The sequence below is a fragment of the Plectropomus leopardus genome, chromosome 20 (genome assembly GCF_008729295.1).
Source record: "Plectropomus leopardus isolate mb chromosome 20, YSFRI_Pleo_2.0, whole genome shotgun sequence".
Taxonomy (NCBI): domain Eukaryota; kingdom Metazoa; phylum Chordata; class Actinopteri; order Perciformes; family Serranidae; genus Plectropomus; species Plectropomus leopardus.
The window spans coordinates 5,381,993-5,526,171 of NC_056482.1; the positions used below are offsets into that span (position 1 = coordinate 5,381,993).

Sequence of the window (144,179 nt, forward strand, 5' to 3'; positions counted from 1 at the left end):
TAGACAGCACAGTCACAATTCTCATTTGTGCATGAGACTGTTTCTGCAAAACTGTTTTAAATATTGATTTCAATAACAATGCATGTGTTTGGGAAGAACTGAGCATATAAATGGATAAATGAAACTTGGCTTATACTGCATGAGTTGTGTGAGAGTTTGTCAACAGATTTTTATCCAGTTTTACTGTTTTTACTGTGGACCCCATATACTTCAATTCAATTTTGTATTTTTGGATTCTTTGTTCACTCTGGAGTCCTATTATTTACCCCCAAAATTCAGCGTAACACAGGGTTAATTTTCTGATATACAAGTGATCATTTGGGGGGTGAGGTATTCCTTTAAGATGTAAATACAAAACACAATGCATTCTCCTATCATATCTCATTATAGCTTACTGTGTATTATAGTCCACCTTGTGTGAAATTGTGTCCTTTTGGCTGCACCAGCATACATATCTGTATATCATATGTTGTGTGTTGAGGGAAAAAAAACAATAAACTGCCAATGACAATTCAGATATTTCCCTAAATCTTTCTTTTCTTCATTGTAATGATAATAACACTTTGAAAAAAGATAATAACATCATTTTTTTTTGCAAAAAGGGATAACTAAATGTGATCTCAGCAGGACTTTTTAATTGTTCATTACATAATTCATCTCTGTTGATGAAATCATGTTGATGAATGGGTTGCTTTATCTTTGCTCAAAGTGTTATCAACTGGTAAATTACGTTTCAGCATTCTGAAAAGACAGAATATGAGAGAGGGTTATTAATGTGAGTTTTGGCTTCAGAGTGAACTTGCTCAACTGCACAAGTGGCCACTACAAGATGCATTGCCAGAGTCACTTAAACGCCCTGAACATTTTTCATGCAGGATCTCACGATGAGCAATAATGTCCTACAAGAAAACACTTTTTTCTGCCGATGCAGGAACAGTTTTGATTATTTGACATCACAGATGTGTTTCTGTTTTTGTAAGTGCTCTTCTCACTGGTGTGATTGGGTGGTGCTCGTTTGGAAAAAATCAAATGTTTGTGATCCCCCCAACTTTAACTTAGATGCTTTAATTTGTTATAAAGAAATGCTTTGAATGATTTGAAACCATGTTTTCAGAGGTTTTAATATAAAAAGTTTGACATGTTTAATACACTTATCTTTAAACTGCTTGCTAGAAGTATTTCATTTTGGCATTACAACGTGTCAGGCTAAAAGAGTAAGAAGTACACTCTGCTAAAGTTAAGTATGACAAATAGCCTTGGCCAGCTGCTGAAAGACTGACTTGGCTGCATGGCATGAAAGCTCTGCTGTGAGCTGCCTGTTCAACTCATGTGCATCATGATTTCTCGCTGATTCCACGGAATTCCAGCCACACAAGTCTCCACTTTATATGTAAGGGTAACGCTCTTCATTGGAAATTTGATCTCATTAGAAGAACATGCAACGGTATCTTTTATCTCTATCCTGTTTTCTTGTGTATCTTTAATTCCCTGGGGTGTGAGTTCTGACTTTGTGTGCTGTTTTCCAGCTTATGTTGGGGAAAACCGAATTGATTTACACAAACCAGATGTGTTTGAACAACAGCCCAAACTAGAAAAAGTCCTCTGTTATTGCTGCAATTGTTTCAGCTCAGCAGTGCAGAGACATTTTTCCTTGCTGTCTTGGCTCGGAAATTAAGTGTAATCTCAGTTAATATTAATGCATTAATCACCCTGCTGGAATTCTGCAGCTGCACATAAACAAGGAGAAAATTTTAGACACTGGACATTGGGGGAGCAGTCTATATGTATATATCAAGCGGCAATCTCTGAAGCTGAAAAATGGAGCCAATGTCAAAGTGCAAAAAACTGCAATTGCTCCAATGGCCACTTGAGGCTGGCTCCAAAGCAGAGTCAATCCCCACAGACCCCACCCAACTTTGACATCACTGTAATGGGCTGCATCATCTCACCATAATGTCATCCCACCATGTGCATTTTTCTGACGTCAACTGCATCCCGGAGCAATAACAGCTGGCACAGAAGGATACCTAAAAAGTCATAAGTAGATGCTGAGGGTCAGTGACAGAGCAGCACCATGTCCACGTGACGAGTTGGGATGAGAATGTGTTGTCATGTCTGGACCCCCATAAAACTAGATGGCGATGGCCGAAATGTTGAACTTGACGCTTCAAAACTGCAGTCCACAAACCAATGGGTGAATTCACAGTTATGGAATTAGAACAATGCACACCGAAGGATTCACAAATGCATTTTGGGATTAATATGTAAATTACTCTTTACACAAAAATATTTTTCAGTGCACACACAAATATTTTTGCTCTATATAAATGCAAAAAGAATCCACATATAGTGAAACCACCCCCACAACTGATACTACAAGCAGATGGGCGGGTAGAGGACAAAACACAAGCAGTTTGTAAATGCAGATTCAACGGTTTGTGTATAAATGTCACAACATACATATATGATTTGATTAAAGTTGCAAATTATTTTGAATAGGCTACATATATCTGTGGATTTCCATTGTATATATTTAAAACAAGAAATATGTATGTATGCACCAGAAATACATTTGTGAATCATTCTCTGTGCCCTTATTCACTCATACATATATATGTGTGTGTGTGTGTCTATACGCACACACACACACACACACACACACACATATATATATGTACATATATAGATATACATATATATGTTTGTACTCATATGATACTGCCACACAGGTTTGGCTCTTTAGGTAGTCTGACGCAATGTTGAATTTCGACTAAATGTCCCACGTGGTCAGTTTGGCTGATTGTATCCAAATGCGCACAAGTCCAAGCCTAAACAAGTTTCCTAAAAAAAATCGAATACTATGTTTTGCTCTTAAACTATCAGATGGATGTTGGATGTTCATTGAAACACAGGCCAAAATTTATACGGATTAATAAGGACCATGCGCCATGGAGACAATGCGCGCATCGGCGCACATGTAGGTTTGAGAGTTGATGGTCGGTTTGCGATACAGTTTCGTGAAAAATCAATTGCAGACATAGTTTCCAATAAAACACGTGACTGAGTGGAGTCTCTTCAACAATAAGGAGAACACATACATTTATTTCAGCTTTTGGTAGATTTGATGACGTGTCTGGTCATTACAAATACTGGAGGAGGAGGAGGAGGGTTGCAACGTTTCCATATTTATACATTGGCGAGGACATGACCCCAGTCTCCCGTGGCGATTACGCGCTTGCACACAGCATGTATGAAGTGCACACATATGCATGTTGCTGCAGGCTGGACTCTTGTTTCCGTGCACCATGTTCCCTCTGAAATGCATCGCAATTTTTTTCCAAAATAACAACAACAAAACAAATAAAATGGACCCGATAACTTTAACAGCAGGGTAGGAAGAGAGAAAAAAAACCGTCTGGCAGCAGTCGATATTAAAAACATGCAGAGGGAGACAAGCTCGGGGCCTTCCAGAGTCAGGAAAAAGACTTCGGAGAGCCGCAGCCAGGAGATGGGTATGGCATTTCTATTTTCCCCCAGCCCATTGATTTGTATATGAAAACATAGCGCTTTTATTCTCCCCCCTTCTGGGCTCTGCTTCTGAGTGATCAGCTGATGAAGAGACTAGCAGCTCGCCGCTATGCTGGCTTGCTAATTCTCTCCCCCACAGCTGCAGCCGATCCTGATAGCCAGCCTGCAGACTGCGCTCAGGTAAATATCCTCCTCCATGTCTTTTCTTCTCAGGATTCAGCCAGGCTACATCGCATGGGAAGAGAGGAAGAGATGGATAAAATGTGTGTGCGTTCGGGTGACTGTGTGTGTGTGCGTGCGCGCGCGCCAGGGAAAGAGAGCGAGGATCTCTGTGAGCTTTATTCCCGTCTGTCTGTGTGTGCGCGTGCGTGTGTGTGTGTGTGAGTGAGCGGGGGGAGAGAGGGTGTGTGTGTGTGTGTGTGTGTGTGTGTGTGTGTGTAGGTGTGTGTTGTAACAGATGAGAGGGAATCTTTGCCAGATTAGTCAGGAAAAGAGGCTGGCTTGTTAGGAGATAGCACACAGGCATGGAGCATCATCACATGCACACACTGACATACACACTCACACATGTACAGTGAATCAGGCAGCTCTCAGCTGTGTTATACATCTTTGAGGATTACCCTCTATCCCTCCTGTATTCCGCTGGAATGATTGCAGCCCTTCAGAGAGAGCAGCGGGGCTTTTAAAGCCTTCATTTGAGCCGAGCGATGATGAACAGGATTTCCATTGTTGCCTCTTTAGTCTTGTTGTCTCCTCTAACTCAATCCTCTGCCATGCATTTTTTGGTCCGGATATGCAGGCGTGTTTGTCACCATCAGTTCGAGGCTTGATCATATTGTTTTCAGTCATAATTCTGCACCCTGTGTGTGCAAAACAGCATCATCTTTGTCCTTGAGAAATACATTTACACAAGCTTTATTATATGAACGCTGCTGTGTGTACTGTATGTGTCTGATGCATCAATATTCTGTTCGGATTGGGCAGCATGCCTTCTCTATTTCCTCCCTCTCCTCTCCAGCCGGGTTGCTGCTGCTGCTGCTGCTGCTCCTGCTGCATGCATACTCATGTTTCTGGCCTCTAATTGCCTTTGTGGAAAACACAGTGGTTGCAGCAGATATTTGGAAAGGAGCGACAAAAGGGTCGAAAATAACTAAGGATGCAGCACAGGCATCCTTTCTCGAAACACACCTAAAAATCGTCTCATTTTTTGTGCATAACCGGGAAAATATGGGTTAATATTTATTGCATTATTAGCATTTTTTTTAGAATCTGTACTCTGGTAGAACATGGCTTCTCCAAATGTGTCACATTCATTGTGCATTTTTTAAAAATTCTGCCTCCCCTCGATAATCATCTGACATCAAAGCCTCCAGATAAAATAATCTGTCCTAAATTTGCAGAGACAGCACAGCAGTTGGGTCGCTTCAGTCCATGCAAATTCATATGCTTCCGTAATAAATAAATGAATGCTCTTTCGTTTGAATACAAAACCGTACTCTGTAATTTTGAATGCTTAAACTCCAGCCAGTGCCGCTAATTAGCAGGAGACTGTGAGTGCTTTAATTTTAGGGTTTTCGACTTGGATTCTATAGCTTGAAGTGCTGCAGGTTTCTCTCTCAGTGGTAAATAAAAATGTTTGAAAACATATTCAGTGTGTTGCAGTTTCTGAGCATCCCAACTGTCAATATAAAAGTTACAAGAGAATGAATGGGAATGAATGAGTTTTGCATGGAATTTGGTCACAGTTCTACTTTTTTTCCTTCCATTCCCCAATTGTTATTGCCAATGTAAGTCTAAGGTATAAATTGCACAAAGAAGAAAGGATCTTGCAGTCTTTAAGTCTATACACATTTAATGTGTCATTTGCGTCATCCTGCTGCTACAAGTTTGTTTAAGTTTGTTAGATGTCTCTTCCTCTCCCTGCAGCCTGAGGCAGGAGCAAACGGTTCCCTGGAGGAGATGGAAGAGGACATCAGTCTGAAGAAGCGTAAAAGTGATCAACCTGGCGAGAAAGAACTGCAGGCCGGGCAGGAGACTGGCGAAAAGGTCAAAAGGAAGCGAGGACGCCCGCCTGCTGAGAAACTCCCACCAAACCCACCAGAACTCACCAGAACACTGAGCACACTGGTAGATATGGTTATCAACTACAAAGACGGGTGAGGGAGCTCAATTCTTTGTGCTGTGTGTCATGAGACTGTGATGCAACAATGGTAATCTGCCAAAAAAAGTTAAAATCACCAGCTGGTGAAGTTAATAACATTGATGATCTCGTTACAATGCAATGTTCTGTTGGGAATCCTTGGGTTTTGGCATTTATTCTGACACCACATGACATGGTCCACCCACACAAACACCACTGCAGACAATACACAATGCCACAACACTGAAACTGTTCAGGAATGGCCCCTGAAATCTGACTAAGTGCTCAAGGCAACTACTTGGCCCCCAATTACCCAGATACCAATATGACGGAGCATCCATAGACCATGCTGATGCGTCACCTCGCAACCCACAGGACTCCAATGCCAGCACCTTGGCACCAGACACCATGAAGAACCTCCAGGTCCCAGTATTTTAAAACATTTGAATAGAAACCTAGAACTTATATAGTTCTTATATAGAACTTAAGTAGTTTATAACAGTTGCATCCCCCATGCTGCTTTCTGTCTCTTCAAATTAAACACTTAAAGTCACCCTATGTTGGCTATTCTACCTGTTCTCTACATAACGAGTAGCCTACATTGAGAAATTAATTCCCATTTGGAGAACTGGTAATCTGGATTTGTTTATCATGAAAAGTTAGTATCTGGATCAGGGTGATCCAATCCAATGCTGCTTTGAGAAACTGGTACTAAAGTAAGATGGATCAGCTCATCCTGGATAGCAAAACGCTGGATTCCCAAATCTGGATCATTTTGACCCAGATTAAATTTTTTTAACAACTGGGCCCAGGGTTCCTGTGTCTTGATAGATAAGAGCCAAGTTTGATCCACAGTAGGGCCTCTGGCCTGTCCAGACATGAGCACATCCAACGGATGTTCAATTGGATTTGGATCTGAGGAATCAAGAAGTGCTCTTGTCATGAACCTTTACTTGGTCTTTAATGGCGTTTGGGTAGGCGGTGCGTGTCAAGTAGCCTCTACATGAATGCCAGGCCAAAGGTTTCCCAGCAGAAGATTACATTGCAAAGAGATGATCGGTGTTATTTATTCACCTGTCAGTGGATTTAATGTTTTGGCGGGTCAGTGTATGTTAATTGGTGAGACTTTCTTGATAAATGAGATCCTGTGAACGATCACATTGTGCCTCCAGGCTGGGTCGACAGATCAGCAAAGGCTTTGTGCAGCTTCCCTCTAAGAAAGAGGTACCTGAGTACTACGAGCTGATCCGCAAGCCTGTCGACTTCAGAAGGATCAGGGTAAGTGTCACTGAAAACTCTCACAACTCGCATACACACATCACTGTTATCTTATCTGCAGGGAGAAAGTCAAATAAGGGGAGATGAAACTCCAACAGATACATAATACATCAAAAGACACACAAGTGGCTGTATTAAATATTCAAACGCCGCTTTTATTAAATAAACACTGATTGAGAAATGATTTAAATAGAGCTTAGGTACAGTGTGGAGCCAACTAGATGATATACTTCTGAAATGTGTATTAGTATGAAAAAAAACTTCAAAGTGATTATAGATGTCAATGAAACTTTGATGTATAGTACATTATTATGTTGAACATATGTTGAAACTTTCTCTACAACAGGTTAATGTTTGGTTATGTTTAGACACAAAAAACACCTTATATGTTAGAAAAAAGTTCAAATTTTGGCTGAAAATACACAGTTTTGGTCCCACACTCAGCGCCATGTTTCTACAGTAGCCCAGAACAGACATACCAAACACTAGACAGGTTTCCATTACAGATTTGCACAAAACTTGAGCGGTATTATGTAATGTCAATAAAACAAGATTACTGAGTTTCTATTGAGTGAAGTTATGCGACTTCTGTCACGATAACATTCCAAGAAGCATGACGATGGATGCTTAAAACATTTGCAGCTTTATTTCTATTGCAGCCACCACACTAGCCGTCATGATTTCCAATCCAAGGCGACATTGGCGTGTTATGCGAATGATAATAGAAAAACAAACCCCTTATACGTGGGAGCAGCCAAGTATGAGGGACTTCTAGGAGGTGATAGTCCAAGATTTCACTGAGGAATTGTGGATTCAAAACTTCGGATGATCTGCTCAACTTTTAAAGAGTTAAGCAATGCAATAACACCTCTTGTAGCTCCTGCTGCATCATGCCAGAGGAAGCCAGTTCCTTTCGACACGCACATATCCATAGCATCATGTGACCTAGAAAAGCCAAAAAAGGGTTTCCGATGTAGTTTTTTTGAAATATGGCTTTTTCAAATCGCCTGGAATACCAACTCATGTGACTGTAAAATCTGTTTTGTAATAAGTTAGAATTTTTTTCTAAATTGATGTTTCCATTTTCAATCTGCACAATCTGGGGGTTAATTGAAACCCGCCTGTTGGCTCTAGAGAGGGCCTTTAATATTTTTATGTTACCTGAGGGCCTCCGTAGATTCTCTGCTTACAGGGTTAAGGCAGAGATATACAGTCGATTGCTATCTGCAACATCAACACTAGATGCCACTAAATTCTCCACGCTGCTGCTTTAAAGCTTCACTGCAAATAATTGAAGACTTGACTTGATACTTAGAGGTTAAAGGAATACTTCAACGCTTGGAGAGATACATGTATTCACTCTCTTAGGCTGCATTCACACCAAATCAGGTGTTGCAGCAAGTAGCAGCAGGTTGAACGGCAGTGTGGGAGTGTCACTTACATGGGGGAGAGGAGGGTTTAGACAAACTATAGAAAGCCAATATCACCATCTCAGCAACTGAGTATTTGTCTTGTTTGGTTTTCTGTCGGTCTGTATTTTGGCTTAAAAGACCAGTAGAATTGCTTTTTATTATCATTAACGTAGTGTATTTACTGCGACAAAAAACACAAGTGTTCGCATACAAACTTGAAGCTAGTGCTGTCCTTTGTTGAATAGTACATACAAACTGTTAATAGCCTGATGTCTTTTAGTCACTATAATATTTAACAATAAGAAGAGACTGCAGTACTTGTTCCCCATGGACTGTGGGCATCTTTGTTCTTATTACTGCTTACGTAATTGACCACTGCAGCATGACTTTGGGTTGCGTTTCTCTAAAAGTCAAATCTGGGGATTTTTATTTTGTTCTTTTAGCTTTTTTTTAATCTCATCTTGCATCTACACAAATTTATTGTGTTGTTGAAGTTGCCAGGTAACCAGTTGTGAAATTTCTGGCTGAGAGATAGTTTCAGTTTTGTATGGCTTAAAACAATGGCTTAAACAATAAATAATAATGTGTTATAATAATAATGTGAGGTGCTTGTTGGTAAACTTCTATTAATCCTAGGACAATACCAGGCCAGCTGTTTCCCCTTTTTTCCAATCTTTACGCTTAGATAACCAGCTGGTGTCAGCTTAAATGAACAGTTCACCCCAAAATACATATTTTTCTCCTTGATGTAACTATATTTTTATTAAGCTAGATTGTTTTGGTGTGAATTGCAGAGTGTTGGAGATATCAGCTGTAGAGATGTCTGCCTTTTCTCAAATATATGAATGAATAATTTTATTTGGGTTACATGCGTCACGCAAAAAGAATTATTTCACACTTTTTTTCCAATCAGTAACTGAAAAAGAAATAGGCTGAAGCCCAAGGTTTATTTTTTACCAATCCTAAATCCACCACAGGATGACATAAAATAACAGCAACACCAAAATGACAACATAAATTAATTAAAAACAAAAAAAATTCTATTTTTTCACACTACAATAAATCATGAATTACTTTATATATAATCATTTTACACTATAATTTGTGATCATTTTACAGTTTAAGTTAAAAACAATCTTAACAGAGATCAGCACAGTTTCAACTCATCACTGTGTCCAGTCCATAATTTAACTCCCAAAACTGAAATACATCTTTATTTTACACTTGTCCTCACTTTACATGTTTACACTTGCCAACTGTATCACTGCGCAGAAGGAAGCACGCATCTACTCATGGACGAGAGGCTCATGCTGGTGACAGCAGGAGATTGTAACGTCCTCCTTGGCTGAGCTGTAACGTCAGATAGCTCAGTTGTGCTAGGTGAGCCAGCAGTAGATGCACGTGTCCTTCTGCGCAGTGATATGGTTGGTGAGTGTGGACATGAAATCCAGCAAGAAAGTGAAAAATCATATTTCTCAAAATGTTGAACTATTTGCTTCAAAATGGGAGTTATTGTGAGAGTTTTTGTGTTTTTGGGAATGTACTTTTTGTTTTTCCTCATAGGAAATCCATCTTTCAAAATACTGTATCTGATTATTTATTGCAATGGTCACATTGAGGTTGTGACACTGACCCTCTGCTTCACAGGAGCGTGTGCGTAATCACAAGTACAGAAGTGTGGGGGATTTGGAGAAGGATATTTTCCTCCTGTGTCACAATGCTCAGACCTATAACCTGGAGGGCTCTCAGGTGAACCTCGAGAAAATCTTGTATTTGAGTGTAACATAATTTTTCAGGCTCTGTTCTATAATTGAAAATGAATTTGGATGCTGATGTGGTGAAGAATAACCCATTGCTGTTTATGTGTGTGTGTGTGTGTGTGTGTTTGCCACTGCAGATCTATGAGGATTCGATTGTCATTAAGTCTGTTTTCGAGAGTGCGAGACAGCGAATTGTCACAGACGAGGAACAGAAAGAGACGGTTAGCGCCAGCCACAGCGATAATGGCGGCGGGGCTGAAGACCAATTTGTTCCATCAGCAGGTGAGAGTTAAAAAACTAACATCAGGAGGGATGGTGTTGATTTACAAGTGACCGTATGAAAGCAAAAACAAGATTTGCACACACGCTGTTGACTTAACTCCCTTTAATGTCCTCACTAAGAAAAAACTGATGGGAAAAAAAATGTCTTTACATTTTTATTTCCTCAGGGCTATAATACAAAGATAATTGAAAATATAAGAGAAAATACAGAAATCAATGTTTATTTTCTTTAACTGACCCTAAACTCTATTTTTTAAAATATGCTTCTACAGGTTGAGATGTCTCTTTATCATAATGGTATAATGGGAAAAGCCCCCGTCAATATTGCAAATCATGTACTGTTACAATACTTGTAATATGTCAAATGCCAACACACATCAGTTTGTAACCAAATTTTGGGCTATTTAATTACAGGTTTTTCCAGATTTATTCTAGATATTTAGCATTGCAGTACTTTGAAAACATCACAGAAACAGTAAAAAATAAAAGATATGATATGATTTTTTTCATCAAATATATAATAGAATAACATTAAAGATGGTACTAACAACAGTGAATATTTATCGTTCTTTTATCGTAAAAAATATAAATTCGTTATCTATATATCTAAAAGGCAAATTCAACTGTTGAGTTTAGCATAGCCTTAGACAGTAAAAAAAATAATACTCACAAAATTATTTCAGCATAAATAATATAAATAACATTAAATGTATCATTTAACAACAATGAATTAGCAGATTTTTTTTTAATTTCTTGGCAAACTGTCAATTTTAATTACATTAGCTTAGCATCACTACCTTTACCATAAATGGCCAAATCAACTGTTACAAACAAATGATTTGACACTTAGATTTTATTTTTTTGTATGAACTTACATAAATCCTTTCAGTAAGACCTCTAAAATTATAAAGTGACGAAAAATATGCCTGCTATTGAAAAACCCACCACCAAGACACAGCGACATCTAGTGGATATTTTTTTTAGCAAAACATACCTGAATTGAATGGTAGATATCTCAATCAGGTTACGTTCAACACATGACCATTTAAAACTTGGAACAAATTAGCTTGATTTCTTTCAAATGCATGTGAAGAAGGCAATGAGCAACTTACGAAAAAAATGAACTCAAAATTAGCAAGAAATTCAGAAAAAGTGCAAGAAATTACTTGTATATTAGCACCAAAAAAGGAAAAAAGAAATTTTCTCCCCACCTTTTTTTTTTCTTTTTAAATCTTAATCTACTTGCAATATGTGGAACATTGCTTACCAAGCTGCTCATCGCCTGTTTCCCCATGTTTATTAAAGACATATATCAGATTTGTTTAGGGATAAAAGGTTTAAATAGTTATTACTATTTGTAAAATGCATCTGAAAGCAGCACAAGAAAAGCGAAGTGTAGAACCAGGTTTCAAAGGGTTAAGATGAACAAGATACACAAGATACACAACACAATAAGATATGGTGACTGAAAATGTGCTCTACCAAATGGTTGAGCAGGATGTTAAAGCGTTAAAAGTAATTATCTTTATAATTATCTGCTGATTGTTCTTATGTTTGAAACTTTTGAATTAAAAATTGTTTCATCCTATTTTCTGTGTCTGTAACCAGTGAAACCATTACCAGTCCAGCTAAAGAAAGGGACAAAGGAGGAGAGAAGCAGAAACACTATGGCCAAGAGGCTCCACAGTGATTTAGACAGTGACGAGGATCTAGAGGATAACACCACAAAAGATGAAGGTTGAACTGAAGGTCCCTCTGTTTTGTTTTGTTTTTCTATTCTGGTTCATGTCTATTCTCTACCACATCCCTTTTCATTGGTTCCTCCATTTTCTAAGCAAAAGAAAGGAAAATAAAGCGGGACGGACAACTCAAAGAGAGCCACTTATGGAACATAAGATGACTCATGCCACTTAAACACGTCTTACTGCACATAGTGCCGTTCTTTTCATTTACTGTAGCTGGTCTTTTATTATAACTCCCCTCTTTTATCTGCCTTAGTCTCTGTGATTGCTTCTGCAAATATTAAGTAAAACTCCAGTTTCACTGACTGTTTTTAATCAATATATTTGATTGTATGAGATGCCTTCATATGTCTTGGAGCATGATATGTATATGTCTCCTGAAGAAGCTGGGTCCTCCAGAGTAGCACCCGCTGATGACAATGTTGACGTGTTCAGGGTTCGAGGATCGAAGCACACGGGAAGGTGTTCTTAAAGAACAAACGAACACTGTTAAATCTCTGAATTTTAAGAGATGATACATCTTTGATTTTAATAAAAACAAACAAAAAAACAGTGGAAGTATAAAGTCAACTTGACTAATCCTGGTACTGATGTTAATACTTCTTTCTGCTTCTGATACTTGATGGAATAAGTTTGGGTCTGATCAATTAAAGGTACTCAAGTTAAACATTTTTATCCCTTGTGCTACAAGTATATTCACATATTGTACAGTTTGTGTGAAAAGTAAGTAAATACAAAAATTTGTTTTCATTTACTGTCCTGGTTGTTGGGGGTGGGGGGGTGGGGTGGATACATCATTGTTAAGACAATCCCTGGAAATATGTAACACTTAAACACTTGCGAAATAAATTTTACCAAAAGTCCCACTGGATGGTGATTACGGTCATTTTTACCAAAGTGAATATTATTGTAGAACTTGTAGTAGTAAGAAAGTCATGTATAATTACTCCAGAACAGATAAGTAGTCATCATTGGAGGCAAGACACTATAGCTATATAAAAAATGACAATTAAATTACATTAAAAAAATAAATAAAAATGGAAAATTTGGTGTATATAAGTTCTACTGAAGAGGATGAGAGTATGAAAAAAAGCCTCAAAAATGGCCTTAAAAGTTGGATGTAAAGTTCCACACATTTTTTCAGTTGACTACGGTAAAACTGTAGATAAACATGAAACTTTCACATTTAATTTATTAGATTAAGACAATTATTTACAAATATTTACATGTTTATGGTTAAATATGCAAATGATGCATTACCTATTTTTTCGTACGTGGATATCTCTTTTTATCAGTCCATGAATTCGAAAATATTGTCACCAGCAATTTAAAAAAAGAAATAAAAATCCACCATGATATTAGGAATAAAATGCTCTTGAAATCAGGCTATAAACAACATATGAACTACTCTAGCTCCAAAACCCTTCAGAATATAGTTAGGAATAAAACTGGAACGTATGGTGTATATGTAAGTGTGACTGAAGTGGACCTTCTGAATCAGTTTGGGGGGGGAAATGAGAAATTGGCATGGGTAAGGCACTCTAAGTGAACATTTTTCATGTACTGGTCGAGAGAGTTGAGATTTTGGATTTCAGTTCATAACATTAAACTACTGGAAAAAAAACACCCAAAATATACACATAGGCATTGATATTAATTTAGAATTTTGCTCTGGCTACATATGCAGAAAGCGCAGATTTAATTAGATAATGCCTCATTTGCAAATAAAACAATTTAATTTCAGAAACCTTATAATACAAAAAGATAATTTGCTAAATGTTCGTAATCAGCTGGGAAAGTTGCATGGTGATGTCTATTAGTTAAAAATGCACTCTATTTACCTGTTGTGTAAAGACCAAAAAAATGGAATACTTCCAGAATTATTATTCCATTCAGTCTCATATGTCTGATGTGTATTTTTGACAATGTTCCAATAGGTGGTGCAAAAGAACTGTGCAATTGTCTCTGCACTGCTGTTCTTGTAAGCACATGCCTAAGTAACACTTTCACCTTTCATGTATGTTTGCATTTCTCTCCATTTATTAACTGCAGGAATTAATAATATTACGTATTTTACACGGCACTGGCAGAATAACTGTCACACCAAACCCTGGCTTTAACACAAACTTTTTTTTTTACTAATGCTACACAAAATGGAACCATGCAAAAAAAAAGGCAAAAAAAAAAGACATACAGCACCTAATTGTATTTTTTTATATGTGTCCCATTTACACTGTCTGTGAAATGTTTTCAGCTGGGTAATAGCACACTGTTATGACACACAAAAGACGAAGAAATGAACAACACATGAAAGACATGAGCATCCATAAATCAAACATCATTTGTGCTCATACACTCAGTTGTTAATTGACTTTTAATGACTGTCTCTCTACAAAATGCATCACAGTATGTGACATGTATCACAGGGGCCCATCTGTGGCAATGCCATAGCCAATCTGTGCCCACTCAGGCTCTCAATTTACGTCAGCTGGAGAGGCTAAGAGACACCATGCCAAATACAAGTGAAGTATATGTAAGTGGCAGGTGGATAACATGAAAGCCTTCACAGGTTGTGCTTTCATAGCTACAGTTAGTAGCTAACTCAAAGAAGAAGAACAGCAGCCAAAAATGTCTGCAAATTGTATTGGATGTCACGCCTCTTTTACCTTTAGGATGCCGACATGCTTTCTAAAAATCACACGCTTGGAGCTGCATTATGCAATTGTTGTTTGGTTCTGTGTAAAAATGCAAGGTCATATGAAGAAGGGACTTCATAGCGCCAGAGCATATATGTAGAGAGGGCGTGTGATTTAGATGGGGGGGGGGGGGGCTCACAAACGCACACTGCACATAAATATGCACAAACCAACACAACAGCATAACCAGCAGCACTGCGTAAACATGCAGAAATAGGCACAAAAAAACAAGATCTAGCATGACTACTAACACTGCGCAAAGTGGCACAATTAAACAGCAACATAGCCCAAACCACTGCATAAAGGCATATAAATGTGCACCAAAACCCATCACAACAACAGCTTTGTTTAGGCCCTACACTAGCCCAACCAGCTGACCAGAGGCAAACAAAAACACACACAATACAGAGAAACAACACTGTAATGTACAGCAATGAGCAGCAGAGACCAGTTAAACATGAAAACAGTCTACTGTGTACGAACAGAGTTGTCCTTAAGCCATGTCTTTATTGTCTTGGCTGTACTTCAGGTTATTGTCCCACTGGAAGTTGAACCTTCAGTCCTGTCCAAGGTCACTTTGGCTAATTAAGCCTGAGAAAGATTCCTTGTTTCCCAGACTTCTGAATTAGGAAGGCCACTTTGATTTTTTTTTTTTTTTTTTTTTTGTAGTCTGCGCAACACAATTCTGTCTCTGAGCTCTGCAAAATGTTCCTTCCACCTCATGGTCTGATGTGTGCTCTGGCTGTGAGACCTCAGAAAGACAGGTGCGTGCCTTTCCAAATCATGTTCAATCAGTTGAATCTACCACAGGTGGAGTCCAGTCAGGCTGTAGAGACATCTCACAGATAATACAGAGAAATAGGAGGCAGCTGAACTTCATTTCAGGTGTCATTAACAAAAGTCTGAATAATAAGTCAAAATGTTCTTTTTTCATCTTATGCAAAAATACTAAAATCCATTCTTTGCTTGTCATTATTATGAACTGAGTGTAGTTAGATAGGGGGAAATACATAAAATCATCTATTTTAAATCTCTCTTTGCTTGCCTCATTGCAATTTACTGACCACCTGTTGTCACACAAACAATGACCTTTAACCCTTTACACCTCGATTGACATCTTTTTTTCTGCTGTATTCAGACACCTTAACTGGCATATAAACATCTTAAATATCAGAAAACTGGTTTGATTTCTTTCAAAAGCACAGGGGAGAAAAGGCAAGTAACTTGGCAAGAAAGTGCAAAAGATAATTACAAAAATAAAAGGAAAGCAAATAAATAAATATATATATATATAAAAGGTCACAAGGAAATTATCTAAAAAATTAGTTGCGATTATTAGCTATGATCAGAAAAAAAAAAAATGTCCAGAAAAGTATATTTAGAATTCTCTTGATTATATATTTAAAATTATGTTATGGAAAAATTATTTTTTTATCACTTTCTTTGGATAATTTTCTTTTTTCCCCCTTTTTTTCAAGTAATTTTCCAATAACTTTTGACTAATTTCTTGGTAATATTTTGGGCCCTTTCTTGTTAAGTTGCTGGTCGCCCTCTTCTCAAAGATATCAAGCCTGTTTTTTTCGGTTTTAAAGTGTTAAAAAGCATATATTAGAGAGCTCCTCCGCACACTTTCAAAGTATATGAAGGAGAAAGCTGTTTGGATGAACCTATATGGGCTGAAATAAACCCTGCAGAGCGCCGCAGCCTGAGCCTCTCTGCGGGATTCTCACTTAATGTAGACTTTTTATACTTCAGGGAGTGTTAATATAAATATATATCATTCACTGGAGCTTCAAACTGCTGCTGTTTCTCTTGTGACTGGGTCTAAAGCTGTTCTCAGCCTGAACATACAATGCAGTCAAGGGTCATTATGCAGAGACACAACTCAGGACATCTGTATGCATGAGTGAGTGGCTTCTGTTACATGGTGTACTTGCATTAAAACATTGTCATGCCATCTGCAGTTCATGTTGTTGCCAGGATGACTGAATGTATCACGAAGTCTTAGCTGCAAACACAAGCAGTGATATTGAACACTTTGTGCTTTGGCTTTGTTGATAGAATTGAGTGAACTTGTTTTACAAGAAAAAAAGTCAACGAAGAATCAAGTGTCTGCTAAAAACTTTTTTTACACATAAAAAAAGCATTATGTTACACTATTTTCACTCTGAACTTCACACATGCAACAGGGGGTTATTCCAGGAAGCAGGTTATGTGAAAACTCTGAGTATGTTAACCCTGAGATGAGGGAAACTGTGTTATCCGTTCCATTAAGAGAGGTCAAACTCTGAGTCAGTCACCATGGTAACTGACTCTGTGAACATAACCTGCCTGCTACCTGCCTGAAACACTGAGTTTCTACCTGTCTCCTCCCACCTGAAGCCATCTGTCAGACACAGATTGTCTGTATTTTTGCAATGCAATCGATATTGAAGCAGAATTATTACGCAGTGCCTTACGCCAGGAGAGGATTTTCAGATCTCGATTAGCTGTGCTCTTATTCCCTGATGAATATTTGTTATAATGGCACAGTTTTTCATTACAATCAATCATTCATCTTAATAACATTCTGCAGCCATACATATCCAATCTCACACAACGCCTTTCTGATGACTGAGTAAAAGTCAAATGTTGTTTTATAATTTTTAATTGAACTTTCATATACACAACACCAGTATTTAAGTGTACAAATCAATGACCCTAGAATGCGTAAAATAAAGAAAAAAGAAAAAATGAAATTAATACATTAAAAATAATAAAGTAAAACAAATCTCCAATATTAAATTAAATTTAAAAAGCTAAAAAGCGTTTTAAATTTAAAGCTCCAAAAAGCTAAAATACTACCACACAATAAAAGACAGTAAACAAAATCAATAGTCAAATATCAGTTAGTTAAATAAAAGCACTATCCTCACATATGCACCATAATCTAATACACAATCATCATAGTAATTCTCAATCCCATAAAGAAAGTTATGGTGTGAGCTTTATATCAAAATTAAATTTTAATTTACTCAGCAGAATATTAGTCGAGAGGACATCTATGTGTTAAAACAGCATTCTGTTGAGGGTTTAAATGACCACATGTTGAAATAACCACTGAATGAATATTTGCTCATTTATTTAACGTCAAAAGTGAATAAAACCAAAGTGAGGTCGGCCTACAATCATGGCTGAGTGAAATATGTCTTACCTTTCTGAATGATGTTTTTATATATTTCATTTTCAGCTGCTTCAAAGTGCATTTTCCCCTGTGAAATTGCACCTCAATGAAAATCAACATTTAATCAATCCATCATTTTTTCACCTGTATGCTACGATTTTAATAAAGTGCAGTTAGTGTTAAGTCAATTGACGTGCAATGACACAAATGACACGGGCAGCGATTTTCTCCCATGATGCTTTTCTCTCCTTAGCTGCTGCAGCTGTGTTACTTTTCTTTCTAAATATGGGCTCATATTCTCCGTAGGCAGCATGAGGACCTCTGGGTCCAATGGGGTAAAGTAGTTTGGTTTCTGTTTCTCAGCGGTTACCATGGTGAATCGAGGTATCAGGGCTTCATCAATGATGGCTTTTTATTGAGCTCGCACACGCACTGAACTCAGGGTGAACATTTTCAGAGTCGATTTAACTAATTCAGATCAGCTGTTCTGGAAGCAAATACTCAGAGTTTCTCATCTCTGAGTAAATCAACTCAGAGTTCAGGGGTAGACTCAGAGTTTGTTGAGCTTCCTTTCTGGAATACCCCCCAGTACTACCTTAAAGAGGCACCTAAAAAAAACAGTGTAAAAGTACAGTGTTTTAGTCACCAGGCTGTAGACTTGATCGACAAGGATTGAATAACATCTGAGATTTTACAGTGAACATTTTGGCAGCATAGCTCATTATTGCAGTTCTTTCTCTCACAAGTCTGGATGTCAGAGCATCCTATAAAGTGACGCCCTGAGGGCAGTCTGCTTGCCCCTTTAACCCTTTAAAAACCTAATTCGACATACATTTCCTTATGCATTGGTTAAAGCCTGTGCTGTATTATTCGCTGTTTTGTTTTGCTGTCTTTAGTTTCTTTTAAAAAAAAAATATATATATATATATATATATATATATATATATTATATGTATGTAGACATCTGCATGGTATTGTTTTCTTTGTGAACATGTTTGCATGTTGACATCAGCATTTAGCTTGTAGCACTGTAGCACCAAAACATATCAATCGAAATAAACAATTAAGGAGCACTTGTTTTCCTCTATGATAATATGCTTACCTGAATTACCTCCCAGTTGCTCTAATCTATATTCAAATCCCACATCAATTACCAGAAAGCTCACGAGAATATTGCTCATCAACGAAACCTCAGCTTTGCAAATCCAATATGAAGTGTCTATCATCTGTTCAGTCAAAGTACATTTTCAGCAGTGTTCCCCAGGTAGAATAAGATAATGAAAACTAAACAAATCAATTTACAGTATTGAGATACGCTTCTTAACATTTAATGAAGTGCAGAGTGTTAGAGGCAGAAAATCTCCTCTCAGATGTTTAGAGATTAACAATGTCCTTAGTGTGGGCCAGCTAAAAGGCGTGGGCTCAAACTGTAAATAGCTCTGGGAAATACAGTGGCACGTATGTCTTCTTGATGAAAATCGCACATAAAATGACACGTAAACCTAATGGAGGAACGGGGACAGAGATATTGTTGAAGGTAGACGCGCTAATGGCTTTTGGAGATTAGCGGGCCCAGAAGGTGACTTTAATCTGTTGAGAAGACAATCCATTTTCTCCTCACCCATAGGACACAGATCTAATAGATATTCTATCATGGCCTTTGCTAATCATCTGTAATATCAGTTTATCACATTTAACCTTATCACATGTTTTTTATGGAAATGTCATCACCAACGTTAATTTTTGATTTTATGCTTCAACTTCCCTGATGAGTTGGGTCATTTTGAAATCCTCATCATTTATATGACCTTTTTTTTTTTTTTTTTGCCTTTTTGCATATTTTTCTCAATCTGCTGACAACTTGGTTTTGACAGAACATTAACCATTAGGGCCTGCTTTATTATTACACACACTCGCATCGCTCTGCGCACAAAATGCGCTCTTCAGAATCAAGCTTTGAGTTTATTTTTTAAACCAACATCAGTCCTAATCATAACTATAAAATATATCACTTTAAAAAATGATGTCATCTGGTGGAAAATAGTTAAAATGACAAATTCCAAGGCAAAAGCCCAGAATGACACCCAGAAATAATACAACACATGTTTTTATGCTTTGAAGGCTGTAGCATATTCATTCATTCATTCATTTTCTGTAACCTCCTGTCCTCGTAAGGGTTGTGGGGGGGCTGGAGCCAATCCCAGCTGTCATTGGGTGAAAGACAGGGTACACCCTGGACAGGTCACCAGACTATCACAGGGCTGACACATACAGAATGTGTGACAACCTTTCACGCTCACAGTCAAACCTAAGGGCAATTTAGAGGCACCAATCAACCTGAGCTGCATGTCTTTGGACTGTGTGAGGAAGTCAGAGACCTTGGAAAGAACCCACGCAGACACGGGGAGAACATGCAAACTCTGCACAGAAGGGCCCCCGCCCACAGACCGAACCCTGTTCCAACTGGATTTTGATCCAGAGACCCTCTTGCTGTGAGGCAACAGTGCTAACCACAACACCACCATGCTGCTCGGCTGTAGGATAACAAATTGCAATTTGAATGGGTTTCAATGGAACAATTTTGTTTCCACAGTGTGTTTTAGACTTATTGTAGGAGCTGAGCTGGAAATTCCAAGATAAAACAAAAATACACAATCCTCAAAAAAATGTATGCCATATGCATGAACACCAACGTCAAAATTATCAAAAGATGAAGGGTGAGAAGTGCATAAAATGCCCTAAGTCCCTAAGGGTTAAAACACATCAGCTGGAGGAATAATGAGCATCATGTATAAGTCAGTAATTCAATTATTGTCTTTCCTCTGCCGGTGTTGCTGTGCTCTGCTTCATTGATTACATACAGTGGGCCTATACATTTTGATCTTGGCAACACACTTTCTTGAGACAAAATACTCTCAAACAGACAGTGGCAACTTTCTGACTTCACTTTATTTGTGCTATTGATCCAGTGCAATAGTCTGTTCTTGCATCTTTTGGAGCTGTAAATAATTCATTTCATGCCAGTTTAGGTTGCTGAAGAATAATTTTATGCAAGTGTGATTTGCCAACAGTGATGTGCATCTTGATGAGATGCCTGAACATAAGCATATGTTAACCACAGCACTGTTAAAAAATAAGTTTCAGTATATCTGCTCCATGATAACAAACAGTGTAACATATCCCTGGTTTGCAGAAACATAAAATGCCAACATTTATTCTAGCGTTTGGAATGGGTCTCTCCCTTTAGGGCATAGTCGGGAAATCTGGGAGATCCAGCTAACCTGGTCACGCTATCCCCAACTTCCATCCTGTTTGGTTTGCTTTATTTAGTTTGTATTGAAGTTAATTAAATTTACTAGCTTAATTTATTTATTTATTTACTAAGAGCTTGTGACTAGTTTTTCCTCCAGTCTGGGATCCTCTATAATTTCTTGATAAAACTCCCAAAAGGACTCAACATACCCCTTCACTTAGAAATATAACCATAGGCACATAGCAACAGAAATTAGAGAACCAATAGGACTAAACACATAATATATGCACACAGGACTATACATCTTCATCGAATGTTTTGTTTTTGTGCCTAAAATGACATCGTAGATTGCAGGAGAAATGCTGAAATGTTCCTCCTTTAAAGATTTAATGTGATGTATTCATGCGTGCATATTAAAGTGTGAGGAGAAAACACTGAGCAAATAAGTATATAATATACCAAAGTAAGACAGAGGTGTGATTTTCCAACCCCGTCAGGGGAGATCTCTGTTTAAGATTTTCAGGAGCATTAGAAATCTCTCCACCTCAGCGTGATTTCATCAAAGTTATAACTTACAAAACTCATATCTGGGAGAAGTAAACAAATGGAAGAGTAAATTTCAGTTTAACAGCTGCTTTTTTTTTTTTTAGAGTTGGATTATTTATCTGAGCAGTTTGATCTGTGTAAAAACAAGCACCATGATTACTTTATCTGTATTAGATACAGCAATAATGTTCCAACCCAACATGTTGTGTGTTTATCCCTTTCATCCCTCTGAGCATGAAATCCAAGTGTTTCCCTTTGGTTTTGTGATTCCAGACTGTTTCTAAAACCCAGAGAAACAAGGACTGCTGAGTCATTTATGATCCCACATTGTATGGATTTTTTGTTAAAATGTCTATGTAGGATATCGTGTTGTCAGCAGTACAAATGGTTTTGTGTTGACTCTTGTGGTTCTGAACTCAGTCTGAAAATTAAACCACTATTGTCTGCCGTTAAGGTTGGATTACAACAGTCAGATTCTTCACTTCAAAAGTGTTAATGATTGCCTTAAAATCAATAGGTCTCATTGCAAGAGGAAGCGATGCAATAAGCATTCAACTCAAAGTGGCTGGCTCATTAAAGCTATTAAACAGTGAGTGTGTTTTGTTGGGGGTAGTCGGGGGTTTGTGTGTAATTTGGCTTTTTTGCAACCCTTAAATTTAACATGAAATTCATGCATTCTATCTAAATCATCCACAAACTTTTTATTACTGTCATGTTTAACAGCTTACAATTAATACATTTTACCTGCAGCTGCATCAAACTGCATCCCCCCTTACAGCATCTGTCAGGTTAGCAATGACAACACGTTGAAAGCTTCTGGTTGCATGACACTAATGGCACATGGTGAGTATTTTGGGAATTTCATTATGTTATCAAAGGTAGTGCTGCGGTACTTTTGCAAAACTCAACAGTTTAATGTAGAGGTGCAAAGTCAGATAGATAACATTTTTCACGTGTGCACTTTTCCTGTGCAGCCCTCAATCACGTGTCAGTTCCCACTTAGTGATCAAAGCTATAAAAACCCCTGCTCTGCACTGATAAATCAGTTTTCAAACCAATGATAAAAGTCATGTTTTGGTCATGGAGACACAAGCCTACCTTCTTTAAAAGAGTGAAACATGCCTTGCCCTTCCTCTTTGCCTCAGGGTGGGCCATACTTGTTAAAAAAAGGGGGGTGGGGGGTAATTCTGATGCAGTCCACTTTAGATGATGTGAATCTCTGTAACTGGCTTGTAGACATCCTATCAAAAAAGTCTGTGCAAGTTGGTGGAGTAAGTTGACAGTAACATATATAAGTTGACAATCAAACATTCTAGAAAAGTTTGGTCCATTAGAAAAGACAGGGGATCTTAATGGGTTTAGATTGGATCTTAAGTGAAATAATTTCAGTTTCAGTAAATATTTTGTTCTCTTAGATATTGTGCATGTGTATTGTGTGTGGGCTGCCTTTCTCACGCACACATTTTCTCTTGCTAAACCTTCACTTGTTCTCAGCAGCCTTACTACTGCGATGTCAGAATAATATTTATCAACAGATTGTCACAACATTTGTCATGGAGCTTTTATTTTTTTATTTGCAAACTGTCTGAAAATCCCCATTTACACTCTGCAGACAAGCAGCAAAGAACATTGGCAGTACACTTTACTTATCCATATTCTTTCAAATACAAATATCAATGTGTAATAAGCCAAAAAGGGGTTGTTGAAATGTTTATTATATAATTACATTCATATGTATCAAGACAGACTGGTTCACACACAGGATTACATTCTTACCGTTTTATCTTTTGAGGAACATTTTTCATGTTTTCTTACATCTTACTTGTGGTGGTTGATAAATAATCCTGTTCAGTGCAATCTATGTGCGGACTAGATAAGAATCAAAATAAACATAGCCAATATCATAAGAAATAATTGGAAATCACATCTAATATACACTTAATACACTCATAGCTCTATCAGTGAGCTATTTTCTTATTCCTTATATCCCTGAGGCTGGTTACATGGCTGCTCCTAATAGTGTCATTGAGAGCGTTTTCATAAGTGACACACGTGCAGGACAATATGAGCTACTTTCTAAAGAATGGTTTTCTGGGAAAAAAAAAAAAAAGAAAGAAAGAAAGCATGCCTGTATACCAACACTGCATACCAAAAAGACACTATCAGCAGCAATACCATTTAGCAGCAAGGTTTACATAAATCATAATTGTCATCATGATTTGTAAAATTACTTAAAGAGACAGTTCACCTCAACATGAAAAATACCATTTTTGTTCTCTTCCCTGTGATGATATTCATCAATCTAGATAGTTTCGGCATGACTTGCCGAGTGTCGGAGATATTGGCCGTAGAGATGTCTGCCTTCTCTTCAATATAATGGAACTAGATGGAACTCAGCTTGTGGTGCTCAAAGTACCACAAAAATACATTTGAACATCATGACCCGGTTACTCAAGATAATCCACAGACCTTTTTGTGAACAGTTTCATGTAGGAACTATTTTCTTTGTGCCAAACTACACCAGCCTATTTAATCACTGTGCAGAGGGAAACATACATCTACTTATCTAAATCTACAAATACTTATCTAAATCTCTAAATCTAATCTAAATCTGCATCTAAAAATATGTACTTTTGATTTTGACCTGAACTGTCCCTTTAAGACTTTGACACAAACAGATCCTGTACTATCACCAAAAATAAAATGACAATTATTTTGTCATAATTGTAACATATAATAATACACTAAAATAAAAGGATCCTATAATCATGATGATGATAATGACTAAATACAAGAATTTCCATCAAATTCAATATTCATTATCATGACAAATATGTCTATCAAAAATATGACTCTTCAGTGCACATGTTATCCTGCGTCAGCACTGTGCAATAACACACTGAGCTAAATATGAGGCCTGAAAGGTAATTGCATGTAGAAAAATAACACACATTCCATAGTCCAGGAGATAAATTCAGTTTTACAACAATTCTGTACGTTCTTGACACAGCTATCAGCTTTAGTGACAACAGCAAAATAATGCTATCATTATGTGAGATTGCCAGGCCTGCTCACAGCTGTAACAGCTATATACAAAACATACAGTGGCGGATGTACATTGTGGGTTGAGCCCTGAGGGTTTTTTTCATGGTGATTTCAAAAGCTTAAGCATGTATGGCTTTATATATGTTACCACATTATGCACTTGTGCTTCTTATTGGTGTATTAAGTCTCATCTCATCTTATCAGCTCTGCTTTCAAGTGGGACTCTTCACACTTCTTCTTTTCCAAAAACTTACTTATAAATTTAAATGTATTAGTAGCTTGTATGCTAATAATTGTGACTTTCTGCTCCTTGAAACAGCATTGTCTAAATGTTCAAAAATCAAAGCAAGCTGAGAACTGGCGGGCACATGGAGGCTTTCCAACTGAGCCTGCTTTTCTGATCCACTGCAACTGCTTGTCACACCCACCAACTCAGTCCAACTGCCTCGAGGCACTCGAACATGCGCTTTGACTGGAGGAAGCTGACACAGTAGGTCACTGCACTGCCTTGTACTTCATCCTTGAAAGGTGTGCTACTCTAAACACAGTGTCATTAATAGTCCAAGATGTCCATATAGGCTTTCATTCCTCCTTAAATATTGAAACTACCAGGAGTAAGAGTAATGCTCAGTGCCCTTCTGAATAAAGCCTTATCGAACTGCACCACTCAGCCAGTTGAATCTCAATGGTATTACATCAACTGCAAAGACAATTTGTTAGAGAAGTAAACACAGTCGGCCGGTTTACAATACAAACACAATCCAAGCAATTAACACTGAATTCATGCCACCCACTGCTGCTGCTTCACGTTAAAAACTCAACTGGCAAAAAAATATGTTCAACATCAAAGCAATAGGCTGCTCCAACACTTCAGCAAGGTAAATTATTTTATCGTGCACATTTTTTGTTTGCAAAACTAGTAATTGACTTATTTAATAAAATAGTGTGAGTTTGTTTGGCTGCACTGTAATAGAGAACAAACCAGTTGCTCTCCTGGTGCTATTTCTGACAAAATAGCCAGCAACTTGCTGTTACCACATTAACTATGAGTGTTGCTAATGAACCATTGAAATCTTGAGGATTACTACTTTAATAATCATACCTAGGATGTTTTTTTGCACAAACCTAAACTTTGTTCAAAAGGATTAATGACAAATGTTGCAGAGCTTGCGCAATCCTGTCTCCTTGAAATTACGTTTTTATATTATTTATATGTTTTCATGATTATGTTGTCATGAGAACCTAATCACTGCCTGGATCATATTCAGAAATGTTTCTTAAATAACTTAATGAAACACTACATTTATGCACCACGCTGGACATTTGAGGAGGAGGTCAATGTGGATGGTGGACATACAATGCACTGGACTATGACCACAGAATCCAAGGTTCATGTTGAGACTCCTGTCTGTGGTTAGGTTTTATGCAACAAAAGAACTTTGGTTAAAACACACAGAAAGACTGTGATTTTCGTCAAATGTTGATCAAATAAGGACAATACAAGTGAGTAGTGCATGGCTAGATTGCCAGTTTGTGCAACAAAAGAAAATAATAATAACATTATAAAAATATTTTCTGTTTATTCTGTTCATCATCCATATTGCAGCTTTAAATTAGTTGTATATGAACAACCTGTTCTCATTCCCCAAGATGTCTACTGCTGATGCTTTGTTATGCCCCTCTACATAGTGATGCACAGGGCAAATGATGACTATATGGAACTTTATGTTAAAACAACACTGACTTTTGGTTTCACTTGGGACAAGAACTACAGTTTTCTGGTTGAAAGTTTGTGAGCCCTACCTGGACTTTCTCGTGCTTTATACTACATAGGTTTCGCTCAGTGGAGCCTCTCATAAAGATACTAGGGGTATCTTTATGAGAGGCTAGGGGTAAGGGTGCCTTTGCCATTAATCACATGCCTGGGAATGAGAATGGGCTGATATAAACGTAATTTCTAGGAGACAAGGCTGGCTTGCAAGTACATTCACTTGGACAAATATACAAAGAGTATCATCATTTCCAAAGCCTGTTTTTCATTGCCCTTGAAATGCAATACATGATTCTCCAAAAACCTCTGATCCTTTGAAAGTGACCCTGTGCTGTCTCAGTCTCCCTAAATCTGGGACACCTTTTCCAGGTCCTCCATTATCAGGTCCTGTTCTTTAGCAGTTAAGCTCCCCCCTTGCTGACATAAGGACTTCCCATTCTCTACTAACACTGAACTGGCTCTTGAGTTTGATCTATTGAGGACAACAGGCTGGACTGGGAGGACAGCGTTCCCTCGGATTCGATGGGAGAAGGTCTTCTGGCGCCCAATTCCCTCAGAGCACAGCTGGAACTTGAAAGCAGCCTGAAAGCCTCTGCGAAAGTTCTCGTTGAAGAATCCGTAGATGATGGGGTTGACGCTGCTGTTGAAGAAGGCCAACCAGTGAGCTAAGGGATACACATAGATGTTTATGACACGATATTGGTGCTCTGTCAGGCTGGCATAATCACTCAGCATCATCAGGGTCCATAGAGGAAGCCAGGACAAGATGAAGAGCAGAGCCACAATCAGGAGCATCATTATCACCCTATTCTTCCTCTTCGAAATCGTGTGACGACCCTCCATGCTAGATTTGCTGTTGCAGCCGCCCTCTTCAGACGCACTTCCACTGCCCCTCACCTGAGGGATAACAGTCTTGGAGAGCGTGAAGCCGATGCGGGCGTACATGACAACGATAAGGCTAAGAGGAGCAAGGTAGATGTTAGCAAAGAGGACCGTGGTGTAGATTTTCCGCATTTCCTGATTGGGCCAATTTTCTCGGCACCAGTAGAAGGGGCTGGTGTCGTTGTTGCCGCCAAGGACTATTCGCACCCTCTGCTCTTTTGTGACCTGGAGCATGACCCCAGAGGGACACATGATGGACACAGCCAGGACCCATATGATGATGATAATTAGCTTTGAGGTGGCAATGGTCAGCTTCTGCTTGAAAGGGTAGACAATGCAGCGGAACCTGACACAAAGGGGATTGGAGGAAATGCATGAGGAGAAAATAAGTTTTTTATGAGCAAATAATAACCAGCGACACAATAACAACTCTTACCTGTCAACAGCTATTGCCACGAGAGTGAAGACAGATGCTGACACAGATATTCCTTGAACCATACCACTTAGCTTACACACTATGCTACCAAATGGCCATCCTGCAGAAAAAAAAAAATTAAAAAGATGTGAGAACATGACTATGTTAAAGGGGACACATAACTGCTAAAATCTCAGGATTCCTACCATACTGAACACTCCCTTTTTCCCAAAGTTTTTTTTCCAGATGAGCAACTGAATAGAGTGCCAATTTCTTTATGTGGTGGTCTTCAAATTATTACATTATATATAGCCGACACTGCTACTTGAAGCTACATGCTAGCAGGAAAACATATGGACTTTATTGCCAATGTTGTAAGTTTCTGCCTGAATAAGTCATCATTTTCAAATCAAAGCCAAAACAGAAGTAAGAGGTATATAAATAATAAATTGATAAAGGACCCAGCTTTGATTTAGGCATATTATTAAAGATAGAACAAGCTGAACTACAAACAAAATGACCTGTTATGATGTTGTCCACCAGCGTAGTTGGCATGCAAAAGATGCCAACCAGCAGGTCGCTGATGGCAAGGTTGAGGATAAACAGGTTGGTGACTGTGCGCATGTTCTTGCTGCGCAGCACGATGAAACACACCACCCCATTGCCCACCATGCACACCAGGAAGATGAGCAGGTAAGAGACAGTGAAGACGGCAGCCACAGAGGGCTTGTGGAGGTAAAAGTCAACATAGGTGATGTTTTGGTGAATCAAAGGGTTTTCCTGCGATCTTGAGGAATTGGAAGGGTTCGGTCCCTCACAGGTGGTGTTGAGAATGAATTTCTTGGTCATGTTGATGTCTGGGTGTGAGAGAGACACGGATATAAAGAAAGGCAGAGGTATGTTGATGGATTACCTATTACAGAATGGGCTCAGCATGTAGGTGAACTTGTTCTTGGTTAAGTATCAGATAGTCTTTTGCAACAAAATCAAAAATTACAAAGGAAAACATCGATCTTACATCCTCCCAGTGATAAAAGCAAAAGAAGGAATCAGTTTGTAATTACCAAAAACAATAACCTATCCAGAAATCAAAAATCCAGTCTAAGTGTTTTTGTGGGTGCAGTGATTCAGTCAAGTGTATGCTCTCACATACTAATAACATGCTGAGGAAAATAGCTAATCTGTTCTGAGAGCAGTGTGAGAGTGTGGTTGCTAGCTTACAAATTGGTTCCATCAATCATCTGCATCCAGCATTCTGGGATGAGATGAGGTTATTACTGACTTAAACACTTATGTGATTGGTACATTTTACACACCTTAATGGATTTTGGAAACTTTCTGTCTCGAGTTTTCTGCAAGATTAAGCTTGTTTTTTAAAAAAATATAATACATTCACATCTTGCAACAACTCACAACTCAGCATCTGTTGTGTAACTAAAGAACACAGGACTATCAAATTAGTGTGAATATTTATTTTAGTGTTAAAGAGAAAGGCCAGGGTTATGAATATTAAATTGATGCCATGTGATGAATCAGTAATTACTCTTTCAGTAACTGCACCATCATGGTTTATTTCATTTTCACACTTGATTGTGTATTTAAAGGGACAGTTCATCCCAAAATCAAAAATCCATATTTTTCTTCTTACCTGTAGTGCTATTTAGCCATCTAGATAGTTTTGGTGTGAGTTGCAGAGTGTTGGAGATATCAGCCGAAGAGATGTCTGACCTCTCTCCAATATAAAAGAACTAGACACTTGGCACATGACTTGTGGTAAAGATAAGAAAAAAATGGAAAAACTCAACAGCAATGTCTCTTTCAAAAAATCATGATCTGATTACTCAAGATAATCCACAGGCCTTGTTGTGAGCAGTTTCATGTAGGAACTATTTTCTTTCAACCAAACTACACTCACTGAAGTGAAGCTATATAGCAGAATTTCAGGAGCAGGACCACACCTCTACCGCACCTCAACCACGCCTCTTCCAGCTTAAATATCCTCCTAACCCGATCTTCCCCTTACGTTCTCGTTATTCTGCACCCCTCCCTCCCTCAACCTCTTTCCTTTTCCTCCTTCTCTCCGTAGGGTCCTAGGGGTCTGTCGTGCCCAGGAGCCACGACGGATTCCCACCGAAGCTTCCCCACACCGCACTCAACCATCCGTCCCACAATAATTCAACATCAATGTTTATACCAAATTTACATTCACGTCAATAAATTGTCAAAATGATTTCCTACTGAGGTGTGGTCCTTGCTAGTGAAAGTATCAATGTGTACAAGGAGGCGTGAATCTTTTGCTAGCTCGCCAAACACCACTGAGGCAACATGTTGCAGCTCAGTTGAGAAGGGTGCCATTAATGTTTACATTTCAAACTCTCATGAGCTTCTTGGCACGTCTGCACGCTTTATTCTGCATGGTGATATGGTTAGCAGGTGTAGTTCCATAGAAAAATAGTTCCCACATAAAACTTCTCACAACAAAGTCTGTGGATTATCTTTATTAACTGGGTCATAATTTCTGGAAGAAAAAAAACATTGCTTTTAAGTTTTTCTTTTCTTTTTTTTTCAATTTTTGTCAATTTATGTCCTTTTTTTAATTATTATTTTTTTTCACTTTCAGGACCCCAAGCTGAGTACCATATAGTTCCATTATATTGAAGAGACGGCAGACATCTCTACAGCTGATATCTCCAACACTCTGCAACTCACATCTAGATAGATATACATATATACTACAGGTAAGATGAAAAAATGTGTTTTGGATTTTTGGGTGAACTGTCCCTATAAATACACAGTTAAGCGTGAAAATGAAATTAGACTCAATAATTGTCTTGAAAAAAAAATTATTACTGATTCATCACATGGCATCACTTTAATTGCCTCAAACATGAGCTGTTGAAATGTAGTTTTGACACAGCCACAGTTACGTACACAGCAAACCTTTTCCTTTCTACGTTTTCAAAAAGATAACTCTTGTAAAAGAAAATGATTTTGCTGCACTGCTAATTATAGTTCTCTTGCTCATACAATCACGCTCATCACTCTGCTCATTATAATGTAGCACACACCAAACAAAAGCTGAAAAACATACTAAGAGTGGCAAACACCTGCAATTCAGACCCTCTGTGGGTGAGATGAGAAAGGCATTGTTCAGCAGTTCTTGAAACAATCACATGGATGACTGAGAAGATTTTGGAGCTCATTTCCGAAATGTGATCAGATTCACCCAGGACCAAAAATCAATTCTTAAAGATCCATAGTTAAACAGAGCTTCAGTATTCCAATAAAGTACAGAGACATCAGACAGTTTTATCACTCCAACTTAAACTAATGTTCTTACTATGTTGTCCATATTAGTCTTTACAGCACCTTGGTGATAAATGATGTCAAAAAGCTTTCTTTATTTTCTGAAAAAAAGTTTTAAATTGATGTGCAGTCATGCAGTCTTTTTACGACATCTTCACAGTTAACTGATAAAAGTAGATCATAGAGTATATGCATAATTAATACGCAAAGGTGATGTGATGATGGAAAGTGAAAATTTCCTTTGTTGTTATTATTATTATTATTTTAAATTATTTAAAAATTGTGAAGTTTCCCAAATCTGGGCACTATTTTTCTTACCTTATAGGGAACAGTATACTCCTTTCTTCCGTCCTCACAGGTCCTATATATCCAGAAATTCCACTCAGAGCATAAAGCTGCGTTCTCATGCCGATGTGAGACTCTGTGCATCTGCTCAGTCCGCCTGCTGGGCACACACTGCTGTAGTGCTTATAGATGACAGGGAGGAAATGAGATTCATTCATGTGCAGGGCGGTGCAGTTGCCTGGAGGTGTTGTAAGAACTGACTGTAATATACAGCAGTTAACATATACTGTCTGAGCACTATATACACAGAGTCTATAAAGATGAAGGGTCAGTTTGAGTGGTGGAGGTTGGTTTTCTTTGACATTTGTCAGGAAAATAGGCGTTAGGGAATGTCATTGCTCATCTTTGATCAAGCTGTCAGGCGTCAGTCATCCTCAGTGCACAGGTCTTTTCTTTTACAACTCAATCTTCACACCTGCACTGTGGAGGTGATGCAAAGAGACGGCTCCTCCACTCAGTCTCAGCTCCCCTGGTTCCCTCTCGTTTTCCTGCCTTCAGTCAACACTATCCATCATCCCACACATTAATCTCTTTGTCCATGACTCTTCCCCCTTATTCCTTTATTTCTTCTTCCCCTGGTGCATTTATCCCTCATACTTCATTCCCCCACCCCCTCAGGCATTTATCTTAATCCTTCAATCTCTCACCAGTGGCATGTCGAGGGCCACCCCAAAATCTGAAAAACTGTTTGACGAGTAAACCAACTGTGCGTTCCAAAACCAGTACGATCATACTATATAGTATGGCAAACAAAGTTTTAGTATGTCCCAATACTGCAGTACACCCAAAATACTAGAATATTACTTTGTCCAGTAGGATTTTGCAGCATGCGAGCCAGCATGCTTTTCTGGCTATTCTTACCCACAGTCCTTCACATGGAGATGAAGATGTGTGTTTTTGTAAGTGTATTTGTTTTATACTAATTGCGCAGAGTGGGTTTAATAAAGTTGTTTGAATTGAGATGTCACATCTTGACTGCTGATTAATAACTAGCAGAGGCCACAATGACAGATGACACTGCATTCAAAAGACTGATGATTAGTCAAATGGTAATATCAGGTATATAAATTGTTTACATGAACAAAAAAAAGTCACCCTTCATCTTCTCATCTCTCTCTCTCTAGACATCACTCCTTCACCTATTATCACCCCCCATTGTTTCATCCTTCTACCCTCATCCATTCATCCCTCACCCTTCATTCCCTTTTCCCATCATCCCTCTGCCTCACCTTTGATGTCTCACTTTTTATCACCTCATTCCATTATCCCTTCACCTCCACCCCTCACCCTTCATCCCTCCACCCTCTTTCATTCATCCGTTTATCCCTTAACCCTTTACCCCTTACCTTTTAACTTTCATCCCTTTCTCCCTCTCCCATCATCCCCTTCATCCTTTGATCCTCATCCTCTCGTCCTTTTCTAAAGACTTCTATGCGATACACTATTCTAAACCTTTATCTTTATTGGGTTGATATCTCATGCTGGCTGTAGTATTTTCATAAATGCAGGCTGCAAAATTTTAAACCACATCCATGATTGATGGCATGTGTGACAGAAACGAGCTTCGATGGTAAAAACAGAGAGATGATGGGTTTAAAGGGGAGGAATACCTAATGAAGGGTCATTATCTGCCTGATGCAGGAGCCACAGGTGCAGAGGGAGAGTTCAGGACTGATTGTGCAGGTTGATTCCTGTAGAGGAGGGCTGATGATCGATGAGTGTAATGCTGATACTTGACTTGAGGAGAAATGAAGGAACGGAAGCAGCAAAGAGGCTACCTACATGGCACAAACTGTTCATTACTGTCAGTATTCTCAGAGAAAGCCCTCTGAACTGCAGTAAGCTGCAGAATGCTTAATTAACACCTTAAAACTCCTCTCGCACAAATCCTGTCACAAGTGTGGGGATTCTTACCTTCGAGGGAAAATGCGAGGGAGGAAACATATTGTCAGCAAGAGTCTGTATGAGGTTGGATGGGGGAATTTGGAAACAGAGCTTTCAGGGTGTACTGAACTTTGTAATAGCTGATGAGAATTTTGTTGAAAGCAATGAAAGCAAAGCATTCGAGAAATTGTGATGGCAGAGACTTGTGCATGTGTGACTGTGTGTCTTTTTGTGTCAGGGACAGGCAGAAATAAAAGGCAGTTCTCATCTCTTATGCTTAACTTTTCACATTTTTGCATGTTTTACAACCATTAGTTTGAGTAATTAGGCTCAAAGATTGTTCATTAGCACTCATTCCAAATGTTCTTTTATACAAACTTGTACAAAGATTATAGTAAACTGAGGAGGGGGGACTAACAAGACTAATGCAGGACAGGTGTGTAACTGGGTGCCACAGGGGGGGAAACTTTTTGTTGCGCAGGGAAAACGAACAATGGGTTCCTGGTTGACAGTCCAGAGTTTGTTTGACCATCCACCTTCCTGCCCACCACCCCTTTGCAGCCACGGCTAAGGGTTCCTCAGTCAAAGCGTCTGTATTTGACCAGTTGGGGGTGAGAACTGGCTGATAATCCGTAACAGTTACTCCTTTATTCAGCTCAACCCTACCACAGTAAAACACACCAGAGCACAAAGACACCAAAGGTGTGTTACATTCACAGAAAAATAATGACCTCTTTTTTGTTTTTGAAAAGATGCTCAATTAAGGAGGCGGAACATTAAACGAACTAACTAAAACTCACTGTGAAAATCTGGGTTAACAACATTGACTTCAGAGTTTAAATAGAACAATAATCACAGGCAGCATCATGAAAAGTGAATTTGTTGCAGCGTGGTTTTCAGCTCCATTTACCTCGTTATTAAATTGTCTCCCAAATTCCCACTCCTCGTCTTATTAACTCCCCATGAGAGCTAATTGCAACACATTTTCCACACTGTATGCTTTGCTTTATTTGGATTGTGCATAGACACATTTGGCAATGCCTCTGCTTTCTTTTATACATTGTAATGGTGCTATAATTACATAGCACTCACAGTGTGGATGGCCATGTCTGCATGTCTCCTTTATATTATTTTCCTTGTGTGAAAGTGCAGAAAATCATTGATTAACAGACACAACATGAAGTGAAGAATGAGTGGCAGACAGCAAATTAACTCATAAATATAGACTGCATCCATTAAATGTGGCATCCATGTGGCATCCATGATTGCCTTGGTTGGGAAGGAGAAAAAGACAATTTATTTAGAAAAAAAACCCAGAGGAAAAACACTAATGGCTCTGTTCAACTGAGAAATGACACAATGAGCAGAGTCTGGAAAGACAGTCTGAGGACAATGTCATAAACTTTGGAGACAGTGTCACGGTCAGAGGATGGAGCCTGCAGTGAGTGTCCAGAGCCGTGCTGAAGCTGTGAGCAGAGATGGCATCAATAATCAGGTTTTTCTGTTTGGGTGCAAATTTTTGTACCTGCAGTGCACTCCTGAGTGATCATGTGCCTTTTTGAAAAAGAGACAAAATATAATTTAGTTTGGGAGCATTCACAAGCACTTAAACCTCCAAAATCTGAGCAAATTGGTTTGATTTCTTTTCAAAATATGGGATTTTTTTATACTCAAAAAAAGGGGGGGGGACTTTTTCCATAAAAACTGTGTTTATAATACTATATATTTAAAATGTTCTTACTATTTATACACAGTATAATTTATATATATAAATTTATATATTATCAATTTATTATTTAGCACTTTTCTTCAGGCCATTTTTTTACTTACTTTTCTTTCTCTTTTTTAAATCATTGTTGTTTTATTTAATTATTAGATTTTTTTTATTATATTAAGGTGAATTATAATTACTTTCAGGTAATTTTCTTATGTCTTACATATTTTTGGGCCTTTTTTTTGGTAAGTTGGTCATTGCATTCTTCCCATGTTTTTGAAAAAAATCAAGTCAATTTGCTCCAGGTTCAAAGGGTTAGACACCATACATACAGAGAAGTCACCAATAGTGTATGCTGTCTATGCATTTGACATTATTCCCCTTTATTTACATGATGCGACTAGCAACACATGATGTTGGATTTATTACACTTGTAAGGGCCATCTAATGTTGCAGAGTATTGGGACGTTTTCGGGCCAGAACCGTCAGGTAATGCTCTGCTGAGCTCTGATCATTACGCATTCACTCAGTCATTCACTCAGGCAACACATGCAATATCCAATACCATGAGCTAATGTTAAAGAAAATAACATTGATGTTCTCTTCCACACCAGAGGAGTTAATTATTACACATTTTTTTCCTCTTGGCAATGACAGGAACACGGTCCCTCATGGTAAAGAGCCAATTAGTTTCATTACAGCCGGCCCAAGTCCTGTGATCATGGAAACTACGCAGCCATCCTTTCTTATCTTGTGAGACTGAGCATGACTTAGCTCACAGCTTTTGAATTCAACCCAATTCATCTCCTTAAAAACACACACGTGCACTCCACGTGTCCGCACCCACCAACCAGATAGTAAATAGTCCCATCATTATTTTTGGCAGAAGTCTAAAAACACTGTGTAACCTTAACTTACATATAGGCTCAAACAAAATGTATGTTCTGATGGGCAAGTGAGAGTTTTTCTTTTGGTGATCCATTTTCTATGTTAAAAAAATAATTTGTGAAATAGAGTGAAAAAAACATTGTGACAAAAAAAATCTTGCAAAAAAGAAATTCTCGCATTTTTTTTTTCTTTTAGGATCTGAAATGCAATATTCAAAATGTCCACAAGGGGGAGTACAAGCTCAGACAATATCCTATAACTCACTTCACTGTTTTTTTTGTTTGGCAGCTTAATGTGGGAATGGAAACTGGAGAAGGCACTCAGCTGCAATTGGAGCTTAAGCCCTTATGAACATGCTTATTTCACATCGAATTACTTCAACTAGGAGAGTTCCTAATCGGATGAATACAATATTATTATTTTAAATTTAAAAGGAGTGACAGGAGTTTGTCCTAAAAGAGGCGGACAGTAATCCATATTTCCATGGAAGAATTAAGAAGTTGGAGCGCCGCAGCACCTTGAGGATAGGGGCCATGAAGACAGAGTCCCATCAGGAGGAACACAAAGATACCGGTGACTCTTTGCTCCCTGGATTAGTGGAAGAAAACACAAAATTAAAACAAAAAAAAACTAACTTTCACGAGCAAATACATCAGTGGATCTCAAAAACAGTTCATAAAATGTTTCTATAATGACAATTTAATACATTTTTAGATTTATAAGGGAAAATGTGTGTGTGTGCATATAAACGTTTTGGAGGGAGTTTACACACAGCATTACAGCCCATTGTTATAAAAACCCTCCCTTCTAGCCACCTGCTAAGAGATTAGTTTTCACCATTTCACAATTTTCACAAAGGAAAGAGAAAGAGAGAGGAGATGTGGAGATGGAGAGATGTGTGGAGGTGTGAAATTATTAATTGCACTCTATGATGATGTTGAGGGTGATGATAAGAGTCTAATGCATATGATGGTAGGGAGGTTTCCAAAGGTCACAGCATCGACGCAACCAGGACCAGACCACAATCAGGGCGAGCAGGGGGCACAGTATCAGTACAGCCACAGCACGAGCACAACCAAAGGCAGGGTCACAGCATCAGCACAGCTATCACCACGGTCAGGCACAGTTAAGGTTGCGGCCAGGATCCAGGAAAACTAGGAAACAACGGAGCAGGAATGCTCCCGAGAGGCAACAGGATTAGTGTAGTGCAGTTCAACAGACCCAGGCTCCATAATCGCGAGCCCCAGATAGTGAAAGTACCACATGGCTATCACAGATGTAAGGCTAAGCTAAGCTACTGAGGCTAAGCTAAACTTGCAAACGGCAATGCAGTTAACAGACATGCATGATTTTCCGATGGTGGCATTGAGAGAAGGAAAAGAACCTCAGTGTATTATAGGAAGTCCCCCGGCAGGTTAAACCTATGTCAGCCTTACTGTGGGCTGGTCCAGGCAACCTGAGCCAGCCCTAACTATAAACTTTATCAAAGAGGAAGGTCTTAAGTCTACCCTTAAAAGTTGAAACGGTGTCTGCCTCCCTGACTAAAACTGGAAGATGGTTCCATAGGAGAGGAGCGTGGTAGCTGAAGGCTCTGGTTCCTATCCTAGTTTTGGAAACTTTGGGAACCACAAGTAACCCTGCATTTTCAGAGCGCAGTGATCTTGAGGGTTGGTAAGGAACTATGAGCTGCAACAGATAGGATAGAGCCTGACCATTAAGAGCTTTGTAAGTAAGGAGGAAATCCAATCCTGGATTTCACAGGGAGCCAGTGCAAAGAAGCTAAAACAGGAGAAATATGATCCCTTTTCTTGCTTCCCGTTAGAACACGAGCAGCAGCGTTCTGCACCAGTTGGAGAGACCTAAGAGATTTGTTGGGGCAACCAAATAATAGGCAGTTACAGTAATCCAGCCTAGAGGTGACAAATGCATGTACTAATTTTTTCAGCATCTGTTTGGGAGAGGATATGTCTAATTTTTGCGATGTTACGCAAGTGAAAGAAAGCCGTCCTTGAAGGTTGTTTTATATGGGAGGCAAAAGATAAATCTTGATCAAATCAAACTCCGAGGTTCCTTACAGTTATGCTAGAGGCCAAGGTAATGCCATCTAGAGAAATTACATTGTTGGAAAAGGAGCTTCTGAGGTGTTTGGGGCCAAGAACAATAACTTCAGTTTTGTCTGAATTCAACATCCGGAAATTACGGCTCATCCAGGCTTTTACATCCTTAAGACATGTTTGAAGTCTAGATAGCTGATCAGTTTCATCTGGTTTCATAGATAGATATAATTGCGTATTGTCAGCATAACAATGGAAATTTATAGAGTGTTTTCTAATTATGTTGCCTAGAGGAAGCATATATAAAGTAAAAAGGACTGGTCCAAGTACAGAACCCTGTGGCACTCCAAAGCAGACCTTAGTATGTGCAGAGGGTTGATTGTTGATGTGAACAAATTGGGAACAATCTGATACTGGTAAGTATGACTTAAACCAGGCTAGTGCCGTTCCTTTAAGGCCAATTAAGTGTTCCAGTCTGTGCAGTAATATTTGATGGTCAATGGTGACACTGAGATCTAATAGGATTAAAACAGAGACCAGACCTGTGTCAGAAGCGATAAATAAGTCGTTATTAATTTTTGCAAGTGCCATCTCTATACTATGATGAACTCTGAAGCCTGACAGAAAGTCCTCGAATAAACTATTATCTTGGAGAAAGTCCCAGAGTTGAGCTACAGGTAGAGTGCACATCAAGACTTAAAGGGTAAATTCGGTATTTTTCAACGCAGACCCTATTTTCCCATGTTTTTGTGCGCCAAGCCCTATTTGCACATGACTAGTATTACCAGGAGATCTTTGGTGATACATAATAATTGAGGTTTTCTGTGATCTTAATCCCATACAAATCTGACATGTAACTTGTTAAGTAAAAATTCCACCTCAAATTAACCTGACAAAATTTTGCCAAACACAGAAACTGTGTAATAATATTAGTCCCCTGCGAAGCATCTCATTGTTTTGAGGCCATATTTGGGTTTTTCTGTTTTCTGATTCCTAAATCACATTAGGTCCCCAGTTAATATTAATCCCATGCGAATGGCTTAAGTGAGGATGTATTTTTTTTTTGTGTTAATATTGAGCGAGAACGCTGCAAATGGCAGCAGCAAAACAGGCTGTAATGCAACCACTCCGGGCATGTTCCCACCACCACATTTACTAAAGCAAAAAAAGTGTTAAAACTTTGAAGTGGTGCACCAACCTTGAGTTTGTGCTCTTTCCTGTTGACGATCACAGCAGTGATCTGCTGATCCATAAATATCAGAATGGTGACCAGTAGAGCGGGGAGAGCGGCAGCCAGGTACACCCCAGGGGTTCCCTCCAAATGGAGGAATAAACCAGCCCCTCAGTGGACTCGTGGGCTGAAATAAGAAGAACCAGACTGTTAAAGAGACCTGGACACCAATATATAAAGGAACACCACACAAGTTTATTATCTTTTTTCCACACACACACAGTCCAGATCTCTCCGACATGGATAACATCTCAAACAGAACAGAGGAACAAATACCTAATGCGTAGAGATTACTCCATTACACTTTCAGAGTTTTAACAATGAGTCTGAAATTACACAGTGCATTATTACAAGACAGAAATCTGTGAATTAAGTCTCTGTGGTCAGACAAAGCTGGCTCTGTATCTGCAGCTATAAGACCGTCTCTGTTCTCACATCACCTATAATCAAGCTGTTATTCGATGCAGCTACCTGCTCCTCTACCCCATCATCCCCTTCCTCTGTGTCTCATTAAGTTGGGAGTTAAGTTGTTCCACTATGGGACGGCATTTGGAAAAGAGAAAATTTCCCTGTGAAACAAGGTACGTTGTTATGTCTTTTAATTAAGAAGCAGGTTTGACCAGGTTTTAAAGAGCATAATCACACCAGAAGGAATAGCATTAAAGACAATCGCATACTCTTTTGGTGGAACATGAATTCCAAATTTATTTTAAAAGTCAGTATATGACATGAGTTCACCACTGGAGTTGAAGAGCTGGCTGACAAGAAGGATGCCATGGTTGAACCAGTTATCAAAAAGAGTGATCTGTGCTTGTATACTATGTCTCTATTGTTCCCTATGAGGTGAGAAGTTATGTTTATAAATCAAAGCCCAGGAGAGAGGCATCTGTTAATAAGTTTGATAGTTTAATAGGTAGCTTTTCAGTGTTATAACTGCAAAGTAAAATGGATTTATTGCCTCCGAGTTTTGAAAAAACATAAAATTCCAGATAGATGTTGGGTATCTGAGAAAACTGTCTGACCCAGTTGATTTTGAATGTATTATTGAGGGTGTAGAAATCAAGAAAGTTTAAACTGCCACGTTCGTTAGAATTAATTAAAACTGATTTTTTTTTTACATATAATGAACTCTTTTACACCATACAAATTTTTTTTTTATCGTTTTTCTTTTTTTTAGAGTAACAAAGAGAGATTCGTTTTTTACCTTAGACACCCCCCTATGGCATCGGCATATGGATTCCAAAGCCGTCCAACATTTTCATCCACCATTTTTTAGAGCTGAAACTCTCCACGATGAATTGACCCACAGGTGTTTTTCCAAACATTTGAAAAGGCATTTTGAAGAACCATTGGGTGTAGATGTCACATTTTGATTTCCAAATCACTCTGACAGTCTTTTCCACTCTTGTTATTCAAGGAGGCTCTGAATCAGCGTAGCCTGGTCTGCTCCATCAACCCTTTTTAATTTGGACGCTGTTTGGATGGCTCTGCATCTCGTCAGAAGATGGTATTGCCTCACCTCTCAACCATCTCAACACCACAGAGAACAGGATTTTCCAATCGTTTTAGGTGAACCAGGCTCCAATTGTCCCTGGACCAAATTGTTCATATCAAACAATAGGGGTCAAGGGGGTGTGGCCAAAGGTCAAAGGTCATAGGTCAGCTGCCAAACTCATCCATTAAAGTAAAGCCTTTGATGTGACAGAGAGTATGTTACTTACTTTTTTGGGGGGCTCTAAAAAAAGTTAATAATAAATTCAAAAAATAATTAATGAGAAATTAAATGAATAGGGGAATTAATATGCAAAGTGTAAAAATAATACAGAAATGAATATGAAAAAATAAATAAATTGATAAGTTAAATGCCAAAAATTAATACATAGATAAATAAAATGGGGAATTAATAAATATTGACATTTCTGGTATTTATTGACACATTTATTTATTTATTTATTTTTGATTTTGTCAGTGTCAGTCCTCCATAGTTTACATCCACCTTGTGGAGAATCCCTCTCCTTACACTGCCACCAGGATAAAAGCTACAGAAGAATAGACAGTTGTATTTACTTTTAATCTGAATGGGTTGATAATGCTGCCATTTGGGAAGTGAAAGACAGGCAACACTTAACTGTCAAAAAAATGGTGCTAGTTAGTTAATGGTAGCTAGTGTAATGTCAGCTCTTCAAGGCCACTGGAGTCGTTGTCAGTCAACAAAAATGAACCTTAGATATACAGAAGATATAATGATAATAATATTGGAAAACTATAATTTAAATAATAATAATAATAATAACTTAAAAAAAAATACTCAGTGTTTACTTAAGCATACCTTTGATGAAATGTTCTCTGCAAAGATATGTGTACTGTTGTCATTCTTTACTCTCCCAGGGGCTGGGGGCATGTAATAGCACAAATCCACAATCTCCTCCAAAACCCTGACTTTTCTCTTCATTATCAATAAGTGCACCTGATTTAACAGGAACTGTCTGGCATTTTACCAAAGCTAACCAAAAACCTGGCAAAACAGCACAGGCGGGCAGCGGCAGGAAGCACTGTGTTGCCCTCCAGTTGGGCAGTCGTATAGGAATGTGATGCTAAAACCAGCTTTTGCTGATACTGATTTGAGCTGGTCGAGGGTGGTCGAAGATAGTCTCAGATGGTCGTGACCCAGTCCTTGCTGGTCTTTGATGGTTTGACATGATGGTCTGACAAGCCTGTTTAGCTTGCCATGCTGGGGTAACCAGCCTATCAAGCTGCACACATTTGTCTTTATGCATAACACATGACAGAAGACTTAACTGACTTACGTTACTGACTTTTCATACTCCCTCCTCATGACATTGGTATGTCTCCATACTAAAGCAAATAGATTTGGTTTCAATCTTACTGTATGTTAAATGGATAAACCAGCTAAAAATATACCTTCAGCTGGTTCAAAAATGCTGGTCAACCATCTTAAATTGGTAAAGCTGGATTTTTGTTTTTTCAGCAGGGATAGTTGCTTTATAATTTGCCAAAAATGAACTATCCCAGCTGTCCCCCTGTCCCAACAGAGCCTGCCTTCCTCTGTACAAAAACATTAAACATTGACATTAAAATGGTATGCAACATATTATCCACTAACATGATATATAGGATTCTGAAATGGGCCTTGCTGCATAATAAATACTTTCACTTTTTGCACTTTAAAATATATTTTGATGGGAATACTTATTATAATATATTATTATATTATTAGATTACTTAGTAGTTTTACAAAGTTAGATTTAAATGCAGGAGTTTTACTTGCAACAGAGTATCTCTACACTGGAGTATTATTGCAAATTTAACTCTGGCCTAAGTAAAATTATTGTTGTTGTTTATTATTATACTTGTTTATTATTTGTGCTTATTTGTGCTTTTATAGCTTTTGTTGATTTTGGTCTTTTTATTTGTACTATTTTATATTGACCTTTTGTGCATCTTGCATTATTTGTCCTCTTGTTTGAATTTTATTTAATAATTAAAGGTATTTTAAAGGTGCTGTATGAATAAATTTATCATCATTATTATTAAAGATCTGAGTACTTCCACCATTGGCAGCCCATTATGCAGCCCTTGTCTGTGTGTCTACATATGTTATGTTCCTAATGGAGTTCATGGAAAAAAAATTAACAAAACAAACAAACAAACAAACAAACAAACTACTAACCGAACAATATCTAATACAACATATACATATTAATATGACAACATATATTCTTACATTATTATTAAATAAAAATATATTTTTATTTATATATGAAAAATTCTATGACATTATGACATTTGTATTATTCTCTATTATATCACACAAATTCAACATGCTTAATATAATGTTTTAGTCTCTTTTAAATGTTGTTGAGGATGCAGTGAAAATAATGCTTTTGGTCATATGTTTCTCTGTTTGTTCCCAGTGCATAAAACTTTAAGAATATTTATTTAAAATACTTGGAATGTTTATGTTTCAAGTTCTAATCAGTCCAGATAGTGTATTTGTGTCATCACAAATTCAGCTCTGACAGCTTGTTAAAAAGACACAGTTTGAATTTAGACTGTGTGCATTCCTCTGTGGATTGGGCATTTTTATTACTTCCACAGCTTTTATATAGCCCCTTTACCTGCTTTTTATTGTTAAAAATGGAAACTTGACTTTTTACAAAATTATTAAATTTAATTTTCTAAATAACACTGAGCAAAACAACCCCAAAACATTTGTTTGTTTCGTTGCTAATTATGAAAAACAAAATAATTATGAAAACAAAGCACCACTAAAAATATTAATCAGAGACTGGGCAAGAAAGCTGAACCCATTCTCTCATTATACAGAGTTCATGGACATTAGTTTGTGTGTTTGTTTATTTTGAATTATTAAATGTAGACTGAAAGCAGGCAAAATGGAAACAGTCCAACAAAAACAATATTTGTGAATAGAATACATAGACAATATTACAACAACACATTACATTCTTACAATATTATTACAGAAACATATTTTATATCTTCTATATACCACAAATTATTTGCGTCATCATGCTTTTATTGATCTCTCCTTTATCTGACAAATTCAGCAAGCTAAATATAATGCATGATGCAGCTAGAGTAATGCTTTTAGTGACATATTTGGGGGAGATTGCCCAACGATGAATACTTTTTATTTTTTTATTTGTATGTTTGTTTGTTCCTGTTAAATTGTATGAAATGTATTTCTGACTTGAAATCATTGAGCTGTAGTGATCACTTCGGCGCACTAGGTGGCAGCAGACGGCAGAAATGTATCTGCTCTGCCTTTAACGTCAGATGAAGAAGTTGCATTACATTCAGTACGCTGCTGCCTCTCAGCGTACATACAAGGTACAGAGCAGCGTCCAGTGGACCAGCCTCTTTATACAATTTATGTCTTTTCTTTCATACAAATGCGTGTTTGCTGATAGCCCGCTCTGTCAAAGTAATACGTGCATCAGATTTTCGCTGGGACCACAAAGAGAAGCCCGAGAGAAACCGAGGACGTGTGAGACTTCTCAGTTGTAACAACCAATCCCTTTAGTCTGCTTGTTAGCTATTTGCTAAGAGAGTGAATTTCTACGGTCCACGGAAACATGAGCTTTCTTTTGTGAGTATTATTTTTGTCATAAGTGCTTGTTTTGCTTTGCCATGTAGCTTTATGTTTAGGAAGTATCAGTGGTGTTAGCATTGCACAACTAGCTAGCTGGCTAGCTAGCGATAGCATAATACGGGCTAAGACTACTTGCTGGGCTCAGATGCGAACGTCTGATTTGATTCGCATTTAATTCTGTTATTTTTCATAATAATAATAATAAAGTAAGGCACTGTTGGAAGATTGTCTTTGCTGCTGTTAAATTACGCCATAAAATGTTAACCCTCATTGTGCCAATCGCAAGGCTTATGTTAGCTGAGAGGGGTTCTAAGTTTGGCCTGGATATTTGCTGGTGTGAACCCTTAGTTGCTACGAGCTAATCCAGCCCCGATGTTAAAGAGCGCATCAATCAATCTTTGACCCAATATTTGATCATATTATCAACACTGTGTCGATGATGTTTCGCCAGCTAGACGAAAACCCTGTCTGAAATCAAAGGTTGGAGGGGTAGCATGAAATGCGCCATCTGGTAAGGATGTGCGTGTTACATGGATGAACCTGAGTGGAGTTAAAATCCAACACCTACCTTTTTTGCCCAGAAAAGCATTTACCAAATAGGTCACCAATTTTACTCAAAGTTGGGTTACTGCACTATTGCAACATTAAGTTTGAAACTAATTAAAACTGTCATCTTAACCACGCTGTACCATTATAAAACTATCATCATTCTTATCATGTTCCAGGGGTTGGAGTAATATTATTTTGATATATGAACGTCAAGAATAGATATTTTATAATATAAATAATGGGTTTTGGAAAAATCAAATTAAACTTTTGGTAGACTACTAGAATGATAAAACCAGTAGCCTTTTCAGTTCAATAGATACATTTGCTGCTACTGCTACAAAAAAAGTTTGAAATCACTCAAAATTAACAGACTGAAAATAACATATTAAAACATGTTGACAATTTTTTCCCCTAGTTTGGAGTTTAAAAAAGCCTGGAACGACATCACTTTTCTTGTGCTGCTTTTGGGTTTTCCACAAATTGCAAGGGATCAGTAGATTTAGAATTTTCCATTAAGCAAACAAAAAATGTTAAAGGTTAAAAAATAAAATAGCTTTAGAATACTATATTTGTCATGTTACAGAATTATTATACATTTTTAACACGTTTTAAAAAGTTTTCTTTCATTTTTGTTTTGGATTTTTCTTTCTTTCATCTTTCTTTCTCTTTTCTTTTACCCTGTTAAAATAAATATAATGTCATATTTTCATGAAATGATCTAAGACAATTTTTATATAGTTGGCTCTAATAGATAATGATGTTTCAATATAATGAAAAACTGTTTTAGTGTTTGACCCAGCATGACTCCAAAATTCTTGTTTAATGGGGCAGAGTGAATGAATACAGTACCTCTCCAAATGGCCTCATTATACACAGAGAGGCATAGTGTTCTGGGCGCCCCCCTCCACTCTGATTCTGTCAAACAGCATCAACTAAACAATTATTTTGTCATATTTTTTAAGAAGATCCTGAATTTTTGTTAGCAGAAGTCTCACTCAGGAGCACTGTGAACTCACCATTTGTCATCATATCTAACTACCTTCTTCTTTATCACACTCTTTCTCTTCCTCTTTGAAATGTGACTCACAGTGGAAACCGTTCAGCCAGGACGTTCAAGCCCAAGAAGAACATCCCGGAGGGTTCTCATCAGTACGAGCTGTTGAAACATGCAGAGGCTACACTGGGAAGTGGAAACCTGCGCATGGCAGTCATGTTGCCCGAGGGTGAAGACTTAAATGAGTGGGTCGCAGTCAACAGTAAGCGCCAGTTTTACCTTTCTTTTCCCCCTTCCTTGATACGCCCTTTGTAGATTCACGTTCCTGGCAAAGTGACTTTACCTTTACTCACCTTTTTCTAAATCTTTTACTCTCCTCTTATTTTTTAAACTTGCATGTTTCTCTGGAATCCTGTTCCTGAAATTGCAATTAGTCCACATCAAGAATCAGTTGAGAGTGAACTATCAGTGTAAGATCTTGGCATTCCCTCTAAAGACCATGTGCATTCATGCTGGAAAAACCACTGCGAATGTTAAATAGACGTTATTGTCTGTGCTGTGAGAGCCTTGTTTACTTTCCTCTAAATTGAGACAAATGGCTGCTGGGCAGAAGCATAATTTCCTCTTGCCTCAGAGTTCCGTGATAGTTTGAGATGTTCAGAGTCTGAGCATGTTAACAGGATTTTAAAGTACTTTCACTACAGTATAAAGTGTAGTAGTCAGGAATAGAATTTAGATTTAATAATTTTTTTACACTGTTGTCATGCTGATAACAAAATATGGGAGGCAATGCGTCATGAAATTAGATTTTGGTTTAATTCATTGCCATGCTGTCATTTTGAATTCTTGAAAGGAATTGATATGGATGGACTGTGTCCAGGGTTTGTCAAAAGGTTTAAAGCATTTTGGAACTCACTGTAGCTGAAGAAAACATTAATGCCAGAGTAGAATGACTATATTTATTCATTGTTTTTATATTTTCTGCCTTTGTTAAAGGAAAACTGTGTAGGGTTTAGTGGCATCTTGCAGTGTTTGCAGATTTCTACCAGCTGAGAGTTCTCTCAGTAGGATTCCTTTAGTGTTCATTAATCAGGACATTATTACCGAATTATCTATCTATTACTTTCCAAAACAAACAAAAAAACGTAAAAACACTAATCATAGCAGTTTAACGTTAAAAAAAACAGTGTTTTTCCTCTGCTACTTGGGGCTGCTAAGTACTGTTGCCAACACAAAGTGTAAGGTTTGTCTGTTCTGGGCTACTGTAGTAACATAGCGGAGCAACACGTCGCACTCTGTGGACGAGGACCAGTTCCCTGTGTAGATATAAATAACTCATTTGCAGGTAACAACAACACAACGATTCTTATTTGAGGTGATTCAGGGTGTCCGTTGTTCCTTAAAAAGTCTCAAAAGGCAATAAATTCATTAATCTAAAATTAATGCCACAATTGGTATCAACATGTCTGAATCAATCTCTCAAAAGTCTTAAAAATGCTAAAACATGGAACGATGGACGATTTTGTTGCTTTTTTTAAAATCTGATGTTGTATTGTGAAATCTCAATAACTGGTGACATCATTTTCCCCTAAAATAAATTAATGAATGCCTCTCGCATTAACATTGCACAGATCATGATAGTGAAACCAACAACACATTATTTTTTTTTTCTGGCCAAGATGCTTGGAGCAGATGATCGATTATTTCTGTACCCTGGACGACATGGGGAAGTGAAAATTCAGCAAAACTTGGCTATTTAATCACGGTTTTGCTCTGTGGGTAAAACAGTTTCAAGGCAATCCACATGAGGCGCTCGTGTATTTAATTTAAAAAGCTGTAAATGCGGTTCAGTGGGAAACTAGACAGCGGAGTCCTGCATGCAAAATAGAAAGCACAAAATCACAAAGAAAACCAGCAAACGCCATCCATTTTCCCAAAATTTTATGTTGCAATAAACATTTGGGCAAAACTGTCTTAAGTCTTAAATTATTGATTTTAGTTTATGTTTTTTTTTTTATTATTATTATTTTAAAATTTGTCTTAATTTCATTCTCAGTGGCATTTTTTTAAAGTCTTAATCTGACTTGCTTTAAACCGTAGGGACCCTGTGATTATTATATGCAAAGAAAACATACTAATTGTATTATTTATTTTGCCAATAAAATACAATAATAACCCCTTCAGTCCTACAAACTGGACCTTTGCTGGGAAGATGACTTGGCTATGTCATCATTACAAAACTTGCATTGTAGTTTCATAAAGAAGGAGTGGAAATGGATGAATGTTAGTCACCGCTGCATGAGGTTTATGGGGTTTTTTTAACAATAAAGGGAAGTCAGAATAAAATAGCTGTAAGCGATAACTTCTCCCACCACAAAGTTTATATGACTTTCCTCATGATCTCTGCTCACAAGAAGCAGTTCTCTAAATGCTTCAAGGTTTTTTTTTGGGTTTTTTTTTTTTGCATTTAGCTTGTAATGCAATTCATTCTGTATTACCTGAGACTTTCTCACGCTCTGTAGTTTTGTTGTGTCTTTGCACACCCGCCTATGTCCGTCTGGGCCCTCAGAAAATCTGTCATAAAGTTAACATGTTGACCAGTTGAGAGCGTGGTGAAGGCGACAGACCTGATTTATAAATCTTTTTGTTTTTCCTATAACCTTTGGTTTTGAGTGAAATTATGGATCATCTACAATTATTTACATCTTGACATGACAGAACAATAAAAAGTGAAATGATACCAGGGATTTCAACTCTTTACAACAACTACATTGAGGCACTAAAATCAGTGGTTTCAAATATGTATTTACATAATTTATTAATCTTTGAAACCTGGATAGACATCAGCTTACTTGTGCTGTGTTAAGATGCCTTCACAAATATTTAAATTGGTTTGATTTCTTTAAAAAAAAAAAAAAACATGGGTAGAAAAAAAGCAATGGCGAACTTGGAAAGAACTGTCCCACACTTCAAGAAATAAGTAAAAGGTGATAAGGAAATTATCTAAAAAATAGTTTTAAAAAAGAGGTGGTGGTGAGAAAAAAAAAACAGGAAAAATAACCACAAAAATGTATTAGGCTACAAAATGTATTACAATTACTTCCGTACATATTCAGCTCTTCTTTAGATTATTTTCTTGCTGGTTTAATTTTATTTTGTATTAGTGGTTAGGTTTTTTTTTTTGCTATTTTCAGGTAATTTTGGGGGGTGGTTACTAATTTTTGGGTCATGTTTTGTTAAGTTGCACATTACTGTCTCCACTTCGCCGAGGTTGCAAAGGGTTAAGTTATTATCAAGCCCTGACACGGCTATGAACACAAACCCCCTGGATAAAAATATCTTTATTGAGGCCTGAGAACTTAATTAAACATAAAAGGGAGCTGGCCTCTCCTTAAACAGCACCTCACATATCAGCTGCTCCGTATGTATCTTTCCTGTGAGATTAGCAAAGGGAGCACCAACGCTAACACTGCCAGCACTTTAAATGGATCTGTCCAACTGATGGAAAGCCAAAGTTGGCTCTGTGCCTCTGGGAATGAGTGATAACACAATTTGTTCCAGATAACTGGAGTGTGCACTGGTCTACAGTTTGGACTGGGGCAGTGAAGTGGGGTGGGTAAAGGGCCGCGGGGACACTCGATGCCAGCTGTTTGTGCTGGCACACAAGGTGTTTGGTCTCATGCAGGCTTGATTTGAATATGTTTCTTTTTATGATTCCTTTTTTTTTTTCAGCTGTGGATTTCTTCAACCAGATCAACATGCTATACGGCACCATCACAGATTTTTGCACAGAGGACAGCTGTCCAGTCATGTCTGCTGGTCCTAAGTAAGTTCATCACTTTGTGTCTGTTAGTCGGTAGTCTCCTAAAGTCGCCCCGCAAGCTTTACCTCACTCATCTTGGCTCAACATGTTGTGAGGTGGGGGTGTTGTAAAACACATGCCTGTGTTTCCCACACAATGAGAGTGTGTGTGTGGCTGTAGCTGACAACTTTCTGTTTGTTTGTTTTTTCTCTCTCTTTCTCTTAAAAGTGTGTGTGTGTGTCCCATGGTATCATTCTGTGTCCCCTCTCTAAATTCAGAGATTCATTGGGTTTGTGAACACAGCGCAGGCGTAGCTCTCAGTGAGTGTTTTTCTCCCCTCAGCAGCAGTTTGTGACTTGCGGGGTGGATAATCGATCTGTGGATCTGTTCACAGTTTATTAGGTCAGACTGATGGATGAGAGGAGCAGCTGCTGCGAGTGGATGCAAACTTTTGAGGGGAAGGGTGAAGCGTGCAGGGAGCGAGGCCGTACCTGCCAGTCTGTGTAGGTTAATGAGATGAAATATGGTTTGATATGAATACAATAGGCTATATTAAGAGATTTCTCCCCCAGTGTTGTTGTAGTTCAGCACTTACATATGTCACATGTGATAGTTTGTCTTTGCAGCAGGCTGTTTGTCACTCCTCCACTGTGATTGAACAGCTGGCGTGACAGTGACGAGCGCTGTGTTTTTACCCGGAGTTAAACATTTTTCAACTCTCAGCGCTCTGAAAAAATAACGCCCTCTGGCAGCACTGCGCTCAGAATTCACAGTCCTCGCCTCATAACGCTGCTGGCGTCTGCAGCGCGCCAAAATATCCGGTGCTCCAATTGTAAAGCGTTAAAAAAAATATGGCCTCTGAAAAAAAACCTGTGATGGACACAGCCCCCTTTTTTAAAGATATTTTTAGATAGGACAGATATCTGAAATGGGGAGAGAGGGAGGGGAGGACATGCAGCAAAGGGCCGAGGCTGGACTTGAACCCATGGCTGCTGCAACGTGGATACAACCTCTGTACATGGGGAGCCCACTCTACCAACTGAGCCACCGGGTGCCCCACAGCCCCTTAAACTTTTGCATGGTTGAAAGGGTCCGTATTGTAATGATGTGTTCAGTGGAAGACTTTTGGAAGTAGGACAGTAAAAAATTTGTTGTGCATGAAATGACATCCCTGGTAAATGAGTGTGAACCTACATGAAAATCCTAATTATTTACAAAATATGACATTCACCATCTACGTTTCCTGCAGGTATGAGTACCATTGGGCAGATGGAACCAACATCAAGAAGCCCATCAAATGTTCTGCCCCCAAGTATATTGATTACCTCATGACCTGGGTGCAGGACCAGCTCGATGATGAGACACTGTTCCCCTCAAAGATCGGTATGTTTTATGTCTTTTTTCCACTATTCCGTCAAATCAGCTTTTGTTTGTGTGGGTCTGATGCGCTACTGCGGTTTCTGTTGGTGCTCAGCTTTCACACACCCGCTGAATTTCCCAGGAGTTTGGTATGTGCCGGTCGTTTGACCCAAAGTCTGTCTCATGTCAGAAAGAAAAGGGCTGGGTTGCACTTTTTTGTGAAATTGAACTGCCATGCAAAATTGTCGGTCTTAAAACTAATGAAATGTAAACTACACTTGTATGTATGTATATATATATGTATGGTTTAACACTTTAAAACCTGGATCAACACAGTTTGTTGTGCTGTTTTCAGACACCTTTTACAAGCTGTTTGACCCTTTGAACCCTGAGCATATTGGTTTGATTTCTTGAACATGGGAAAAGGCAAAAAAAAAAAAAAAAAAGTAGCAGGAACAAGAAAATTACCTGAAAATCATCTTCTTAAAAAAAAATTAAAATGGGGAAAATATCCACAAAACTATTTTTAAAATATGATGTTACAGGGGAAAAAAAGTTTACTTTTTTAAATGTTCATTTTTTGGTCATTTTCTTTCGCTCTCTTTCCAGCTTATTTTCAGGTATTTTTCTTTTAGCTTTTTTTGCTATTTTTTTTCCTCCATGTCTCAGGTTTCAAAAGGGGATAAAGTATATCAGAAGTGGGTGGGCTGATTATGTTGAATTGCAAGTTTGTTGTTATCGAGTTGTAAATGTTGTCCGTTTGCTCATATACAGATCCAGTAATGACATATTTCAGGAATACCTCCAGATTAACGTGCAGGATTTTCTCTAGTTGTCTGTGTAGAAGAGCTGATGAAAAACGTTTTACATACATACGTACATACCAGCGCAGTTCTCCCAACCAGCAGAGGCTTGTGCTCACGGGTGGAGTCTTAATAGAGTTGGATGGTGGCCAGCACAAATACACGTCTCGTTGTAGTACATCTTAGTTTGAAGAAGCCAAATGAGTAAGGGTGTGAGGATTGACTGGATTTGCCTCATTTTCCATGATTACCAGATCTGCTGGTATCCATTTTGTACCAGAACAGTCAATTTTGATGTCTAAATTAAAAAAATTCAGTACTTAAAAGAGCAGGCCATGTGCATGTCCAGCCCGGGGTGGTATAGCTTTAATCAGGAACTCCTTGTCCTGTCAGTCACCAGCTTATTTTGAATAATTAATGCCGAGCTGTGCTGTAGCTCTCTGCACACTGAAGGAAGAAGCTCTCCACCAAGCTCCCCTACTCCACAGCTGATTCAAAGAAGAACTGCGCAACACACCAGACGTGTGGAGAGCAGTGCTGTTGAAACATTTCCTAACTCCAGATGAGCGTGTTGTTACCATGAGGTGTTTCTGTGTTGCACTCATGATTGTTTGCACTTCCCTTAAACCATGCTGTAACTTGCCTGTCTTTCGGGACATTTGCAATCCAGAGAAAATACTGTAGCTGCATCTGCACGCATTGCTCTTCGCTTTAAGGGCTTTTTCAGAACCGTAGCAATAGATGATAGAAAAATAGAAATGCATAGTTTGAGGGATTGACTGTGTGAATGTTTCAGTTCACTAAGTGCATTCGTTACTATTTAATTTATGCCAAAAGAAACCAAAAACAGCTATATTATATGTTATATAATATATTATATTATATATTTTCTCCAAAATCTTAAAGTCCCCTTTAACTAAAGAATGTCTTATCTCTAATGTTTATGTCCCCTTTAATGTCATACCTTGAATATACTGAATTATATCTGTCCAAAGTTTGACACTAGAGAGGTGTCACTTTCCTCTACTGAAGGGCCGATGTCTGTGAACTTCCCTAAAATCTGAGATTGAAATGCACACTGGGCAAGTAAGATTAAGTACGTCACTAACACAAAAGCTTGTTCATGTCTTATGTGAAAAACATCGACTTTGACACAACACCAGCAAAGAAACCTGAAACCTGCAGCGCAGAGCAGACTTGTCAGGACAGAGAGCAGAGTTAGCATTAGCATAGGGAAAGTTTCAGCAAATATGGTAGAGTGTGTAGTTTTTTGGATGTAAAGCGGACCAATGTGAACACACGGTCACATTGTAGCAGATACTATTTTGTGTTTCACTACAACTAATGTTTAGTCAGCCACTTCCAGTTAGCCTACAAGCTAAGAAGCCAACAAACACAAGATAAAGATGCTAACTGAACTTAACTTTCTGATATGTATGCACAACAGTCTGACGGAGGCTCACACACGTTCGCCTGTGTTTTCTTTAACGGATCTACAATGTGTTTTAGCGCTGGAGAAAGCAGGAAGTAAACATGTGCAGGGAGGGAGAAAGAGTGGATCTGCTTCAAGACCCTCGTTAGAGTTAGTTTTTACTTTCGATGCAGAAAAACCTTGTTAAACAATTTACTAGTCATAGCAGAGTATTTTTACATATTTCAAAGCGTGTGTGGAGGGGGTCTTTAAAGATCCCTTTACCTGAAAGTGTTTCTGTCGTCATTTGCTGAACCTTACCGAGACTGCACTATCTATCATTTGGTTGTGTTTTCTGAGAATTTGAAGAATTTACTAATTTACCAAAACTTCATTGTCCACAAATGTTAATATTTGCCTTCAGTTTCACCATAAAATACATAAAAGACCCTAAGAACATAACAACATAGAATAAAAACGACAGCAATACATTCCATGTAAAAAGTATATTGTAGAAGTACAATAACCTTTTTTTTCCTCACCCTCTTGTTCCTAAGGTGTCCCCTTTAAGCGAAACTTTATGTCAGTGGCAAAGACCATTCTGAAGCGCCTGTTCAGGGTCTACGCTCACATCTACCACCAGCACTTTGACTCTGTCATGCAGCTGCAAGAGGAGGCCCACCTCAACACGTCGTTCAAACACTTCATCTTTTTTGTTCAGGTAAACCATCGGTGACTTTTGAAAATTGAATGTTCTGTATTCGTTACTTTAGTTGCATTGTGCATTAGTATTGTTGGGGAATTATTAATTTTTCAATTGCAATTAATTGCTGAATTTCAGTAGTTAATTTCGATTAATCCCATTTTTAATCATGTTTAATATGTCTTTATTAGGCATTTTAAAACAGCTTTGAGGTCTGTATTAACAAAGTAAAGCAGCTGACTTTACAACCAAAAGTGCCATTATTTTCATTAATCCTGGAAAAGTCATGGAATTTCACAGTCACGTTTCCTGGGCCCAGAAAAAAAGTCGTAGATTGAGTAAAAATAATTTCAAAGTTTTCAAAAATCCATGGAATTTTGTTGTGTATAATGAAATTGTTCCAGTCATTTTCCATGGATAACCTGCCACTTAATGTAACACAATGGCAAATTTATTTTCTGAGGCTGTCGACGGAAAGTAGCTCTAAAAATGCGCGTGTCGGTTTCATTTTCTCCCTGAATTCTGTCTTTCCTCCCGTGTGAACCATGTAGCTAAAATTACTATTAGGTCAAGCAGGGGAAAAAAATATTGTGGATCCTTGAAAAGTCATAGAAAAGTTTTCACATGTTGTCACGAAAATGTGTGGGAACCCTGTATAATGTTTGCTCCTTTACCTTTTTGTCTTTTTCAGGAGTTCAACCTCATTGACAGGAAAGAGCTGGTCCCACTTCAGGAGCTGATCGAAAAACTGACAACCAAGGATAGATAAGCGGCAATGTAATCCTTATTTTATCGGTCTTCTAGTTTTTGCACAGATACCCACCCCACCCTGGCTGTATGTATGCAGTATATACTATATTTCCATTTGGGGAAATGTTTTTAATAAGGCCAGGAAGAAGGAAGGGTCTTGATAGGTTTAAGGCACCAGGACTAATGCTATCAGGGATTACACACTATAATTGAACAAACCACAGATTAACATATTGGAGAAAATGGTTTTAGCTGAATGGAAAGATCCCCCAGTATTCAAGTCATGGCTTACATTTACGATAATATAGACATTAGTTTTCTATTATACTGCACAGGTTTTTTTTTTTTCCTCTTACGGCAACACGAGGCTCTTAGATTCCCATTTCTGACTCACCTGCAGGGAAGAATAGGTTGCTGTATCATTATAGGAGGGCTTTGTTGGTGTTGTGGCAAGTCTTTAAGCCAGCCTTTAAGCCAGTTTCACTGCTGCAGCTTGTTATTTTATTCATTAATCTGCATAGAAGGGTTGCGGTTTGCTACTTTTTACATCTGTGAGAGCCCAAATCTGTCAATACAAGAGAACCCTAAGTGCCTAGCATGGCTCATAATCGCCCTATATCAACAGTGAGAGAGCTGTAAGAAGATAAAGGCCATATATACCACTGACCAGATTGACACATTCAATTTCCCACGCCACCTCTTTTTAAGTTTATGTGCTTCTTAATACACCCCTTTTCTGTACTCGGTTACAACATTATTTTCACGGTTAAACCATGCTCCGCACCAACCGATTCAGTTAGAAAAAGTCTCTTTACCAAGTGTTCTGTGCAGGTTATGATAAATGAATGTGTTGAGGGACTTAGAAGTGAGGCTAGAATATTGTCATGTGGTAGCAGGGACTTAAAATGAATAAACATTTAGCATTTTTAGTGACATGTTCCTGTGTACTAGTTTTTTCCCCCCTCTAAACTTGAGGTAGCAACTTTAGGAAAAGTCTTCAAGGGATCTTAAATTGTACATAAATGCCCTTAAATAGAAGTAGAGACCTGTGTTTAAATTAAAGCCACGACCTCCACTGTTCAAAAACGACAAGAATTGGATCATGCCGCATCCCTTGTTATCTCACTAGCCATAAAGCACTTTGAACAATTTTTTCCTGACCTCTTTTGCCTGAATGTTTATTCTGCATAGACCGTGCTTTGTGAGAAGCTGTATCATGTGACTGATGATAGTTTATTTCCTCCCTCGTTATTTCCCCAAACGAATGTTGAATCGCTTAACCCTCCTGTGAAATTGGCTCTGAGGCACAAGTGAGATTTCTAATGCTTTTTTTATATGGTCTGTTTGTTGCTGTGCTTCAAACAGCAGATGCATGCACCCCCCCCCCCCCTCCCCAATCTCAAAGTGTAGTTTACTATGCAATAATTGACACAACACTAAAAACCGGTTGGCTCATTCATACTTTATCTTAATATTAATTTTCCTCTCTAGTACTTAAATTCTGGCGTGTGATAGAGTTCTCTTTGGTTTTAGAAACATCAAGATGAACATTTTCTATATCTTTATATAATTTGTCAGAGAGGTGTAATACTTCAATGCACACATGTAAATACTGAGGGTTAGACCTGTCTTAAAGATCATTTCCAGCGAGCATGGAGTGGTAGCTTTTGGTTTCAAGAATGCATCGAGTCTTTTTAGAGGCTGCTTCCCCTATTTGCCCCTATTTGGATATTAAAATCTTGTTTGTTTTTAACTGTTGAGTATCTTTTCTTTCTCCACTTCCTTAGCTAACTATTATGAATGTTACTGCTCACCAGATATCTAAAAATGTAATAGAAAATCAGTCATCCTGAAAGCATCTCATCCTTGAAATGAAATGCCCGTAACATAGCCTATTGCCTACAGCTTTTCCTCCGTGACTGTAATAATTGATGAAATGTTTGTAAATAATGGCTTGGTAGGGGTTTTCAATGCTACTGAATTGATTTATGCTGTTTACAAGGCAAATAAAGGTGGTCTTGACTCTTTGAATGAATTTGTATGTATTCATATGGAATGTGAGCACAATGCTTACTTATTCTTTTTATTTTTTTGTTTCGCTATACATTTTAAAGAGAAATAGTCTACCTTTCACTCCAATACTTTAACTCCAGTACTTCACATTAAAATTTTATTTTAAAATTTTTTTAAATGAAATATAATTCATTGTTAGATTAAACCAACCCTGTTACAAACAGAGCCACTTCAACTCACTACAATGTTAAAGTGCTGCTTTTATGTTAATGCATCATCATTAGTAATGTAACTTTCTGAATAATGACTAGTTTTACTTTTGTTTCTCTAGATGCATGTTGTTGCCAATACTTGTGCATTTAAATTTAGGGTAATTTTTTTTTTACAATTTGTAGAATTCCACTAAAGCTAAGGCTCTGGTGGAAAGTTACTTTATATGTTTACTCAAAAATATATAAGGACAGGGAAGTGGCTGTCAGTTTGTGTGTGTGTGTGTGTGTGTTATATTATTATTTTATAATAATATAAGACTGTTAATCATCTACTGAGGAAATAAACATTTCAGCAGCTAAAGTCAGAAGCAAGAGTGAACAAAGGAAAATAAGGTGACTGGGTGCTAACAAATGAATTAAAAGTATTACAAAAATACAAATTTGATAAAATAAAAAAAAAGTATAAAATTAACATACAGTATACACACCTTTCACTTATACAGATTCTGTATGTCCATGGTTGATAGTTACACAGGCTAACTGAAATACACGTGTGTGGTATATTTACATTAATTATTTTATAAGTAGCACATAAAAAAATTGCAAAGTGGTGAAATATATCATGATTATGACCATTCCAGGGACTGAAAATAACTTTCCTTGAGCCTCCCAGAGTGACTTGGGAGAATGCATGACCCTCCCTTCACCATAAATAACAATATTTCACAGTTTCTGGCTTTGATAAATGGTAACTCCTGGTGATAACTCCTTAAAAACTATTAGATGCCTCTCCCTTCCCTCGGATAAATAAGTACCTTGCTTGCTATGGAGTATTTTTATGGTATGGTATTACTATATAGCACTACTTACTGAAATAAATAGTTAAAGGTCTTTTTGGGTGCAACAGCAGAGCAGCCTGGGGGAAGCATGTGAGGGGAAGCTGCAGCTGCTTCCGGGGCGGAGTCACAGCTGTGCAAGCCGCCACTTCCTGACTTTTGTTGCCGCCAAACTTAAAACAACAAGGATCCCTTTTTCCTGCAGCAGCTGCAGCAGCCGCTTTAATTAATAAGAAACGCACAATTATTCGCTGAAAATGTCTTTTACTCCGAAGAGGCCGTGCCCACATTCAATGGACGACTCTATGAACGACTCCATGGAGAGGAGGATCCGGAGGATATCAGTGGAGGGAAATATTGGTGAGTGCAGCACTTTTACACGGCAAAAGCAACATTTAACATAAGCTAACGGCATCTTAAAACCTTGACCGCAATATAACATATTTAACCTTAAGTTGGGCGCTGATTTTAGACCGTGATAACTCTGTATTGGTTTATTTTTAACATTAATTTTTTTTTTTACCGCATATTGCCAGGCATCTATCACTCCCTCCACTAATCTTAACGCTAACTTTTTATGTTAATAGTTGTTATCTTATACACATGCATAATGTGTTTACATATACATACATTGTTCGTTACATATTCGCTGTGATTGAACTTGAATTCCCGGCTCTTTTGTGTCCAGCGGCAGGCAAATCCACATTTGTGCGCCTTTTGGAGCAGGAGAGCGGGGACTGGGAGGTTGTACCAGAGCCGATCGCCAGATGGTGCAATGTCCAAACAACAGGCAGTGACTTTGAGGTACTGACATGTTGCACAGCATTTCCAACAGCTGACACCCACACCGGTATACATGCACTGCTGTGAAACACATCAGCTTAACATCTGCTTGTTGCAAGTTGAAGCAAAACATGTGTGCTTATAAGCTACATCACAGCCAACACTTAAATCTGAGAGGAATTTCATCATGCACTATCCTGCAATCTTTTAGCCTCTCGCACCCACTGACTCAACTTCCCATGTAAAGATAACTGGGAGAGTCTTCATCTGTATTTAGAGTGCAGCTGCCATCTGTCCACATATCTGCACTGGTCATCAGCACCACACACCCAGAGGAACAGATGGTCCCACGCTGGACAGATGAACAGGCCCACATCTCTAACCTCCCACACAACTGCAGGCCGAGCCTAACCCTCAGACTCATTTTCGGTGATCTAATATGCCCTTGTACACACCACTGCTACTGTAGGAATGACAGTTTGCTGGATATTTAGGCAGACAGTATTTTGAGGCATGTGATACCATATGTCTGTTCGTTCCCATGATGATTAAGTGACTGAATGAATATTATTTGGAAATAGTTTGGGCTATGTGCAAGCAGGTTTCATCATGTTGCACATGCATAGATGTAAATTAGGGAGGAGTATTTGCCTTTATGGATGGCTTGAGCTAACAATTATTTTCAGTCAATAAATTCTCTAAACTAATAATTTGGTCTCCTAAAATGTTAAAAAATAGCCCCAAAATGACCATCACCATTTTGCAGAGTGCAAATAGAAGTATGCATAATGTTTTTTTGGTTTAACCAACAGTCCAAAGGCGAAAGATATTTAGTTTACTCCCACTGACAACAAAGAAAAGCAGCAAATATTCACATCTGAGAAGTGGGAACCAGAGATTTTTTGGTAATTTTCCTTTACCAACGATTTAAGATGATTGATTGATAGTTGAAATTGTTGCTGATTGTTTCTTTGTCAAGCGATTTAATTATGTTGGCTCACCTTTGCAATAATCTTTTCCGAATTAAATCTAATGACATGATCAATTTTAAAGACAAAAAAGAGAAACATTTTTATTTACTTATGTTTTTCTTTGACATGAAACCTATAATTTGAAAAATACCTAAAAATAAGAGTCCAAATCATCTTGAATATAAAAATTTTTGTCACTACGACTGTGGATTGCAAGCAGTAGTGGTCACTGCGCTGCACACTGTGGTGCAGTGAAAGATGATAGTGCAGGAGTATTATCAGTATGCACAACTGTTAAGGAGACCTAACAAGGCTCCTCTGCTGCCAGATCTCTGTCTGCACAGCTACTGCAGCTTAACCATGCGCCCTCTGCTGATCATGACACACACTGAGTTCAGCAGAGCTGTGGGTGTGTTGAGCAGTCAACATGTTCACTCATGTATATTATCATAGGGAACTGAGAGGAATTTGGGTGATTTGTGGATTAATTTTCATTGTCGTCATCATAGGCACGGCAGCTTTATTTGTATAACACATTTGATACAACAGGGCAATTCAAAGTGCTTTACAGAGCCATAAAATCTCAAAACATTACATAAGATACAGATTTTCAATAATAGAGTAAAGAGATAAGATATAAAAGGTAAGAACAGTTACAAAATGATTTGTTTAATCAACATTAAAAATGGCAAAGGTGCAGACAAGAGGTGCAAAGATAAAACAATTCATGAAATCATAAAAACAGTTTTAGAATAAGTATGTATTGTACAGGTATTAACTGAGCGAGTTTCAGAAAAGCCTGCTTCAGTCATTGGTTTTGGATGTTGCAATATTTTAAGTTAAGGATTAAACTTAAATAATTTTAATTTCATCGTTGCATTCATGGAAAAATGAAATGCACAATAGGTTGGAAGATGACAGTCAGTATTAATCGAAAAAATTATCAGCAAATTAATTGATAATGAAAAAAAATTAGTTGCAGACTAAGTTACCACATAAAGCAGATCAGCAAAGAAAAAACAGTTCACATTTTCAGCTTAGAGTTTGATATACTATCTTATGCTTGTACAAATACTTTGACTGCTGTACACTAAGTTATATTTGCAGCAGCGGGGAGGTATTCACTTTATGCACAGTTTAAATTTCACCCCATCCGTTATATCCCAGGAGCTGACCACATCTCAGAGGAGTGGAGGGAATGTTCTGCAGATGATGTACGAGAAACCAGAGAGGTGGGCCTACACTTTCCAGAGCTACGCCTGCATCAGCCGGGTGCGCGCTCAGATCAGATCGGCCAATGGGAAGCTCCGCGAGGCTGAGAATCCTGTGCAGTTCTTTGAGCGGTCCATCTACAGCGACAGGTATCAGACAAAATCTAAATAACGTGAAATAAATAAACAAATGTTCAATCGAAATCCCAATTTCTGTGAAGTTGTATGATTATTGTATGAAGTTGTATGTCTTGTTCAATGAGTAACAAAATGAACTGAAAACAGTGTTTGAAATTTGTTGGTTAATGTTGAAACAATTAATACTACTACTACTAATAATAATGATAATTATTATTATAATAATTTAGGGGTACCTTACAGGATACTCAAGGTCACCTTACTGATACACAATAATAAAAAAACAACAAAATAATTTGTTAAAAATGACTCAATAACTATTTTAATGGGATATGCAATTTACGCATAAAATGTGAGTGAATGCTGACAGCTGAGCATAAACCTGCATTGCTTGAAATGCAGGAATGTGGAATAAATTGCCTGAAAAATATTACAGCTGGAATCCATAGCTGTGCTGTAAAACCTGGGAGTTTAAATGTAAAACTGGAGGAAGCAGAGCTGGAAGCAGAACTGCGTTATCTAAAGAAACTAAGAGATGAAAGACATCTCTAGAAAAGCTGGAAGCTCAGCTGTAATTCTGTTGAAGCTGGAAGGCGGATTATTGTCTGAAAGGGCTGAAAGAAGAAATAATTTGTGGAAAGACAGGAAAAACGATATGGGAAAAATTCCCTCAAAGAGCTTAAAGTTTTAATATTTAATTTTTTTTTTCGGTGAAACTATACAGAACTCATAGTGGACAGAAAATGTATGGCAGAAGTGTAATTACTTAGTGACCTGTTGAAAACTTTAAGGGGGAGTCAGCAATTCTGGAGAGAGATTGATGTTTAAACTCAACACCTCAACTAAAACACCCCTTTTGGCCATCAGTGCTCCATCAGAAACTAACAGCAATATGTCCGATGTTATTTACGTTTCATTGCTATCATGGTGTAGCTCTGTTCCTCTCTGAGATGTCACCATGGGTACATTGTAATTGGCATTTTTCACCACTGTTTTCTAATAAACACTTTTTATCGGAAACGATTGTCAGGACAATCGGTTATGAATGAATCGTCAGTTTCAGCCTCAGCGCTGATGCTTTTATGGACGCAGGCTGATGAACATGTCATCTTTTTAATGCAAGATATAACCAAAATTGTCTCATAATTTACGTCATATGTGTCAGTTTACTGTATGTCTTTTGAAAGTAACCTCATGGCTCACAAATGCAGTCAGTCATTTAATTCAAAAATCTGTTTTTAAAGAGAAGCACAGTACTGGAAATATGTGGCTTGTACAGTATTTTGTATACTATATATATGTATGTTCTAAGCTGAAAATCCTTAATTTTCCAGGTACATCTTTGCAGCCAACCTCTACGAGAGCGAGTGTCTGAGTGACACAGAATGGTCCGTCTACCAGGACTGGCACGGCTGGCTGCACAGCCAGTTTGGCAAGCACATCGAGCTGGACGGTATCATCTACCTCAGAGCTTCACCGGAGGTACCCCACCTCGTCTCTTTGGCCCCTTTCCTACATTGTTATGCAAGATAAGATAAGATAAGCCTTGATTGATCCCCACAGGTGAAACTTAGGTGATGCAGCAGCAGAAAAAAAGAAACAATTGCAGATAATTAAGAATCTGTGACGTTTAAACAGAACGGTTCTGTTATGCAAATAGAGATAGTTTCACTGTTGACCATCGAAAAAGCATTAAATTAACAATATGCAAATATGTCAATTTCCTCTGTGTGTGTGTGTGTTTGTGTGTGTTTAGAGATGCTTAGAGCGGTTGCACCTGAGAGGCAGAGAAGAAGAGCAGGACATCCCTCTGGAATATCTGGAGAAACTCCACTTTAAGCACGAGAGCTGGCTGCAGCACAAGACCATGACGTGAGCCCACACACAGACATTCATGGCACACTGACTTGCATCAGAAACATTTTGCCATTGCTGTTTTTTTTTTAAATATTCTCCAAAGTCATACCCACTTCCACTGTTCTGGAGAAGTATGTCCCGATTGTATGCATACTGCATGCAAACCGTGCAATCTTTGTGAGGGCAGCCGGTTGGAACTTCCCCGGACCGGTGTGTCAGTATTCAGAAAGTCCAATACCTCTGTATGAATCTCTTTCCAGTATGATTTCAATTTTGGACAGTCCCCCAAAAATCTGTGTGTGACCTCCGACCTGTTTACAATCCCTCCAGCACAAATTTGTGTTACTGCTGTCATCATTTGAACCAATAACAGGAGGTCTAAAATAAGTTGTTTTTAATTTCCAGCTGGAGTCTTTCAGTAGTGGTCAGCCCATATTTCATCAATAAAGCTCTATTTTGATGCTTTTTATGCCCTCTAGCAACTTATTTACATATAAAGCTTAGAAAGTGCTCAGTGAGCCACTCAGCACCTGTTAATTCAGCATTGCTAGCTCAGGCCCCTACGAGGCTTTTTTCCATTTAAAAAAAAAAAGTATGCTTTCCATTTGATGCCAGAAAGAAAACTCATTTCTATCTGTGTTACTATGGTGATGTGATTTACATGCATGCAGCATCACCCCTGCTTATTATGCTTCATCACATTTTGTTACAAATACACGCTCACACACTTATTGCAGTTCATATAAACACTGTTTATTGCCAAGACGTTATTAGATAAACTACCCACCTTACCTGTACATCTCCATCCTTTTATTTTTTCACACCAGCAGCTACAGCACTCGATCTACAAATCTTTTTTTTCTTTTCTTTTCTTTTTTTTTTTTTTTTTAAATGTCCCCAGGGTGCGCTTAGAGCATGGTAAAAATGCTTTCTCTTTTCATGCACCCTGGGCATGGCATGAGCTGCAAAATGTCATTACCTTAGAAGCCCTCCCTTCTTTGAATAGTTTTAAAGGCTTTTCACAAACTGCCCTGAAGGAAACGTGTTGCTGTTTTTCATAATCCTTAGCTCAGGTGGAGTGTGTATGGATGTCAGTGGTATCGCCTGTATGCTTTTCTTCTTCTACTGTTTCCCCTGTGTTGCTTTCTTGTGTTGCACTATTAGAAGTTTTATTTAATTTTTATGTGAAACTTATTATTCGGCCTTCTTCACCAGCGTGCCCTGGATGAAGACATTTTTTTGTCTCAGTGGGACCCTCCTGGCTAAATAAAGGATAAAGTATTAAATATAGTAGATATTAAGCATTTCTGAGGGGGGAAAAATCAGGTTTGCGTTACAAAAGAAAAAGGTGTTAGTTGTCTGACTTCTCTTAGAGAAAGACCCCATTCATGCAGTGACCTGAGGGCAAATGAGGGATTAAAAGGGTTTTGGGTACATGTGATTTACATCTGCTAAGAAATGGGTGAGGCTGGAAATGGGTTGTTAGTTGTGTGTACAAAGACGAATCAAGCTTGATCACCTGAAGGAAACTGCATCCTTTTGTTTAAGCATCACTAATTTTGTGATGTCCCCTGTCCTCTCTTGTCCCACAGCATGGAGTTTGATTACCTCAGCGAGGTGCCGGTTTTAACCGTAGACGTAGATGAAGACTTTAAGGGGAATAAAATCAAGAGTGCTGACATGATTGAGAAGGTGAGTGACGATTGAACCTCATTAAATATTTGAAATTGTCAGATGATAATTTGCGATTTGTCTCTTTCCAAAAACTCAAACGTGACCTAAGTGTCAGGCGTCCTGTTGCTCAACACTAAATCCCAGAGAGGGGTTTGATTTGGTATGTTAAAGCCCACCAGCCAAATCTTACTTTACTTATTAGATTTCAGCAGGAAATATTGCACTTTTTACCTCATGACATAAAAACAATTTAGTCATTAGTTACTTTTCTGACCTTCTATTTTATATAAAGATAAAGAATAACATGAAAATGTGTAGTTTTCCATAAAACTACCCATATTTAATGTGGTTGATAATTTGTTTTACTTCTGTCAGCTGCAAAATAGATACGCTACCTTCATCGCATCGCAATAATCTAAAAATGTATAATGGGACAATGACAACATTAGAAAAAAAACGTCAGTTGAATTTTTGTCTATTATGAAGCCATAGAAATGTTTGTCTCCTTAGAACAAATGAAAAAATCTGAAACCTGTTTGAAAGGCATGTCATGTTTTATGAACGATTGATATATATTATAAAACTATTATCATACTTAACTTATTTTACTATTTTCTTTGACTTAAAGAGAGAGAGAGAGAAAAATAATCAAATGAGATGAATTAAGATGAAGTTTTTTCCTTGGTGTGCAAAAAATGTACTTCAGGTTTGTAGTGAAGGCACCATAAGGTATCATGTTGCACTGAAACCAAAATGAAATACCTTGAATTGAAAACAAACCGGTCAATTTTTATTTGAAACATGTTCAAATTTTGCCAGTTTTAAAGTGCAAAATGTCTGTCATATTTCTGCAGTTTTACTTAAGTGATTTTTAAATGAAGGACTTGGAACTTGTCACTGAGTATTTTTCTATTGTGGTACTTTTACTCAGGTAAAGCATTAGTTTTAAAGAGGTTGCCATGGTTACCACTCGCCGTTACCACCTGTTGTAGCTGACGTTTTTGGACACACTGACTGTGAAACCTTTGAAATATTTGTAGATTGTGGTATTTAATGGAATAAACGGGTAAGATATAAAGTATATAAGGTTATGTTCACTGTGCGGAGTGTGATCTCTGATAGTGACACACACCCAGGTTTATCAGTGAGGCCTGAAAGGCTGCGTAGGTCGAGGCTCATTGTTGGTGTCAAACACAGGAACTTTTTAGACATTTTGCTACTATTCAAAAGGCATCAAACACCAAACGCTTTGCAGAAATGACATAAAACCATGTGTTTTTCACTCAGTGTTTGTGGTTGCTAACAGCTCGACTGCTGTGCTGCTTTTTCAGGTGAAAGAGTTCCTGACCACGCTGTAAACATCACTTGATGGGAAACAAGTAGCGCTCGACGGAAAAAAGGCCAGATAGTGTTGCTTTTATAACAATGAAATGCCTCAACAATTACTTGTTTGTTTTTTTGTTTTTTACAGAGTACAGTCATCACCAATGAGGCCTGGCCTATTTTTTAAAAACTTTTTAAAAGTGTTTTCTAGCATCTGTTGTGTATTTATGAATGTTTTGTGTGCAAATGATTGTCTATTGGTCCTCACAAATGACAATAAACTTGAAATACTTGGACAATTTTGAGTATTGTGTTGTCTAATATGCACCACCACCATGTGTACCATAATAGCTAAGCTGTGATGTCATATAATGAAATAATACTTTGTTAGAGTACTTCCAGATTTTTTTGGAAGTATCTGTACGTAAGGTTTATATTGTTGTTAAATGTCTCTTTTACTCCACCAAATCTGCTCAATAACTGGTTTGTTCTTTGAATTATTTCAGTTGTGGAAAATACATTTTTTTCTTTAAGTGTAATGTAAGCTACATTTTTAAGGAGCTTTCTTTTTTATAAACAGCATTTACTTGTACTTTAAATCTAAATACCTGAGTACATTTTATATTTTTTAAAAAGTTTTGATATTCAACACTTGTGTGTCACTTTATAAAAAAGTCCCTCTGGTGTCATTTGAGGACATAAATGTCTGCTTCCTAAAACTGCCATGAAATGTATTGTTATTGTTTTCCATTTTCACTGACTTCAATCTTTTAACCAACTTCAGTCCTGACCATAACTACCAAATATTTATTCATTTTCAGAATTGTAACTCTTTAAATGCCAAATTTTTAGGGGGAAAAACCCATACTTATATTTTTTCTGTATACTAAATGCTAAGTGGAATTTTTATTTTTACTTTTTCACAGTCTTGGACATTTATTTTCTGTGCAAAAAAACAAAACAAAAAAAACACCCAATGTCCGCTTTCTAAAACTGCTATAAAAATAATGTCCCCATATCATTTTCAGCTTTCACCAAGATAAATTTTTTAACCCCTCAAAACCTGGTGTGGCATTAGCTTTCTTGTGCTACTAATATCAAACTATTTAGCCCTTTGAAACCATGGGCAAATTGGATTAATTTTGTTAAAAAAAACATTGGGGGGAAGGCAATAAATGCAAGAAATTAGTAACAGGTGACAAAGAAATTGACTTTAAAAATTAGTTTTTTATAAGAGGGTATAATTTTTTTTCAAAATACTGAACATTTCTAGAAAACTATTCATAATCATTCGAATTATGTTTTTAAAATTGTGTGACAGGAAAAAAATTGCATTTTTAATTTCCTCACTTTTTCAGATACTTTTCTTGTTTTTGTTTTCACTTACTCTTTGTGCTTACTTTCATGTAATTTTCTTGTAATTTTTTTTTTTCACCGATTTCTTGCCATTGTGGAGACATGTCTTCTTAAATTGCTCACCGCTTTCTCCCCATGTTTTCGATAGAAATCAGACCAATTTTTCAGATCAAAGGGTTAGCCAATATCAATACTGATCATAACTATCAAATATTAATTAATTTTCAAAATGTTAACCCTTTTTTGACACGATACCACTGTTTTAAATGAAAAACAAAACACAACAAATTAGTTTCCATACAAAAAGTGATAAGCAACAATATTATGACAACATGATGCATTCTTTATTTTATATTTATTTATTATGAAGTACATAGTTATTTTTAGTTAGTTTTTTTTTTTGGTTTTTTTTGTCGTTTTTCCCACATACAGTATTAATGTCCTAACTGGTCCTCGTGGCTCAGTCTCAACTCTTCCAGAAGATGTCGCCAGTCCCCATTCCAGCAGTCTAGTCTGCTATTTTTGACTGCTGAGCTTGCCTTAATTTTCACTCATAATACTCGATAATTACAGAGACCAGAAAGAACAACAAGAGCAAGCTCCAAGACTTTTGTTTGTTGGTGTATTTGAGGAAACAGTATTTAAAATCAGCACAGACTTCAGTTTACTCCACTGAATATTTAATCTTTATATGTTTAAATAAGGTGCAACATGCTCTGCAATTAACAAGCGACTGAATTTACAGTGTGATGTCCGTAGAAATTAGAAATAAACTGGTCCAAGAAGCTGGATTTTTTTTTTATTATTATTATTATTTTTTAGAATTCATAATCCAAACACAAATGTGGTCCAAGTGGTTTTGATCTATTTTCAACGAGTTTATAGATCCCGGGTAATAATTATTAACTTTATAGATTCAAAGTGAACAGTAGACAAAGCGTTTGTCAAGTTAGTGTTTGATGCGCCACCTCTGAGCAACTTTGTGACCTCCACCCCCCGGTGGCGTCACGCAGAAGGAGGGATGGCACTTTAAAAATGGAAAAAGACACGCTGCGCTCTTAGAGACTCCACACGCTCAAAGCGAGACGCAAAAGCAGCCTTTTCCTTCAAGATGTCACCTGGATACGACCTGGAGGAGTTCAGAAAGATATGAGGATTGCGTGGTCGGAGTTTAATTTGATTTGTAGAGTCAGAGAAATCATTAAAGCGAGATAGCTCCACCGGCTCCTCGACTTCTGTCTGACTTTTTATCCACTTGAGAAGCGCGGCATCTAGAGTAGGTGAAGATTTCCTGCGACTGCGAGAGCCATTTGAACACCAGCTGGACGCCAGACTGAGCTTCTGAGAAAGTTTGTTACCATGAGCTCCGATAAGAAGTAAGTTTGAGATATTTTCCTTCATGTTGTTTCACCGTGTTTGGAACTTTACCTTGTAGCTCACGTTCAGGGCATTTCCTGCCCAGGTGTATACGTGTAAACGAGGCATCAGGTGAATATCATTCAACATTCGTCGCGTTAGTAAAATATTATCCGTGCGTAAATCTGCTCAGTCAGTGGCTCATGTGGTTTTGTCAACCACTTGTGCATTTCTTTACCCAAAACTTTTTGGACTATTGACCAGGCTGCTTATTAAATAAAGAAATGCATTCATTCATACAAGTTCCACCCTTCCTTGGCCGGATAAGTGTTGCCGCACCGCTGTGGCTATGAACGGCCGGTAATCTATTTTCCAAGAAGCTGTCACTCTCAATTAGAGAGACGCAGGGCGCAAAGGCCAGGTGCTGGAGCCGTCTCAAGTGCAACTTTGTGAATAAAGCTCCGTGAACCATGTGGCCTGTGAGCCGACACCCCAAAACTCCACTTTCGGCGCGGGGCAGCGTGTGCGTCCACGTTGCGCAATGACGCAAGAGCCAGAGCTGCTACAAATCAGACTTACACGGCTTACACGGTACCACACTTGTTAGTCTGCAGACGCTTTTTTTTTTTTTTTAACATGCAACTGGAATTCATCAGCTGTTTCTCAAGTTTTATCTGCAGCCAGTGTGAATTGGTTATAGACAAAAGACTGACAGAATCAGCCTGTACCACTCAGAATATTTCCCGGGTCACAGTTCATTAAAGTGTTTCTAAGACCTCTTTCAGGTAGACCTGCTTCAGGTGTCAAGGGGGCAACATCATGAGTTGCCTGTGGTGCCTTAAAGGGATAGTTCAGACTTTCTGAAGTGGGGTTCTATGGAGTAGGCCTGCCTATCCATAGACAGTGGATACAATAGATGTCAGTCGGAACATCCCCAGTTTGTAGGAATGGGCTGGAGTCAGAAACAAAAGCTAAGAAAATCACTACTGTGGATGGGGGCCAGCCACAAAATGCATTTTAGCCACATTTAAAAAGTCCCACCTAAAAAAAATCAATATCAGTTGAAATGTACATTATATTTAGAGTATTGTCATTGCTTTACCTTGATGGCAGATACTGATTTCCAACTGGAAAATTAAGCCGTTACACCGCCCTCTTTGACACCAGACTCCACTGACAAAAATAGTGATTTAACATCACTGAAGACAGGAGTCGCTGGTCTACCTCTGCCTTGAGTATTTATATTATTTGTGTTATTTTGCGACTTTGATGTTTAAAACGGCGAGTTCAGACTCACCAAAGTCACACAATAACTATCAAACTGACTGAAGCTGCAGTAGACCAGCAACTCCTGTGTTCAGCTTGTTTATAATTACTGTTTTTGCCAGTTTGGTCTGGTGGCTTTGACGAGAGCATGATGGGAAACTGAGTTTTTAATGGCTTTCCTGACAGAATGGGCGGTCTTACAGAGAAGCAGCAGCAGTGAAAATATTCTCAAGACAGCGTACACCTAAACATATATTGATTTTTTTTTGGGGGGGTGGTGTCTAAAATATATTTTATTGCTGGCCCCTATCCACAGCAGTACACTGCCTCACTTCTGTGTCAGAATCCAGCCTGATTCTCCGAACTGGTTGCGTGCCGATGAATATGTACTGTATGTAGTACATACTCTTTGAATAAGTACGGCATACAACCCGTCTTCAAAAAATTCCAAACCAACCCTCGCTGACCTTTCCTTTGACAATGACTGCAGAAACCGTAAAAACACAAGTCGATTCCTCGTTCTTGTGTGTCATTTGCAGAGATTATGAAATGTGTTGCAACAGGGAAATGTTCTCTTCGGGATTGTTCTATCCATTTACCAGTGCAGCTCTTCCTCTTGGTGCTAACTGGAACGATGAATGCTCTTTTGTGCTCTGCTGAGTGATGTTCTGAGCAATAAGATACCCATCCATTTCCTCATACATTCAAGTGTTGCTGGAGGAAATTCCAAAAGTTGAGGTGGACCTGAGAAGCAGGGAGTTACCTGCGGTTCAATTATTGCATAAAAGAGACAATCACCTGAGCACACATGGCAGGCATGTGTCCTTTGTCACCTTTGCTCATTGTGACATAATGCATGTTGATTTGCAAAGTTGTAATCTGCTGCTAAAATCATTAAATGCTCCACTGAAGTTATTTTAAAAACTGCAAACACACACTCATTTCAGCTTCCTCAGTATGGGAATTTGTTGTTTTCCTCATTTTTTTTTTTTTTTTACTTTATGTTATTGTATAGACTTGATAATTGGCGATAAACAGTGAGTACTTTCTCAAAAGTGTATTGCTGACTGCTGCCTCTGTGCACCTTAGTCAGAGATGACTAAACATATTTTACAGCCACCCTCAGGTTATGCACGTTTGAAATTCAAACTTTAGGGTGGAGTATCACTTTAAGGCTCTTAAATCATCCCCGGGTTGCTTGCCGCACCGACTGTGCTGGGGGCACCTACCCCCATGGTGAACCTGGCCGGTGGGATTGGGTGCGTCACTCTCTAAAGAGATGGGGATGATCCCTGATCCCGAGCAGCTGATCCCGGCTCCTCACGCACCGACAGGTTTATCCACATGAGGTCACCAAGAACAGGAGCAAAGTGAGAAGTTGCAAGATCAATGCAGCTGGTTGCACTGACCCTCACCCAGCTTTCGATTTTTTTTATTAATCACGCAGAGGAAGTCATAACAGGAAATGAAAAAGGAGATCAAGAAGATTTCCTGTGTTTACCATGACGTGAATGAGGAGGCATAGGATCTTATCTGTCCTCGTACACATACACGAGATATGCATTGAGCCTCTGTTTTGCCCTCTGCTACCTGCTTTTAACTTCATGTTATGTCATTTAGACTGAAATGCTGAAGAGTAGATTTAAAGGGTAACTTCTGTATTTTTCAACCTGGACCCTATTTCCCCATTTTTTGTGTCCCTACAGAAATAGACACACTTGTTATCAAGTAAGATCCTGTTGGTTTAACCAGAAACAACTCTGAAATTATCATCACCAAACTAACCATACTCTTTCTACATAAGCAAAAAATGTATCATAATAAACGCATTTCATTAAAAGTTGACATAAAATACATTAAACTTAAAGAAAAGTAAATAAATAAAAAGAAAAGGTATTGGTTTGTCTTTGTACTGTTGCAACAATCATCAACTGATATATGACTGATCATCAACAACTGATACTCTGAAACAAGCTGCAATTGTACACCATTAACTTCCATCCACTAAAAGTGTTTTTGCCACTGACAGGCTCAGATTGTTTTTGTGAGTGTCAAAAACATTATAGAAAAGAGTGAGATCCTTTTTATTTAACCAGAAACAGCCCTGAAAGCACGATCATCAAACCCTCCACATTCTATTTGAATAAACAGCAATTTTAGCATGTATAGAGGCAGCATATTTTCACATCAAACTGGGTAAATTAAGGGTTAATTTCAACCAAACCAGACTTGGTGATTGCTGGAACTGTGGAAAGAAAACCAAGACAATTATTTTGTGAGTTTTATTTTTGTTTCTGTCAGCATTGAATGAATTGTGTTTATAATGATAAAAGTTCAGTTTTTTATTTGTTTTTTCTTTTTTAAGATAGAGTCTGATGGGTTTGGTGTAAGCAATGTCAGGGCTGTTTCTGATGAAACAGAAAGGATCTTACTCTACAAAAAGGTCTGTCTCTGCAGGAAGGCTTTCAATAACATTGTCAGACATAAAATAGGAAACGGAGCCTGTCAGTGGCAAAAACATATACTTTTAGTGGATGTAAATTGACTAAGGATGGCCTTTTAAAGTAACTCCCACATCCGAGTACTTTAAATTATTAGTGCTCACAAAAAAAAATCTATTGTAAGAATAGGAATGTAACTTGGCCAACAAAGGAAAACAAGTGCAGTTTGAGACTGAGTTAATGAACAACTAGGCTTTAATTAGCTTTTTAAACTGTAAAAATTCAAAGTTGCATAAGAAAAGTCATCAAACTTTCTGTTGCTGCCATAAAAGGTACAGGTTAAGGGTAGTGCTGAGAGACAATTTAGTACTCTACTTGTTAAACTAATACCGATGTCCAGATGAGTGGTGTTTTCATACCCATCCCTAAAATTTGACAGTGCAAATATTCTATAAATATTAAATTACGTTGCGGCTTGTTTTGCAGCTGCCGGCTGCGGTGGACTCGCACAATAATGGACCATTTTCAAAAACTAACTAATATAACAAATATGCCCTTAAGATTCTTCACCTGGCAGCCCTCAGTCTCGCCTCAGTCTCTCTCTCCTACATTTCATTTTACATACCAGCATAATTCTTTTTGATTTAGCACTCCATTCAAAACAGGAATGCTGCACTCTTCTCCTGCATCCTGCATGTCTGTGTGCCACCTGTGGTATGTTTCTCATAATGAGGGTCTCCCTGTCTGAGGCCTCAGTTTGGAGCGATTAACGTGACTCTGTAGACGGACTAAAGCCAGCAGTAAACCTGCAATATGAGCTTCCTCTGCTCTCCTGTGTGGCCAAACGGTTTTCACTGTGTTACATGACCTGGCTTCATACACACACACACACACACACACACACACACACACACACACACACACACACACACACACACACACACACACCCTGTCCCAGGGGTAAATACTGTCAGACGGAGCCGTGTTCTTGGAAGGATCCTGAAGTGTGAATGTGCAATGTTTATGCAAGAATGAATTAAAATAGCTCCATCCGTCCGTTTGTGTTTAATAGTTTTGGACCCCCCCCCCCCCCCAGGTCACATTGTTATTTGTTTTTTACTCTTTTTTTCAACTTTTGCCTTTTTTCTCTAGATTTTTCGCAATGTTTTGTGCAATTTCTTGCAAATATTTGCGTCATTTCATGTTATGGTCCATGTTACCTTTTTCCACGTATTTGAGTACCATCAGACTAATTGACTCAGGTTTCAAAGGGTGAAGTACAAGTTCTTCTCTGAGGTTGTTCTCTGTACGCTGCGTCCTGAAGAGAAAGAAGAGAGCACAAGCAGAACATAACATGCACAGATATCTGGAGCTAAACGATGGCCTCAACACGCTCCACGTGCTGCCATGTGAGAACTTGACCTCACTCTTTTTCTTTTTTTTTGTAAGCAACAATGGTCAACAAAAGGAGGGTACTGAGGCTAATCACTGTATTAGTATTGCTTGTACAGTTGGCACCAAGCCGGGCCACTCCCTATCACTTGTTTGATCTTGGGAGCTGGTGGATCAACATTGCGTCTGTTATCAGCGTTATGCCGCTCTCCCTCTCTCTCTCTGAAGGCCAGATACCATATCCACAGGGGAGATTCAGATGAGCTCGCAGTGCAATCGGAGGAACAAGTTGTATCCTTCCTGACTTTGTTTATTTAGCGGTTTATGTACACTGCTCCCATCCTCTCATTTTTGGAATTGTGTCATCCCCAGTTGGGGATTGTTCAGTGGCAAATGGAAACTGTTCATCTGTTTATTGACATTCTTGATACACATCCAAAATCAAATATTTATATTTTTGTTCAGTAGCCAAACTCAAGCACTTAGTCAGATTATCCACGGCAAATTAGTTTTTAATTTGATACTGACACGCTTACGTAGTCCGAGAAGTTTGAAAAAAGGAATTTGAATTTAAACTCAGTGATTACACCTTTTTGAGATATATTATTTTTCTTTACTTTTTGCAGTTAGAGGCCGGTGTATTGTTTCCTTTTTGTTGCTGTTTTGGCAAAATTATACTCTGAGATCGAGGTTTCATAAACAACCTTCCATTGCCTTTATTAGTCCACACTTTGCAGGACTGGAGGAGCCACATTCCAACCTTCCAGCAAGGTTGACCATTGACGATCAAAGAGAACCGAAGGTCATTTAGCCTCAGAAGATGTCTCCAGCATAACACCTTTGTGTGTCTTTTTGTGATAAAAGGTGGTGTGCAACTTAACGGTGCTGATTGATATTTAATGATTTTTCTCTTTTGCTTTGCAGAGTGGAGGATGAGGCAGTCCTGGACAGAGGAGCGTCCTTTGTCAAACATGTCTGCGATGAAGAGGAAGTGGAAGGTGAGATCAGTGATGAATACCATCACATTTGCTGAGTCCTTGGACTGTTTTAAACATCTACTTCATAGTCAAGCCTTCCAATGTGTTACTCCATGTGTTATGTATTTATTTGTTTGTCTCGTCTGTCCCTCATTGTACTTTGATCCGTATTGTAATTTATTGAAACTCAATTAATTCATCTATTCAGTCATTTATTTTAAGCATGTTTACGTGTTTTGGTGAAACGCTTTGTAACTTTATGTTAAATAAAAAATAAATAAATAAAGCCTTACTTACATTATCTACATTAAAGACTCGTCATGAGCTTTAACTTAGCTGTACCTTTTGACACGTACTGAAAACTTCACTCCACTTCACTATCGGCACAAATTTGGGCATATTCTATAAGATGAATTTTTTCCTCTTTAGCTGAGCAGGAAGGCGTTTCTCTAAGTGCTCTAATCCTGTCCAGTGCTGGCTGTCAGCTAAAGGCACAAAAGAATTTGTCTTGAGACGCCCACACGGGTTTGCAGAGACATTCACATGTTTCTCAAACCAACACTTAAGGGTGCACACACAAAAACGGCGTCAGAGCATTTGGCATTCTGTCAAGCTGTTTGTGTGCATCCAGTAGTAGCCGCAAGACTCTCTGCTTCCTCTGCATGGAAATGTGGTGGAAGTGTGTCATTTAGTGTGCACCTCAGGTGGTCTTTAGTTTCTATAAGGAAGCGAGAGCGACCACTTTGAGGTGCGAGAGATATCATTAAAACCCACAAGACATGTTTATGGGATGTATGGTTGAATGGAAAAATGCACCGTTGCTTCAACACTTAGTTCTCAGTTAATCCCAGTATTTGTCGAGTTTTCTCTCTTCCTCTCTGTCTGTCTGATTGCTTCCTGGAGACATTAAGTCATCATTTCCTGTATAAGCTGCTGTGTAGGAAGTAGTTGGCATTTATTTGATTTTGCAGTTTGGCTGACAGTCTGTATCTCTTCCTGATTGTGAATTAAGCAAAAAATATCAGCGAACCATTTCTAAACCACAAGCGCGAGCCAAAAAACAATGCGTTGGACTGGTTTTGTGATAAGCAAACATTTCACACCACAACCTGGTGGCGATACCAATTACCACAGTCAGGATTTATGTGATTTCCCCATAATTGTGATTCCAATCTGACCCACATTCCCTCCATTGTGTCGGGCAGGTCACCACACTGTGTACATTGGTGTGCACGTTCCCAAGAGCTACCACCGGAGGAGACGCCACAGACGCAAGTCTAGCCACAAGGAGAGGCGGGAGCGGGCTGATCACAGCACTGAAGGATACAAGTCGGATGGGGAGAATGCAGATGAGTCGACCACAAACATCCTCAAACCTCTCAGTGAGTTTTGAATTTAACACTAAATTCAGTGAAAGTGTGCGAAAAAATAATGGTTTCATCACTCTTTAGATATTGGGTGAGGTCCAGCTACACTCTGCAAATCACAGCCCACAGGATATCAGTGCTTTTGTATCAAGGAGGTAGGGTGGAGTGGCAGCCAAGAAAAAAAAGAAGAAAAAAAAATCACCAGGCAGAAATCTACACTCAACAGAATTAGTAGAGCGAGGGAATGGGAACATGATGAATACTAATCTCCAAATGACACCCGTTTGACTTAAAGTGTGTAAAGTAAACACAAGGGGGGTATTATCTGTCACCTGGATGATTAACACGGTACTTTGTGGGATTTGTGAGAGCGGATTCTCCGAAGATAAAGAAAAGACGAGGCAGCACAGACGGCAAAATATAAAAATTGTTACAAGTGGGTCTAATGCAACTTCAGCAGCAAAAATAGCAACAGTTCTAAGTTCTAATCATATAGTTGTGAACTGAAGTGATGCAGCTGGCTCTACCAGAAACACTAGATAAATGTTAGTCCACAACATGGATATAAAGATGCAAAATGCACATTAAGAAGCACATCAGGATCATTGTCAGTCTCAAGAGTCTTCTTCCTGCTGTAGGAAGATGCACCAGATGTCTCTCCTTATATAGGAGCTTAGGAAAGTGGCATTGTACAACCATTAATCCCAAGATTGTTGCCTAGAACAGAAGGAATTATATTGCAGAAAGGGTCTTAAGATATAGGTCAGATTTAACCCATATGTCTCCTGAATGTACAAGATTTTATTTGTTTTAATTCATGTGGTTACACAGGTGGGAAAGCACTGAGCAACTCTCAGTAAATGAGCCATATAATTGTATAGGGATCTCTATGTTTTATCTCTAAGCTGTGATGAATGCTCTGTACCACCACACAAACCTCTGGGTAGGTATTTAAAAGAGCAGCAAACATTACAATCTTGTTAAGCCAATTGCAAGACATACAATTATCACAATACTGGAATTTACCTCTAAATGGCACAGCCAGGAAACCGGTATCATGGGAGAGGGTTTACCGCTGCTGGTGTAGGTAACCATTAAAAGGTAAGTTGGGTATTTTCCAACCTGGATCCTATTTTCCCATGTCTTTGTGTCGAAGTACTAATGGGAATGAAAATGTTTGAAACTGGTCCAGTATTGAGCGAGACAGCTGCAGGCAGCAGTGGCGAAACATTATAATTCTTTTGGGCAATTGTGCACTGTTGGTTCACACCCACAAAGAGTGCTTATTTTTGTCCCTGACAAGCTCAGATTGTTATTATAAGAATTGGCCCCAAAGTTGCCTTTGCCATATTCACCAAACTCCATTCAGTTCTAACAGAAATTTTAGAGTGTGGAGAGCCACCATATTTTCACATCTAACGGGACATGAAGGGTTTGAGAAATTGTTGGATCTGTAAAAAGATGAACCATGATGTTTTTTTTCTGAGTTTCATTTTGTTTCTGTGGGCTTTGAATGAAATGTGTTTTATGGGGATAAAACTACTGTTTATTTAAATGAAGTCTGGTGGGTTAGGGGACAGCCATTCTGGGGCTGTTTCTGGTCAAACAAAAAAGCTCTTACTACTAAACAAAAATGTCTATTTCTGTAGGGACCCTTTCTGTAAATTGTCAGACACTTAAAATATTAATCTGAGCTTGTCAGTGGCAAAAACAAGTACTATAAGAGGACGCAAATTGACGGTTGAGTTACATTTCCGCATGTTTCATTGCTGCGTTCTGCAGTGGTCTTGCCTAATGATGGATTGGAATTTGCCTCCCAACTCGTGTGAACAATGTCAGCAGCACCTACATACCTGAAACTAATGCAAGAAGAGACGAATAAGATATCCCTAAACTAGTAGTTGCATAGACCATCAAATGTTTGAATATGGGTTGAATCAAATATGTTGTAAAATATGGTAAAATGGTAACCATTGCATATGCCTCCAACAAGTATTCAAAGCCATGAGGGAGCATTAGTTTTCCTAGCAACTTGTGCAGACAAGCATGCATTATGCAACAGTCACTTCCTGTGAATATAAAGAGAAAATCCTGAGGTGATTTGCAGTGGGAGCATAGTTTTTGAGCAACACCCTAAGATAAGGTAAACTGGTAGAACAGCAGGTGCATCAGGGAACTGTAAGGCATGCCAAAATACTTTTCTTTTTTTTTTTTTTAAGACAAAATGGGTACAGTGGTTCAATCGAGAAAGAGGCTCTTGTGTGTGATTTACTGGCTGCTTGATTGTTCACTCAACATTCATCCAGTTGCACATAAGGTCTTTCTTCACAAATTGGATGCAGATTGGAGTTGAGACTTTTGTGGCATCTACTCAGAACATATCAATTTAGTGTCAGTCATAGAGAATTAGATCCTCAACACCTGTGAATGTATTTACCCATCCATGATCACACCTTTCTCGATCATGCCGGCAACATGTTAAGCCGCCGATTGACAGACTCCATGAAGCAGACAGGCACTTGAGTAATCCTCTCACGCTGCTGGCTTCTCTGACACTGTAATCCTTTTTTGTTACGTCTAATGCTCAGTGTAAACCGGCCTGTGTGCTTAGTCATCCAAAGGTGCAATGCTATGATAAGAGTTTTGCTCACATTTTTGGGCCTATGTGATTGCATTATAATGGCACAATTTCACCAGTTACTGTTTTTATATATTACAAATCTCTTGCCTGAGGTCATTTAGAAACAGACAGAACAGACAAGCAAACTTGCAGTGGCACACCCAGACCAAAAGTCATAATTGAATTTATTTTATTTAGAAACTAATACTTGTATAGTTGACATTTGGAGTCACAACAATCTAGCTAGCTAGTTTTAATACGTTATGTATCTGTACATTACACCATTCATTCTTCTTCAAACAGGCTGCTGGTTCTTTTCCTTAAAAAGACAAATATGCAGCGTTAATATGAAGGAGTTCATTCATCGTAAGGAACAGGGGAGAGTCATGGGTACCCAAAGAACCCAATTTTATTGAGATACTTGAGGTGAAAGTTGAAGGGGCCCACTTTGAAAGTGGCCATGCCAGTTGTTATCTCGCAAAAAAAAATAGTCTAATAGCCTTTTCCACCAAAATTAGTGCATGTATGCAGGTTTTTTAAACACGAGTAAACCTGCTAAAAATAGGCTCTGGATTCTTTTCCCATTATCAGTAGACCAGAGCCGTGTACGTGGCTATACAGCAGATGAGCAAGCCCTTTTGTGTGTGTGATTGACGCCAGAGCTTATTAATTCCTGTGACTACTGTCATTTGATCCAGGTGTGAACGGCAAGTGTAACCTTTCCCCATTACATTAAAAAGCCACATGTGCGCAGGTGTGAGTGGGTTTTTTGTGCAGTTGAAAAGGAACTAAACATTGTAACATTATTTAGTCTAGTTTCACAGGGTATCTCTTTCTTTGTGCAAGCTTAAAAGAAGAGCACACCATGGCCTCTTCAAGACTGTAACATCTGCCTCAAATTGTTTTCCTCGAGGTGGGCAGCAGTTGTAACAGTGGGGCCATCACTCCCCCTTGGAGGTGCCACTGGCTGAATGTCAGTAGTAGTTTACATTACAGATATGGCCTTTTCCTTAAAGAACTTTTCCTTTGCGGTCTTTAATATATACCTTTAATTTATCCTGTAGCATTTTATGTGTGTGTGTGGTTCAAACATTTGTTAAAATGCAAACAGCGTTGACGGCTCACCTATAGACTCAGACTGCAGTTCAGTTCGGAAGTCCAGGTGGAAGAGGGGGAGCAAAAGTGGAACCAAACTAAACACAGTAGCAGGTTGAGCCATGGTTCACTTTATATGTCCCCTCCCAACACACACAAACTACTTCTTTCTCATCCTACGGTATCTCTGCACAAGATCTCAACTGTAAACAGCCTTGTATGGTTGAATGAGAGGGCAGACCTGACTGTATGATGATGCCAGAACCACTGTTGGGATGAAAGTCTTTTCTCCTGTATAGCAATAAACCACTCCACTGACCCCATGCAAAGAATTAATATTTTACCATGTATTAAGAGGGACATGTTGTCTCTTGCTGATAGCCTTTATCCCTCTACATAAAGGAAAACTAAAGCCATTTTCAAAACTGATACGTGTTATTCCTAAGGTCTAAGACAGTCCAAAAATATAAGTAAGCATAAACAACTCTCTCCCAAATGCAAAAACTAGAATGCAAAAACTCAAATTTGTGAAATCATAGGGTATAAGTCTGGAGCAGCTCCATTGAAAATGAAAGATGAAAGATGGCCTAGATGACACTGAGCCATTTTCTGTTTCAGAACTGAGAACGCTACAATAGAATAAAGCTCATTATCTGTGTAGCCACAAAATCAGACTCCAATTCATTGTCTATAAAGGAGTTTGATGACATCACAGATCAAGACTGACTTCTCTGGTTTCTGGCTATGAGAGAGAGTAGCTCATAAAGTCACAAATATTGATTAAACGTTTCTAAGCCATGGAATTGAATTGTTACTTTAGGTGGTTTTCCCCTTGATCTCTTCTGCTTTCATCATCAACTCACTATTATGAGTAACTGGCATGTGTCCATAACACGAGTTCCTTAAATGCAACATGTGCGAAAATGTTGAGGAGGTAGTCTGGAGGGTGTGTCAAAGAAAACAGTAAGAGAGTGTGAGTTTTAGCTAGTGTATAGGCTGACATGTGCCAGATGACAAAAGTCCCAATTCAAAACACACACACGCACACGCACATGCACACACACACACACACACACACACACACACACACACACACACAGGGCATCCAGAGGCCTCCACTTGCTGGATTTTCCGCTGTTTTGCCCTCCATCTAAATCCCCATAATCTTGTTGACTCTGGCAAACCCTGTGGAGCTGTCCACTTAAAAGTTGTGTGCAACCACAACAAAAGCCTGGTTTTCATTGATAACACCCATTGTGAGACTTAAGAGGTGAGCGGTGTTGTGTACACGCCGTGGCGTCGATAAGTGTCGCGTCAAAAGTCAGGTTCCGTGTGTCGGCGGAGAGGCCCTTAGGACGACTGAAAGATCTCTTGTGTTTGTGCTTCGGGTCATTGGTGGATGATGTCTATGTGTGCACAATAATGCTGATATACACTATGGGGAGACACTTTTTTTCAGTGTTTCCAAGGCATTGTTCCTCCTGACCTTCATGTAGCTTAACATTTTCTCGCTACAGTAGAGGAGTTCCAACTGTACTATTTTAAAAGCAACCATCCTAAATTAAGCTCAAGTGCGCTGTGTAGGGATTAAAAGGTTACAGGCACTGTTACGAGGTATCCACCTGTGGAATCCTGACTGGTACAGTTTATCAGGAGAAAGCTGCAGAAATAGCCTTCTGTGACTTACCACTTAACCTCCTCTTTGACTCATCACTTCAGTTGCACAACTTTCCTAGAAGTGCTAACAGGAATAAATAGTTCCTTTTCCAATAGGAAATCATGACCAATCTTGTGGAATTTCAAACGGCACAAATAATGTTTAAGGCTAAAAATAACCTACTACTAGGGAATATTCAAAAATTGTTAATTGATCGAGAGGGGGTTGACAATTTAAGGGTAAAATTTAAAATTAAAACTTAGTGTTCATACCACCAGAAAAAGTTTTTGAATATCAGTCTGTGGAGTGAAGCTATGGAACAGTTTTAATGTGGAATTAATACAATGTCCAAACATAAACCATTATCTTCTCACTCCTTTTCAAATATGTAAACCAAGTCAATTTCTTTTGCTTTATTTTTTTTCATTGTCCTTAAATATTACATTTTTTGTCTGTTTGCTTGGTTGTATTGTACTTTCTCTAGTTTCTTTTTTACATGTTTGGAATAAATCAAATCAGAATTATTTATGGCATAGAAAACACTGGTGCTCTCCTTAATGGTGTATCATTGGAAGTTTATCGGGTAGTCCTGAGTTCAAAGCTTCCTTATTAAAATTTCCAAATAGGTAAGGAAGTTTATTTGTATAGCACCTTATCATATAAAAATAACATTCAAAGTGATACACAGTCAAAAGATAAGATAAATAAATAAATAATACATTTAATTGGTAAAATAGATAAAAGTACCACAAAAAAATGATTAAAAAATGATTAAAAAGTTGCACAAAAGAAGAAAGTGTTAAACATAGTTACTTATTTATCATTCCCAAAGACAAGGATGAGCATTTACTGTAAGTGATTAATGTTAACAAGTTAGTTTTGTTCCGACACAGATCTTGGCACACCTCTCTCAGAAGGAAATAAAAGTTTTTCCTCATAAGGGTGTGTTCGAGTCTTGACTTCTAGTTTAACTACTTGTGCTTTTTGTTCTCATGGGTTCAAGCAGGTCATGAGACATCTCTCACTGTCTAAAGTGAGGCTGGTTTTTCCCTGCAGATAAAAAGCCAATATTGCCAGAAACAGAACACATGTAAAGATGCCCAAAGTTTCTTTTTATACTTCTCTGTCTTTGTTTTTTGTTTTTTTTTGTTTTGCAAAACAAAGCTCCACTTTTTGATTTGCAGACTTTTCACTCAGATTATTCAACCCCCTTGCAGTTATTTGGAGGTCTAACAGTTAATATATTTATATTTAAGCATAACATGACTTCCATGGACCTCTGTTTTCATTAATGGTTCACTGTTGATTGTATCATTCCAAGGCTGAAATTATAATAACACTTAAAACATTTACATATGCTCAAATGGCTCCTCTACCTAACATACAGATAAAATTATAAATTAAAAAAAATTGTAACAGACAACTAAGTGCCACCAAATTAATTAGAAATGATCATTAGCAACTGTAATCATAAATAAATGTACAAATTGTCATTATATTTGAATATATAATTATCACTACTGGTTCCAGTATTACTGCAGCTCTGCGTGTAGTTTGTCCAAGTGGTGTTGCCGTACACCAGCAGAAGCTACTTTCAAATATATTAGTGGAAGACAACAATGTAATATGAGTGTTAAGTAAGCTTTATCACTGTCTATTTTGAAAGTATGTTAGGAAAATGATAATTTTGTGATCTTCTAAGCAATGTTAGGCAAAATTTCTGTCTGAGCGCTGACTAATGAGCATATATTCTGTCTGTTAGGTAGCTAACAGCCCTTACGTTCTGAGCATATTTACTCACTAGCTCTGTGTAAAGTTAGGATTTGTTAATGTTCAGCTGTTGATTGGGAAGTTATTTCAACACTGTACTAAAAATAACACATATAACATATAACCTTGGTTCTTTGTCAAAAAGCCTACAGAATTTTCCCTTGAAATTACTGCAGACACTAAACTCTGTGGCAAACAAATGTTCAGGATTTTTATGTTTTGTCAGCAAGAAAATCTTCACAAACAAACACCACTTTTTGGAATTTTGCAGCCTAAACGCAATTGCCAGAAGTGAAAAGCTACCGTTAGGCTATAAACACACTACACTATGGTCACATGACTTCATGTCGCCACCACAGTGACACTTTAAAGCTATGTTCAGAGTGATGATGTTCTATAGTCTCAATTAACCGCTTTTAAGACACACAAAAGCTTTTAACTTCACCAGTGGGGTATTTACTGGTGTGTTCTATGTCACACAACAAAACATGAAAATTTATTAAGTTTATGTTAACAACATACCTTATTGTAGGATTCTAACCAAAAATTATTGAAAAAAAAACTTTTGACTTCAAATTGAGGGAACCGGGAATGCTAAAATGCTAACTAATTTCCAGATTTTAAGATTCTGGGTCCTTCAATACTTCAGCCCCCACTGGCAGTTTGGTCCCCCCAATGTTGACTTCATGGCTGTGGCCTTGTATCATTCCTTGAGACTATAAAATTCATTATAACTCAGCTGTTGGCATCTACTGTGTGAGTATTTGATTTCCAGGTACTCATTTGCAGAGAAGATGAAATCAAACTTTTATATGAACATAAAGCCAGATTAAATTTCTTCTGCTCAGTTTTTGCAAACAGCCTCAGGTATGGGGGAAATGCCTTGTGTTCACCTGTTGTGTTTGATTTTGACAAAGCATTTAGGTACTCAGGGAGTGTTTACATTGTCGCACGACTTCATGAACAGCTATTTAAGATGTGTAACTTATTACATGCAGTTACATAGTAACCAACCTATTTCTTAGCTCCGGTTCATTGATGCACAGCCAGACACAATGAGACTTTTAGTGGTCCTTTAGCTTTCCTCTTTTTCCCAACAGTTTGTCCAGCTGAGAGGATCAGGTTTATCCTGGGAGAGGAAGACGATGGTCCCCCGCCTCCTCAGCTCTTCACCGAGCTGGACGAGCTCCTGGCTGTGGACGGGCAGGAGATGGAGTGGAAGGAGACAGCCAGGTGAGTCACTGAGCTGAATGTCTTTTTAACCCAGGCACGCGATCTGTCAACCCCCCTCCCTTCTCCCACCCCTTTTACATTAACAGCCATGGGCAGTGTAGTCAAAAATTTCCTGCTTCACAATCCCGGTGCAGTCAGCGGAACACAGTCACTTATGAATAATCGTGTTTTGTGTGTGTAGGGAAATAGGCCCTACACCAGTGAACTCCCAGTCTGCTCTTATCTGATTGAGGTCTGTAGTACCTGCTCCGTGAGAGCAGGAAAAGGCTGAAACTTCCACAGTCAGAGCAAGACTTAAAGGGACAGTTCATGCCAGAATCAAAAATACATATTCCTGTAGTGCTATTTATCAGTCTAGATTGTTTTGGTGTGAGTTGCTGAGTGTTAGAGATATCGGCTGTAGAAGTGTCTGCCTTCTCTCCAATATAATGGAACTAGATGGCTTGTGGTACTCAAAGCGCCAGAAAACTACTTGTAAAAAACTCAACAGCAATGTCTCTTTTCAGAAATCATGACCCGGCTCCTTGAGATATAATCCACAGACCTTGTTGTGAGCAGTTTCATGTCGGAACTATTGTCTATCTACTGCACAACATCTGCCAACCCTATTAGCAGAAAGAGGCATGCATCCACTCGTGGATGAGAGGCTCTTGCTCGTGACAGTAAGACATATAAACATTAATGGTGTTCTCCTTGGCAGAACTGTAGTGTTAGCAAGCTCAGTGGTGCTAGGTGAGCTAGCAGAAGATGCGCACCTTCTTCTGCGCAGTAATACGGTTGGCAGGTGTAGCTCGGCATAAAGAAAATAGTTACTATGTGAAACTATTCACAACAAGGTCTGTGCATTGTCTTCAGTAACCAGGTCATGATTTCTGCAAAGAGACATTTTTGTTGTGTGTGTCAAATGTATTTTTTAATGTCTATGATTGAAAGAATGAATAAATCTCTATTTCGAACTGTGAAAAAAACAAAGCAAACAAAACACAAATAAAAGCATACAAGCCTTATGGCCAACTGCTGTGAACAAAAACAAAATGACAAAAAAGAAGGCTGATGTAAAACCTTTACATTTATCTTAATAAACAAATACTCAAACCACTTAAATTTAAATATGATGTTTGAAAAGCAGTAGGAAGAAGTTCACACTTATTTCTTCCGAACCCTATTAAAACATTCACTTTCTGTATGAACGACCTCCGTTATGTTGGCCAGAAGACAGAAATCTCTACTGTCAGATGGCTCCAAAACTCGGCAACCCGCACCAAATCAACGTAGACTGATTGCACTTGAAAAAGTCAAATGTCATGTTTGTGAAAGGGTCATCTGGATCTGGGGGATTGTATAGTTGTGCCACAGATAGGCTAACAAATTGGATAAAGCCACAGTTATGTGTTTCTAGGAAGGGAAAGTCTGTGTTACAAGAAGATGAATTAACTCCTTGAGGTCGTCCATGGCCAGCCTCCTTTCTTAGTAAGACGGTGCGGTCACAGGCATGTGGACCAAAGCCAGAGGGATACTCTATCCCCTGAGGAAACCCCATCCTCAGGCCTCAGGAGAATGGCTCTTTTGTAGTGGTGACATGTGAGGCATTATTATTAAAAAGAATCCTTGTCCTGAGTCTTACCTTTGGAGGCTAAGCTGATGCATGGTAGTAACAAAGTCTCGTTTCTCACATTTAGACCACAAAAGGCTGTCTGTCGCCTATGCTGTGCATTTTTTCTCACATCTAGTGATTTATTTTTTATTTCTCCGCCGTCCTGCATCCCCTATCCTTGCCTCGTGAACTGTGACCGATTCAAAACACTGTGGCGTTGTTTTGTAAAGAAAAGAGAACCCATCTTGTCTCCTTTTGTTCGTTGCCCATATTTGCTCATACCCTTACAAAGCCACTGTTACGCACTTTTATTTGTATTGTGCAGTGACCTTTCATTTAGGAGCCTGTTTGAAAGAGAGAAAAATTAAAGATGATTATGCACACTGTGGCTTTTTTATAAACACGTTTACTGGCAAAATGGCAGTCAAACCCCAATACTGTTAATACATCTCAACTTTCTCTCTTCTGTCTTTTTTGTCTTTTGTCTAGATGGATCAAGTTTGAGGAGAAGGTGGAGAAGGGTGGCGAGCGCTGGAGTAAACCTCATGTGGCCACGCTGTCCTTACACAGCTTGATGGAGCTCAAAACATGCATCGAGAAGGGCACCATTATGCTGGACCTGGAGGCCTCCACGCTGCCGCAGGTCGTTGGTAAGTGACCAGAATACCAGCACACCCTTAAAGAGGAGCTATTGTGCTCATTTTCAGGTTCATACTTGTGTTAAGCTTACTCGAACATGTTTAAATGGTCAAAAAACACTTCCTCTGCTGTAGTACCTGTCTATTGAAGCCCAGCCTTTTATTGTGGAAAATCACGAGTAAAAGCTTCTAAACACAGCTGGACACTTTCCAGCAGGAATATGATCTGAAATCATAGAGGAAATGACAATATCAGCAACCAAATGTACAAGTTTCCCTGACTTTAGCTACATGTACATTAGCAGTGTACTTGCAGAAGGAAACTGACTGTAAGTGAGAGTAACAGCACTTTCTACCATGAAAGAACAAAATGTTTCTACACACAACCAGACATGATCCAGAGGATGATCGGAAATCTGAGAGAAATTTACAACATCGGCAACCAAGATTCATTTATCCCTGATATTATCATGCAGCTACATGCAGCAGTGTATTTGCAACCTGAAAATGACTGTAATGGAGAACAGCAGCACTTTTCCTCAAAACACAAGTTGTCAAGGAGAAATCAACAACATTGGCAGATAAGTTTACAAATTTTCCTGATTTTAGCATGTAGCTACATTTAGCTACATGTAGCAATGCAGGCTACATAATGTAAACACTTGTAGTAGTGTGCCTGGAGCAGATGACCATGTAAAAAATGTAACACACTATGATGTTACACTATAGCCAGAGTAGAAAAAGTGTTGGCAACAGAGTATGTGGAACTGTCAGAAGCCTGCGATTTATGCTTTTACATAGATTTATCTTATTATTTGAAATGTGGGTAACATTTATTATGGGCATTCACTGTTGTAACATTATTAAGACACAAAATATTGAAAAGCATAGTAGGTCCTCTTTAAAGTTTCTAAAGAACCTCCTGGTGACTTAATATTGATCTTCAATATGTCCCACTTACAGAGTTGATCACTGACAGCCAGATCGAGTCCGGCCAGCTGAAAGCTGACCTGAAGGAGAAGGTCGTTTACACGCTGCTAAGGAAACATCGCCACCAGACCAAGAAGTCAAACTTGCGTTCCCTTGCTGACATTGGCAAGAGTGTTTCCAGTGCAAGTAGGCTGTTCACAAACCAGGAGAATGGTAATGCAAAACCACCTTTTTAACCCCTCTTCACCCAGACAATTCCACCTTTATTCTCATCTGGTGTCTTATTTCTGTCTTACACATATTTCTTTTCCTAATCTTTTTCCTTCCTTTGTTTTCCTTCCCAACATTCTTTTTCCTTCTTTTTGGGTTTGTGCTGTCTGTCTCTCACCATCCGCATCTGCCGTGTTAAAGCGCGCAGCCCCCTTGAGCACCCTGTGCCTTGTTTAAACCCACAAGACCCAGTGGAACCATGTGAGGTCACAAGGAGCTCCAGCATGGGATACCTCTGTAAGTGAGGTCACAGCACTCCTACTGAAAGCAGCAGTTTGAACATGCTCCCATGTAAAACCACCAGCAGAGAGATTCAGGTCTATTGTTTAAAAAAAAATAATAATAATCTGGATGTGTGTTTATTCACAGACTTCAGCAAGCCAGTATATAAGATAGAGTTGCTTCACTCATTAAAATGTACTTAACTAAATATTTATCTGGTAACAGAAAGCTAAAATGTCGTAGACTCTTCTCTAATGTTGTTAGTTAATGGACCGTATTAAGTTCCAAAGTTTACATTCTCACTCATTTGCTAATCGTTGCATGTTTCTGCTGACGTGCAGAGGCAGTGCACCTAAGACGGCCACAGATCCCAGCTCTCCTCTCTCTGGAGAAATGAATGACCATCTGGCATTAGTCCTAAAGCTTAAGCCTCACCACATTTAGCTAGCTCCTGAGTTTTCTGGCTCTCTTCATGTTCTTTCCTGGGGCCTTTCTTTTTCTGGGACTCATCTCCCTGCTCTGCCAGAAATGTCTCATTTGAAGCTCTGCAGCCTCTATCATCCTAACAGTGTCTCCCCCCTCTGCAGGTAGCCCAACTACCGCCCACAGAAACCTCACCTCCAACAGCCTGAGCGACTTCTCTGACAAACCAGAGAAGGATCAGGTAATCTGTGCATAGAGATATGCAGCTATTATGCAACCTCAGAATAGATGATACTTAAGATCTCCATTCACAAAGCAGCACTATGCAGGGTCATGTGTTGGGCTGTGTGTGCGCACGAGTCTGTGAGCCTCAAACACTGATGGATATGACCCCTTTTGCTCTGTGCTCACAACAAAAGCTCACTGTCTCCCATCTTTGTCCTGTGAGTTTCTGTTGTCTGCACATGAAGTTTCCCTCACTGTCATGACTCATGATCGAGTAGCCAACTGTAAGCCAACTGTAAGTTGGCTGTGTGGTCTGCAGATGCACGGCACACAGAGAAAAACTCACAGAAGTGGTTAAACTGTAACAGCTGGAATTACACAGTTAATGAAAGTGTGGATGTGTCAAAATGTTCGAGCCTTTGACACAACACCAAGGACTTTGTTAATCATCTCCTTGCAACTGTGTGTGTTTTTTTTTCTTTGATCGACAACTTGTGTAGTAAAGTGTGTTTATTAGGTGGCATAAAGTCAAGCTGCTGCTCGGCAACATAATTCAAGGAAAGGGCAGGCACTACCTGTACCAGTAAAAACACCACGTCAGTCCCCGTTGTGTTACAACCACATTTTAATCACCACATTAATTTCAAAATGTCACATCTGTCACATCACACTGCATGTAACAAAGAAAGGCAGTCTGTGTGGGGCTGATCTTTTCATGTCTCTATCTTGTAACAACTAACTTGCATTCGTTGTTAAAATGTTGCCTGACGTTTTAAAACTTCCAAGTGACCATTTGTGTATCTGTTTTTCACTCTGTGTTAGATTGGATATGTGCAGTAAACTTTGTTTTTTGTGCACACCCCCACAATGAACGAAGAATCTAAAAGTGTGTGGGACTGAAGTGTTTTTCAAAGATTCACAAAGTCATGCAATACCGCAAATAAATAAACTTGATTGAAGCAGCTGTTGACCAGCAACACTCATGTTCAGCGAAGTGAAATTACTGTTTTTGTATATGGAGTCTGAGTCTGAGTTTGATGAGAGCTGATAAGTTTAGCTTTTAGTTCAAATCCATTGCCATCAGTGTGGGAATTTCTAAGCATTCCACTGAAAAAAATGACGAGCACAACTTGTGTGAAAGTTTGCAAACAGATTTTTTAATAGATTTTTCTGAAACTTGGACGCCGATGATTTCAGTTCATAGAGAATTTTCTCAGTTTTTTAATTAATTGTTCACCGTGAAGTTTCATGCACAAATTCAACATAACACGGGTTGAGTAACTGATACACAAATGATCATTTGGGGGAGTGATGTATTACTTTAATTATCTGGTTTCACCTTTTCCTCCTTGACTCTGTTCTTTCTGTCCCAACAGCTGAAGAATAAGTTCATGAAGAAACTGCCCCGGGATGCAGAGGCATCAAATGTGCTGGTTGGAGAGGTAGACTTCCTGGAAACTCCCTTTGTGGCGTTTGTTCGTCTGCAGCAGGCCGTCATGCTGGGCGCTCTGACTGAGGTTCCCGTGCCCACAAGGTAGAACATGCAACAGCCGCACCATTAACTGAAAAATAATTACTGTCACTTAGGTTTATTGTTTAAATATAGTTAGATGTGACTTTGATAAAAATCTGCTACTTCAGAATCTGACTTTGTGAAATGTTCCCTAACATCTTATTTTCTTAGATTTCTTTTTGTCCTGCTGGGGCCCAAAGGTAAAGCCAAGTCCTATCATGAAATTGGAAGAGCCATTGCCACCCTGATGTCAGATGAGGTACATTATTACTATACTAATCTGATAATTTACATTCACTGTTATTTACATTTGCTCTCGAGAGGTTGGTTATGTTTGGTTATTAAATCAAAAGTCATGTGCTCTCTGTTCTCATTCCCTTCTTCAAGTTTTACAACAACAGTGAATGAGTTTTGTTTTAAACTGTAAACCAGCATGGCTGATGCAGAACACTAAATCGATCCTCACTGCTCAAGCGCAAACCGATCTCATCCTCTCTAAGCTCTGATTGGACTAATTAAGTCCTGATTGGTTGTGAACCTGAGATAATGGCATCATGAGAACCACATTAAGGTTTTAGAAGTTGCTACAAATGAAAGAAAGTCATTCTTACCTCACCACCCAGTCTACAGGCAGTAATGTACCAAAGCAGTGCTTTTTGAGCTGAATGCTCTACAGCCAATATCTCCAACAATATAGTTTGATAAATAGCACTACAGGTTAGAGGAAAGTTACTAGTTACTAGTTAAAGTTACAGTTTTGCATCTTAGCATGCTACCTTTAACTAATCACCACCAAACATAAAAGTACAGCTGAGGCAGATGGGATTATCTGAAGTTTTCAGGTCATAAACCCAGGTCTTGCAAAAATTTTAAATTTCGTCACCATAATGGTGCTAAACTAAAAGTTAAGGGATCACCAGAAATATTAGAATTGTAGGGAAGATGAATGTCTGAACCTAATGTCATGACAATGCATTCAGTAGTTTTTTAGATATTTCCAGAAGAAAAGTATGACTACACCACCTGCAGGACTTGTCCTCTTGCCAAATCTCTCAGCTCCCTAGATATTGCTTTATTAATCATCACAGCAGTTTGCCTGCCGGGCCCCGTTGGCAGTCAACAACTTACAGCTCAGTTGTTAAGCCGTGAGTTGAGGTTACGGAGACCAATTTGTTTTCTTGTGAGCATAAATGCAACACAGTAAGACAAACAGAACATATTACACTGGCTTTTCCAAAATGTTCAGTGTGTATCTCCTGACTGTGTTGTCAGCTCATGACGTTTTTAGCCCTGAGAGCACCTTGTCCACAAATTCCCACAGGCCCCGGCTCTTCCCAGCATATCTCACCATGTCAACATGGCAGGATGGGACATGTTTTTCCAGGATTTCCTCAAGTTAAACTTTACCCTCTAAGCTCTCCTGCGCGACAAGCAGTGTCACAGGTTTATCAGATGTTTGTGTTTTTTTCAGTCATCAGCCCTGTAGTACTTTACCTGCTTGTCCCTGCGGCCCATGCTGCACTCAGATAATAACACATTATTTGTGTAGATTGTGAAAGAGTTTAGAAAACTCTTGGTTGGGGTCAATATTGTGTTGGTGACGTTGGTTGCAATGATTTCAGTGACACACTCCCCTCTGTGTGAATGATCAAAAAGCAAGTTGGCAGTGTTCAATGAGCCATTTGTACGTTCTGTGTTTTTTCTCTGTACGGACAATTGAAGGACATGTTGTTATGTTATTGATGACCAATAGTTTGGTTGTGTTTTTGCTGCCAGGTGTTCCATGATATTGCCTATAAAGCGAAGGACAGGCAGGACCTGCTGGCTGGCATTGAGGAGTTCTTGGATGAGGTCATCGTCCTGCCCCCCGGAGAGTGGGACCCTGACATCAGGATAGAGCCTCCCAAGTCTCTGCCCTCCTCAGACAAGAGGTCCGCTCTAATCCACACCATCTAATCCAAACGAATGAAGTCACTGCACTTAATCTTTTATAAATCTAATGTGCAACATGAACACATATTTGACACCTTGGAAAAAGTCTTATCAACTTTTTCCCCTGCAAAAAAATAACAATTATAGCAAGAGTTTAAAAGTCCAGTATGAAGGATTTAGGAGGATATTATGGCAAAATTTGAACCTAATATTTATAATAATGCTTTCATTGGTGTATTATCAACTGAAACTTAGAATGATTGCGTTTTTGTTACCTTAGAATAAGCTGTTTATATAGTTTGCAGACTAAAAGCTTGATAAGATAAGACAAGTGTCTACAAAGTTTGTCTTTGGGAAATAATTTGCAGTAGAAAAAAGGTAATAGATAAGAATATGCAATATTAAAATCGCAGTAATGTATCGTGACTTAAGTATCGTAATAACATTGCATCGTGGGGCCTCCGGTAACTCTCCCCCCTGATATTTTTTTGTTTGGATGAACTGACAGACAGAATGCTTGAAGGCGTGTGAAAAATGACTGTTTGTCTCCTCTGTTAAAGGAAGAACATGTACACTGGATTAGAGCCGCCTCAGATGAATGGCGACACTCCTCATGATGCGGGACATGGAGGGGGAGGAGGACACGAGGTCGGAGAGGAGCTTCAGTGGACCAGAAAGTAAGTGAGATTTAATTTCCTTACATGAAATTGGTGCAGATACAGGAGAGCAAATCATAATCACAGTGCAGCCTTGTTATGATGTTTATACTAATGGGTACCAACATGCACCTTATAGATGAGTGTTATCAGACTGATTCTAATCTTGATGGATGTGATTGTTTTTGGTGAAGATATGCAACATGAAGTAAAAGATCATAACTTGGAATTTCTGTCATTTATGTTTTTTTTCGTCCATGCTTACTGTTAGATAACTATGTTTTCATTAATGTGGAATATGTTTTTTCTTTCTTTGAAAACTTTTGACTAATAGTTCCAAAGTAATCTAATTTTCCACTTTATGCACCTCACGTGTCACTTATAACTGAAGTGAAAGTCATGACATGAAACAGTGTGTGTGTACTCATTCGAATGGTTCTGTATTCAAGGTTTTGTGGAGGTCTAGTTCTGGACATCAAGCGGAAGCTGCCATTTTTTGCCAGTGACTTCTATGATGCTCTACATATCCAGGCTCTGTCGGCCATCTTGTTCATCTACCTAGGCACAGTTACCAATGCGATCACATTCGGAGGCTTACTCGGTGATGCCACAGAAAACATGCAGGTAATCACCAATCATTTTTTAATCATAATCACTTTTTATTATAGTTTTATATGTACAATGAGTGAGGTTTATGTCTCCAGATCGTGGTGCACATTCAAAGCTGACTGCAGACAAAACAAATCCCCTGTTAACTTTGAACCGGCCAAGTTGTGTTATAGCTGCTGACAAAGTTTAACTCGGTGCCTAAAAGACGAACTCCGAACTAAATATGGGCACTTGAAAAAGCTGTAAGCTGTTATTTATTATAACTAATTTGCTTGTCACCTTTACACATTTTTTGCAGTTTGCAGAATTTCTTGTCAAGTTGCTCATTTTGTTGGGTTTTTCTTTTCGTTTTTTTGGAAGAAATCCAACCAAACTGCTCAGGTTTTAGAGGTTTAAATGCTGGAGAATACCATCTGAATGCAATACAAAAATACTGATGTGGATCCAGGTGTTCAAGGGTTAATTGAATGAGCTTGGATCTGTTTCAAGATGACGTGAGTCGTTGTGTTAAGTCACAAACTAGTGAACGTCAAAAAAGAGTTGACTTCAGCTGATAAGCCATGCTCATTTGGAGCTCAGAGGCTCATACTGCATCCATCTGTTGAACCTGCTGTTAAGAGGACTGCACATGGAAAAGTTGTATAATTGTGTAATAATAATGTCAAACGCCGCTGCAGCCATCCCGGGGCCCTGATCGCTGACTGTGTGGGGTTGTCCCCGGCTTTGACCGCACTCTCCTGGCAACGAGGTGCATCCTAGAAGACCTGCAGAGCAGCGGCCTGGCGGATTTGCCCGGGCTGTAAATAACCACAGATCCAGATTACTCAGCCACCACAGCCTCGTCATGGCTGCATTTCCAATGACCCCTCCTCCTCCCCCTACACCACCACCTCCTCAATCCGCCCCTCCTGCACTCTGAGCACAGCAGAGGGAATCCCTGCCCTCAGCCGACCTCATTCAGTGCAGCTTTCAGAAATAGAGCCACGATGTCAGTTCCTCATCTATCTACAGCGTCTGTATGGCATTAGGCTTGTGACATGCCCCGAGTCTAAACAAGTGACACGACTGGAAATGAAACAGGCCCGTCCTGATTGGCCAGCCTCGCAGCTGTGTGATGTGTATAGGGAAAACAAAGCTTCCAGCTGAGTAAGCAGAATTCTGGTATTGCTGTTCCAGGGCTCAGAAAGAGTTGGAGAAGAAAAATGGAAATAAGCAATAAACAATGTCTCTGTTGAACAATTTCTTTCCAGGATAGTTCACATGGAGTCATGCTAAACGTATAAATGTCCAGGTCTTGTCTCCTCTGTGTATTTTCTGGGCCTAACATGTTCCATGAGCTGTGTGTGAAGTCGTTTTGTTTTTCCATGTGTGCAGGGAGTGCTGGAAAGTTTCCTGGGTACGGCACTCACAGGAACAGTGTTCTGTCTGCTCTCCGGTCAGCCCCTGACGATTCTCAGCAGCACAGGCCCCGTGCTCGTCTTTGAAAGACTGCTTTTCAGCTTCAGCAAGTGAGTAGAAACTGATCAGACCAGGGCCGTAATCACCTATTCAACATTGTGGAGGCACCATTTTCACCCTACACAGTCTGCAACCCTCCAAGGGTCTGGGGTGACATCTTCCTCGAGACATTTTTAGAAACTCAACTGCTAAATGTATTATCTTAGAGCTTTTTGTGACAAAAATCTTACATCATGGAATCTCAAAGTTTTAAAGACTGAGGGATATTTTAGGGAAGAGGTATATGATTGGAAGACACACAGGAGAAGTGCACACGCCGATTTCTTTATGAATTTTTATGCCATCTATTATGACATTCAAAGACTTTTTACAACTTTTTTATGCGATTTTTTGGAAACATGCTAACAATCATTGCCTTTTTAATTAATACATACTTAAGCTTTTTATGCCAATTTATTGTCATATACTATGACTTTATAAGCATTTTTAATGCCATTTTATTCAAACATAGTCTGACTTTTTTCTGATGTTTTATTATAACATGCTATGACTTTTTAAATGCCATTTTAATGCTATTTTACAAAGACATACTGACTTTTAATTTCTTTTTAATGACTTTTTAATGCCATCTTTTTATAACTTTGTAAAAACTATCATAATTGACAGTTATGTGACCCACATAATAATTATATTACATTGTAGTTTTCCACTTTATATTACATTTCAAAGTAATGAAATAGAGATAGTACAGTGTTTTTCATTGATTTTATTTACCCATAGCTGTCAAGCATAACAGAACTACATTTGCTAACTATTTTTTTGATCACATAGCATGTTTTTGGGGGTTTTTTTTGTCATAGCATAGCACATTTATTAGTATATTATTTATTTTCATATATTATTTATCCCCAACCCAATATATATGTTCATAACGTCCTAGGATCAAACTCGTTTCAGCCTGTGAAATCGTGGAACATTAGCGAGGGTGAAAGAGAGTTCAAAATCAGCTGCAGTAGCTCGGAAGATATTTATAGGTTGTTGTCTCTCCAAAGGAAAGATGTTGTTTGTGTGTTTACAGGGATGCTTTATTTGTGTCCCCCAAATAAAAAAATAATAGCAAAGAAATGCAAAATGGAGCAAAAGAAATACAAATGGATAATCCATATTTAAGGTGACCTGGCAACTTTTCTTTAAGTTTTGTTGATTTTCACCATGGAACTTTTTCTATTAACTGTAAATCTGCCGGCATTTACACTTGCCAGCTAATTTTCCATGTGTTTTTGCTGTCATCTTCCTGTTCCAATTGACTTGGCGACCACACACACAAACACACACACACATACTCATATAGAATCAGAAGTAGCAGAACATGACGAGAAGTTTGAGACGAATATCTAACTTTACCTAATAATGTGTATGCAGTCCCCTTTTTAACCACCTGAGAAGAAATAATTGTGCAGATTTAACATTGCACAATACAATACTGGTATTAAAGATTTTTCAATACTTACTTCTTCTTTCTCCTCCTCCCACTGTACTCCCTTCCTCTCCCAGAGAGAGTCTTCTAGCATTACCAAACACCATGCTGATTATGTTCCATTATTAATAATTCACTCTCATTTAATTTTACACTGTGAGCGAAGAATGTTGCAACGTCTGTGTCCACCAAATGTTTCCATGCCTGCGGTCAACAGTTGCTGAGTCAGTGGCAGCTGTTAGCCTGCGTACAGCTGTTGGTTATTACAGGTGCATTATTTTCATGTAGAGAAAAGCCCGCTGACAACTCTGTGTTCTCTGTGTTTCACAACATCAAATTCTACATTTTATTTTGAAAGGCTCTAGGGCATACTGCTTTTACATACTGTAAGAAAACACTTTACCACTTACCACTTTTTTATGTTTTACTTTTTTTAGGTACTTACAAATTTATTGCAATTTGTGGGACATTTCGAAATGTTTTCCAAAACAATTTTCTCAGGTTTTAAAGATGCGAAACGTGTCTGAACGCAGCACAAGCAAACTGATGTTGATCCAGGCGTCAAGGGGTTACGGAAACCTTAATTTCACAGAATTCATGTTAGACAGCAGTGATAAAAACAACCGTGACTTCTTCAGGGGATTTAGCTTGGAAATAAGATGTGGGGATACACTTGTACACATTTAACCCCTCTGGCCCCAATCTGTCCTCCTCCTCAGAGACAACGGGCTGGACTACCTTGAGTTCCGGCTGTGGATCGGCCTGTGGTCGGGTATATTCTGTCTGGTGCTGGTCGCCACAGATGCCAGCTTCCTGGTGCAGTACTTCACCCGATTCACCGAGGAAGGCTTCTCTGCGCTCATCAGCTTCATCTTCATCTACGACGCTTTCAAGAAGATGATAAAGCTGGCCCACCACAACCCGATCAACGCCGACTACGATCCCAACCTCATCACTCACTACGACTGCGTCTGCATGCCTGGTGCGTAGAGGAGACGTAAACATCGATCACAGCTGTATCCAGTAACATAGACAGTGTCTGATATCACCACACAGCGATCTTGAACCATCCTTTGCCTTAAAAGTCCTCATTGTTTGGCGCCATCAGTATCCCCAGTGATACCAGACAGTGAAAGCTGAACAGTCGTATTTGGTTTTGCCCTGTTTGGCATTGATGTTACTATTGTGTGCTCAACAAAGCTTTCAACTTATTTTTGTGTGTTTACAGTGGAGATAAATGATTCTAGTACGTGTTGGCCTGTAAGATACCACTGTTTACCTTCTCAACAGCCCTATGAGTTTCTGTGCTGAGAGTGACTCAGCAGAGTTGAGAGGGGATGTTGACCCTGATTCAAAATGGCAAGTGTTAAAACTGCAAGTCTCATTTTGGTTTATTGTATGTCTTTACTAGGCAACTCATCAGACCTCCTTGATGTCTCTGCGTGGACGAACAGTACAGATCTGGTATGTAGTGTTCTTGTTTTTGTGATCTTTAGTAGCATGGATTCAGGTTTCTAAAATTGTTGCTTAATTCAAAGACAGAGTTGGGTTTTTCAGTCCAATTATTGCTACTTATTGGTTTAAGGAACCTCTTTGTCTTTGTCTCTCCAGCCAGCGAATGCCACCTGGGCGTCCTTGTCCAAACAGCAGTGTCTGAAGTACAACGGGCGGCTGGTCGGAGAGGCCTGTGGCTTTGTGCCTGACATCACCTTGATGTCAATCATCTTGTTCTTTGGGACCTACACCTGCTCCATGGCTCTGAAGAAGTTCAAGACGAGCCGCTTCTTCCCCACCACCGTGAGTTAGAGCACCAACAGTTGGATGTGTAGCAGATCATTTAATTTAGAAATTTGGCTCTGCTCATAATGTCAAAAGCAGTTAATGTTTAGTAAAGCTGTAACCAGTGACATTAGATGTCTGTGGAGTCACCAAACAGTTAACACTTCAAACTGTCAACGTCAAAGTCGTCAAACCAATTTGCTCATGTTTAACAGGGTGTTGTTCAAACAAAGAAAATGTCCTGAGCTGGTAGTTCATACTGCCACAAGTTAAAAAAAACGCTGTCAAACCTGCTGTGAATTTTTCCCTTCCAGGTGAGGAAACTCATCAGTGACTTTGCGATCATCTTGACCATTTTGCTGTTCTGCGGCGTGGACGCCTTTGTTGGTGTGGAAACTCCAAAACTCATAGTGCCAAGTGAATTCAAGGTACACACCACACACTAAAGTGACAAACTCATCCTGTCTGAAATCATGGCTCTGAATTGATTGAACTGTGTCCAGCCAGGTGCACTTTCCTCTCATTACACTGATAATGATCCATGTTTCTGCTACAAGCCCTCCGAGATTCTGCAGAATCCCAGTATAATGCTCTCTTTGTAGTTTGCCCAAATAGCGACACATGAAACTAAGGCACAGTCAGTCTCGGAGGTTGCTCACCTCGAATGTTCCTCAGCTGGCGTTAAGACCGCCTCGACACGGAGGAAGGGGATGATGGGGTAGAGGAGCAGGTAGCTGCATCGAATAACAGCTTGATTATAGGTGATGTGAGAACAGAGACGGTCTTATAGCTGCAGGTACAGAGCCAGCTTTGTCTGACCACAGAGACTTAATTCACAGATTTCTGTCTTGTAATAATGCACTGTGTAATTCCAGACTCTGTTCATTGTTAAAACTCTGAAAGTGTAATGCAGTAATCTCTTTGCATTAGGTATTTGTTCCTCTGTTCTGTTTGAGATGTTATCCATGTCGGAGAGATCTGGACTGTGTGCACACAGAAAAAAGATAATAAACTTATGTGGTGTTCCTTTATATTGGTGTCCAGGTCTCTTTAACAGTCTGGTTCTTCTTATTTCAGCCCACGAGTCCACTGAGGGGCTGGTTTATTCCTCCATTTGGAGGGAACCCCTGGTGGGTGTACCTGGCTGCTGCTCTCCCCGCTCTACTGGTCACCATTCTGATATTTATGGATCAGCAGATCACTGCTGTGATTGTCAACAGGAAAGAGCACAAACTCAAGGTTGGTGCACCACTTCAAAGTTTTATTCACTGTGAAAATTTTAGAATAAAATGTATAAAAAATTTAAATATAAAACTGAACAGAAAAACAGGGCTGGAGCCAGAATTTTAGAAATATTAAAGGATAAGTTCAGTTATGGGTTTTTTTTGTTTGTTTTAAATGGACCCTGCTTTCTTACAATGTCGTGTCCAAAGACTAATGGGAACAACAATTTCTAAATGTGGTTCTGTACTGTGAAAGAGTGCTGCACATAACAGTGGTGATAGAGGCTGCAATGTTACCACTTAGGACATTTGTGTATCCTTATTTCGCTTCCACTGAAAGTGCTTGTTTTTGCCACTGAGACTTTCACAAAAAGTTCTTTCTCTGTAGGAATAATTTCCATAGGTTTTCAGAAACTTAAATGATCATATGAGCGTGCTAGTGGCAAAAACAAACATTTTTAATGCTTTAGTAAATGTGGTGGTGGGAACATGCCCGGAGTGGTTACATTACAGCCTGTTTTGCTGCTGCCGTCTACAGCGCTCTCACTTAATACTGAAACTTTTTTTTTCTTTTTTTAAACCCTTTCTATTTTTACATAATCCCTATTCGCACAGGACTGATATTACCTGGGGGGGCCTCATGTGATGCAGAAATCCAAAACAGAAAAACAAAATATGACCCCAAATGCCTGAGATTTTCTATTTTCACTAGACTAATATTATCACAGTCTATATGTTTGGCAAAATATAGGAGGATAATTTGCGGTGGAATTTTAACCTTTTTTACTAGATAACTATTTGACAGATTCGCATGGGATGGAGATCAAAGGAAGACCCCCATGATAATTACAAATTACCAGATATCCCCAGGTAATACTTGATCTGTGTGAAACAGGGCTTTAGACACAAAAACATGAGAAAATAGGGTCCGGGTTATGAAATACCAAACTTAGCCTTTAACTCTTGATACATATTCCATCCATAGTTTAGCTTCACTGTGTCAAGAGTTCAATCACAAGAAAGATTCCCAAAGTGTCTTTCGGATCTTTGTCTCCTCTTAGAAAGGGGCAGGCTATCACCTGGACCTGTTCTGGGTGGCCATCCTGATGATCATCTGCTCTTTCATGGGCCTGCCGTGGTACGTGGCTGCCACTGTCATCTCCATCGCCCACATCGACTCTCTGAAAATGGAGACTCAGACGTCGGCCCCTGGGGAGCAGCCCAAATTCCTGGGCGTCAGGTAAAGGGACACAGCTGCAAGACACAATGGCGACATTTAAGAATTAAATTGTTTCTTACCTATCGGTCCCGAGCAAATGTTTCTACTCCTCTCTCTATTTCCCAGAGTGTTGTTGGCTTTTGACAGTGCCACGTAGTTAATTACACTGATTTTGGATTCCCAGGTGAAAATTAATCTCTTAGCAGGTGGCTAGGAGGGAGGGTTTTTATAACAATGGGCTGTAATGCTGTGTGTAAACTCCCTCCAAAAAGTTTATATGCACAGGAAAAGACAATATTGCACACACATTTTCCCTTATAAATCTGAAAATGTATTGAATTGTCATTATAGAAACATTGTATGAACTGTTTTTCAGATCCACTGATGTATTTGCTCTTGAGAGTTAATGTTTTAATTTTGTGTTTTCTTCCACTAATCCAGGGAGCAAAGAGTTACCGGTATCTTCGTGTTCCTCCTGACGGGACTCTCTGTCTTCATGGCCCCTATCCTCAAGGTGCTGCAGCGCTCCAACTTCTTAATTCTTCCATGGAAATATGGATTACTGTCCGCCTCTTTTAGGACAAACTCCTGTCACCCCTCTTAAATTTGAAATAATTTCAAATCTTGCATTCATCCGATTAGGAACTCCCCTAGTTGAAGTAATTCGATGTGAAATAAGCATGTTCATAAGGGCTTAAGCTCCAATTGCAGCTGAGTGCCTTCTCGAGTTTCCATTCCCACATTAAGCTGCCAAACAAAAAAAAAGTGAAGTGAGTTATAGGATATTGTTTGAGCTTGTACTCCCCCTTGTGGACATTTTGAATATTGAGCTTCTGGTCCTGTGAATACATTTTGTTTTGTTTGTCATCCACTATACTCACATGATTTTGGAAAGATGGAAACTTTTTAGCATAAATTATGACTTGAGCTGTTTTAAATGTATTTTCATCTGTCTGGCTTTTACTACTTCTGGCTTAAATATTGATCACATGGAAGATTTTTGATGGTAAGTGGATATTTTCCACTGATGGCTAATGCTGAGCAAGTAGTTGCCAAACCTGCTCTGATGGCAGCCAAGTGACTAATCACACTGGTGTCAACAAAAAGATCACTCTTACTAGAAAAGCTGCTTGGAGACTATTTTTAAACCAACCAATGATGCTAAAAATAAACCTTGATATAACCTGTTTGGAGCGAGCCCTAACAACTTAGCATCACTTTAACTTTTCATGTCTTTAGAATGAACCTCAGTTGACTTTGCTACACCTTGTCGCCTATCTCATCATAACTTTCCTTGTATTCCTCTGTGCCCTTCAGTTCATCCCCATGCCTGTGCTCTATGGTGTGTTCCTCTACATGGGTGTGGCGTCACTCAATGGTGTCCAGGTGAGTGCGTCTGACCATTTCTCTGACTGCTTACAAGTGTTGAGCAAGTACCTGAAAAATGTAATAAATGACATTATAGTCGTTTAAAAAGATTTACATAACTTAGTTAAATACAAGAAGAAGACATTGTGTTTTTCAGTGTCTGTATTTACTCAGTCAACATTAGCTCAGCCACAGCAGCACTCCTGTTCACACGCTCTCCAGCTCTGAGCAAATCCTACCTGAAAGTTGTATGCTAATCAAATTTAAGTCAGGCTAAAGGGGTTAGCTGGCAGTTAAGACATGACATGTAAGCAAAGCTACTAGTGGCAGTTAATGCTATGATCAAATGGGGTTGCGTCTACCGTGTTTACCAGAAGTGACCATGTGAACACCTGATGAGCTATTCACAACCTTTTTGAGAGCTCTAAATACACAACTTAGTGTAGTTTAGTTATATTTGTTTCACATAATACAAATCATAATTATGGTTATATATAAAAAGTGCATGTGAGGGTGTGGTACAAAGCTATACTGGCTTATATGAAAGTATGTAAATAAGACAACTATTGAGTTAGCAGGAGGTGTATTTGTCCTCTTTTGGCAGAGGCTAAATGCCTCCTCAATAGGGGTCAACCATTTATCAGCCTGGCAGATTATTTAAGATGATATCTGGCATTTTGCTGAATATCTGTATCAGTGTTCTATTTGAGTGATTGCTGATAAAATTAATATATTGAAAAGTGCAACAAAAGAGTCAGCATGGGAGGAACTTCTCCTTTGTAAAACCATTTATATTAATTCATTTTTTAATTTTGTCTTTATAAAAATATTTGAAAGTTTCGGTTTCAATTAAATGTTTGCTAAAGGCTTTTAAACAAAGTTTTGTGTTGGAGTTATACTCCAAATTGTCAATATTGACACAAGGATTTTCATTTTTATTGTAAATGCTTATAGGTTCCAGATCCTGGTTATTGGTCTCATTAACTACTAATTATCGGTATCAGCCCTGAAAAACCAATATCAGTTGACCCCTGCTCCCCACATTTCCAGCTCCTGTGTAGAGCTAACGTGTCCAAAAGAAGTATGTCCTTTCGAAGCACAAAGACGAAAATTATATTAACCCTCTGCTAAGACTGCAGCGAAGTTGACCCCTAAGATGTTTAAGTAACAGAGCATTACTGAGATTATTAACTACTTAACTTACTGTAGTTACTGAGTGTCAAATCTTTACACTGCTCACTAAAATGTTAAAGACAAGTTAAATATAACCTTAATATGTCTGTAGATGCTTCTTACTCTAAGTTACAGCCAAATACTAAAGAGACAATGAGCTCATGTCTGTTTTGTCTGTCTGCTTGTCTCAGTTCATGGACCGCCTGCAGCTGCTCCTGATGCCCGCCAAGCACCAGCCGGACCTGATCTACCTGCGGCACGTCCCCCAGAGACGCATCCACCTCTTCACCTTCATCCAGGTCCTGTGTCTGGCACTCCTCTGGATCCTCAAGTCGACCGTGGCTGCCATCATCTTCCCTGTCATGGTGAGAAATGGCTGCAAACAGCTACACAGAGGTAGACTTTATCAGGACACAAAAGCTAATCAAACTCGTTTCTCTGTCTGCAGATCTTGGCGTTGGTAGCCGTTCGTAAGGCGATGGACTACGTGTTCTCCCAGCATGACCTCAGCTACCTGGATGACGTCATCCCAGAGAAAGACAAGAAGAAGAAAGAGGATGAGAAGAAAAAGAAAAACAAGAAGAAGGGAAGCATTGACAGTGAAATTGAATTTGTGAGTCAACCATTTTTTCAATTTAAATGGCCTGTATATCTGTTGTTGCCATGTGATTGTCTCCTGTAGGTCCTTCATAAGTGTTAATGTTCTCCTTCCATCCTCCCACAGTCTGACTACCCTTACCAAGACAATATCCCCAGTATAAAAATCTCTATGGATATGATGGAGCAGGAGCCCATGTTGGGTGATAAATCTAAGGATAGTGAGTACAAGTCAGGGCCGCTTTGCCACAGCTCCACGGGCCACTCCAACACGGCTTCTTAAGGCTTCATGCACACCTTTTCTTGTTTCATTGTGACCTTTTTGCTTGCACTAACAAATTTAACACCTTAAAAGATAATTATTTTCTGACTGTAACACTGCTGGTTTGAATAGGTTTTTTTCACCGAGTTCTTAAAGGGATACTGATATATTTAGTGTATGAGGTACTTCTCCATAGACAGTATACTGCACACAGTAGATGTCAGTCAACGCGCCCTCAGTTTGGAGAAGCAGAATCAAGACTGGCGCTGTTGTGGAGGGGTCAGCGAAACAACGTATTTTAACCATCTAAAGAATTCTAAGTCAGTTTCAGAGTCATTATATTTACAATATTTCACTGCTTTATCTTGCTGTCAGTAATTTCCAATGGGAAAATTCAGCCATTTTATCACTCTTTTTTTTTCCTGTTCCCATTAGACTCCACACCGCTGACCACAGAAGCTGCTGGTCTGCCTTTAACTGTAATTTTGTTTGTTTGTTATTCTGTGACTTTGGTGTTTAAAAGAGTTAGTTTGGATTCACCAAAGTCACAAAATAACACAAACTAACAAACTGACTGAAGCAGCAGCAGACCAGCAGCTTCTGTGTTCAGCAAGCTAAAATTAAATTTTTGTCAATGGAGTCTGGTGGCTTTAGCAAGAGCATTGATGGGGAAATGTAGCCATTAACGTCTTCCCTGTCATAACAGGCTGTCTGATGGAAAGCTAAAGCAGTGAACTTACTCTCAATATAGCTTACACTTAAACTGATGCTGACTTTTTTATTTAGGTGAATCTCTTTTTTTCAGGTGGCTAAAATACGTTTTCTTGCTGACTCCTATCCTCAGCAGTACATTGCTTAGTTTTTGTGTCAACTCCTGCCTGCTTCTCCAAACTGGGAGCATGCAAACAGACATCTGTATGAAATACACTGTATATGGATAAGAACCTCACACTGTGTAAATTCAAATAATCCAAACTATCCCTTTAATTTTATGACCATAAAAGCAGCTTGGCAGTGCTTGCTTTCTTTTCTTTGTATCTCCTCTGCTAAACCATTTAACATTTCAGAGTGTTTGTGAAGTACATTGTTTTTAAATGTTCTTTCCCCCTTCCAGGAGATGAATCCAAGACTTTCCTTAACCCGCATTCGTCGTGCTGAGCACTACTTTGAAACTCCCACAGTGGCCGAGTGAGTGAGTACAAGCTGGCTTCCACATATCACGTTTTCTCTGAGAGGAAATGCTCAAAGTGTGACTCTGTGTTCTGGCACCATGTTTAAATGACTCTGTATCTCTTCCCCTTTACAGTCTTGAGAGAGGCCAATACACAAAAGGTTCGCCTCAGATTCGGATAGACAGGAACTCTGACGATAACACTTTCTTCTGGAGGAAGGGCTCTGAAACTGATCTGTGAAGGAATTACCCAAAGATACAGAACCAGCATTAAATACCAAACATCCTCTTTTATACTGCTTCATAACAGTATTTTTTTTAAATATTCCCTGTGTGAGGATTAAAATAAGAATTGCTGGAAGTATTTGTCTTAAAGTTGCAACACTTTGGTGGTACTGAATTTAAATGAGGGCTGATGTAAGATATGTTTGTCCTCTTGAGTTTTTGCAGAAGACAAAAAGGGCTACTCAAGATCATCTGTATGCAGTTCTTATGGGACATTAATATCTTATGAATGTGTACGCTAATAATTTATAATAGTGTCCAGCTAAATATTTTTTTATCAAAAAAGATGTCCAGTATACTTCAGGTTTGTAGAAATAGATCACCACAGTTTTTTAAAATAGATTTATTCAAATAATCCCAAACATATGCAACCTCTCTTCTGATTGTACTGTTTTTAATATAGTAGGTTTTTAGAGTTTAAATTCCAAATACTGGCATCTTAAAACATACTGTAGTGGAGGTACTGCATGTGGCGGCAAGAAAAGGGGATTCACATAAGAAATTGCCCTTTACTTGCGGCAGACAAAAAGGGCTACAAAAGGTCATCTGTCACAAGCGGACATTAATTTTGTATTCACGGGCATATAAATTAGTTATCAAGCATCCGTCTAATGAAACACATCCAGAACATCATGTAGGAATGCCATGTTTGTTTCAGTGTGGTAAGAAGTAAATGGTTTAACACCATACAGACTGGAACTCTAATACCGCTTTATTTTCTTTTTTTTTATATATATTTATTATATTTAAACTCTGCAAATGATTTTGCTCTTTGAACCTTAAATATGGCTTTACCATTGAACTTCCCCCATGTGTGCAAAATTGAAGCGATTCTTTCAGTGCTCTGTATCAACTCACCCGTCTTCTCCCTGTTTTAGGGAGATCTAGATGTATCATATCTGTATTTAGCTCTACCTCTTATATTTCTGTAGATGCCAGGCATTATATTAAGCACATCTGTTGTGCAATTATTTGTGATCAAACACTGATATTTTTTTTAACCGGCACTGCATCTGAATCTTCATTTTGAGTTCCCTTTTGCTCTTAAGATATTGTATTTTTTTCTGTTTGTCAAAATGAAATGATTATGTATATTTTTGCAGTGTTTCTAAATGGTAATTCCACCAAAATAATATTTTAGAATTTTGTCCCCAAAGCAAAAAAAAAAAAACCCATTTAAGATTATTTTTTTAATGTTTCACATACTCTTGTGGGGGGGGGGGGGGTGTAATGTTCTCACACACTCAACTGTGAACCCTAAAAGCCTATTTAAATTGTTCCTTTTTAAGATGTGATCCTATTTAAAAGCATTAATGTGATACATTTTAATCTTTGAGTAAATTCTTGTTTGTTTTTTAATCATGTAAAGTGTGTTTTTTTTTTTTTGTTTTTTTTTAATCGACACATAATCACTGTGAGGCAATGCAATGTTGTGACTTCCAGTCCTGGAGGAATTACTGCTTTATAGCATACAGGGTAAACCGTGTTTGTGCAACAGCTTCACTTTAAAATTGACATTTTGCTTTGACACTATCTTAATGTATTACTATCTAAAATCCATTTAATGACAGTTTGATGGCTGAAATTTTTCTGTTTTTCAAATGACTTGATCATGCTTCTGTTGCTGATTGAAGGACACACTGTAACTTAACCTGATTCAGTTGATTTAGGAAATTAACGCATATGTGACTGTAATACATCTCAATCATTTGACATGCATATAAGGACATTAACAATCAGCACTGCTTCGGATTTGCAGTGCAAAGAAGGGCTTTAATGAATGCTTTCATAATTACATCAACATACTGTCAAGATGTGAAGCACGAGACTGTTGAGTTTCTAACAGTCAGTGCTTTGAACCAAAACTCAATAACCACATTGTCTTCCTCTTTGTTCTGTATATTTTGTCTCTCTGGTTCTGATTCCGCAATAAATGTCATATTTTTGATGTTCAACAAATTTTATACAAGCATCTTATGTGCTCAATAACCATAGGTTACTCAGAAGGAAGCAGATGTTGGGGTGTTTTTTATGGAGTAGTGTTTTGAATGAGAGCAATAAAACAGTCCAGATGATTCTTAAATATGTTGTTGTGTTTTTCTTTCAGACTTTGGAGCACACAGCTCCCAAAGGATGGGATTTCAGATGACTAAGAGTTTCAAACTATGATGTTTGAAGTCTGACACGCAGAGTATGATCAATACCACACATGTACTGACCAGGAAGAGACTCAAAATGACCACACAGACACAAAATGACTACAAAGAGATGTAAAACAGCTGCAAAGAGACTCGCAGACACTACAAAAGGGGTAAAACAACCACAAAAAGACACAAAATGTCTACAATGATGCAAACGACTGCAAAGACTTAAAATGACTTCAAAGAAACATAAAATGACCATAAAGAAACACAAAGCAAATACAAATAGACTTGGAATGACCTCAAAGACCACACAAACACCAACTAAAATAAGACTTAAAATGACTTAAAAAGAAACTTTAAATGTCTGTAAAGAGACACAAAGCAACTACAAACAGAGTCAAAATATAAGTACAAAAAGACATAAATGTCTACAAAGGGACAAACAACTACTCAGAGACTTAAAGTGACTTTGAAGATACACAAAGCAACTGCAAAGAGATGCAAAACCACAGACCAATGCATCCTGACTACAATGAGAAAAAGATACAAAATGACTGCACATCCAAATCAAGTACAGAGACAAAAAAACTACAAAGAGATGCAAAAATGATCGAAAATAGTCACAAAATATCTAAAAAGAGACAAAAAACATCTAAAAGAAAATAACTACAAAGAGATACAAAGCTGCAAAGAGATGCACATACACTACAAAAACACCAACAAAAGGACACAAAATTATTATGAAGAGACAAAACCAGAGACAGATGCATATCAATGACAAAGTGATGCAAAACAGCTACAAAGAGACGAACAAACACCACAAAAGAGGGAAAAACAACTGACACACAGAAATGACAACAAAGAGACACAAATCTAAAGACATATGTCTGACAACTACATTCAAACTACAGTCAAAAAACAAGAAAAACATGCTAAACAACTATAAAGTCTGTGTGTTTTGTTCCCATGTAGGAGAGGTGGTGGGGCCCTCTCCATGTCTGTGCTCAGGGGCCCATTGTTTCATAATCTGCCCATGCACAACAGTTGACTTAAAAACGTTAAGTTAAGGTCACACAGTGTTTTGCACAGTGTTTTTCTGCCAAAAATAATGATGGGACTATTTACTATCTGGTTGGTGGGTGCGGACACGTGGAGTGCACGTGTGTTTTTAAGGAGATGAATTGGGTTGAATTCAAAAGCTAAGTCATGCTCAGTCTCACAAGATAAGAAAGGATGGCTGCATAGTTTCCATGATCACAGGACTTGGGCCGGCTGTAATGAAACTAATTGGCTCTTTACCATGAGGGACCGTGTTCCTGTCATTGCCAAGAGGAAAAAAATGTGTAATAATTAACTCCTCTGGTGTGGAAGAGAACATCAATGTATTTTCTTTAACATTAGCTCATGGTATTGACGAAACGTCCCAATACTCTGCAACAGTAGATGGCCTCACAAGTGTAATAAATCCAACATCATTTGTTCCCATGTAAATAAAGGAAATAATGTCAAATGCATAGACAGCATACACTATTGTGAGTATGTGATAATAAATCAACATCATGTGTTGCTAGTGGCATCATGTAATATAAAGGGAAATAATGTCAAATGCATAGACAGCATACACTATTGGTGACTTCTCTGTATATATATATATATATATATATATATGAATAACAATTTGTAAACATAGTTTTCTGAAAAAAATGTTCCCATTTTTAAATATCTAAAAATCATTTATTGTTGTCAAGAGGAAGAGGACATGGCCTAAAAGCAGCAATAAAGAATGACACTTACATGTTAGCCTATGATACTTCATTAGCATATTAGTCAGCTTTTATTTGAATGCAATACGTTACTGCACAATATTACTAGGAGTAATGCATTATACAAATTCTTCTTTTGCAAGCCTTTCAGTTTATTTTTTTTAAATTAAAGCATAGACAAGGCTTCCCAATGGTGTGGTCTTTGTTTGAGGAAAATGTTCTAATGCAGTTTTAGAAACCTCACATATGTTTTGCAATTGTGATCTGTGGTGAGGGTAAGACTACTTCTGCTGGCATTAGTCAAAGATATTTTTTTCATATGCGTGTCAGTGGAGAAACTGTTCATGCGTACCCCCTTTCTATACATATGAATGTACTAATGTGTATGTATTGTGTGTATTTTGCATTCTAAAATATATTTTATGTTTTGTACCCAGGAGGTCCACTCACTATCCTGAAGGTGGCAGCCGTCGTTTCACTGTCTGTCTCAGCCGGCCTGATGGAGACAGACAGCGCTGTGGAACAGTGATAGGCAGTGTGGAGGAGGAGCAATGGGGAGGACCACATGGCTCAAAGGTGCCTGCTTTTGGTGGTCTGCGTGACCTCAAATTGGTTCGTAGGGCTATGGTGTGAACACCCCAGCAGGTGTGTTTTTGCTCTCTCTATCTCTCCATCTCTCCACCTCCCATTTGCCAACCAGGAAGTAAGCATCGCACTGGTTCCCTCATCAAAAACCTGACTGGATTTCTGAATGGGATTTTGGGTTATCGCCAAAAATAAGCTCTGTGACAAATACAAGTTTGTAGTGGATGATGAGGACAAATCTTGATAAGAAGATATTCAAATGCCTACCCAAAACTGAAACTTCTTTTGGAGATTCCTCAGATGACCCTGTGGGTCAGCTAATGGACCTAACTGCCTTGTTGAACTTACGACTCTTGTAAGCAGAGCTAAATTACAGACAGATTTTATTGCCCGACCGACAGTTTGAGTTAACGTACGACTCATTTGGGGCAAGGAGCTGTCAACTGAGCTCCTGCAAAGACTCAAGGAGATACAGGAGATCTCTGCATCATAGAAACGGACAATTCATGTCTTTGTTGCACAACCAACATGTGACATACCAGCACATCTCCAGACTGTAAGAGAGGACCACATTAACTAATTTTCGTATTCAAAGTAAGACGTACTTTGAAATGTTGTGTGGAGGTCTCATACCTACAGAACTGGAACTTTGCTTACCTGCCGATTTTGGGGCCAAACTCACAAACACAAGCTGTGTGTGTGTGTGTGTGTGTGTGTGTGTGTGTGTGTGTGTGTGTGTGTGTGTGTGTGTGTGTATGGAGAGGGATGTGACCTTTCGTAACCCCCTGCCAGCAGCGCACTACACACTGAATGGAAAGACTCTTAATGATGCTGTATTGTTTCTAATCATGCGAATTGTGATTTTCTAATTATAGGTTTTGTAGATAGACCTTTGGTCATATTAAGTACTTTCATACTTTGTTATATCTTGATGCTAGTACTTGTATACCCTCACTCAAATATGATCTTTAACAACCTTTAATTATATCAGAGTGTTTTGACACTGTGGTATTACACTTATTTAATTTTCACACATATTCGTTATGTTTGTTAAATGTGGGTAATACTGTTTTCCTTCGTTAATGATCTGCCAAATAATTATTTGGTTTTCTCATAAGTGTTTGGCATCGATCAGCATAGGAGAGCATCATGGTTTTAAATATTGAAGATTTGAAGGCCTGTAGTGAACTTTAGTTGAAGGACTTTGCGTTTTTGCCTCTCACCTCCCCACCTTTGAGGGGGGGGTGTTCCCTGCTTGTGCTGCAGCTCTGAGATGCTGCGAGCTGCTGTTTATCTACCTTGAAAGAGAGAACTTTGGAAACAGCCCATGCTACACGTGTTCTAAATGACAGTTGACGATTGACAAATTGACGAAATGATGAGAGAATGATGATGTTTGAAGATGACCCAGCTGTTCATGGAGAGAGAAAGATGGAGGAATCAAAGTCAAGCCGAGTTTGCAACGTTTGTGTCAGTGTACAGACTGCGGCTGTTGGACAACAATGTTGTGTCTGTCACAGCTGTTGTTGAGGCACTGTCACTGTCACGTAGTGAAATGGCAAAACACATCTGATCTGGTGATCTGGTGAAAAAACTGTCAGATCAAACATTCAAATATTTCTCTCTTTACACAGGAACCCTGTGGTTAAACATCTTGTGAGAGATCACAAACTGGCAACAGATGCAGAACCTGTTCTGTGGAGACAACATGAAGAATTGCCCTGATGGGCTGAATCTAAAAAACCAAGGCCTGAAGTAACTTGTGTATGTTTGGTTAAAAAAGAACAAACATAACGGGACAGCCATAGCTAATAGACAAGCATTTATCTGAAACTAAACCTCAGCTGTGATGAACACAACATAATATTCTATGAATATGCGATTGATGTACAGATTTTGTTACATATATATTTTTTCTAGACTGTTTGAGTTGGCACCTTGTAATTTTATTTTATTTTTTGTTACTGCTTTTACACCTTGTTTTTTAACATCTTGTTTGTTATTATCTAATATTTTTATATTTGTAAATTTTTTTTTTACTATTGTATTATTCTTTTGCTGCTTATGCTGTACCTCATAGCTGCTGAGGTTGTGAATTTCCCCACTGTGGGACTAATAAAGGGTTATCTTATCTTAAGATTTTGCAGACAGCTATATCTGTTCAAGGATCTCTTTTCCCTATATATAAGAAGTCCAAGATTAATGGAAGTTAATTTCGTGTCGCTACAAGAAGACAAGTTAGGGCAATTTTGTAATTATTCAAATTGTCTTCTCAAATTCAGTCAAGTTAAAACTTCATGGAAAACTGTACTTTAAGTTTTTTCAATTAAAACAAATGGTTTCTTTTAACAGAGTAATTGTACATAATAATTAGTTAGTCATATTCTGTAATAATAGTTTAAATCTGGAAAGTAACTACAGCAACCAAATAAGGATTTATCTCTAAAATGTAGTATGAAAATGCATAAAATGAAAATACTCAAGATAAGTTTAATACAATATTGTAGAGGGGAAAAAGTAACTTCTACCTGTGTATCTGAGAAATCTGTGACCGTTTGTTTTCTATTCTTGACCTTTTTAGTTTATGTTGTTAGTTTATCAGACTGAATTGTTGTTTAGTTTCTCTTCATCCATACCATATAGTTTAAATTTTCCGTCATATTTTACAACTAGTGTGGTTAGTTATGAAATAAAAATATCACAAGCAGCCACTAGATTTCACTGTTTCCTCTTTACTGAAGATTTAAACCAACGGTCAAACTCAACAGCGACAAAGGTGTGCTGCGTTCACTTGCTGTCAGAAAAATCCAGAAATTGTAGGGCATTTTTTGTCCCTCGGGCTTTCTCATCTTTCCCAAAGACAGACACTCTGTTTCTCTCTGAGAATGCCAAAAAGCTATGCAGGCGTAGGTGTTACGTGTATAACAGTGAACAAAATGCTGATTTGTCCGCATGTTTGGCTTTAACCCGTCTCGCACTAGGACCACTCAGCCGCGTGTCAGCTGATGAAGCAGCCAGATATATGCGTCGCGAGCCTCTATGGCCCGCAGCTTTTTCAGCTTGTTGCGAAAACGGATGTGCCGCTGTAACAGGCCCATGTCTGAAAAAAGCCCCAGACAGGCGTTCACATTTCAGCAGATAGGCAGCTCCACTCGAGTGCGTCGGCAATTTTAAGACAGGTAAACACCTCTCTGTACGTAAAATGAGTTTATGTGTCCGAACATTGTAACGTGAACGTGTTCTTGTCTCTCACGGGCACGCGGTAGTGAGTCGTTTTATGACAAATCCTCGATGTTAGCCAATGTTATGTCTTTATCCGCAGCAGAGCAAGATGGAGTGTGAGTGGAAGCCAGACGAACAAGGACTTCAACAAATTTTACAGCTGCTGAAAGAGTCTCAGTCGCCAGATACGTCCACACAGAGATCCGTCCAGCAAGTATCCTTTCAGACATGGATGATAGCGCATGTTTTGTCAGTTGTTAGTGCTTATTAGTGTCAAAGAGACTCAACAGGCTAGCTAGCTAACATTAGCCGGGGTGGTTACCGTTATAAGCAGGTAACGTTACGCAGGTGCGGACCAGTTTGTGTTTTTTGTCTTTCATACGCTAAACGTGCTACCAGTCAAGCAGGCCGTGCTGTGCCGAATTACTCAAGTCTGAATTACTCATCAAATATGCTGTATGAGGTCAGGTTAATATAGCAGTGAGCTACTCTATAAGCAAACGTCGCATGTAGGCTTGATTCAGCAGTTCATCGCCTTCATACACACCTTTACTTTGCATTATGCCCTAGCAAAAAAAATAATAATAATAGTGTATTCGTGCAACACTCCTGTATATCATCCATAACCAAATCTTATAGCCAAACATTAGCCTAATGTTTCATTAAAGTGTTCGAGATATCTTCACATGTGAAATTAAGGCAGGGTGATGTGGAGTAAACCAAATATCGTGATTATTTTGGGACCAAGTTCCTCAATATTGACATTGTGGTGATATTGTAGGGTAGAGACAGATAACAGATTTTCTTATGACAAATAATCATCAGTAATGTGAATATAATAACTAGGTGGATAAAGGCAAATAATACAACAACCAGAGCTGTCTGAAAAGTTCAGAAAAATGACATCATTATAATGCAGGCATTAAAACTATGAATAAACAAATCTTGCTACATTTCGATATCCAAGTACCCAAGATGATATTTAGTATCATATCACAATATTAATATATTGCCCAGCCTTATGTCAAATGTCTTATTTTTTAAATATATTTTTCTACAAAGCAAATAGACAAGTGTTGAATTAAAATACCATGTATTATAATAATGATATAATAATTCCATTAATGGCTAAAAGACCATTATCCCCATATCATTCAATTAGTGCTTGCGTATTGGCGTTAATTATCTTAAAATATAAAATAATATCAATCTTAAAAAGAAGTGTCAGGAGTGTTACACTAAAATTTTAACATAATTCTTATGTGTAAAGACCATGAGTGATATGTAAATATGGTTGCTACAGTCATTGAAAACATGGAAAAGTCACAAAAATCTGGAAAAGTAATGAAATCAATAAAATCATTGAAAATCTTAGGAAAAATCTTAGAATTTTGTTGTGTATAATGAAATTGGTACAATAACTTACTTTGGACAACTGTTAACATAATGTAACATAACAAAAAATGTATGTTTTGAAGCTTTTGGGGTAACATAGCTCAGTTATATGTATATTGGGACAATGTTTACAGTTATGTATGTTTCCTCATTTTCCCCCTGCGTTCCATCTCTCCCTCCCTGCATGTTTAAACAGAGTTTTCATCTGATATGTTTGAAAAATACAGGACAAGTAGAGCAATTAAAAAAAAAAACAAAAAAACGTATTATTATTCCTTGAAAAATAATGTAAAAACCCTGTATACGCATTGGGTGTGGGAATCACACTTTAGTCATAATACAATATCATCGCGATTTTAAACGTTTCAAGATATGCTGAGTATTGCAAGAACATGTTTTGTGAATGTGATATGTTATTGTCAACACCAAATTTGGTGAAATGCATCTAGTGGACCAAAAAAGCAATTCATTTTATTGTTCAGGTAGGCTACCTAAAGTTTATTTGAATTTGCAATATTAACAAGTTTACATCTTAAATAATTAAAAAAAAAAATATATATTTTTTGTGTATTAGATACCGTATTGGCACAAAATCCAAAAATATACTCCATCTCACTCCAAGAACTGTCTTTGTCAACACTCAAACCTGGAAATCAAACATGTTTTGGCACGAGAGACGGAAATCACTAATAGCCCCATGCTGCAATATTATCATTATACTTGAGTCAAAATACAATATTATTGCAATTTTAACTGTTTTTTCGATATGCTGAGTTTTGCAATAAGTTGTGAAAATGATGCCACAAATGATGTCAAACAGCTGTCTTTATTTAATGATGTGAAGTTTTTTTGATATTCATCTCATATCAGTTGTTTTTATTGCAGCAAAATGAATGTACTTGGCAGAAGAACTCATTGATTTTTATTAATCCTGTAGGCTACCTTAAGTCTTATTTATATTTGCTATATTAATAATTTGCACAGTGTAGTGCTAAAGTCTTAGGCCACGTTTGTTTTTTTAGCAAGGCTTTAATGATCATACATATTTATTTCTCTGTAGTCTTTACTGAATTACAACCAGAACATACAGAAAATTTGTATACAATGTTTAAAATGCAAAAATTTCAGAATATAACATCTTTAGTAGGTTAAAGTTGCAAGTATTTTGTGTGACCTCCCATCCTCTCATCATGTCTTGAACTCTCTTGGGCAAACTATATGAGATTCAGAATACTAATCTTCTGGTGTATTTATACCATGTTGCCTCGAATACATGTCCAAATCTCAATATTGATTGTTTGAGCTACCTTTTGTTATGGTGGTACAATTCTACATTGCACACAAAATATTGAACTCAGGCTAAATTAGCCATGTTTTGTTTTTTTATTGCATGATTCTTGCCATCAGTATATCTATGCAATTATGCAGATTACTACCATGACAACCAACCTAATCAGCAAGCTTTATTCCTCAACATAAAATGCAGTGAGATTGGTAAAAACCAGGCATAAGAGCTGTCTGCAAGATGTGTGGTTTAGTAATTATAGCTGTGTAGCATTCAAGGTACATTTAAAATCTGCACTGTTATCAAATGCAAATGTGATCCAGCATTTTGTACAAGTCAACACATACTTGTGCGTTAGAGAGCAATTAACATCCACTGCTCCGTGCTGCTGGCCCATATGCTTTTTGTCTGTTTTCATGCTGATCCAAAATGATTTGCTTATGTAACTCTTCATACGCACAGCATCATTAACTCATAGACGAGCCGCTGTTAGAGCCTTAAATGCGCCATCTGTCTGGGTACGTCCAGTGTTCCCTCACGTCTTATGACATGTTTATAACCCCCCTGCAAGCATTCACTACTCCCCTCACACACATACCATTATACTGTTACATTGCACCCCCACTTGACTACACAGACTTCTGATATTTTTATTCATCTTGAGATGGGAGAATCTTGTTTTTTCCATTATGACCAGACTGCAGTGTTAATGTGCTCACAACCTTTCAACAGTTAGCACCTTGTCTTCCTCAACCGCTTTCCCCAGAGACTCGAGCAGCTGAACCAGTATCCTGACTTTAACAACTATTTAATATTTGTTTTGACAAAGTTAAAATCAGAAGGTAAGCCTGTCTTTGTCAGTGTGTCGTTTTGCTGTATCTGTACCATGTTCCCGGATTGTGTGGTGGTGCTGGACAGTGTAAACGTCAGACATGTCGTTTTTATGTAACTGCTCAGTGACAGGTCTGTTTGGCCATGACTCGGCTGACCCGATAGCATCTCTGCCACAGATGATGTGGCACTCAGAATATGGGTCACTCTAATTTTAAACCTAATTCCTGGCAACACTCAACTCTTGGCTGGACTGTCTGCACAGTAGATGACTGAAATGTTAAGTGGTGTTAAGACATTTTAGGATGCTGCTGGACTATTGCGCTCATACATTTGGATTAGAGCTGCAACGATTAATCAATTACTTGTCAACTTGTAGATTAATTGCCAACTAATTTGATTACCAATTAATCGGTTTAAATATTTTCTAAGAAAAAAAGTCAACATTTTTGTGACTCCAGCTTCTCAAATGTAAATATTTTCTTGTTTCTTTGCAGCTCTGTAACAGTAAACTGAATATCTTTGTGTTGTGGATTAAACTAGACTTTCTGCAGTATTCAGACATATTATAGACCAAACAACCAATTGATTAATCGATAAAAAGATTGATCAACAATGAAAAAAATAATTATTTGCAGCCCCAGTCCAGGTATTTGTGAGTTACCTTTTAAGGAAAATAAATTACGAAAATAATTTCATACAAATAGTTGTTGTTGCTGACCCTCCATCATTTCAGTATCTAGTTTGGAGAGTGCATTCTCCCAGCTAAACCCTTTGAAACCTGAGGAAATTCACTTTATTTCTTTCAAAAACATGGAAAATAACAAGTGGCGAAAAAAGAAATGACCCAAAAATGAGCAAGAAATTAGTAAAAAGTACAAGAAAATTGCCTGAGAATTAGTTCTAAAAAAAAGTAAATACATGTTAAAAAGAAGAAAGTAAAAAAATGACCTGGGGATAGTTCTTTAAAAATCCTAATAATTCTGTAACATAATTTCAATCATGTAACTCTGAAAATTATAAGTGTAGTGTTTCCCTACCTTTTTCTTCTTTGATATTTTTTACCCAACTTTTTAAAAATAATTTTCAAAAACTAATTTCTTGTGATTTGTGGAGCATTTCTTACCAACTTGCTTATTGCCTTGTTTTCCCATATTTAAGAAAAAAAAACCGAATCATACCATTTTGGGGTTTAAAGATTTAAATACTTGTGAAAGGCATCTGAAAGCAGCCCCTAGAAAAGCGATGCTGCTCCAGGTTTCAAAGGGTTAAGCAAGACTGTTTATGTACTGTTTATGAGCTGCTATTTGCATGCTGAGTTAAATGAACAAAAACAGTGAAGGCAGTGAGATCTGTGATTAACTAAACTGTTCATTTGCCTGTCTTTCCACTACCCCGCTCAGATGAACCAACACGCTCCCTGAGTGGGCTGATCCTGAAGAACAATGTGAAAGCTCACTATCAGAACTTCCCCAATGGCGTGTCTGATTTCATCAAGAGCGAGTGCCTCCAAAACATTGGAGACACTTCTCCCCTCATCCGGGCCACTGTGGGTGAGTTGCATTTTCTGGAGTCCACTGAACATGAAGGCTTGCATTAAAAGATGCTGCAAGAAATGGCATCCCATCATAACTCGCATAATTATATTTACATAACAAAAACATCCACCTCAGTACCATAGTGTAGTACTGTTAAAGACGTTTTTGGGACTGTTTGTCCTGTGTAGTTCTCTCATTGTTTGCTCATATTCTGACACTGCTGATGCTGTCACCTACAGCCGTACATCGGATATTTGGGAAATGCATCATGCATCAGAGCAGAACATCAAACAGACATCAAACTGCTTGTTTTGTCTTGTAATTGCATGTCCCTTTGTATCATTCTGTATCCCCTCTCTAAATTCTGAGGTTTTTTGCAAGTGAAGGCAGGGCAGGCTGAGCTTTCCAGGAGTTATCTATTTTTTCAGCGCCAGTAAGTGACTCTCGGGGTGGATAATTGATCAGTCAATCCTTTCTGAGTTGATCAAGTTAGGTAGATGGGTGAGCAGAGCAGCTGCTATATGTGAATGCAAACTTTTAGACCCAGCAGAATGAATGGTTATGTCTCACTAACGCACCTGACGTTCTGCTGCTACGTCTGTGGCGTGAAGGAATAACTGAGCAAGGTATATATATATATTCAAACACTGCAGCTCCAAAAATAGAAAATCTATTTGTGGCGGCAGATGATTTAATTGTGTTTGGCTGCAACAAATAAATGAATGTGTGGGAAACCCTGTTTTAACTAAGTCTTGCTTAAGGAGAAGGCTTCTTTTGAAAGCTCGCTAGATGTGGCATTTTGTGTGAGGGCAACGGTGGAGGCGTCAGTGAAAGTTGGGCAGAGGTGTGCCACGAAGAGTGTCATGTTGTAGCACAAAAGGCGTAGCTTAATGTTATGTTATTTCAGGGTAATAGCTAAATAGTAAGCCAATTTTGAAAATGTAAAAAAAGTTAACGAGATAGCCGCTCTGCACCTCTTGTAGGCGGCTGTGTCTCAGGGGGAAGAGCAGCGATCCACTAATCGTTTGATCCCCGGCTTCTTCAGTCAGCATGTCAGAGTGTCCTTGGGCAGGATACTGAGCTCTTAAATGCATGTGAGTGTTTAAAACTTTAGCAGTCCCTGGTGGTCTAGTGGTTAGGATTCGGCGGTCCCACTGCCGCGGCCCGGGTTCGATTCCCGGTCAGGGAATACAAAGTTTGGGTGCCCAGTAGCTCACCTGGTAGAGTGGGTGCCCCATGCACAAATGCTATGTCAGCGCCCACGGGTTAAATTCCTTTGCTGCCTGCCGTCCTTTCTCTCTCTCTTCCCTTTCATGCTGAAATGCACAAGCCAAAAAAGGAAAAAAAAATCTTGTACATATATAAAAAAAACAAAACTGAGCTGCAGGTGGCACCATGTGTGATACCCTCAACTGCCAGTGTGTGAGGTGTGTTAACGGATGATTGTGACTCTAGTGTAAAAGCACTTTGAGTGGTCAGAAGACTGGAGAGGTGCTACATGAGTGCAAGTCCATTTACAAGATGGGTCAATACCAGGTCATATTCTTGCCAATATTCTTGCCAATATAGCTTTAGAAAGGACTACTTTAATCTGGGTGGGATTGTGTCTACAGTATAGGGATGATTTTTTTTTGTGTTGGTATTCCCTCCCACATATTCTCTGAAAAGGGGCTGTAAAAATCTTGTTTCCAATGAGTTCTTAAAATAGTCAAGCTCGCATGTTCAAATTAGTTCTTTTTATGTGAGTATATCTGAACAATAGATCCTTTCTGGTTAGGGATTAAGGTGAGAAGTTGCCCTACAATAGTAGCTGGTGACTTATTGGGAAAAGGAGTATAAACTTTCCCCACAAAGTCCTTGATGTTTAGGTAATAAAAAAAATATGAAGGTGCTTACAGCAAATTTATCTGGTAGTTGATAACATTTCTTCATTCAGCTTTAAGTGTTGTTAACAATGCAGAAATATGCTTATGTGTACATACGCATAAGTAGCAGCTACACAGCCATACAACCTGATGCCATTTGTATGCTTTTGTATTTTGATTTTGGGACAAAGCTAACTGAGTACATATTTGCATGGAGCTTATCCCAGCAAATGGATTCTAAACGTTCATTGTAAAACTGCAGAGTCAGACTGATTCTTGTTTATGTTTATTAATTTTAATCAAATCAGTGTCTGTTCATTCTTAGAAGTTTTGTCATACCAGCATAAGTAATACTAAATTCTTCCCATAACAGGTATCCTCATCACCACCATTGCCTCCAAGGGAGAACTACAAAACTGGCCGGAGCTTTTACCTAAACTCTGCCTGCTGTTGGATTCTGAGGACTACAACACATGCGAGGTGAGGAGGAACACGACAGTTGTGGCTGGGATCTGATTTGCTGCTTATCAGTCGTGGCCTATAGTAGATATGGATGTATAGTGCCCCCCCCCCACTTTAAAACATCAGAAGACTGAAATGATTTATTTCAAAAACATGGGAAGGAGGCAATGAGAGCAACATAACAAGAAATAACCCCAAATTGGCAAAATGAAGTAGAAGGTAAAAGAAATCTACCTAAAAATTAGCACCAAAAAAAAGTATTAAAAATGATATGAAAAAAGTGCTTAAAATAATTATAATCATGTAAAATAATTATACATATATATATATATATATATATATATATATATAAAATAATTATATATATATATATATATAATTTTGATAAATATAGATATTGCATTTTGGACATTTTTCTGGAGCTTGCGTTTTTTTCTCGATATTTTTGAAAGAAAGCAAACCAATTAGCTCCAGGTTCGAAGGTTTTAAAGGGTTAAGTTTACTTGCAAATCCCAGGTTGTGTAAGCAAGACACCACTGGATTTGATAAATGCCGCAGCATCTAAAAACTGACAGACTGGTCTTAACAGCAGCAAACATGAAAATATGTGAATGCGTTTGCATAAATCAGACATATGAGATGACATTTGAAATCTGAACATAATCCATCTTCTGGTAACTCAAATATGGATAGAAAACTGAATGCTCCCACATTTATTAGAATTTTTTCCCTCTATAGGAAACTGTCAGGATCTGTCCACATACTAACATTAAACAAGCTTGATGAACTATGATGCCAAGCAGCTTAAATCTGTAAGCAATAAACCCAAACATGAAATACATCTACATTATATTGCAGTATATTTTAGAGACACTTAATTTTGATATTATAGTCGTGTCAATTTTGTTAATGACAGCAATTGTTAAACTTTGTTTCTTCTTATTATAATTATTATAATATTATTTTTGTTCTGTTTATAACAGCACATCAAAAATTAAAGCACCCGTGTGCATAAATCAGAGATGATGACAGATGATGACAATTGAAATCTGAATAAAACACATCCTCTTTAAATTCCTTTTGCACGAATACGGATAGAAAAAACTGAATCATTTTTTAAAAGTCTACAGGGAACTACCAGGATTTGTTGTTTGATTTGTTATAGCTCAATATGTTTGACAAATTATGATCCCAAGTAGCTTGATCTGCAAGCATCAGACCCAAACATGAATTATGGTCGGCCCGGCAAAACCACTGTCTCTATGGCAGCATCATTTAGAGTTAACACTTATCATTGTAATGTCATATTTGTTGTTGGCAGCTGATGTTAAATTTTGTTTAATATTATGTAGTTCTTGTTATCTTAATATTATTGTTATCATAGCTGTGTTTGTGAGGAAGACAGAGAAAGATCAGGTGTATGCACATTTGTGATCATGTGTCATAGCACACTTGCTGTAAGTGGCATGTCTGGGCACACAGCGCTGCCTGCCCGTCTGTTGATTTGTTTATTTATTTACTGTGGAGAGGGAAGAGAGCTGGGTCAGCTATAAAGCAGCATCTGGATAGCATCCTGCTGGCCAGATGAGCTAAAGGCAGTCTCACAGCTGGAGCCGTGGCCACAACTGCAGATTATTCAACATGGAATCATTTATTCTCTTTCTATCCTTTTTTTTTTTTTTTTTTGAACCAGAAACCCATTATGACCCCATTTTCTGACTTGGAGTACATCATCACCCAAAATAGATTTTATAATGTGCATCTCAGCAAAAACAATGCATCGTTGTTTTGTTTTATTCTGCAAAGAAAAAAATCTCTAGATTTTATGAATCGATTCTTTGTAGTAATATCTTTAACTCATCTGATTGTTTTATCAGTTCTTTATTGCATCGGGAAGAAGTGCTTGTTGTCCCGAGTTCTTGATCATATTGACTGTTCTACATTTACACTGAAATGGTGTAGAAATGCTCCAAGGCAGTGACAACTACACAATACAGTGCGTCTAGTGTAAGCTTGGTCCTCTGATTTGTGTAGTGGTGCTGCACCCAGACTTAGGCTCACATAAACTTCCTGGCGGTTAATAAGCTGCCAGCTGCATGTGCCTGTAATATCAGTCACTATAGGGGAGAAGGATTCATTACATTGGAGAACGCTCACAAATTAAGCTGCACGTAAATGCAGCTGTGTTTAAGGACATTTGAAATGGGAAGGATTACTCGTCACCGCCTACAGCAGGATTGTCCGTATTTTGCACCGCACTATCTGAATTTTAAGGAAGAGGTGTGACAGAAAAAAATGTCTGTCCTTGTAGCACCGCAGCCGGCCTCTCTTATAAAGCTTATTCAGAAGCTGAGATTTAGGTCAGCTATTTACTGCAGAGGATCTTGAAGTGTATGTGTGTACACGGCTTAACACTGAACAGCGACCAAACGTAGCAACTCCTCACAAGGCTCGCTATGATTTTGAAAAGCAGCTTGGAGGCTGGAAAGCTCCTTATCGTCTGATGTTGAGGACGGTTAAGTTGTCGCTGGCTGAAAAAAATGTCTTTCAGTCTTGTGATAAAAGGTGCAAAATATATTTTTGAAAGTAGGGCTTTGCAATATATTAATATCATGATATGAGGCTAGATATCGTCTTACATTTTTGATATCGTAGTGTTGTAAGTGTCATGTTTCCCTGAGTTTGAAGGATGCTTTACTTCTCAAAAATCTCATTGTGTAAATATTTTGTGAAAGCACCAATAGTCAAACCCACAAAATTGTTGGAATGTCGGTAACAGGGTTTTTGGTCAAAAATATTGTGCTGTTAGATTTTCTCTACATATGCCAGCCCCATTAAGAAGCGTTTTTGGAGTATTTTTTACTCTTCGTCATAAAGTTTGTTATTCTGCACTTTTGCTGCAATCATATCTTCCTGGGATGGTCCTATTCCCAGAATTGGGAAGCCATTCTTCCGACTTTGGTGTGTTCATGAGCTTTGAGTCTGAACTTCGACACAACATGAACACTACATATCAAACAAGTTGTATTTTTTTGCTCAGAGCATTTTAACAACCCGTTGATAAGAGTTTGAAGCTTTACAGAGTCCCAGACAAGTTCCAGATTACTGCACCAGTGCATCCCTAAAACTACTAAAATATCAGGGTTAATGCTAGTCAATTACTTTTCTCGCTCATCAAGGTCATGCTATGATGACAGAAACTAGTGGTTACAACCTAATACCACATAACAAATTACATGTGAGAGGACAAAAACCTGCAATATATGGACTACTAAAAAATTAACTTCCATTAACTGAACATTTATTTTTGTCCACAATGGTTCTGCATATATGATGTCAGCTTAGAAACTCATGTACAAAAATTCTTTCAAAGTTGTTTTTTCAACTTCAGGGGGCGTTAATATCCAACGTCATCACGGCAGGAAAGCAAGGACGTTTTGCACAGCCATCAGGCTTCTCATACTTTTTCATTTATTTTTAGACATACTTTTACAGCCAGACAGAGCCACCGATGTGGCCATATGCTGGGATAATGGATATTGTGAATGTTCCAAGTGATGCTAATAGCAATAATGATACCTAACATGGATTTCAACTATTACTAGAGGTGAGGATGTAGGTTTAAAGCAGCAGTACATTTCACTTATTGCTCCAGCAGAGAGATATTTTACAAAGTTAAACATATTTTATTCTTAAAGAAGTGGACAGTGTTCGACTTCAGATATAATGCAGCTACTATCATATAACATAAGGTCTTATTTTTATGCCTTGCTATGGAGGCATTATGTTTAGGATGTTTTTTCATCTATAAATACATATGTACATCCATCCCATGCTTATGAATGTGGTATCTCAAGAACACCTTGAGGGCATTTATTCAAATATGGCACAAATGTCCAATTTGAGGATAAATTGATTTAGAATTTGGTGGTCAAAGGTAAATTTCACTGTGACATCACAAAACATGTTTTTGGCCCAAACTAAAGAATTGATATGCAAATTATAGCAGAAATTCACAAACCTGTCTAAATCAGATAAAATTATGAAGCGATGACATTTTATATCCAAAAGGTCAATGGTCAGTTTCACTGTGACATCATAATTTTCTGCGAAAAAACTCTTTTCTGAAATAATCTCAGTGTCATAAGTTGGAAACAGAAGGGGACACATTTGGTCAGGTACCGAATTGGCAATGCTAATCTTGGGTGTCCACCTTAAAACTCATTTGTATGTTGTAATGGACAAAAAAAACAAATTAATACATGTAATGTATTACAGCTAGATTTTACGGCACTTTATGTCATTGGTCGTGGAGAATCAGTAATAGTTTGGATTTATTGTTTAAACATTTTATTCAGAAAAGTTCAAATTGATTTCAAGATTGTCAAAAATCCAAATACTTTCTATTTTACAGCACTCCTTGTAAGTACTGTAAAGACAGCAAATATCGATATCCTGCCAAACTCATTTGTCAAGTTGTTCATTGCAGCAATAGAGACCCCTAAAAACTCCACACCATTACGGCCACCTGCACTTTGATATCTATTTTGGGACTATGTTTGGTGGCTGCCAGTGTACAGTTTCAGAGCAGTGTGCACTTTGCAACCCAAGCAAGAAACACGTGTGGATACATACTGGCTATTCGATCAGTCCACATGTCCTCCGTGTTGTGCATTTACAGTGCATCAATGCAGAATGATGCTCCTCAATCCTTGATTCCACCGGTAGCCTGTCGATGACATGACGTCTGCGATGCTGTTTTGCTCTGTCCTCCACGCGGCTCTGTATCTCACCAGCAGTGTCCATGAGCATTTCAGAAGTGGAGCGTCCTGATGCTCTAGACACGCTGAGATCATGTTTTTTTTGGTCATTTTCCCTTGATTTTGTGGTCATTTCCCTTGATTTTTGTGATTCTACCATTGCTGAGTAGGCTACATATGTAATGCTTTCCTTTGCTGTCAGTTTAAATTATATTTAATGATGTTTTACCCACTTTGTTGTGCTTCAGCCTATAGTCTAGCCATGACAGAAGTAGGTCAAAGAATTTTGGCTGTTTTTCAGTCTAAAAAAAGCATGTTTACCATGATAATTATACAGATAAGTTTAAAAAAAACAGTAATACATGGAATAAATTGAAGATTTATGGCTAAGTTTATTTAAAAACACATCCAAGTAGGAGGTTTAAACTGTTTTTGTTAAAAAAAAAATGACAGTGCTGTTCTTAATTATTACCTACTTTCTGACAATTTCATGTACAGTGGCTTAGCAGGAGCATTAATACTCCTTCTTAACAGAATACAGAGGTCTGGTGGAGGAAGAAGGAGCACATACTATTGATGTAATGTTAGTTAAGTGCAACATGATCCAGAGTCTGTGCAAGGTGTTTTATTTTGAAAAATGACCGGATGCATCGGTGCTTGACTTCCTGCCTGGTATGCCTGGCAGCTTAACGCTGCTGCTGTCCGCCTCTGGCAAAAATAGATTTGGTGCGTATTTTCTGTGGAGCAGAGCGGGGAGCCGCGTCTGGGACGCTCTGAGGCGTGCCCAGTGGAATCAAGTGCATTGTCTAGAACATCGGCAATTGACTTTGGACGCCGTTGCGTGGCCGTAATGCATCGTTGACGACCCAGTGGAAGTTGGCCGTCACTCTGTTACTGAATTATCATCACTATGAGTGAACAACAGCCCCACACTGAGCTGATGTCTGTTGTTTGCAGGTTGATATCTTGAACAATGTGTAAATCTTCAGTTGGGAGATTTCATTGTCTTTATGAAGTTTTTTTAAATATAGAAATTCAATATATAAAAAACAAAGCATGCATTTCTATAATAGAGAAGACAATCCATACCGGCTCATAAGCTTGGTAACATCAGCAGTTGCAGCTGTACCATAGGCCCTGTCATGTTTTTGGTTTCAGAGCAGCAGTTGGAGGAAGAGCCCCCTGAGCCGCCACACTGTACCCCTGTCCACATGCTCTATAAAAAGACAGGAGCAGGTGTGCTGGACGCTGAGTGTAATGCTGGTGGATGGTTTTATATAGGTTTTGCCTGACAGCAGTTTTACTGTCATGATTAATAACTGTTGGAATGCAGTTGTGAGGATCAAGTTGAGAGAGCAGGTGACCCTATATACAACGCTTTGTCACCTCAGCGCTCGTTTGTACTGTGGCATTATTCATATTTTCAGAGCAGGAGTCTGAAGGAGCTCTTTAGTTAACTAAACGCATACCTCTCCTTTTCCTGGCTCGCCGTCATCTGCATGACTTACATTCTCGCATTTAATGACCTTCCATAGCAGGACGGGAAGGGAGGATTACATTTTAGATGCCTCAGTGTCACTGGAACGCTTGAAGGCCACTCCCATTTATTTGCCCTTCTCTGTTGACACATGGATACACAGACAGCTAAACGACATCGTTGGGAGCTGTCCTGTGTCCGCACAGTTCCATTCAGTGCATTATCACATGGACTGAGTTACAATGGAGCTACATTTCAGTATATTACAGTCTCTCCAGAGCCTAAATCTCATGCTGCATGGGTCATCTATGAATTTGACAAAACAAGCATAACTATTAATGCATTCAGCTTAATATGAAACAGTTTTATTTTGTATGGTGTGGAAAATTAAAAGCTGCAACTAACCTCATTGATAAATCTGTTGATAATTTTTCATGATGTGTCTATAAAATATCAGACCATGCCATTCATAATTTCCCTAGAGTTCAGGTTGACATATCTTATCTTGTCTGACCAACACAGGGCCCAACATTAAGGATTGCCCAACATTGTGCAAGTAACTATAGCAAAAAATAAAAATAAATAAATAAAATAAAAAGCTGCAAATGCACAGTGAAGATCAAGCACTCAGGAGAAAATGGCAACAGGTAAAGACAAAGTTTATGAGAAATAATATACTTGCATTAGGAAAGTATTTTAAATATCCTAGAAACAGGATAGTAGTTGGGATACGTCAGAGGATGTGTGCAAAATTCCAGCTATGCACTGCACAGTTTGCTGCGAGTTTGAAAGGGACTGATAAAACAGGGTCGTTTTCATGACCATTAAAGGGATATTTTGCCAATTTGCAGCCGGCTTTGTATTATAACATAAGGCTATTATGTGTAAACGGTACATTTCCCTTCATTTAACCAGTGCTTAGATATCCCCTACAGGTGAAACTCCCCTACAGCTCAAACTACAGCCTTGATTCAGCATTTTCAAATTGCCCGACATCCATGCCGCCACTGCAGACACAAAAAGTATAGAAGCAGGTCATGAGACAGACCTGTCTCTCAAACTGGAAACAGTAAAGAAATATAGAAATATATTTTAATGTCTGGTTTTGCTATAATAGCAAGAGTTTGTGAACTGGTAGTGGATACCCTGCTGCTTCCAGCACAGTGAAAACTAAAGAAATTCATATCAAACAGTAAAATTAAGCAGCGCTGATATAAATATAATCGAATATAAATCAAGGTTATCGTTTAACTGACATGTCCCCTTTCATGCCCCCTGGCCGCCATTGTTTTACACGTACAAATTCGTGTTACGTCGCCCATGAGCCGGTGTTTATTGGTCTGGTGTGCCGCAGTGTGCTCAGGTAGTTGTAGGTTTTTTACTCCTTTAGAAAGCATTTTTTTTTTTTTTTGCCTCTGTTTTCTCCTTCGTTATAAAGCACCAATTTCAGTATTTGACTTTCTTTACTGTGGAGACGATCTAGTTTTATTAAAAGACAAACTTTCCAGCACTGAAATACTTGTTCAACTCTAGTCTTTGTTGTTTTTTGATGACTGCCAATCAATAGAATAATATGTATAGGGGTAAGTAAAAAATGGCTTTGTACAAGTAAGTGAGGAAAAACCCGGTCTGTGACAGTCCAAGATCTCATCATACAATCATTTTCTCTTTTACGAAGCTGGAATAAAAAGAATAGATTCATCAAAGATCAAAATAGTTGCAGGTACATTTTCTGTCAATCATCAGCTCAATTTTCACAATTGCCAAACATATATTTGCCAATAATAATTGTTCAGTCAGCTAAATCTGGCATTATTCGTTTTCATGAGTACATTAAATCGTTTGCGATTCTGCTACATCATGTCTAAATCTGTACTTGATTTTTTGAGTTCAACACTAGCAAGTCTCATACACATTAAATCATTGTGTGTCTTTGTCCCTCCCAAAAAGCAGTCCTCTTCATTTTGCAGTCCCCTGCAAGGTGAAATTGCGTAATCTGTATACTAATGAGGGAAATGACTGTATTCACTCTGTCTCCTCCTGTTTGTGACCTTGACACAGTCTTGTCCTCATACCCTCCTCATCGTATTCCATCCCTTTGGCTTCTGCACATTTTTTGAGACTGTGTCTGTATCTGTCATCTGAAAGGAATGCCGACTCGGGAACAGTTTCCATGGAAACTCATTTCAGACACCGTCAGTGTCTGTGCTGTGCTGCTTCTTGTGTCTGCTTCTCAGGCTGCCTTTTTTTTGTGAGCGACACTGTAGTCTGCAGCATATTGTGAACATGCATACAAACCATCAGCCAAGCAGCTAGTATTAAGAGAGAGATGTGAGAGAGTTTGTGTGTGTGTGTGTGTGTGTGTGCGCGCGCGCGCGCATGTTTGTGTGTGTGTAACTGACTGCTTGCCAACTGTTTGAAGGTTATTAGAGCAGAAGGGGATGAATCCTATTGAAGATCATGGATGAGGAGGTTGAACACATTTTTTAGGGCTCGCACTGTGCAAAAACTGGAACAGGGTCCTCTGTATGACCTATTCTTGTGATATATTACATTTATTCTCTGCAGAACCACTATGATATAAAACACATGTGTAGAATGCAATGCAAAAAATTAATGTCAAAGAAGTGCAGTAGCTTCTCGCCTCCACAGGTCCCTGTCTATAGCTGCAGACCTGCCATTAGATTACATGATACATTTCTAAATTTGTAATGAGCAAGAGCGCTGCAGCTGGCAGCGGTAAAACAGGCTGCAATGCAATGTTAGTGGGCAATTGTTAACTGTCAATTATGTCCACCGAAAGTGCTTGTGTTTGCCACCAGGCTCAGATTGTTATACATTTTGGAAAGCATTCCTACAAAAATAGACCTTTTTGTTAAACAGTAAGATCCTTTTTGTCGAACCAGAAACGGCCCCCAAATCACTATCACAAAAAACCACCAGACTCCATTTAAATAAACAGTAATTTCATCACTGTAAAACACAATCAATTCAAAGTCGACAGAAACAAAATAAAATTTACAAAAACAGTATTGGTTTGTCTTTTCACTGTTCCAACAACCATCAACTCTGGTTTGGTTTAAATCAACCCTTAATTCACTCAGATGTGAAAATATGTTTTCTGTGAAAGTGCATAAATCAAAGTTTTTTCAAGCTGAGTCTGGTGGGCTTGGCGATGGATTGTTTCTGTTTAAACAAAAAGGATCCCACTCTTAAAAAAAAAAAAAGTTAAAAAAAAAAAGCAGGAGAGACGGAGACATGGTTTACCCCGAACATCTGGGATCAAGCTGTTTCACTGGATGAGCAGACCTTGTTGGGAGCCATAAGGACACAAAAAGCACTGCAGAAACTGAATGATGCCATCAGCAGCAACATGCCCGAGCAACTGGTTGGAATCTTCATAGTAGCTGCTGATTTTAATCGACTCATCCTTCAACTCCAAAGATGTAGCAGGATCAAGGACAGATATAATTTCATATACTTTGTTTAAAAAGTGACAAATAAATCTGCCCTCTATCCCTCTACCCTCTATGATGTTGTCAGACACTTAAAATGTAATATGAGCCTGTTGGTGGTAAAAACAAACACCATTAGTGGGCGGAAATTGACAGTGCACAAATACCCTTAGTGGTAACCTTACAGCCATATTTGCCGCTGACGGCTGCAGTGGTTTCCTCAATGCTGGACCAAATAAAAAATTGTTGTCTCCATTAGTCGCTAAGACACAAAAACATGGGGAAAAGGGTTCAGGTAGAAATATACTACTCGAGTTACTCCTCAAAAGTAGACTTTGTAATCAAATTCTCTGTTGTCTGTTTTGTTTCTTCCCCAGGGAGCTTTTGGAGCCCTGCAGAAGATCTGCGAGGACTCTGCTGAGATTCTGGACAGTGACATTTTGGATCGTCCTCTGAACATCATGATCCCCAAGTTCTTGCAGTTTTTTAAACACAGCAGTCCTAAGATTAGGTACCAAGTTTCCTTTCTTATTTTTCCATTTTTGTAGACTAAAAAGTTACATTTCAATCCTGTGTACATCAAACTTTTTGTTCTCCATTACTTTGGAAGACCTATGGCATTGCAATGGAAGTGTTGATGAATTCCATTACATTGACGACATATGACCATTAGTTTATCGCACAGATTTTACTGACTGCTGCTCTCTAAAGATATGAATTACGATTCCAACATTTGTCATATTTGTTACATAAAGTTATGACTTTTTAAAATTTTACATGGAAAAATAGGCCGCCATTCTCCCTTTCTTCTTGGACTCAGAGCATTTCTATCTGGATCTGGATCTATCTGGAGCATTTCACATCTTAACCTATAAATGTGTCATCTACTAATGAGTATGTTTTATTCGGCAAATACATTTATACACACATTTTAAGACATACTGAAGACTTATGTAATTATACAGTTGAACTCTCAGTCTGTCACAGTGCAGCCGACCTGCTGACAGAAGACAAGACTTCCTCATATTTGGTGGTTAAATCAGTGGCAACAGAGCAGAGACGGAAACAGGGGCCGCATTCATGGAGTGCAACATGTGAGGAAAACATGTTTGTCCAGTTCTTAAGTGCTCGTTATTGTGTTACAGGTCTCATGCCATCGCCTGCGTTAACCAGTTCATCATCAGCAGGACTCAGGCTCTAATGCTGCACATCGACCCTTTCATCGAGGCAAGTCTGACTGTAGCACATATTCATACTTTATTGTCTTTTTTGGGTGCATAGATATAAAAATGCACATAAACATATAGTGTATGGAGAAATGAGAATTACCTCCCTTCCCTCAGGTCAATATCTCTCACTTCAAAAAACAGTTAGCTGTGGTTTACCCGTAAGCTCGTCAAAGGCCAGCCTCAGTTTTAAACCCCGTTTAAAAAATCATGTTTTATTTAAAAGCCCATGAGAAAAAGGTTCAAGTCATGACTGCTTTCTGCTTTTGATCTTATGTAGTCCCCTTTCTGGCCTTTTTAATTTTATTTTGCATTCCTCAATGTATTGTTTTTATTGCTGAATGTGCGCTTTATGTTGACGCTTTGAAAGGAGAGATACAGACGATAAACTTAAAATAAAATGCTAGCTTCATATTTTGCCCCGGGTAACATTTGTATATAATATTGTAACAAAATACCAAGAGTTTGGGCGCTTTTAATAGCAACACGCACCATCCTTAAAATGTCAGGCAGTAAAAAGCGACAAGAGGCTGTTAAAGAGATAAGATGTCTGCAGTCATGCCATATGGAAGCTAAGATCTGTTAATAGTAAATTGCTACAAAACATGGAGCAAAATACACTTAATACAGTTTTAGCCTTAGATTGGTCATATTTGTTTTGGAAGACACTTTGGGAAACAACTACAACCGCAAACAAAATAGAGTAATAAAATAGAGTTTGCAGGGAAGACATTTGACCCTGCTGTCTTTCTATCCTCTGTAGAACCTGTTTGCGCTGGCAACAGATGAGGAACCAGAAGTGAGAAAGAATGTGTGCAGAGCTCTCGTGATGCTGCTGGAAGTTCGCCTGGACCGCCTCCTGCCACACATGCATAACATCATAGAGGTGAGAGAGTTCATGGGGTTATAGAAAAAGGTGGACAGAGTTAAGGCAGAAGTATAAGGCGTAGTTGACTACTGGTGTATAGATGAAGAATAAATATATGTATTCCCAGGATAAGTCTGGTGATTTTTAAGAAATAATTATGTTAAGTGTTGGAGTCATCACAAGCCCTGAAATACAATGTTAGGACTATGCTTAAGTCACAATGCAATATTATTGGGATTTTAAACGTTTTGCGCTATGTTCAGTTATGCGATAACATAGCAATATATGAACTTTTTTTAGCTGCAAGTGATGTCTCCAAAGAAACATCCTTTTTATCTTCTTAAGTTCTCAGTCTATTCATAATACCTCAGTCATTTTTATTGCAGTAAAATATCTCTAGCAGAAAAAGCACTTGATTTTTTAATGTTTTTCATGATGCTACCAAAAGTTTAAATTGTATTTGCAATATTAATATTTTTTTATAGAAACAATACAATATGAATACAGTATTGCTACGCAAAATATTGAGATACTAAGCCATGTCGATTTTTCCCTCCATCCTTAATTTATATAAAACATTTCAATATTTTTTCATTGTCAACTATTCCCATGAAACACAAAAACCTATAATGAATTGATCAAAATGTTGTTTGTCTCGCCGAAGCCTGATACAACATATTCCTCTGTGCCATAGACCTCCATTATAGCTCAAAAAACGATTTAAAACACATCAGTTAGCCACTCTGTTGCACTGGGTGTTGTTTCTTTCTTATGATAGGAACTGTATTTTGTCTTAGTCCATCACATAAACTTTGGGGTGCCATAAATACTTGCTTGTGCACCAACTTTGCAGCAGAAAATAGTCCCCAACAAACACACTGTTTACACCTGTTTGAGTGAAGTCTGCTAAAACTACAGTACAGCTACTTCAGGAAATTATGCAAGCCTTTTTTTTTCAGTTTTCTATATTGTCACACTGACAGTATGGTCGCACATGAGGGAATTCAAGTGACTGCTACCTGCTTATGCAATATTTGTGCTGAATGTGGGCAGTGCCAATTGTGGAAATTGTATATGTTAGCTAGTTTCCTTTACTTGCTAACAAATGAATATTAGCTAGCTTGCTAATAAATATTATGAAATATGATGCTTTTTGTACATTTTCCATTTTCATATGCGCTAAGCCTTTCTCTAGACCTGCTGCCAGTCAGGCAGCATCTCTCATGCAGGGCAGTTTATACTTTTCGTGGCCAATATCATACAATATCAGCAACAAGCAGGGTTAACCACTTAAACTTCTTTTATTTAATTTTCAGATTGTTTTTTGGGCATTTTTGCCTTAAATAATGGCTGAGCAGTAGACAGAAAGGATAGGTGGGGTGGAATGGAACACGGGCTGCTGCAAAGGACTGAATACAACAATGCGAGGATACCAAATTGCTTTACCACTGGAAGCAAATGTTGTATTCGCCTCTTTGCTCAAATTGAAAGCAAGTGAAAGGAGGCGAATATTTGAAACTTGATTTCACTCATGCTCTTATTCTTTAATTATACACTGCTGTGGACTCCCTTTGGTCCCACGTGCTTGCCTTTGGCTGCAGTCGAGTTGCATTGGTAGTTTAAAAACAAAACATGATGTTGTATAAATATGAAATATCTAAGCTTATGTTTCCCCTCCTTTCCTCTCAGTACATGCTCCAGAGGACTCAGGACCAAGATGAAAATGTTGCCTTGGAAGCCTGTGAGTTCTGGCTCACTCTGGCAGAGCAGCCTGTGTGTAAGGAAGTGCTATGTGGACACCTCTCCCAGTAAGAACACACACACACACACATAAATATGCATACAATACACAAACTGACACTCCAGTGGTAATATCGAAGGAGCCGTTGATACATGGAACCCTGACAGTAACTTAGTGAAGACCTTGTACGTGGGTGATATTCTTCTTCCTCACCTCAGGGTGGCTGATTAAGAACCCTGACTGTTGACCTCAGCTGTAACATCTGTCACCACACTGTCACATTAAACTGCGCCCACAGCAGGAATCTCACGTGAGTGATAGCCTGTGGGCTGCGACCTATCCTTGCCCTTTGTTCTCATAATTTTTCCTTCTGCCTTCTCTCCAGGCTCACTCCAGTGCTTGTCAACGGGATGAAGTATTCTGAGATTGACATAATCTTGCTGAAGGTCAGTTTATATAGGCTAATATTTGTACCTGTGAGTAAGACGATGAATTGCCTCGTGACTCAGGATGACAGTCAGTTCAGTTCACCCCGAGCTAATCCCTGCCCCTTTGCTGTTTGACGTTGAACCTGGCAGGGAGCCCACACTGTCACTAACTGCACTCCCTGAAGATCTAATGTTTGGAAAAATTAAAAAGCAGATTCGGAGAGAAGCAGGCGGAAGAGTGTACAATGTGCATTTGAAGCATATATATATATACAGGAAGCAGTCAAGCAGTGAAAACAGGGAAGAAGATGAGGACAGAAGCTAAAACCTGAAGTACCAGATCACTGTGAACCATAAGGTCAAGACAAGAAAATTAAAGGGACAATTCACCCAAAAATCAAAAGTACATACGTATTTGACTTCTTAACTGTAGTGCTATTTGTCACTCTAGATTGTTTTATGTAATGCGTGCATTTCAGAGTGTTGAAGATATCAGCCATAGAGATATTTATAATGGAACTAGATTGCACTGGAGCTCAAAGTGCCAAAAAATACATTTGAAAAACTCAACAGCCATGTCTCTTTACAGAAATTATGACCTGATTACTCAAGATAATCCACAGACCTTGTTGTGAGCAGTTTTATGCAGGAAATATTTTCTTTCTACTACACTAAGTCCATCAACTGTGTCACTGTGCAGAAGGAAGCATGCAGATTTTTTTTATATATTTATTTAGTTTCTGTGCTTTGAGTGCTGCCGAGTTCCATTTAGTTCCATTATATTGGGTAGAATGGAGACAACTCTACAACTGATATCTTTAACATTTGGTAAATCACAACAAAACAAAAAATGTGTATTTTTGATTTAGGGGGCGAAATGTCACAAAACCAGCCTGAAAACGCAGAAAATCTAAAATGATTGTATAGTCTATGGATCACAGCCCTTCAGTTGTCTGACTCTGGTTGGAGCTGGTCGATACTATGCTGTGATTTGCCAGTCTGTGTTCTCCAGGGTGAACTTAGTGAAGGGTGAATTAAGTTCTGTGTACTGAGTTGTGTACAGATTTCTATATTTTATTTTAAATATTTCTGGATGTTAGTATTACTTTAATGATGCTATGATTTTTTGTGAGTTGCAGAGTTGCAACATACATGATTTTCTTTCATCCTGTACATTTGTCATCAGGGCGACATCGAGGAAGATGAGGCCATTCCGGACAACGAGCAAGACATCAGGCCACGCTTCCATCGCTCTCGCACAGTTGCCCAGCAGCACGAAGGTGATGGGATCGAAGAAGACGAAGAAGAGGATGATGAACTGGATGATGATGATGATACTATCTCTGATTGGAACCTGCGTGAGTTCAGTGAAGCTGTCTAGATCTCCCTCCAACACCTGCCTCCTTATTATGAACTGTCCTTATTCAACATTTGCTTTTGTCTTTACTAAAAATTTGGAAGCACACAGCTCACTGATCACCTGTCTTGTGTTTGTGTCGACTGTACCTGTGATGTCTGTATGATGTTTGTCTGCACACCTCTGTGTTTGTATGTATGTCTCTATACTTTTCACCAAACATTAGGGAAGTGTTCAGCTGCAGCGCTGGACGTGTTGGCCAACGTGTTTAGGGATGATCTGTTGCTGCACCTGCTGCCACTACTCAAAGAACTGCTTTTTCATCCAGAGTGGGTAGTTAAAGAGTCTGGCATCCTCGTGCTGGGGGCTATAGCTGAAGGTAAGGAAGGAAAGAAAAAAATGTCTCTCTAAGTAAATGCAGGCTGTCTGCGGGTCCTTACAAAGTCTTAAAATGTCTTTAATGCAGTTGTATAGATATTAGGCCTTAAATGTCATTAAAAAGTCTTAAATTTGAATTGGTGAGTGCTGAATTGTCCCAAATATTTGATCTAATTCAACTTGAGTAATTTCTTTTTGTCAAAATGAGTCAAGCTCTTCTGCATGAAAGTCCGCATTTTTGACCTACCACCAAACATAATATTTTACTCTATTCTTGCTCATATCTGTTGGCAAAATGTAGATTAACTTAACTCACTTTATAACCATATTCTGACGTAAAAGCTGGACGGGACCACTTAGATACTCTTTAAGAAAAAGCTTATTTGTCCAAAAATCAGGCTTAAATTTGGTTAAAAATAATCTTAAAAAGGTCTTAAAGCATTACATTTAAGTGTCTGATACCTGCAGACACCCTGTATATGAGTCAGAAGAAATGCCTGCTTAAATTACATTGTTCTTAACATTGATCTTAACCTTGTCTCCAGGCTGCATGCAGGGGATGATCCCGTACCTGCCGGAGCTCATTCCCCATCTTGTCCAGTGTCTGTCTGACAAGAAGGCCCTGGTGCGTTCCATCACCTGCTGGACACTGAGCCGCTACGCCCACTGGGTTGTCAGCCAGCCCCCAGATACTTACCTGAAGCCTCTAATGACGGAGCTGCTCAAACGTATTCTGGATAGCAACAAGCGAGTGCAAGAGGCTGCTTGCAGGTGAGCGAGAAGTCCTGATAAAGGATCGTCTTTTTAATGCACATTATGTGGACTGCTGCTGGACTCCCATCTTTCCTTGTTCCACCTTCATCTTCACACTGAGCCCGTTTTAAAAATGTTTTTTTCCAACGCCAACGTAAAGCAAAAACTCACAATTTATGTTTTTACATTCTGATAGTCAAACTACAACTTGAGTGCTCACACTTTGTGTAAAATAGAAAATAAAACAGCCCGTCAGCCCCTCCGCACTGTTCTGGCTATTGACGATTGTCAATAAAGATTTGTCAGCTTCAAGGCTGGTAGGAGTTTGTTTGCTTGCTGAGGTCTATGTGACAGCAGTCCGGCTAACAACAATGCATTACTGCTGATGTTTCTCTCTTTCATATTGATTGTGATAAGAGTAGTTGCACAATATGTAAAAAAAACATTTTTTTTTCATCCAACTATTTTTACATGTACTGAGATTGCGAAATAAGTTGCAATTTAGGGAAATAGTATTTTTGCATTTCATTAACAGTTAAAAATAAATAAAAAATAATGATGGTGTAATTTTCTTTTCCCTGGGATCTGTACCAAACAAGTTCTTTCATTTATGTCTTGAATAGGACTTTTAGGTGGGGTTATGGCACATTCCACTTTTATAGAAAAATTGCATATCCTTTGATTAGGATCTTGTACTTGGCCATATTTGCTATTTTGATCATATTTCCATTAAATCTGGAGCCCTAGATAGGAGGAAGAAATATCAAAGAAGACGCTGTTGCCACAACGTGTCCAATCTGGCTTCCATATTTACCATCTACATGACGGGTCGTGACACAGTGGGACTTGTAGACCATTTGCTTGCCACTTGCGCAGGCGTAGTGTGAAAAAAAAGACACTGATGTCGGGAAATTGACTCGTGGCCCTGCTTCATTCTTGTGAGAGCCTGATGACGGCCAACCAAAATTTCATACATTTCAGGAATTCATCCTAACATCTGACAGCCTGTTGGGAGCTGCTGATTGGGCTGTGATCGGTCCTTGTTCCCTCTCTACACTGCACGACAAACAACACCTTACAAAGCAGAATTCGGTGGGGCTGTAAAATGAGTCACACAGCTGAGAGGTTATAACCCATCCTGCCATTCTGCCTGCTGTATGATTTTTTTTTTCCTTCACTTTCCCTTTTTAATCTCTCTCCCCCAGTGCCTTTGCCACTTTGGAGGAGGAGGCCTGTACAGAGCTGGTTCCCTACCTGGCTTTCATCCTGGACACACTGGTGTTTGCTTTCAGCAAGTACCAGCACAAAAATCTGCTCATCCTTTACGACGCCATAGGAACACTTGCGGACTCAGTGGGGCACCATCTCAATAAACCGGTATGCAGAACAGAACCACCGACTCGCTTTCATTTCACATGTACATGTGAATGTAAAATAAGCACACACTATTTACTCCTTCGTCATTTCACTTTTGTAATGCTTGTAGTGTAAAGTGTACCTTTTAAAGTTATGGTATAAACATCATGCCCACAAGGTAAACAAGCAACAACAAACCCCCATGCTTCCTAGATTACTTTGATTGTATGCGGGGGGGATGCATTAATGTCTGTAATTATCATATCCACTCATTAGTTGCATACTGTGTGAAGACTTAATGAATATGTATTCTTTGTTAGGAATACATCCAGATGTTGATGCCTCCGCTGATCCAGAAATGGAACCAGCTGAAAGATGAAGACAAAGATCTCTTCCCGCTACTAGAAGTGAGTTTTCATCTGAAATTTACTGTCTGCACCAGTTTTCATTTTACTAATGAAAGCTATGATGACAACAACCTTTTTTTCCCATTTTTCCACTAACTGTGTCTATATCAATATGCAATATTATTGATAGAAAAGACAAAACTAAAATGTAGTTTAGAAAATAAGAACTTTGCTAAAAACTCTCTTTATTGTTGACTGAAAAAGAGGAGATAATATTATAAAATGGTCTGTGAAAAGTTGAGAGTAAGAGAGTAAATGCTAATGTTGATAATAGTCTCTGGAGTGAGTGTGTGTGTGTGTGTGTGTGTGTGCGCGCGTGTGTGTGCGTGTGTGGGGTGTGTGTGTGTGTGTGTGTGTGCGCGCGTGTGAAGACACTAAAATGCTGACTTGTAGTCAACAAAAACAAAAGCATCAGGGTGTTGTTGACTTAATATAATTTAAAAAAAACTAAGGACATTTGACATAGAGACTAAGACTTCTTTAAAAAACAAATAGCTGACAAAATTATTACCGGTTTGCACATATAATTTAATTGATAGTGAGTCTGTTCTATGATGGTTATGATGATATGAGCAGGCCACTGATGGTATCTACCCCCTGCCTGCCTCCTCAGTGTCTCTCGTCTGTGGCCACTGCCCTCCAAAGTGGCTTCCTGCCCTACTGTGAGCCCGTGTACCAACGCTGTGTCAACCTGGTCCAGAAGACCCTCGCTCAGGCCATGGTGAGTGTCTAGGACCCCCGACTGTATACACATACTGTCCTCTCACCACACCTAAACTTCTATCTTTTTACATGCAAAAGGGGCCCATTTGAGCTGCTGGAGCTGTACGTTCTTGACCTTAAGGCTTGTGCAGCCAGGCTGAACTTAAAGCAATATCACATCTTCTTTCTTTGATCAACTAAAATCATAGGGGTCTGTGTTCAACAATAACAAAAAACAAAACATCTTTTGGCGAACTCTCACATAACTTGTGAGGTATAATCCAACTCTCATTTAAACGGTTGGTCTTTCCAAACACATGCAAATACCTTAATATTTAATATTAAAGTGAAAGTCAAACTTATCTAAGATTTCTTCAAAAGCATAGATAACTTTTAAATAATAAGAGTAATTTAAAGACATATTGCCAAAAAAAGGCATAAATGATCCAGGTTCAGACACTCCAGATGGATTGAAAAATATGGGAGGCCTTTATTTTAACAGGTTAGAAACATTAAAAAATACACCAACGCGGTTTGGTATCAGTTTATTCCATCCTCAGGGTGTGATGACGCACAGACAAATTTTACATGGATGAAAACGGTATTTGCTGGTTTACTACTGCCTCGATTAGTTTGTTTGTGTTATTGTGTGACTTTGGTGTTTTTAAGACTTATTTCGGATTCAGCAGAGTCACAATAACACAAACTAACTAACTGATCGAGGCACAATTAGACCAGCAGCTCCCGTGTTCAGCAAGCTAAAACTACCGTTTTGGTCCATGGGGTCTGGCTTTGAATAGAACGTAGAAGTTTCACTCATAGTTCAGTTCCCCGTTGGAAAGGGCTGGCTGTTTAGAAAGTAGTAAGCATACGACTGATTATGCTGCATGGGTTGTGTGAGTTTTAACAGATTTTGTTGATAAAATTTTACTTTTATAAAACACTGCAAGGTATGACCTCTATTCATTAAGAATTTTCAACATTTTAACTGTTTTTATTCGAATAGGGAAAAACAATGTTTTCCTTGTGATTTCAATTTAACATGTGGTAAATAATTAATACAGAAATCATAATTTGGTGGCTGATGTATTCCTGTAAAGCTGCTTTAATCAATATGTTTGTATTTTCAATAATCAATTAAATAAGTTTGAGAAGTGCTGTATGAAGGATTTGGAGGTTGTTGTTGTCAGAATAATCCTCGTAGCTCTACAGAGGTTTTAAGCATCTCTCAGCTCATTGTTCTTGTTTTATACCTCTGTCAAGTTTATAAGGTGATAATATATCAATGTTATTTTGCACTGCCCCCAAGAAGCCAAAAAATAATGCTGGTTTATGGTGCAGGGATACAAGTAAACTATATCTACAATCACTAAAATCTAGCTTCAGGATAGAGAACTGTCCTCATAATATAGAACATTCATAGAGAACTTAACTTTATAACTCAGGCTTTACAAATAATTCTAGTTTAAATATCTAGTATTATGTGTTATTTTAAACATGTAAACTATGTTCTACCATGCTTTACTCTTCTAGCTTTATCAGTCACAGCCAGACCAGTACGAGGCCCCTGACAAAGACTTCATGATCGTTGCTTTGGATCTTCTCAGTGGACTGGCCGAGGGTTTGGGAGGCACCATCGAGCAGCTGGTTGCTCGCAGCAACATCCTCACCCTCATGTACCAATGCATGCAGGTGAAGAAAGTGAATAACACACCACCTATCTGATAAACTGATAAAGTCCCTTGAATTGCTCACCTTTGTTCTTCTCTCCATCTGTTCAGGACAAAATGCCAGAAGTGCGTCAGAGTTCTTTTGCCCTGCTGGGGGATTTAACCAAGGCTTGTTTCCAACACGTCAAACCATGCATCGGTATGTTAGACGCAGATCAAGCTTGAACACTGTTTGGCAAAAGTTGTTAGTTGGTTGCTAAGTTAACTTGCTTTGCTTCTTGCAGCTGATTTTATGCCCATACTGGGTACTAATTTAAACCCAGAATTAATATCAGTGTGCAACAATGCAACATGGGCAATTGGAGAGATATCAATTCAAATGGGTGAGTGTTTCAGTTTCAACAAATTACCACAACATGTCACCATTTGCACAGTATGCTTTGCTACCAAAGTAGAGCAGACAGATATCTATCCATAGTTTCTCACTGTTCCTACGCCCTCAGGGTCTGAAATGCAGCCGTACGTTGCCATGGTGCTGCACCAGCTGGTGGAGATCATTAACAGGCCCAATACCCCAAAGACTCTACTGGAGAACACAGGTACCACTCGGTGGCAGTGCTGAGCCAGCCAGCCAGGTCGCCACACACAGGGAGGTGCTCACACACTCAGGTCCATTCAGACAGGAATCACCACACTCACAAGGCAGCCAGGCCTGCCCTTTAATCTCTATCCAGAAACGCTTCCCAAGCCATGGGCCTTACAGGTTTGGCTGGTTTCACCAAAGTATGCAAAATATTTTCGCAAATGATTTGCAGGCCGGCAACAGGGCCTGTAAATGGAGATAAAAGAAAATGAAACCTGGGCAAGGCCCGGTGTGAAAGTCTTGACACTCTAGAGTCATGTAAGCGCCCAGTCTTGGAGTGAACTAATGTGGACTGACTGTGCATCATCAGCTGAAGCTGAATACTAAAGCAGAGCACAAAGCAAAGCACAGGCAGTGTGTGAGATAGATAGGCTCACAGCCTCACATAGTCAACTGTTACCACAAGACAGTCATTTTCTGAAAACCAAACTACGCATAAATGATTGCTAGAACACCAACTGTGACTAAATGCAGGGCACCTAGCCGAGAGCATTTAAAGAAAGGTTACACTGTGCTCTTGTTTTTACGAATTAAATTGGAAATTCTGATTAGATGAGTCAAAGAGGTCTTCTCATCAAAAAGGTGCATTCAAGGGTGAAGTGTAACCTGCCCTAAATGTCAGAAAATCTAGGGACTCTGTAGATGTGTTCCTGTTTGTTTGCTGTCAGTTTATTTGTTGCTTTTATTTACTGTTCTTTAAATGTGGATGCATATCTGCCAATAGATGTTAAATGTTGTTAAGAATGGCCAATGTTTGATGCAGGATACACGATAATTAGAACTGTGTCATACAGCTGAATTACAATTTATTAATGTTTTCATCTGAGTAGTGGACCTTTTCACTATTCTTGGCATGTTTTCAGTGCATTCATTGAAAACATGACCGTAAACTAAATTATTCAAAATTACTGAACAAAATCTGATGTTCTGGCCTTTTGTAAATCTTATGTGTCCTAGAGATTTCAAATAGGGATGCACTGATTTTGAAGTTCCTCGCCAAAACTTATAGCGATGTTTAAAATAACAATTTAGCTGAGAGCCGATACCAGTGAATATGAATATGAATATTTGTTCCCACTTTTGTGTCAGGGAAACAAAGAAGTCTTCATTATATAGAAATATGTTAACTGTTTTAAAGTCATTCAGTTCACTATGCTACCTGTGAATGAACCAAATTCAAACCGCACAAATGTATTTTAAAAAACGTTTAATTTTGCATGAAAAACATCATAGAAATAACTGCTTCAAAAGCCTTTTTTTACTTTATGTAATATCTCAAAAAACATTTTCTAATGTTTATTTTATATTGCTGTGAAAACAAGCAAATTTCTCCTTCAAACACCTGTATTTTATACAATTTTCTTGCTAAAAACTACATTTTACAAGATAGGATAATATGAGAAGATGTATTTTTATTGTCTCTGTAGGGAAAATTGCTTTGGACTCTGTGCCACTACAAACTTCATTTGAAAACATTACGACTACGTAATTTACGGTCACAACTCAGTCTTACTTTATAAAATTTAAGCGCACCATAATGCAACTGAATGCAGTCTCCTTGTTCTGGCCACTGGCTGCCAACAGTTAAAATTAACTAGCTCTCCTCACCACAGATTTGTCGTTTACACTGTAGCATTATTGGGAAAAAATAGGGGGCATCCCATGAAGTGTCCATAGTGACTTCTTCACTGCGTCTTTTCGTTCTGAAGGCGTCTCAGGGAAGACCTCTATTTGTCCTAAGCATGTTTTCTATTGTCCCCTGTACAAAGGGACACTGTTTGACTTGAGCCCTGCTATTTAGCTTGCTCAAAATGTATGTGGCGCATAAATACATACACCAATGCTGAGCAAATCAGTGCATCCCTAATATCCAAGAGAACCAGTTAATCACTGGAACTAAAATAAAATAGACCGCCATGTAACACCACAGTCAGTTAAAGGTGGATGTGGCAGTAAATTGTTGGAGTGCCTAGTGGCACTTTGCAGTTTGTCTCTGATCAGCTTATCCTGCACTGAACTTTAATTCTAATGAGCATACCATCTGCTTTCTGCATGTGTCATTGGACTGTTCATAAATGCCTGTTTGTTAATGAGAATGTTGCATAGTTTTGTGTCTCTTAAACTTAGGTCCTCCCTCCTCTCTGCCTCATAAGAACCTGCTGTGCTGGATACTAGTCTCCCTCCATGTAGTTGGCTTGGAGTAATCTGTCATTTCTTTTCAAAAGAACAAAAACCAAAACATTTCTGTTTGTTATGGAAAATTAACATTTGTGAGTTTAAGGGAGAAATCTCTGAACGTGTAGGCCAGTCACATAACACATGCTACATTTCAGCTAGCCTGTGTGTTAACATTGAGACCTACATTTGAAATCAAGCTAATGCATTCCTAATAGATTTGAGTAGCCTTTCAATCCATATGATTTGTGAAAGCAGATGCCATTGTTTTGCCTTTTTCT

At 38.6% G+C, this 144,179-nt stretch overlaps 6 protein-coding genes and 1 non-coding gene across 12 annotated transcripts in view; 6 read left to right on the forward strand and 1 right to left on the reverse strand.

Annotated features, from left to right (window-relative positions):
- The first annotated feature begins 3,449 nt into the window (after positions 1–3,449).
- On the forward strand, positions 3,450–12,775 carry LOC121960215 (probable global transcription activator SNF2L2). Of its 3 annotated transcripts, XM_042509835.1 has the most exons (7): positions 3,459–3,512; positions 3,668–3,708; positions 5,455–5,684; positions 6,841–6,946; positions 10,006–10,107; positions 10,256–10,400; positions 12,009–12,775. In XM_042509835.1, exons 1-7 carry the CDS (start codon positions 3,509–3,511, stop codon positions 12,140–12,142), a joined length of 762 nt encoding a protein of 253 aa, XP_042365769.1. In that variant the 5' UTR covers positions 3,459–3,508; the 3' UTR covers positions 12,143–12,775. The 3 variants fall into 3 exon arrangements, with proteins under 3 accessions (XP_042365771.1, XP_042365769.1, XP_042365768.1); XM_042509837.1 differs by lacking the exon at positions 3,668–3,708 and having other exon boundaries at positions 3,450–3,512; XM_042509834.1 differs by having other exon boundaries at positions 3,463–3,708.
- Positions 12,776–26,688: 13,913 nt separating this feature from the next.
- On the reverse strand, positions 26,689–28,762 carry LOC121960050 (neuropeptide FF receptor 2-like). Its single transcript, XM_042509645.1, has 3 exons — positions 28,435–28,762; positions 27,935–28,034; positions 26,689–27,844 (listed from the first exon to the last, which is right to left on the reverse strand). The coding sequence occupies exons 1-3, from the start codon at positions 28,760–28,762 to the stop codon at positions 26,962–26,964; spliced, it is 1,311 nt and encodes a 436-aa protein (XP_042365579.1). The 3' UTR covers positions 26,689–26,961.
- A 15,401-nt stretch (positions 28,763–44,163) lies between these two features.
- On the forward strand, positions 44,164–56,871 carry LOC121959605 (MOB kinase activator 1B). Its single transcript, XM_042509008.1, has 6 exons — positions 44,164–44,466; positions 46,108–46,274; positions 49,745–49,838; positions 51,064–51,197; positions 53,945–54,108; positions 54,782–56,871. Exons 1-6 carry the CDS (start codon positions 44,453–44,455, stop codon positions 54,857–54,859), a joined length of 651 nt encoding a protein of 216 aa, XP_042364942.1. The 5' UTR covers positions 44,164–44,452; the 3' UTR covers positions 54,860–56,871.
- Positions 56,872–58,011: 1,140 nt separating this feature from the next.
- On the forward strand, positions 58,012–66,148 carry dck (deoxycytidine kinase). Its single transcript, XM_042509384.1, has 7 exons — positions 58,012–58,261; positions 58,590–58,705; positions 60,823–61,016; positions 62,339–62,486; positions 62,761–62,876; positions 64,454–64,553; positions 65,867–66,148. The coding sequence occupies exons 1-7, from the start codon at positions 58,159–58,161 to the stop codon at positions 65,891–65,893; spliced, it is 804 nt and encodes a 267-aa protein (XP_042365318.1). The 5' UTR covers positions 58,012–58,158; the 3' UTR covers positions 65,894–66,148.
- A 2,105-nt stretch (positions 66,149–68,253) lies between these two features.
- On the forward strand, positions 68,254–105,353 carry LOC121960109 (electrogenic sodium bicarbonate cotransporter 1-like). Of its 2 annotated transcripts, none has more exons than XM_042509709.1 (26): positions 68,254–68,590; positions 74,594–74,667; positions 75,852–76,028; positions 84,256–84,388; positions 86,472–86,632; positions 87,584–87,763; positions 88,630–88,706; positions 90,067–90,224; positions 90,375–90,462; positions 91,980–92,134; positions 92,696–92,812; positions 93,241–93,415; positions 94,775–94,908; positions 97,055–97,317; positions 97,747–97,799; positions 97,947–98,132; positions 98,429–98,542; positions 99,192–99,353; positions 100,399–100,577; positions 100,998–101,070; positions 101,874–101,942; positions 103,289–103,462; positions 103,546–103,710; positions 103,822–103,915; positions 105,071–105,148; positions 105,263–105,353. In XM_042509709.1, the coding sequence occupies exons 1-25, from the start codon at positions 68,574–68,576 to the stop codon at positions 105,112–105,114; spliced, it is 3,222 nt and encodes a 1,073-aa protein (XP_042365643.1). In that variant the 5' UTR covers positions 68,254–68,573; the 3' UTR covers positions 105,115–105,148; positions 105,263–105,353. The 2 variants fall into 2 exon arrangements, with proteins under 2 accessions (XP_042365643.1, XP_042365644.1); XM_042509710.1 differs by having other exon boundaries at positions 105,071–105,144; positions 105,263–105,350.
- A 7,621-nt stretch (positions 105,354–112,974) lies between these two features.
- Positions 112,975–144,179, forward strand: part of tnpo1 (transportin 1) — a 34,044-nt gene continuing 2,839 nt past the window's right edge. Inside the window, exons 1-20 of one of the 3 annotated variants that reach the window (XM_042508966.1) lie at positions 112,975–113,097; positions 113,230–113,340; positions 116,573–116,648; positions 118,041–118,190; positions 120,414–120,520; positions 130,572–130,705; positions 131,340–131,421; positions 132,184–132,306; positions 133,978–134,096; positions 134,415–134,475; positions 135,644–135,815; positions 136,041–136,193; positions 136,738–136,963; positions 138,151–138,322; positions 138,622–138,708; positions 139,322–139,429; positions 140,944–141,102; positions 141,192–141,279; positions 141,365–141,463; positions 141,584–141,679. In XM_042508966.1, coding sequence (XP_042364900.1) covers positions 113,236–113,340; positions 116,573–116,648; positions 118,041–118,190; positions 120,414–120,520; positions 130,572–130,705; positions 131,340–131,421; positions 132,184–132,306; positions 133,978–134,096; positions 134,415–134,475; positions 135,644–135,815; positions 136,041–136,193; positions 136,738–136,963; positions 138,151–138,322; positions 138,622–138,708; positions 139,322–139,429; positions 140,944–141,102; positions 141,192–141,279; positions 141,365–141,463; positions 141,584–141,679 — 2,317 coding nt within the window. In that variant the 5' untranslated portion in view covers positions 112,975–113,097; positions 113,230–113,235. Of the gene's footprint in view, positions 113,098–113,226; positions 113,341–116,572; positions 116,649–118,040; positions 118,191–120,413; positions 120,521–130,571; positions 130,706–131,339; positions 131,422–132,183; positions 132,307–133,977; positions 134,097–134,414; positions 134,476–135,643; positions 135,816–136,040; positions 136,194–136,737; positions 136,964–138,150; positions 138,323–138,621; positions 138,709–139,321; positions 139,430–140,943; positions 141,103–141,191; positions 141,280–141,364; positions 141,464–141,583; positions 141,680–144,179 lie in introns of all 3 variants that reach the window. The other 2 variants (XM_042508964.1, XM_042508965.1) reach the window with 2 other exon arrangements.
- On the forward strand, positions 119,293–119,364 carry trnag-ccc. Its single transcript has one exon. It is a non-coding gene; the product is annotated as a tRNA-Gly (tRNA).

Coding starts and splice junctions, on each gene's coding strand:
- LOC121960109 (XM_042509709.1), top strand. Junction 98,543..99,191: donor TAGTGCCAAGTGAATTCAAG/GTACACACCACA, acceptor TTCTTATTTCAG/CCCACGAGTCCACTGAGGGG. Junction 99,354..100,398: donor GGAAAGAGCACAAACTCAAG/GTTGGTGCACCA, acceptor GTCTCCTCTTAG/AAAGGGGCAGGCTATCACCT.
- LOC121960050 (XM_042509645.1), bottom strand. CDS start 28,762: ATGACCAAGAAATTCATTCTCAACACCACCTGTGAGGGACCGAACCCT. Junction 28,035..28,434: donor GGTGGACAACATCATAACAG/GTCATTTTGTTT, acceptor TTTTTTCTGCAG/GATGGCCATTTGGTAGCATA. Junction 27,845..27,934: donor GTGGCAATAGCTGTTGACAG/GTAAGAGTTGTT, acceptor CCTTTGTGTCAG/GTTCCGCTGCATTGTCTACC.
- LOC121959605 (XM_042509008.1), top strand. Junction 49,839..51,063: donor GTCATGTCTGCTGGTCCTAA/GTAAGTTCATCA, acceptor CGTTTCCTGCAG/GTATGAGTACCATTGGGCAG. Junction 51,198..53,944: donor ACTGTTCCCCTCAAAGATCG/GTATGTTTTATG, acceptor CTTGTTCCTAAG/GTGTCCCCTTTAAGCGAAAC.
- LOC121960215 (XM_042509834.1), top strand. CDS start 3,613: ATGAAGAGACTAGCAGCTCGCCGCTATGCTGGCTTGCTAATTCTCTCC. Junction 6,947..10,005: donor TCGACTTCAGAAGGATCAGG/GTAAGTGTCACT, acceptor TCTGCTTCACAG/GAGCGTGTGCGTAATCACAA. Junction 10,401..12,008: donor CCAATTTGTTCCATCAGCAG/GTGAGAGTTAAA, acceptor GTCTGTAACCAG/TGAAACCATTACCAGTCCAG.
- dck (XM_042509384.1), top strand. CDS start 58,159: ATGTCTTTTACTCCGAAGAGGCCGTGCCCACATTCAATGGACGACTCT. Junction 58,262..58,589: donor ATCAGTGGAGGGAAATATTG/GTGAGTGCAGCA, acceptor TTTTGTGTCCAG/CGGCAGGCAAATCCACATTT. Junction 58,706..60,822: donor CAACAGGCAGTGACTTTGAG/GTACTGACATGT, acceptor GTTATATCCCAG/GAGCTGACCACATCTCAGAG.